Consider the following 141,368-nt stretch of genomic DNA (forward strand, 5'->3'; position numbering starts at 1 on the left):
TGCAATATTACGTACACATCATGTACAGGTGCCGACCGCGCCCCTCCTGCAATATTATGTACATAATGTACAGGTGCCATATTTACAATATTATTTCCATTTCTGATACTTAATGATTGTAATTAGCTATACATATATTGAATAAATTCTCTTTCATAGGAGGACGTCGCGGCCAACAAGGGTCTCTCGGTATTGCAACCCCTCGTAGGAGGGGCAAGGAGGCACCACCTCAAGACATCGTCAGCAAGGAGTCCGAGGAGACATCAAGCTCAGAGGATGCAGATCCTAACTATCTGGCTCCCTTTGCGCCATTACTGACGATGCATCCTGTGCATGGGAAGTCATTATCAGGACGTGCCCACAAATGGCTAATTGTTTTATTCTGTCTACATTTGCCTAGGTGTATCTATTCAAGATTATCAGTGTGGTGTTATTTCAGGTCTGTAATGCCGTGGAGATCAATTTTTTTAAATGATAGATGTTTTGGCCATGATTTCCTTATAAGAAGCTAAACTTGGCTTAGCACTTCCTTTACTATGTTTGCTTTCCAAGTTGTTGTTATGTTTTATTTTCATACTCTTTTCAGTTATCAGGAGTCGCGCCATTTATCTTGGCGTGACTAGTTACCAAAAATTTGGTCTGGGCCAAATCTGGTTGGGGTCAAAGGTTGGCGCGACTTCTCACTGAGCCGCGCCTCTAGAAATGGCGTGACTCTTTGAAGAGTCGCGCCAAGACACTCGGCGTGACTCGTAAAGGAGTCACGCCATGCGGTAGCACTGACCAGATCTGGACTGGAGTAGTTACGCGCCAATTAGTCACGCCAAGGGAAATGGCGCAAATCCCTCACATTGGTGCCAACCAGATTTGGCTCAAGATACTTTGGCGCCAAGGGAAATGGCCCGACTCCTTGCAAGACAAGATACTTGATTGCCAATCACAAGATTGTAGATATCACATTACCAGTTTGATAGGACATTACAATATACTCGATTGCACAAAGTGTCGTCCATTACATGTCTAATAATAATAATACCAATAAATGACCACAAAGTGCACATTACAAGTTCACTATAAGAATAATTCAAATTACAGTAGTGCATGATAGATAAACAAGATCCATGTGCAACAAAAGACACTCTCTTCCACCGCTGGGCCTGGAGCTGCTCTGTCCACCGCTGGTGTTGTCTGAGAATGTGTTCGTCGTGGGAGGTATTGATTATATAAGCACGTTCTTGAAGCAGCCTACAAATAAGCAAAGGAAAAACACGAGGGGTGAGGTGAATGTAGAGGTTTCTTACACAATATAATACTCTTTCCATGCCTGCAATCATCTAAGAAAAGAAACACATAAGTTTAAATAAATCAGACATGTAAAAATATTGCTAATAACCTTACATCATTCAAGTACCACATTATAGACAGATTACATGGCTTCATTATCATCAATTTATTATTAGCCAAGTCATCGGTGCAAGTAGAGTAGTGTTGGATCAAAAAAGAAACAAGGGAAATGGATTGTACCCCAATGTTCTAATTATAGTTCACTTTAGTTTTATTCTAAGTCAACTACTGTAACTTTGATGTTGGATCAAGTTTTTTATATAAATATATTAACACAAGATGGTACAAAATAACTACACTATCTAGACATATTTCATGAAGATTTAACTAACTAGATGTTGTAAATACTGGTTCATTCTTCTATAAACTTGATCATGATAAGTGAAATTTGACTTAGGACAAAATTAAAGCGAACTACAATTTAGAACAGGGTAGTAGTTCACAGCCTTTGTTGCAGCTTAGTGCATTTGACTACACTTCGTGAGATGCAAATTGGCTGGGTACAATGAGACTATGAGAGTAGTACAGTAGTCACTTAATAAGGCACTAGCTATGTGTTTGTTATCAGATCAGAGTCATCGTAATTGGCAGTCATGTTGGCAAAGTAGAACAAGTAGTAGATTTCGACGATGCCGCACACAAGCATGATTCCAGGCACATGAAAACGTCATAAACCGGCGGGAGAGGAGAGCCATAGAAAGCAGGGGCGGCAACCTAAGGGTGGTCCCGAGCTCCGGGACAGTGGACGGTTGGCGAAGAGGGACATACCGGGAGCAGCGGGTGGGCCGAGGATGGGCACCACCCTGCCTTGCGCCTGGGCGGGGGCCGGCACCCTCGCAGAGTACAGCGTGGTGGGGACGGGCGGCACCAGCACGGCCGCAGGCCTGGCCTGCCGGTCGCGCGGAAGCGCATCAGGTGCCGCGCGGCCATTGTCGGGGACGAGAAGATCGGTTTCCCTTCGTTTTCTCTTCGAATCGGGTGGAGGATGGAGTGGATCTAGAGGGGGAGAGAGAGGGGCAGCGCCATGGAGGTCGGGTCTAGTGGGGAGCGGAGGAAAAAAGAATGGGAGGAGGAGGAAGAGCAGGCTGGCCGGGTGGGCCTGTATTAGGCTGAGTCGCGCCACGGCGCATGGCACGACTCAGTCGCGCCAAAGCATGTGGCGCGACTCAGCCTTGCCACGTCAGGCCCGCTGGCACGCGTGTGCCAGCGTGGCAGCTCGGTCGCGCCGAAGCATGTGGCGTGACCCAGCGCCTGGGCGCCTGCCAAGTGCCAGGTGATGCGGCGCGACCCGAGCGGGCGCACGGCTCGGGTCCTACGCGGCAGGTAACGGCTAGATAATCTCAATCAGTTGAACCAAATGGACGTAACCCCCGTTCCGTTCCGTTCGATTCATTTCTCTTTCCATACGAAATTCAATTCAAACTAGAACAGGCGTGGCAGCGTTGCCACGCACAAATGGCCCTCGTCTATTTGATTTGGGATGTATGTTTGTTTAGGTATAAAATAAGAGATGGAGTTCTTAAATATACCTATCATGAGATGTGCAGCTGGTTTATTATATATGAAAATGATGACTTTTTTATAACCAAGGAAAACATTGCGGATTCATTTCATGAGGTAATGAGGTTTTGAAAGGATCTTGGTGATGCCTAGAGGGGGTGAATAGGCGAACCTGAAAAACTTGACAAATTCTTCGAAATAGTTAGTACTGTCGGAACTTCCGACCCTAACTAGGTATGAACGAGATTCAAAATTAAATACGAAATCTAAAAACCTGTTTGAATCAAAAGTTCACCAATGAGTCGTAGATACCTCTGCAAGTGATCTCGTGCACTAGAACTACTAAAAACGTAGATCGGGACAAAACAAGATTAGGCCAACAAGAACAAGATATGAACAAGCAAAATAATGACACAAAGAATTTGTTCCCGAAGTTCACACCCACTAAGGATGCTACGTCTCCGTTGACGAGCTCACAAAGAGCCGGGTTGTCCTATAACCCTTTTCCTCACCCAATCCACCACTTAGGAGGATTGAGTTCTCACTAGCACTTGTCCACAAAGGACGGGGGTAATACCAACTTCTCGGGGCACTCACACACGAGAGGGTGCTCCGCGGGCGACGCCGAACCGTCTAGGAGCAAGATCCAAGAGTAACAAACTTGGCTTCTCACACTTGTCAAGAACTCAAGCTCACACTTGGATCTAATTCACTCTCAAGCCCTTGCTTGGATTCACTCATGGATCTAACTCTTAGAGGGATTGGGAGAGTGTTTTGGAAGCTTGAGGTTGTGGTTAGCTCGAGTGGAGTCAGCAGCAAATGAAAGAGGGGGTGAGGGGGTATATATACCCGAGCCTCAAAAACTAGCCGTTACTGGACAGTTTACACACTTGTCGGAAGTTCCGACGCATCATCGGAACTTCCTTTGAATTAAAAACTTCCGGCCGAGTGGGTTTTGTCGGAACTTGCTGGAACTTCCTTTGATCTGTCGGAACTTCCGATGGCATGAAGGAAGTTCCGATAATAACAAAAATTTGCTGAATCAAGGCTGTGGAGTGGGGTTTGGTTTCAAAGGATTTTCGTTAATTCTTCTAAGCACCTAAGCATCTCCACACGACCTTGTCTCGTCCATCTTAATAGTACGGTGGTCCTATACTCAATTTCAAAATATAAAATTATTAAAGGATCCTCGTTGAAGCTCAATCACCATCTCTTTAGCGAATATGGCATCGTTAATCGCTCTTTCTTATTTCAATGATTTTAATTCCTGCTCATAACTCAATAAACACGTTAGCTCCTTAATTGTGTGTGTCACTATCATCAAAACCCACTTAGGGGGCCAAACGCACTTACAATCTCCCCCTTTTTGGTGATTTCACCAACATGAGCACCACCTTGATATCTCTTCTTGAAGTCCCTCATGACAAGAGCCATTTCTTCATCGGTTGATCCTCCATCACTTGACTCTTCTTTTGTTTGCTTGATGGCTTTGGAGCTTGACTCAACCGGAATGCTTGGGGTTGCATTGAGTGCAACACTCTTGGTTATTTTGTGGCTAAGTGACTTTGCCACATCTCTTTCAACCAACTCTTGATGAAGAATCTCACCAAGAAGTTGATTTGGTGTCTTGGTCTTGAATTTGGGATCTCTTCTTATCATGGTTGCAAGGGTTAGATTTCTTGGAGTGAAAGCTCTAAGCAACTTCTTTGTAACTTTGGGGTACAATTTGTTGTCCATCTCACAATTTTGTGGAATAGGCTACAATTGTCTCTTTACTAACGAGGGTGTGACCGTCTTTAGAAGGGACAATTCCTCTATTGCCTTTACGGGTCAATTAAGGGGCAAAGTCTATATTGTGGACTTTTCAACAGAAAAGGTTGAGCCCAAGACTTGTATGGTGGCAAAATCCGATATGGATTGGCTATGGCACCGCCGACTAGCTCATGTTGGAATGAGGAACTTGACCAAGCTTCAAAAGGAGGGGCACATCCTAGGACTAACAAATGTTGTTTTTGAGAAAGATAGGTTGTGTAGCGCATGTCAAGCCGGGAAGCAAGTTGGCACTTCACATCCCGCCAAGAACATACTCACTTCAACAAGGCCACTAAAGCTTCTACACATGGATTTGTTTGGACCCATCACTTATATAAGCATTGGCGGTAACAAATATGGTCTTGTAATTGTTGATGATTTTTCCCGCTTCACTTGGGTTTTCTTTTTGCAAGATAAGAGTGAAGTTCAAGGGATAGTCAAGAAATTCATAAGAAGAGCCCAAAATGAGTATGAGTTGAAAATCAAGCATATTAGAAGTGACAATGGCTCGGAATTTTGGAACACAAATGTTGAAAAATTTCTTGATGAAGAAGGAATCAAGCATGAATTCTCCGCTCCATACACTCCTCAACAAAATGGCATTATGGAGAGGAAGAATAGGACTTTGATTGAAGCCGCAAGAATCATGCTTGATGAGTACAAGACCACGAATAGCTTTTGGACCGAAGCAATTAACACCGCTTGCCATGCAATCAACCGCCTCTACATCCACAAGTACTTGGGCAAGACTCCATACGAGATAATCACGGGTAACAAACCTAAGGTGCATTACTTTCGAGTTTTTGGTTGTAAGTGTTTCATACTTAATAAAAAAGCCAAAACCTCAAAGTTTGCACCAAAGGTAGATGAAGGCTTTCTACTTGGTTATGGCACTAACGAACATGCCTATCGTGTTTTCAACAAAACCACCGATTGTGTTGAGGTCACGGTAGACGTGAAATTTGATGAATCCAACGGCCCTCAAGTAGAGCAAGTTGGTAAGAACCTTGTAGATATGGAGGAACCACCAAGCGTATCAATCATGAGGATGGGATTGGGTGAAGTGCGACCACGTGAATCAAGCACTCAAGCCCCGATTGAGCAAAGCAACAAAGATCAACCATCATCATCAACAAGAGTTGAACCATCAAGCTCTCAAGTCCCTCAAGATCATAGTCAAGTCCTTGGTGACAATCAAGGTCAAGGCAATGATCAAGGGGGAGCTCAAATAGAAGCAACTCAAGGAGATGCACCAAGAGTTGATAATGATGATGATGATGGTGGACCAATTCAACCTCAATCACAAGTGCCACACCCAAGAGTCCATCAAAGCATCCAACGGGATCATCCCGTTGACAACATACTTGGGAGTATTCGAAGAGGGGTAACTACTCGTTCACATTTAGCTACATTTTGTGAGCATTAATCTTTTGTCTCCTCTTTGGAACCTCTTAAGGTAGATGAAGCACTCGATAATCCAGATTGGGTGATGGCAATGCAAGAAGAGTTGAACAACTTCACAAAAAATAAAGTTTGGGAATTGGTGGAACGCCCCAAGCAAAACGTGATCGGCACCAAGTGGGTCTTTAGAAACAAACAAGATGAACATGGTGTCGTCACAAGAAACAAGGCGAGGTTAGTTGCACAAGGTTTCACCCAAATTGAAGATTTGGATTTTGGTGAAATCTATGTCCCCGTAGCTAGGCTTGAATCAATTCGAATATTATTAGTCTATGCTACTCACCATGATTTCAAGTTTTATCAAATGGACGTGAAGAGTGCATTTTTTAATGGCCCCCTATCCGAGTTGGTGTATGTTGAACAACCGCCGGGTTTTGAAGATCCCAAACATCCAAATCATGTGTACAAGCTCCATAAGGCGTTCTATGGGCTTAAGCAAGCTCCTAGAGTATGGTATGAATGCCTTAAGTATTTTCTTCTCAAGAACGGTTTTGAAATGGGCAAAGCCGATTCTACTCTCTTTACTCACAAAGTTGATAATAATATATTTGTGTGCCAAATATATATCGATGACATTATATTTGGCTCAACTGACCAAAAGTTTTGTGAAGAGTTTAGTAGGATCATGACCAAGAGATTTGAAATGTCGTCTATGATGGGTGAATTGAAGTTCTTCCTTAGTTTTCAAATCAAGCAAATGAAGGAAGGCACTTTCATATGTCAAACCAACTACATCAAGGATATGCTCAAGAAGTTTGACATGAGTGATGCAAAGCCAATCAAGACACCCATGGCAATAAACGGTCATCTTGATCTCAATGAAGAAGGGAAGTGGGTCGATCAAAAGGTATATCGCTTCATGATTGGCTCTCTTCTTTATCTTTGTGCATCTAGGCCCGATATTATGCGTAGTGTGTGCATGTGTGCAAGATTTCAAGTCAATCCTAAGGAATGTCACCTAGTGGCTGTTAAAAGAATTTTGAGATATTTGGTACACACTCCTAATCTTGGCTTGTGGTATCCTAAAGGCTCAACTTTCGATCTACTTGGCTATTCCGATTCGGATTATGCCGGTTGCAAAGTAGATAGGAAGAGTACAACGGGAACGTGTCAATTCCTTGGCCGTTCCCTAGTATTTTGGAGTTCCAAGAAACAGAATTCGGTAGCTTTATCCACTGCCGAAGCCGAATATGTGGCAGTGGGTGCTTGTTGTACCCAACTTTTGTGGATGAAGCGTACCTTGAGTGACTTCGGTTGTGAGTTTAGTAAGATTCCACTCTTGTGTGACAATGAGAGTGCCATCAAGCTAGCTAACAATCTGGTGCAACACTCTAGAACAAAGCACATAGATATAAGACATCATTTCTTACGGGATCATAAGGTTAAGAGAGATATTGCTTTACGTCATGTGAGCACCGAACGGCAACTTGCCGATAGCTTCACCAAGCGTCTAGATGAGCAAAGGTTTTGTGCTTTGAGAAGTGAACTAAATATCTTAGATTCTTGTAACTTGGCTTGACTTGTTGCACATACTTGATTGTTGCCTAGATAGGAAAATTGAATTTACTTGTGTGTGTTTCTTGAAAATCTTGGATTTTGATCTTTGGATTATAACTTGACTCATGTGACCATTGTTTTGTACTGTTGTTTGTGCCTGGTCATATTGAATCAAGGTGTCTTAGAAGTTCACAAGCAAGTCTCATGAAACTCTCCAAATCAATTCATTCCTAAACTCTATCTTTTCTGAGCCAAAATCACCTTGTCGGATGTTCCGACATGCCATCGGAACTTCCGACCCTGTCGCCCCCCCCCCCCCTCGGCGACTGGGGTACCCACCCCTATATATGCCTCCGACCCCCCCCCCCCCAATTCCCTCCTCATTTGAGCCCGAAAATTCCACCAAAAATCCAGAAAAAAAAAAGAGAGGGGTGAGGAGAAGGGAAGCGGCGAAGCCCTGCCGGATTCAGCACTTGTGATATGCAGGTTAGTACATTTAGTTTATGTATTTTTCCATTGATATTGTAGAGTAATTTAATTTAATTAGTGCTATAGTAGAACCATTTAAGTAGGAGTTTAATGATACTTTAGTTTTTAGTTACGTAGTAGTAAATTAGTTTAGAAAATTAGTACTACGCATTTATTATTACAATTGCAGTACTATTAGAGACGTGTTTATAAATTAATTATGATTTAGAATAGAATTTGGCATATGCATTATAGAATTTGAGTGTCATCACGTAGTTATAAATACTTATACGTTGTAGTTGAATTTCATACTTAGTTTTTACGGATTATTGAATAAGGTAGTGAAGTAAAGAGTATAACTCGATAAGTATTCTGTGATATACAGATATGTCGAGCACGATGCAGTTTCAAGTATTTTATGGTGACTACAATGTTTTGTATGGGCCAAATGGAGTAGATCTTTCTACCTTTAAGTGCACATCTAGCGCCATAGATAAACATCTGGAAAGGAGTTTTGGTTCCATATGTAAGTGGCTGCAGCGTGGGTTCGGTGTTGATCCATTGACACATGTGATCACCGTCCAGTCTCTTGTTAATTGGGAGGTAGAAAGTGATTCATGGGAATTGATGATGATACACAACACTGATGACTGGCAGAAGTACATGCAAGCAGCTCTAGAGCGTGGGTGGCCTCTGGCCATTCTTGTTCAAATCCGGGAGAAGACACAAAATGAAATCCAATATGGTGCAGATCAAGCAACTCCGAGTATTCGAAGAGAGACCAATTATGTTGAGCAAGATGAGTCAGAAGAGACAGAGAACCAAAACACGGGACCACAGGGCCTTACTGATGAGGGAGAGAGGATACATAGCATTGTGGACTAGATGGAGGCAGAAGACCAAACCGCAATAGAGATGGAAGAATATGAGGGCTCATCTGATGACGAGTAGTACTCATTGCCAAAAGAGTGGAAGGAGCATGGTTTTGGCAGTCATGTCGCAGAAGACGTACGAAATTAGGAGTGGGAGTACAGAGGGAATGAGGTAGTGCAAGGTGCAACATATCCAAACATGGAAGCCGTAAAAAATGTTGTGAGACTATGGGCAATATCATTGAAACGAGAATTCAGAGTCGTAAAGTCTGGCAGTAAAGAATATGAGGTGAAGTGTGTGAATGATGGATGTCCATGGCGAGTACATGCATTCAAGGAAAAATGGAAGTCGAACTAGAAATGTTCCATTGTGACAGAGCACACTTGTTTGCTGTCAGAAGTTCTTCCCTCGCATCGCAATATATCATGTGACTTTGTTGCAAAGCAAATATATGGGTTGATTATGGACAACCTAAATTATGAACCAAAAATGATTGTTCGACATATTGAGCAGACTTACCAGTACACCATTAGTTATTTGAAGGCATGGTGGGCTAAACAAAGGATGTTCGAGATGTGGTTCGGTACATACGAGGCATCATATGATAACCTACCTCGTATGTTATCCCAGATTGCTGCTAGAAATCCTGGAAGCTTTTATAACACATACCTCGTACCAGCCGTGACTAGGGGGCAAAAAATTATGCAACGAGCCTTCTTTTGCATAGGTGCTTGTGTTAGAGCATTTCAGTGTTATCTTCCGGTGATCTGCATTGATGGCACATTTCTAACTGGAAGGTATAAAGGTCAGATACTCACCGCAATCGGGGTAGATTGCAACAACCAAATAGTTCCGCACGCATTTGCATTTGTTGAGAATGAGAACTTAAACAGTTGGTATTGGTTCCTTGAACGAGTGAAGGTTCATGTTGTTGCTGCACGTCCAGATGTGTGCCTTATTAGTGATAGGCATGCAGGTCTGCTGCAATCAATACTGAAATTGCAACGTGGAACTGCGACAACGCCTCCATTGTGGCCCGATGTCCAAACCAGGTGGTGCATTAGGCATATGGGTGCAAACTTCTATGACCACTTCAAGAACAAGGATCTTAAGAACATGTTTAAGAGGTTGTGCGAATACTAAATGCGAATACATCTCAAACCGATGAACATCATATGTTATAGATCATGGCATGAAATCATCTAGATCGTCATCCCAGTTGACAGATGGTGGTGCTGCAGGTGGTGTAGTATGGCTCGACGAACCTCTTGGCTTTCCATTTCTCTCTTTTCTGGATCTACGTTCATGTACAGGGGGAGGAACATCATGTGTTGGAGGCTATGGTTTGGGGGGCATGAAGTCATCCATGTCGTCATCCCAGTTAACACAAGTTTGTGCTGCAGGTGGTGCAAGTTTGTGCTGCAGGTGGTGCAACATGACTTGACGAACCTCTTGCCTTTCTCTTTGTCTCTTTTCTGATTCTAGGTTCATGTAAAGGGGGAGGAACATCATGTGTTGGAGGCCATGGTTTGGGGGGCATGAAGTCATCCATGTCGTCATCCCAGTTAACACAAGTTGGTGGTTGAGGTGCTGAAGCATGACTCGACGAACCTCCGGGCATCTGTTCTTGCGCAGGCCAAGTACTATCACCCGAAGATCTTATCCACCTCCTTCGTCTAGTTTGCGGCATAAGTCCACCGAAGATACATACCAATTTACGGAAATTTGGTATCGTTTTCTTAATCAACTCCGTGTCCTCGGGGTAATCCTAGCATATAATTAAAAAAACAATGTTACTGTTTCATAAATATGGATTCGAAATGACGGACGAGATTACAACTGAATGAGAGTTACCTTAATGTGCATCTCATACACCTCTGGCCGCATCCATATCTTACAAGAACTTTGTAAGAATCCAATGATATTAGGATGATTCGCTAGTTCACGTACTCTCATGTATATCTTCCGACATTCTAGCAGGTGTCCCTTTACATCTTGCGCCGTAATACCTCGAAATAATGTGAAATCTTTAAACTCTACTACTTTGGACAACACCATCTCTATCGTATCATCCACTAACGGATCCAACTTCTTACTGATAACAAGGTGGTGGGTACGCGCGTGGTCACGATGAGGCTCCCCATCGATACCACTAGATGCATTGGGGAGGGGGGTTGGCACTTGCCACTTGGCATAGCAGGCCGCCGGCGGCCGGCCAAAATTAAACGAGCGGTGGCCGTAGGTGCTCCCGGAGCTAGTCTAGCCACGGCCGATCGGCGGCGGCCGACGGCCGGGACAGGCACATGGGCGGACACGGGAAGATGCACGAGGAGTGGGTCGGAGCTTTAGCTACTAGCCGCTCGTGCGTCGCGAGTCGTGGCCACATCAGTAGTAGTGTAGCATGGACCAGGCAGCAGGCATGCATGTGCGTACGGCGACGATACGTCGTCGCGAGCGAGGCTGGACAGACGAGAGCTTCGGCGACCGTACCGTCGTCGGTGCCTGCCGTGCTGTGCATCAAGGGGATCAGGATCATCCATCGATGTGTCTCTCTGGAGCTTCACATCTGCCAGCTCCTCGTTTCTTTTGCTGCTGGTCACTGACGCGTGGGCCTCAACCATTATCACTCCCACACGGCACGACGCCTCAGGTCAGGCTCTATTTGAAGACCAAACATTCCCTCGCACACCATCCTTCGCCATCACTTGCTCGATCGCAGTCGCGCAGCACATTCCCAATCCCAACCCAAGCAGACCTCCGGCATGGCTCGCGCTCAGCTGGTGGCCGTCGCCCTCGCGTGCGCGGCGCTGCTCGCCGCCGCGGGTTCCTCCGAGGCCGCGGCCTCCTTCACCTGCGCCCAGGTCGTCTCCGTCATGTCCCCCTGCTTCACCTACGCCCGCGGCGACGGCCCCATCGGCCAGTGCTGCTACGGCGTCAGGAGCCTCGCCTCCGCCGCCAGGACCCCCGCCGCCAGGCGCTTCGCCTGCGGCTGCCTCAAGTCCGCCGCCGCCAGTGTCACCGGGCTCAACCTCGCCACCGCCGCCAAGATCCCGGCCAGGTGCGCCGTCAACGTCCCCCCCATCAGCCCGTCCGTCGACTGCTCCAGGTAATCATCAACAACGCTTGCGATGCCCGACTTGCTTGGACATGTTAATCTCGCCGCGCTGCATACTGATGACTGAAATTCTTCAATCCATGCAGGGTGAGCTGAACGACCGCCGGATCCATCCTATCATCGCGCCGGAGCCTGCCGCCGGATCATTAGCTACGTATCTGGCTAATGATCAGTTACTCATGATGAATAAAATCTGTCCAGTCTCTCGAAAAGATGAATAAAACCTCAACATCGTGTGCAGTGTTTACGCTTGCATTGCAGATATGGTCGTTGGTAGTGTGTACCTCGTTCATGTGAGACTCACAATGAGTCGTTCTTGTGCCACCGTTATAAGCAAGAGTACGTAATGTTTCCTTTCCAAATGGGGTCTTGCTACGAAGGAAGATTTGCACCAAACTATATGCGGAGCTAGAGTGAGATTTTCAACATATATATAACCCGTGATGCGATACTGAGGCTCGTTGCTACTGTTAAAAAACAAAAACACATTACTGCAGTTCACACTCCGCTAATTAAACGGGCAGTGATGAGCAATTCCGTTACTCATTACTAGTTCATGTAAGAGATTGGCAATGATGATTGGACTAACAATGTTGATTCTTCAGGGCATCGCACAACATTCTACGCGTATACACAGCATTACCTTTTTTTCCTCCAAGCTAGCCGCTAGGAGCAAGAAGATTGAGTTGCCGTTGTGGGACAGTTCCCTTGCATTGGCACTTACCCCAGCTCGCTCACTGCAGAAGCACCAACACGGCATTACGGCAACACCATGAAAGTAGTATCGATGTATCTGGTGGAGTACTAACATTTCTCATAGAGTTGGCCTGCACATTATAATAAACCAACTGAGAAATCAAATTGAAAATTACATCACTGCTACGAGTATATAGAGTTTTGCCATTATTTTTTTTGCGAGAAGGATTGTAACTTATATTAAAGGAAAAGCACAGTACAAACCTTTCTTGTAGAAAGGTCCCCGAGTAACATGAAAATTACAACAAGGTCCTGACCACTACTGTTTCTCTTCTTCCCCAGATCTTGCCACCAGGACTTCACACCACCCTTCGACGCCATGCCTCTTCTTCCCCAGATCTTGCCACCAGGACTTCACACCACCCTTCGACGCCATGCCGGACCAAAGAGTGGACCCCAAACGTTGGAAAGCTGCAAGAAATCCGCAATACGTGACCACAACCGTCGGCTCCTTTGCTCCGGCCCCTAATCCGCCCACAACCGCCACCCTTGAACTCCCGAGCGCCACCCCAACTCCAGTGAAGACAGCAGTAGCAAGTAGTCCAAGGAATAGCCCCCAGAAGAGGAGATCCAACCGCACAGCAGCAGGACTCCCATCAACCTCACCTGAACAAACCGAGCAAGAACCCGGAAGATCCAGGAGGTACAGAATCCTCACCGCTGCGCCGCCGACGCCGAGCGGAAGGAACAAGACTAACCTCCAAGCTTGCACAACGAAGAAGCCAGCAGCACCGCAGTCGCCACCGGCCTCCCGAACAGGCACTTGAAGGGACAAGAAACCTAGCCGCCGCCGCATCGACATCGCCCAAGGAACCCTAACCTACCAAACTATAAACGACACCTATAGGTAGTAGGTATTCACAACCGGCCATGATTCCTCGCCGATTCCACTCCCTCCGACGCCGACGAGGGCACCGGAGGGGAGGAATCGGCCTAACCTACCAAACTATAAACAACGCCTATAGATAGTAGGTATTCACAACCAGCCACGATTCCTCGCCGATTCCACTCCCTCCTACGCCGACGAGGGCACCGGAGGGGAGGAATCGGCCTAACCTACCAAACTATAAACGACGCCTATAGGTAGTAGGTATTCACAACCAGCCACGATTCCTCGCCGATTCCACTCCCTCCGACGCCGACGAGGGCACCAGAGGGGAGGAATCGGCGAGATCGGGCCGGGATGGACGGAATCGCCCGCCGGTCACCTCTGGTACTGTGGAGAGGGAAAAAAAAACAAGCGAGAGAGAGAGAGAGCCAGAAAAAATAGTATTATTGAAAAATTCCGAAAAAAAAAGGTTCAGAATGCAAGTCGAATCATGGAACCAGCCATCAGGGATTCTCACTAAAGATAAAACTGTCCAAAAGAATTGATTTTCTCATTTTTGCTGTCTCGGGTTCACAGCAATCATGTCCATGGTAAAATGTTTTCTCAGACACAGTTACCACTCGCCAGCTCAAGCAACCAGGACACGAAACTGTCCAAAGAAAAATCAGGACATGAAGGCCACAGTTTTAAAAAAAATGCAACGCGACAATGACAGCGTCAGAACTCACTCTACCAACCTAAGCAATTAAGCAGTGCATAACCTCAGCATACTCTAAAGCCGGCTGTAGAACATAACTAGCTCACACCTAAGACAAACCGAGGCACATTAGCAGCTATCACCTACACTACACAGCAACCATATCACAGGCAGGTCAATCACCCAAGCAGAAGAGGCCTATCTTTTTTCTTGTTAATCTAATAATCATCATCTTTGATCCAACCATTTGACAGCCCTTGATGGACAGCCGGATGGCCCATGCCTTGGGATAGGAACTGACGTGAGGCATTGCATCCAGGCCGGAGGCGCAGTCCCGGGAAGGAATTTCTTGGTGGAAGAGTTCTAGCATTAGGCCTGGCTGCAGGACGTGAGTCGTCTGGCTGTCCGCACTGGGAGTCCGCTTCAGGTTTCACAGCAGGTAGCTTGTCTTCCGTCCTTTGATGCTGTCCACGAGCTGCAGGACTGCCCAACCGTGGTACATCGCTCAGCTCTCCCTCCTCCAGGTCTGGTGACTCTTCCACCTTCCAGTATTGAACCCCAGATGCATATCTGCCTGCCTGTGATGAATCTTCTGGCAAATAGTATGAGCCAGCAGCTGATGTTACCTCATTACAATCAGCTGCAGCAGTTGGTTCCTCTTCCGGTGCACAACCAACAGCGTAATCACCAGCAGCAGTTGATTCCTCTGCAAGTGCACTCCCAACAGCATAATCATCAGCAGCAGTTGGTTCCTCTGCCGGTGCACATACAACAGTATAACAGGCTTGGGAGTTGGTGCCTCCATGCTCTGATATTGATGAAGCTTGATCTTCTCTTTCACAATCAGTTTCCGATAATGAAATGCTCATACCAGATCCGGCAACCATGTCTGCATGATGAGCATACATTGGATCACTCCTTCCTGGGGTTTCATAGTTGCAAGGCTGCCTCGATCGACCATTGGTATCATTCCAGTAGTCCCCTGGAGCACTTGTTGGGTCATGGTATGTGTCAGATAATAACTGATCCAAAACAGAGAGCGGCATACCTGCACACTCGGCATCATCCATTTCCACATGCCCTGGGGTTGGTACAGATAGACCATCAGCTACCTCCCTTTGACAATCACCAGAGAATGAATTTTGGCTGGGGAGGTGCCCCACTGATTTGGCTATCTCTGAGTGCCTCTTAGCCCAATCACTACGGCTCCATAGAGAAAGAGGAGGAGGTGACATATTCCATTGTTCCATCACCTTGTTGTCAGCATCCAGAGATCCGGGAAGATAGAATGACTACATAAATTTCCCAACAGAATGTGTCTGTAAATAATATAGCAACATTCTGAAGATAAGATGTATCTCAAGGAGACTGTCCAGAAGTACCTTTCCCGCTAGCTGCTGTGAGTCCTGCCATATTAGCTCGTATGGTGGGTACTTTTTGTCCAATCTATCCAATATAAAGCATGGAAAGGTATTAGATATAAACTTGCAGCAAAAAACATGCAGATTGATAGTAAGAGAGGACACCTTTCAGTTTCCTTGGGAACAATAAGTATTATAAGCTTTGGCTTGAAAGTGAGGGCTTTGTTGATAAACTGATTCGCGAGAGAGGCTTTAAATCCAAAGGGAGGATTTAACCCCATGATCTGTAGATAACATGTGTTGAATATAAATAAATAGTTGAGACATTATGTCTCCAATGGGATGAGAGCAATTCATGAGTTATTGTGATCATACCAATCTGCATCCCGTTGGCAATTCATCTGGTTGAACAGTCATCCAGTCTCGTCTCTCAAAACTGAAATCATTCTAGAAAATTGAAGATGATGTTCTACATGTCAGCTGTGCTACATCATTTTAACAGAACAAGAATTGAAAGGAAGCAGCAAAAGACATCAGGTGCCAATTGAGGCCATCTCTAGTCTGTACTTAATCAAAGTCAAACATCAATATAAGTGGTTGACTGCCTGTTTGCTAAATATTAAAGATACACTCAAACAAATAAAAGACAGCCAATGCAAAATTTAGCATGTATACTACCTTTGGTTGAATGAGATCATAATTTTTGTAGAAGCAATTTTTCCCAGAAGCTTCTAACATTTCCTTCAATAGCAAGCTAAAATCGTTTGAGCCACAGCAAAAGTCAACAACCTATAAATAATAAGAATAGACAGCATGTAAGGTTCATGACAAATGGCTTTTGTTTATCATCTATTGTGATAATTTCTGCTGAACAGTAAATTTTGAAAACCGTATAAAATGAGCATATGGATAGAAATCATCCAAATCAGTCTCTCTCCTTGAGCATCAAAATCATTATCATGAAGATGAACTAAAAGATGAACATTCAAAGAACAGATATACATACTATAATATCTGCAATGAAATAGAAGCATGGTGATTAACCTACATGCAGCCCATAAAGTTGCTTGCAGTTTACTGTAAACTGAACTAATAAGATACAAAATTGCTGAGCCTCCCCTAAAGCGAATTACCGACAACTTTGACAATGTTTATCTCTTAAGTATTGCTATTTTTCCAACAGTTTTAGCTATACGCTCGGTTGACATGGGGGTGTTTGAACACTGATCTGGTCCTTAGGTGTCCATTTTTATATGTAATAGCCCTCTTAGTGTTTTCTCCACTCCACCCTCACTCTGGTCCAAGGTGTGGCATGGCTTTACTGTAATTGGACCTTTTCTTCTCCTTAATACAAAGATACATAGCTCTCCTGCGTATTAGAGAGAGAAAAAAAGACTCTTCCTTTATCAAATGAACTGAGCAAACTGAATTGCATATATCATAAGAAAAAAAAACATACATAAGAGGATCATAAGGCAGCACATAGCTTATACATTCAACAGAGGCCAATCTTATACAACCAAACAAGGGCCCGCCAAATTTATATGATAAAATAAGAGCAGATATTATGTTCAAAAAAAAATAAGAGCAGATATTTACCGTGTCACCACTTTGAATATACCACTGTAGTTTATCAACAATCTGAGCATATTTACAGAAGTTTCTTTAGTACCACAAAAAGATAGTGCATCCAGAAACAGGAATAAAACTAGAGTGTAAATGTTCATGATAGAATGTTAAAAGAAAGTGACAGTGTGATGCATTGCTTCCAAGAGAACGGAAAAGAAAAGACCAACAAGTACAACATAAAGATAATCATGTCTTTTTTAAGCACTAATAGTTACACCTACCAGCTGGAGTTTATCCAGTTTCGTGAAGTGTCGCCCATAAGATGTATAACGCATGCCATGAAGAAACGGCGCAAGATATATATTCAATTTGTTCTGTGGATAATAGATCACGTTATAACAGATATCAACCTTTAAACTTAACAAGAGAAAAGAGAAAAATGCACAAAAAACCACGTTTCATCCATAATGTCACATTTCACCAGGTTTAACCACTCATTGCACCTTTGCATATGTCACTATGCCCAATAAAAAAATAATATTCTCCTAGTACCTAGTGTTGTAATCAGCTTATCTCAATGTTTCAGCAATACCCCCTCCAGGTTTCACTTAAAGCCTTTTACTTCTCACAGTCTCCAAGGTATGATTTTGACAGCTATTTTTGCTAAATATACTTATGAAACCTAATAAATTTACGAGATTACGAAAATACTTTTCAAGACAAATCTTCTCATAATTTTTATGTTTCCAAACTAAAAGTTTTGGAGTTTGACAGCTTGTTATCCTAAATGTCAAGTATTTGTGACCGGAGGGGGAGTAAAACTGTAGCCAAGTCTTAGTCTAAAAAAAATAACTAGAACTTGTGTACATTAATTAATATATGGATGCCATCAACTGCTGTATATTTGTAAGAGAACAGTAGTAAACCAAAATTTTTGTAAAAAAAAAACAACCCAACCAGGACAATTCCACCATTTTCTTGTACCTTCCACTTTGCAAGTTGAAAAAGATCACTAGGTGCGCAGACGGATTTCGCATCTTCTATGCATGCACCATTTTCCAACATATGCAGAGCAGCTTTAACCGCCTGCATGGAAAACACATAAGAACCAACCAAATCCATGGCTTTCCTTCAGCTATAACTTCTAAGTATAGAAGAGTACCTCAACAGATCTTTCCACCTTTCCCAGTGTAATGTTATCGGTGTTGTGCAGGGCTGGTGCATGTGTAGATGGTACCACTAGCTTTTTTTGTACATCCTCCATTGTTATAGCAGCTGATATTGTTTGTGCAAACTCAAATATTCTGGAGAGAAGGGTAGTCTCAGTGCATGCAGATCATGGAAAGAAAAGGGTACAACAGTATTAAAGAAATCACAACTTGAACAAATACTGGAACCACATAATCCCACAGTTGGATTCGCACAAAATATTTGATACCATAATCGGCACCTAAATAATCATAAGCAGAATAAATGTGATGGCTATGATCTGAGAACTTTAAGCATAGCTGTTTCCCTCATTAAAACATCTTAATCTTGCAGTAAATGACAGTTCCACTAGTGTAAAATGATAGTAGCATAGAGAAAATCTTATGATTTTTTAATGACATCTCAAGTTCCATTGAAACAAGCATACACAAATCCCGAAGTAGCTTAAAGCAAAAGAAACTGAGCACCCACTGTGTTAACAAACATAATCCATTGACTTCTCATAACCTCCAATATGCAATTTACACTGAATTAACAAAGAGTTATTAACAAAATTATATACATAGTTTTTTCTTGGAGTTACTTTTTACAGCGATTCTAGTAATTTTGTGTGGAAAGTTGACACCATCAAAACTTTATTTCTAGCAGAAGCATCTGACAAACAAAGTAATATGTTCAAGAGAATACAAAGATCTAGGTGAGAGGGAAAAACAAAAACAGATAGCAGTGAACAGAGGGATAGGCTTACTTTGTCTCAGTGTATCTGTCAATCTCAGGGAATGAGCTAAATGGGAGTTTTGACATAACTACTGGCTTTTGTATAACTTCTGATCTTTCTCCAGACACAGGCATCTTCCTCCTTTTATTCATCACATTGCTCAATGAAGAACTTTTCACTATACCAGAAGATCTTTTAACACTAGGCAATGGAACGGAAGGAAGATCATCAATACGCCGTATCTTCACTATGTTTTTGTTCATTCCATTTACATAATGGATGGGTTTCTTGATAGCGGCAGGTTTCTTGATAGCAGCAGGAACCTCAGGAAACTTAATATGATTTCTTGCAGCGGTTCTATATTTTGGATCAATATCATGCTTCCTGGACAGATAACAAAGTTGAGTAAGAAATTTCTTGGTTAATAATCAAATCAGCAGAGCTAATTGATTGCAGATAACAGATCATACAGGCAATATATCAAGATACGATTGTTGGGAAGAAGATCGTCCCATGCCCTTTGGAAAACATATTGACCATTCTCAGTGAAGTCCTCGAAGGCAATTTTCCTGTGGACAGGTACATATATATTTAGATGAGTGTACATGGAATGGAAACTTCTATGGGAAAAATATGAACAATGAAAATATGTGTTTAATGCCTTGACAAACATCTTCTATGATATGCCTTCGGGCACCGCCGACAAACAGCAAACTGCAGTTCCTTAACCTCTTTGTTTTCACCAAACTTGCAGATGTCACATTTGTGTAGCGGACAGGCAAATTTTGCTCCATTGGCTATCTTTGCTGTAAACTCAGTTACTTTGGCTTCATTTTCGGGAAAGAGTAACTGCGCAACACATTTAGCATGATAGAAGTAACCACAGGTTGCAGAAGCACATGGAACCACCTAAAAGAAATAAGGATGTTAAACAAAAAGACTTCAGAAGCATCTGATGATACAACATAAAGGAGCACTAGTACTTATACCATATTTTATAATTACTCTTTTAAAGTTATCAGCCAATAAGTCTATGAATGAAATTCGTGAAAGGGATTAACCTTAGGAGGATCAGCTTTAGCTGAACCTAAACATCCACAAGCAAAACATTGGTATTTTTCATGCTCACAATTCTTGCACATAAAAACTTTCATTGCCTGTAAATATGCATAATCCATCAAATGTTGCCCACAAAAGATTGGAGGATATATTAAGTCAATAAAATTAAATTTGTTCAATGTGAAAGGATCATGATAAATACATTGAATTGCTCCCTGCTGTAGCCTAAGGTTGCACAACCTTCCCCAGAATCTTTGGTTACATGAAACGACCTCAGACACCTGCCTTCACAGCTGCAAGAAATCGTAGAAAGGGTCCACTTCATGAATCAGAAACGATGGATGAACATCACAAGGGGGTGTTTTCTAACATGATAAGATGATTATTGATGTTGCATGCCATTATATGTAGAATTTGGTGTGTATTCACTTCAAACGTACGGCAGATAACTACAGACAGGATATGATTTGGACGTAAAGGTGGGATGCGAATCTACTGATATCACATACAAACAATAAACTCACTTTAGGTAACAAAAAGAATGCAAATGTGTTTGAAACATAACCAAGTATTGTTCAGTGAATCAAAAATTTTGTTAGCTCACATGTCAAATAACTTTAAATGAGGCTGCAAAAGAAATGCCCAAATCTGTTGCACAAAACAACTGGTAAATTTCAGGCCAAGTTATCTTATTCTTGTCAAATTGCATTGGTATATAAGTGCAACTGTAAAATAGAATTACCAAACTAGATGCCACTACGTTCCATTTTAAATCAATTTTACACATATGTTTTTTACCATAATAACAATGTGTGTATAATATATATAACAATAGTTCTACCATGGTTTAGAAATCTAAAAAAACTAAAAAAAGGCAACATTATGTTAACTGTTAAGAGGTGGTTTAGCATTCTGTGCCTTATCGTGGAAGGAAGTGCAATAATGGCTGGCACATTCGTTGGGAGCATGGTTCAGGCTCAAAGTAGACAAAAAGAAAGAGGAAAGGTGGACATGCACCTTGCAATTTCACCTCCATTATCACATAGGGCACAGACTAAATCAGCATTGGAATAGGGATCTTCATCAGCGTACCCAGCCATATCCTCTTAGTCAACAATTCAAAATTCCTTACGGCTTCTTCACCTTGATGAAACCTGTTAAGGCGCCAAAATAGTATGCATTCAGCACCATTTTTAAATAAGCAAGCGCCCTTTTCACAACTCAGGTTCTTGGAACACAGGATAATATGCATATAGATTTGTGAACTTGTTCCTTGTTAAATCAACAGGAAACACGAAAGGTTACACAAGCACTCAGCAAAATCACTTGAAAGCTAAAATTGAAAGATGAAATGCACGAACCATAACCCGCACACCAAAATCAGAGGCACATTAACACCCTGCAACTCCGGAAGCCAACATGCTGACTGACTAACAGGCGCACAACAACTTGGGCTCAGTTTTGCAACACCTTTTACAGCAAAATTCAATTCAAGCACAGGCTCACCAACAAACCATGCAGGCAAACCCATTTTTGCTAAAGGGTAGTGAATGAAGTCTTGGAAAGTTACGACATCCTAAATTCTTCAGACTGCATCTCCCAGTATCCAATTTGAGGCATAAATGCAGGGGAAAAGTCCAATTTTCACCCTCGAACTATCGCAAAAGTCTGATTTTCAACCTTAAACTATGAAACCGGACAACATAGGCCATCCAATTGTCAAAACCGGGCAAATTTGGCCCTTGGAGTGGTTTTGAAGGTGGTTTTGCATTTTCTATAAAAATTAAATAAATCTAATTAGATTTAAAAAATCAAAACTAATTCACTTTAAATCAGAAAAATATGAAACTGGTACCAAATTTTTTCTAAAAATGTAACCTATCTATTATTGCTCCATTTGAATATTAGTTATTAAAAATAATAGGCATAACTACAAGTAGCCAAATATTATGAATATAAAAAAATTAGATCTGAATAGCTCACAAGTCATGTGACAATAGATAGGTTACATTTTTAGAAAACTTTTAATACCCATTTCATAATTTTTTGACTTAAAATGAATTACTTATAAATTTTTTAGTGTAAAATTTAATATTTTTAATTCTCATAAAATAGAAAACCACCTTCAAAACCACCCAGCGTCAAATTTGTCCGGTTTTGATAGTTGGATGGCCTATATTGTCCGGTTTCGTAGTTGAAGATTGAAAATCAGTTGTAGGGTGTAAAACAGACTTTTCCCTAAATGCAGCCCCGGTAGATGGCCATTGCTACTATCCACGACCAAACGACCAATTATTACATAAGAAATCTCGGGAAACTAATAAAACTAAAACACACGAACCCTGCTCCCCGCGAGGAAATGGCAAACCCCCACTGTTCGAAGCAACTCAGGATAGAACCAGGGAGAACCGGCGAGGAACCGGGAAAGGCGGGGGGAAGCCAGCAGTGAGCTGCGGGTGCGCAAGAGAGCTCGACCAGGGAAACCGCCACGGAGCCCCCGCCGCTGCTGATCAATGTCCGCAGGAGGAGGCGGTGAAGTCGGAGCCGGCATGCGCCGGGTACAGCGGCAATCGATCGAGCTCCCTAGCATCCGGGCACCCTCGCCACACCACCAATTTTTCTCTCCGAAAGCGCCTCAATCCCACAAGAACAGACCGATCGCCCAGCACCCAAACTCGCAGAGAAACAAAATCCGGCGCAAAATAACCTCGCCCTCCAAAGCCCCCGCACCCGCAACCGCAAAAACCACCGCGGAAAAAAAAACAAGCGAAGCATGCCCGCCGATTTCCCCAGAGCCAACCCAACCCGGCCGCATTTCCCCGCGCAATCGCCCCTCGGGGCCGGGACGCGGAATCCGCACGGAGCACGCGGAACCGGCCGCGCGGGGGTCGTCGAGCGCCCGTACCTCCGCGGAGCCGCGCGATTCGAGCAGCCGCACGCCTAGCCTCGCGGCGGGAGATGATCCATCGCTGGAGCTTCTCGATTCCAGGAGCCAAACCCCAACTCTTCCGCCCAGAACCCCAACCCAACTGCCCAGCAGCGCAAGCGTCCGCCTAAGAGCAAAGCCGACGTGGGCGGCGCGGGGAGGGTGAGGGGTCACGGACTCACGGCCGATTTATGCTACCCCTGTCGCCTTCACCGAGCCTCACTCGCTGGGCGCACCGGACCGCCACTGACGTAGGGGCCCGGGTGCGGTGACACGCGGCGGGATGAAAAGGCCTTCTGGGGTTTTCCCCACTTGTCAGGCAGGCGAGGCGACGTGGTTTGGTTGGAGTGGGGGCCCTTGGTGCTGCGCTTCTCTTCTCGCGAGCGTCGCGCTGCGTGGGCGACAGGCCGCCCTCCCTTGCGCCGCGGCACAGGTTCACCGGAGTTGATGCGAGATTTTTTCGTCGCGATCTCCGGCGGGATGGCCGCTCGGCAGCTGGGCCCACCGCCCACCTCTTCCGCGTGCGGTGGAGGGCAGCCGAGCCGGCCGTGCATGCCGGGCCGCCGGGGGCTGTGGGTGGCCCGTGGGGGTGGGGGGCCTTGGGGGCTCGTGAAATTACCGCGGCGGGTTTTACTGCGATGCTGTTTCCCGTGAAGGACGCGCGCCAGGGTAACTCTGCTGCAGCCTTTTCCTACCGTTTCGGAGAAAGGGATGGAGGCGCGAGACGCGACCAGCCTGCCGCGAATAGGTACCGGACCGGATGATGGTGCCCATGGAGACATGGTTCCTGCTAGGGATGAAAGCGGTCGGGAATGGTCGGGAAAATACTCTAACTATTTTTATTTTTATATTTTTATTCGGGAACGGGTACGGAAACGGGAGAGCTCGGTCGGGAAAACGAAATCGAATGCACGGGAAATCGAAATCGAAACAATTCGATCGGAAGCATGTCGATAACGGTCGGGAAGCGGTATTTAAAAGTGGGAACATCAAGCCAATGTCGCAACATGGAATATATTCAACCATATACACACATACATAACATATAGAGAAATAACATCAAGCCAATGTCGCAATATGGAATATATTCAACCACTGAACATCAACCACTTCAAACATTGAACTCAATGCAATATATTCAACCATATACATACATAACATATAGAGAAATAAAACTATAGTCTATATAGATAAATAGCATCACGTGCCAATGTCGCACAAGTAACAAGATATTCAGTGGCTTCATTGTGAGCCAAGCCAAGGACGATGGCTTCATGCCTCCTGACAACCTGAGCGGTGAGCGCAGGGGCAGGGACACAGAGCGTCAGGGCCAGCCCAAGATGGTGGCCAACTGATCCGCTACTGGATGGGGTCGACGATGACAGCCCGTGGTGGAGTGATCCTAGGTGCTTGGCCTGGGCGAGGGATCGGAGGGGGTCGTGGGCCGTCATCCTTGGGCCGCAGGGTGCGTTGTGTGGGCTCCAATGCTGAGGACTCTCTAAATTCGGGAATACCGCGGGAATTTACCGGATGAAATACGGGATCCGCGAATTCGGTCGGGAAAACCCTTCAACCATTTTCGTTCCCGTTTTCACCAAACTTTCCCGAATTTTTTCCTGATTTCATTTTTCCCGAAAATGCGGTATTCGATCGGTAAAATCGGAATACAGCGTCGGTCGGTACGGGATTTTCCCGTTCCCACTTTCATCCCTAGTTCCTGCAGCGAGCCCGTGCCGATCATGGCAGCTTGGCACGGGCGCGCAAAGGCAGAGCAGCCAGGGGCGCCACCCGCACGGCTTCTTCGTTCAGCAAAGGGCGTTTCTACTGTCAACCGAAGAGGGCAACGCCATCTGAAAGGAGAAACTAAGCTACTATTTTGGATCCATCTCGTAGCACTAACAGCAAAGTTACGTGCTTTTGGAGATGGTCGGCGGGGAATGAACAAAAGTTGGCGCGAGAAGAAAGCCCAAATGCGCATCCGATGGCCAACCAAGCATTAGAAACCCCCTCGGCTTCGAATGACGACTCGGACTCACCTCTGGTAACCCCAGGATTGCACAACTTTACCAAGGCGATCATGAAATGCGACATTTTTAAGAACTTAAGATGGTCGAAGTTGCAAGGGATGATTGATAGTGCTTTTTTGAATAACCTGATTGATAGTGCTTACACCAGTTTCCTAACCCTTGATACGAAGAGGCACGTGAGATCGGACTGCCGATTTACCGCGGCAAATTTTACCCGTATTGCTTTTCCTATGCTAGTTGTGCAGCCTTTGCAGCAGCTTTTCCATTGCCAGAATTCCTTCCGTCCTTTTTTTTTTTTTTGAGCAGGGAAACATGCACTCCCATTATACACCGTCTCCATGCTTATCGGCGGAGACTAGATCAGATACAAAGTCTGGTGCCTGACTCAAAAACTCATATGAGCCAGGAAGTACAATATTCGCACCATATACAGCAAGTTTGTCTGCCACTTTGTTACAGGTCCTAGGACAAACAGAGATCATATAAAAAGAAAAATCATTGATCAAAAGATCTCTAATCTGCCTAAATAAAGATCCATTTGCACTATGATCAAGCTCCTTTGTAGTTAGTGCTTTGCCCAGATTAGCTGCATCCGTTTCCAGGATAATACGCGACATGCCAAGTTGAGCTGCCCTCTGCACGGCATGCAGTGCGGCAAGAGCTTCAGCTTGAAAGACATCGAAAACACGAATTATGCTCCCAGCTCCACCATCCAAGAAATCTCCTTCACTATTTCGCGCTACATAACCCGAGCCACCACTCCTCATTTTGGGATCAAAGGAAGCATCAATATTCAGTTTATAATAGTCAGCAGGGGGAGCTTTCCACTTCATTTGTGTCTTCCGCTTCTCTTGTTTTTGTTGGCTGTCAAGCTTCTTGAACTCCATCAAGAAGTACGTAACTGAGCTACAGACCTCCCCAGGACTTGCCATTTTATCTTCTGCATTGGCTTTGTTTCTAGCAGACCACCATCTCCAAAGTAAAATAAGGACTTTGAACTGCAACTCCTGATTCAGATCCCAAATTCTCTGTATCACCTCCTTTCCTGAACAGGCATGCAGCAAGGCATTCCTAATGTTCTCCATGCCCATTAATCTCCAGCACTCCCTCACGCCCTTGCATTTGAAAAAAAGATGACCACAATCTTCGTCCTGTCGCTTGCACACTGGGCACACAGTATCAATTTTCACACCCCTTCTTGATATATTTCTGCGTACAGGCAAGCTATTATGAGCAAAGCGCCAAATAAACATTTTAACTTTGTTTGGGACCTTCATTTGCCAAATCTTATGCCATTTGAACTGTACATCACTCAGCACAGCAGCATTGGATGAATTAGTATCTCTCCCAGTCTCCTGCTCCAGCAACTGGACAGCCAGTTTATAAGCAGACTTCACCGAAAATATGCCTGCTTGATCATAATGCCATGCTGGCCAGTCTTGCAGATCCCGATTCACTGGAATTCTAAGTATTTCCTCTGCATCCTCAGGCCAAAATATGTCTCTTACAAGTTGCTCATCCCAGCTATCAGTATGAGGATCAATAAGTTCTGAAACTTTGGAAAGGATGGATGATCCGCGAGGGGTGGCCGGTCTTCTAGTGCAACCCCTTGGGATCCAAGGGTCTGACCATATTCTCACCGACGATCCATCACCAATCCTCCAAATGAGCCCACTTTTAAGTAGATCCATGCCTCGCAAAATACTCCTCCATGAGTAGGATATGCCTTTCCTTGCAACACAGTCAAGGATATTGGTTGTAGGAAAGTACCTTGCGTTGAGCACACACCCACACAAAGTGTCAGGATTCACCAGTAACCTCCATGCCTGCCTTGCCAACATAGCCAAATTAAACAGCTGCAAGTCCCTGAATCCCAGTCCTCCCTTCTTTTTGGAACAAGTCAACTTCTCCCAACTTAACCAATGAATTTTGTGCACTTTATCCTATTGACTCCACCAATAGCGATTGATCATGGTGCTTAATTCATCACATAAACCTTTCGTCAGATCAAAGCATGACATAGCATAAGTTGGAATGGCTTGTGCCACAGCTTTAATGAGGATTTCCTTACCAGCCTTTGAGAGTAATTTCTCTTGCCAACCTTGAATGCTTATCCAAATCCTTTGTTTTATATATTCAAAAGCTTTCTTCCTTGATTTACCCACTGAGATAGGTAGCCCCAAATACTTTCCATTTCTAGCTTCCTGTGAGATGGAGAGACAAACCCTCATTTGGTTCTTTGTGGTAGTAGCTGTGTTGGGACTAAACAGAATAGAGGACTTGTCTTTATTTATCTTCTGGCCAGAAGCCTCCTCATATACATCTAAAATCTGCTTGAGTTCACGAGCACCATTTCCATCTGCTTTCATTAGAATCAGCGAATCATCTGCAAAAAAAAGATGGTTAACCCTGGGAGCCCCTCTGCAAATCTTGTTGCCTTCAACTCTGCCACCTTCCTCAGCTCTCTGCAACATTGACGACAGCCCCTCAGCACATAAAATGAATAGATAGGGAGATAAAGGATCACCTTGCCTTAGCCCTCTTTGTGGAATTATGGTATTTGTGTATTCTCCATTCACCTTAATCCGATAAGAAACCGTAGTGACACACTTCATGATCAGCTGGATCCACCTTTCCTCAAACCCAAGTTTTTTCATCATCATTAACAAGAAAGGCCATTCCACTCTATCGTACGCCTTACTCATGTCCAGCTTGACAGCAGCCAGTTCCTTTCCTCCTTTTCTTCGTGAATTCAGAAAATGAACCATTTCATAAGCAAGCAGCACATTATCTGTTATCATACAACCTGGAACAAAAGCACTTTGTGATGGGGAGATTATATCAGGTAAGATACACTTGAGTCTATTGGCCAATACCTTAGAGATGAGCTTATACAGCACATTGCACAAACTTATGGGTCGTAGGTCCTTCAGCTTCTCTGGGCTTCCAACCTTGGGAATGAGAACAATAATCGTATCATTCCATCCCCTTGGCATATCACCGCCATTTAACACCGCCAGGACCTCCTCCTTCACTCGATCCCCAATCAGGTACCAGAAACGTTTATAAAATATAGCTGGAAAACCATCAGCTCCTGGTGCCTTTAAATCTCCGATACTTTCCAGCGCTCGCCAAACCTCCTCCCCAGTAAAGGGAGCAAGCAAAATCTCATTCATTTCTGGTGTAACATGCCTGAGGACACAATTGAGCACCCGATCCATCTGAGTAGCTGCACAACATTGAAATAATTGAGAGTATTGGTTAGCAATAAAACCTTTTAGGTGCTTTCCTTCCACTACACCACCACCATCCTCCTTCAACCGCCTCACAAAATTTCTTCTCCTTCTCTCCGAGGCAAAAGCATGGAAATATTTAGTGTTCCGGTCTCCCTTTGTCAACCAAGCGATATGGGCTCTTTGCTTCCAATAAACATGCAGTTGGTCTTGCAAGCGCTCAAGCCGGTACCGCAATAAGTGTTCCCGGTTCACTTGCACTTGTGAGATGCTTTGCCTTCTACATCTCTCCAATTCTTTCCTCGCTCTTTCCACCCTTCTCCTTAGCTCTCCCAAGACATTCCTATCCCACTCCCTCAATCTTCCCAGCACCTTTTTCTGTAATTCAACCAGCTCCAACCTCCCTTCTTGCAAAGATTCTATCCATGCCTCCTCTACTCTACCCACACACTCATCCTCCTCCAACCATCTAGCTTCAAACTTTTGCATGATCTCCACATGTCTACTGCATTCCCCCGGTTCCCTTTCACCCACATCAATAATGATTGGACGATGATCAGAATGACGAGGGTCTCCATTTATCACCTTCACCAAAGGAAAAAGACATCTCCACATACTATTTGCCAATGCCCGGTCTAGTCTCTCTTTTGTGTAACTGGCAACATTGTGATGATGATTCCTCCATGTAAAAGCATCCCCAACAAAGCCAAGATTGTGTAGACCACAGTCCTCAAGTGTTTTCCGGAAACTCCCCATGCATCCTTCAGATCGTGGGAGGCCTCCTTCTTTCTCACAACTAAATAATATTTCATTGAAATCACCACTGCACAGCCATGGCAACTTAAATTTGTCCTTTAAAATTCGCATCAGCTCCCACGTATTCGCTTTCTCCTCGCTTCTCGATTCCCCATATATTCCAGTGAAACGCCATTCCACCCCTTCCTGTTCCTTAACCACAGCATCAATATGGTATTTTGACATGCTTTTAACTGACAAGTCTATCTCCCTCTTCCAAAAAAGTGCCAAACCACCACTAGTACCTATGCTATCTACAATCACCATGTTGGGCATTTTTAATCTCCATCGCAACCAATCCATCCACTTCCCATTATGCTATGTCTCTGCTATGAACAACACATCTGGGGCCTCCCGCTCCTGGAGATCCAGGAGTCCACGAACTGCCGGGCCATTCCCCAATCCCCGGCAGTTCCATGTTATTATCCTCATTTTTCCCGGCGGGACTGGCCTTGCAGTCCCGCCTTACCAAACTCATCCAAATCATCCATGCTTTCCTCTTCTTTTCCTAGCACCTTTATCTTTTTGTGCTTGTCACCACTGTTTAGAGCATCCTCTTCCAACATTCTCTTTTTTCAGTGGGTTGCAGTACAGTTCCCTCCTCTCTGTCTAGTTGCCTGGTATGTCTTTTAAAAGTCCCATGCCTCCTCTTGTCCGGTAGGTTAAGCTCCTCCTGTTGAAAATTTCCCTCCAACATATTTAATTCTGTTCTCGAACAATGCTGTTGGGGCACTAGTGTGTCCATCGGCCTGTCCTCCAAACCAGCAGTCCCCACCATGTGCTCATCACCATCTACCTCCATCTCTTTCTCCTCATCCCCAACAATTTTAATCATGGTGTTATTCCCATTGTCTTCTCCTGCCTGAACACTGACACCAACCTGCAACCCTTCATTCACCCTATCATCCACCCTATTTCCACCTCCTTCCCTTGCCTCATCATTTCTCTCCTTATTACCTGATCCTTGCCCCTCCCCAAAAGATAATCTCTTCAGCTCTCCACCACTCAACACTTCTTCAGTCTTCTTTAGTGGACTAGAAAACCCCCCATTCAGATCAGAGTTAGCATTTGACGAATCATTCAGATAAGCATTTGGCACCTTTGCTTTGTTCTTCGCAACATCTCTCCCCCAACTATCATTGGACCTCTGATTTTTGCTACCACCAGAGCTCCCCCCATCAAACCACTTACTTCTCATCTCTCCCACCCCCTCCTCTTAGTTGGATTTACTCGTAGCCAATCACCAAATTGATACTTCTCTCCCCCTCCAATATTCTCATCACACTCCCTCTCCACATGGCCCAGTAAACCGCATGCGTAGCAAAAATTTGGCAGAAATTCATATTTGATAGGGCACCAACATCCCTTTTCATTACCATCCTTCTCCATCATCACTCCACGGAGCAAAGGTTTACGGACATCCACACTAACCTTTATTCTAAGATAACCACCCACAGCTGACCCATCCTCGTCCGCATCAACCTCTAATGTCTTCCCCACTTTGTCCCCAATTGCCCTGCCTGTTTCAGCATTCATCAACCCCATGGGCAAATCAAAAACCCGAATCCATACTGGAGTAAACAGGAACTCCAAATCTTTAAGTCGTTTTGACGCATCAAAATCCACCACAATGATCAAATCGCCTCCAAATTCCCACGGGCCATCAGTGATTGCTCTCCTTTTTCCACCCGGTTGCAAAAAGGAGAAAAGAAATAGATTGTTACCAAGTTCCTTACATTTGATTCCTTTAATGGGGCACCAAATTTTCCCCAAGGTCTGCGCAATACCGTCCGCATACCCAACCTTCCCTGAGAACAACTTCCCAAGTGCTTGCGGCATCACTCCTTCATCCTTGATGTCAGACCTCCAAGCACCTCCCACCCCTCTTCTTTCCTCCTCCGAAAGCTTGAGCCCCCTCAAGAGGCCCTCCAGCTCCCGTTCACCGCCTCCATGAGACTTCTCCATTTGCATTCCACCCGATCCAGAAAATCAGATCAGGCAAGCAGACTAGCAGATCTGTGGCTGAGAAAAGAAAGCAGGAATTTTGGTGGAGAAAGACAGGAGAAAACCAATCCGAAACCCTTGGCTTTGGAGCAGGGTTCGGCACCTCCTCTGAGTCGCCAGAGCACCAAGCGGTACCCAGTAACCAGAGACTTTATCCTCTCTCTTTTACCGGCAAGGGCAGAATTCCTTCCGTCCTGGTGAGAGAAGAGGCCAGTTTGCCAGAATGCTCATCTGTTTTACCTGGTGGTTCCTTCAATGAGGCAAGGCCATGGCAATCCCATACGGCCATACCATATTCGCTGAATCGCTGTTGCCTGTTGGCACGGGTGGTCCGGAGCACAGCGCAACTTCCACGAGGCACTTGTGCGTGCCATGTTCGGATCCCCTCTCAGCCACCTAACCTAGGCCACATTTGTATCCCTTGCGTCGGTAACCTAGACGAGTTAGCACTTAGCAGGGTAGTTTACTTTTGGGTGTTGCATTCTCCGGGGAATGGGGGGGGTGGGGGTGGGGGAGGGGTGGATTATATTGTTGCAAAACGCATGATCATGGTGAAGGGTAGCATAGGCAGCGCAGTGTAGCCAAAGCCTGGTGGTCTCGTGATTCAAGCTAACAACTAACATGGATGCTCGGTTACCAATTGCCCTAGGTTTTTCTATTTGGCAGGAGCATAAAAAACAATTTTACTCCAGTGACCGTCATCTTATATTTAGCAAAAGGGTCTGTGCATCAGTGCATGGTTCTCCCGTTGACGTGATGGAAAAGGGAAGTCCCTGCGTCTTGGGCCTAATGGATCCCCTTTAATTTTTCCTTTATGGAAATATCATCTGTTTAGAAATGAAATCATTTTTATTGTAGGAATAGGAAAAGAAAAGGGAAAATCATTTACGTACATTCTTACTAATGTAACCCATCGTCGTGGACATTTCAATGGGCCAATGGCACCGCATTTTGGAACAGAAGACAACGCGTACGTGACGGCCCAAGAAAATCGTGATAGTCGGCCCAATTCATCAGAATACAAACAGCCCAAGACAGCGTAGGCATACGGGCAGCCGGCCCATCATCATTCCATCTCATATTCTCATCCGACTTGCAAACCGCTCACGCGGCCGCCTCGCGAGCAACTCCTCGTTCCGCGCTCGCCGCGGCCCGTCGTCGGTGGAGACAGAGGTGAGAGGTCCCGCTGGGCACCCTAGATCTCACCAGCGCGCCGGCGGCTAACCGGAGGGCCGCCGTGACCCTTCTGAAGCGCACAGGTTCGGTCATCCACTCGTCCGATCATCCCCCAGCGCCGCGTACTCCCTTCCCAGGTGTCCCCTCCCCTGATTTTCGCCTCCGATTGCCACCGCGTCCCAGTTGCTCCCTCCCCCGATCCTGACCTCCATCTCTCACGATTCGTGCTCGTGGTGGCAAGGAAGCGCATGCAGGATTAACCTAATGGATCTGATGCCCAGAAGGCTAGCACGGCAGGAACTAGGGGAGGTCAGGGACAATCACATACTGAAAAGCTCGGATCGTTATTCAGAGAAGAAAAGTGGCCAGGTCAGGAACTAATCTTCTGAGATATGGGGAAGTTTCACGTTCAGACACATCCTGCAGAGAATCAAGTAACTGCATGTGACAGAACAGTGAAGTTTTCAGGCGACAACAAAGCTAATCGATCGAATTCCTGAACTTGCATTTCATGCTGTTCATGACAACAAGCCATCAGAACTTGCTGTCATGCAAGGCAATAATTTTATCAAAAAAATTGAATGCTGATTGCCGACTGCTGAGCAATTAGCCAAAAGTTTTACTATCCACTCCAATTCAGTAGCCAAAGTACAGTGTTTAACTGTTAATAGATTCAGTTTTGATCTCCATCAACTTGGCTTTCAGCATCATGAAACAAGCATGATAAGTACCACTCATTAGCCCTAGCTGGTACTGGAAGCGTCACTGGCAAGTATGAAATACTTTCTCCATACACGCATTAAGCTAGAGAATCAATGGGGAGTAATCATAGAAGCATATGGTGCAAACACTCAACAACTCAATCCTAACACAATGCCTACAATATGTCCAAAAGAATGAATCCAGAAAATCCATATGACATTAAGCACGGGGAAGCTAAGCTGAACCCTGTGCTTTAACATGGTCAGGAACTTTTCAATTCTCACCAGAAGAGCATCAAGCCACCCGAGACAGCAAGGGCCAAGTAAGTAATGATGCTGACACCGACTTGGTATGATGAATTCTTCTCGTCTGCCTTCGCCTTTCCGCTCGCTGCTTTCCCTGAGGTTGGGTTGGGAGCGACATCAGAGGCCTTGGCATCTGGGGCAGGAGCAGGGGCTGGAGCGAGCGGGGGGTCGCTCTTGAAGATCTGCATTGGCAGGAGAACCTTGTTGACCTCGTACACCGCAACCGGGCGAGTTGAGTAGACACTGCTGCTGATCTTTGGGTTGGACCACATCGACTTCACTTGGATGGTGCCCATGTCGTAAGTGAGGTTCAGAGTGTATTGTGAACCAGCGAAGGTGGCCACCGGGTTGAGGGTGCTCAGCTTGTTGAACTCAGCCAGAGAGTAGTACTTGGGGAGTGCATGGTACAGGAGCAGGGACTTGAGCTGGTCTTGGGTGAGGTTGGCAAATGTGGTCTTCTTCAGTGCGGCGAACGCTGAGTCCTTGGGAACAAAGATGGTGATGCCCTCCTTGGTGTTGTTCGCCTGGTTCTGGAAGGTCTCAATGACATTGGTCTTTTGCAGGTACTCCAGGAAGGTGTGGAATGGGCCGGCCACACTGAGGAGATCAGCGAGGTCCACATGGTGTGGCGCCGGTGCCGGTGCTGGAGCCGGTGGAAGGACTGGAGTCGCTGGAGCAGGAGGACTCTTTTGAGCAGTTGTTGGTGAGGAGAGCACAATGGCTAGCATGGCCACGGTAAAAATCCCAGCTTTTAACTCCATCATAAAATCTGATTGCCTTCACTTCACTGTATCAATTCCCTGGAGTCATGCAAGAACAGGGAAGCATCAGACACTCCATATATCATTATACTTTCTTTTTATTTATAAAATTTAAATAACCAAATTATCAGTTTTTCAGTTTTGCAAATTCTGAACTGACTAGCTGCAAACATAAGCAAAAAAAAAAGTTGGGGTAGACACAGACAGCAAGTACTGAAGGTGCTAGTCAGTTATAAAGATCTAAATTGTTATTTCTATTCTGAACTGGCAGGAGGTAACTAAATTCTTCAAATTTAACAATCGCTAGTAATTTTCATACATGGAAGGAATATTTAGCTTTGATTTTAAGGAGTGTGGACATGAACAATAACCTCAACTACCACAACCTAAAGAAGATTTAGCACTAGAAATCAAACGGAGTCAAAGAACTAGACTTCTCCGTGATCTGAACGCCAAATTGGTGTTCAGATCCTTGCTGTACAGATTTGAGATCAGTAGGAGTGAGCACAATTTGAAAGAATAATTGATACTTTCTTTCCCTATCACCAAGAAAGACAAATGCAGGTGCCAAAAAAGAACATTAAGACCCGATCTGGCTGAATTGACCAGCATTATAGAACTGCCAGATGCCACCTATCAAATCAAAAGGCGACATAAACTAACACAGAGCCGAACAGTACTATCTCCTGTAGATCTCCGCGGCGTGAAAGAGCCGAAATCTGAAGAAGCCCCCAAAACTAAACGGTACAGAGCTTCATACCAAAACTTCTAACATTTGAGTCAGCTTGAAGGGAACGGAACACAGAACACCAGGAAGATCTGTTCTTCCTCGGGTCAGGAACTGAGGAACCAGATCCAAATGCAACCGCACGGCGCACTAGGCCCCTAGCACAGCACACTGAACTCTAAGCGCCTCTAGTCTAGCAAGAAAACCTCCAAATTGCAGGACATGTAGGCCAAGAAAAGCATAATCTTTGAGCATTGGAACATGGCGTTCGATTGCAGAGCGGGAGACAGGTTGAGGAGGAGAGTGACCTGAGCAGAGCCGGAGCAGAGGAGTAAGGCCAGCAGCCGAGCAGGACGAGGGAGGAATGGATGTGGGTGGTTGGATGGGAGGAGTTAAAGAGAAAGTGTTTATAAAAGATAATGAGACCATGGGAGGGTGGCACCTTGGCGGCAGCTGGTGGTGAGGGCAAGAGAGGCTGAGCAGAAGGTGTTGCCACACCCAATGACCCACATGCCACCTCGGCACCTCTCACTTTCTCATGCTTTCCTCAAGCCAAAGAGGTGAACTTCACAGCACCATAAAGAGAGCCAGGTAGGAGCTAGCTGCCATTTCTGTCCTGTCCTGAGTGACTCGCTTATGATTAGTGGTGGTATTAGCGTCCATAAGCTACAATGAGACGGTGCTAGCTTTGCAATGCTTGCAAGTGAGGATGTCTTTGGCTTTTTAACCAAGCTGCTTAGAAGTATACTAGCGAAGAATTCTTTTGAGGAATTTTCCCAATGTGGTCACCTTTACTTTAGCGCAAATAACCAAAGAGAAAGAGCTGGAATGTGGTGATCCAAGAAAAGGGTGTGAGAAGCTCATGTGATGTACTGACAAAAGCACAACTAATATGCCCTTTTGGCCTTTTCTTCTGTTGGACAGGATTCATTTCCTCCAGCCTTTCCAGTGTCGCGGTGCCCAACACTACCGGCTCATTTCAAAGCAGGATTACCAGAAGATTTCCACAAGAAGATGTGACAATCACCCTGTCTCTGCAGTTTCCATGGGAGCAGAGGCGCAGAGCAGAATCTTATGATGCTGCTCCAGTTCCAGTGATTGTTGCTCTGCGAGAATTTTGTGGCATGTGAATGTCTGAACGGAAGCTTCGGTTTCTGAATGCTGCACATGTTTGGTGGCCACAGGTAACAAGCCTTCTGCAGTGGTGTCTGTCCGCCGAGTTCATTATACACGCAAAAATGTACTGATATTCACATGTTTTTGTTTTCTTTTCCTTTTTTTAGCCTACTTGACAAGTGCAGGTGGGTCTGCAACTCTGAATACGACATGCCGTTTTTCTGAACTGTTGCTTCGAATATTGGTACTGCAGGAAAAGGACTCGACCAGATCGAGAATTGCAAGCCTGATGTGATTACGTGAGGACGCGGCCAATGTGGTGCGAGAGGGTGGTGGAGAACTGGAGGCGGCGGTGTCGGAGGGACGAGACGAGACGAGACGACCTGTCCCTGCAGCTCAGCTCGTGCCCGGCCACTGTCCTTAGCTTAATTGAGCACCTTCTCGAGGGGAATGCAGAATAATCAACGGCTGTCGCGGTGGTTGGTGAAGGAAGAAGCCCTGATCATGAGAGCGGAGCTGTCAGGCTCGCTCGTTCAGCTGGGCGGGCTCCCCGAGCAGAATCATGGTTCGCCAAGAACTCGTGCCGCTTTACATCCGTGATCCAACACAGTATCACTGGAGCGGCATGATTAAATGCTCGTGTATGCTTTACGAAGCAGATGCCCATGAAAAATTACTGCGAGCGCATACTATGTTTGGGTGAATTTCAGATTTCTGAAATTGAGAATTCAGTGTTGTGGTTGTGGCCTCTGTATTGCTGCTGCATACTGAACTTGCCCGTCAAATTTGGATTCAGTGTGCGCGACAGCTTTGTTCACGCATCGGCAGAAACCTGAACTTGCACGTCGTGTTTCTTGAGACCGCTGAACTTGTTCACGCATCGTCTAGTTCAGTTCATGACCCTGCCACTTTGCAAGTACAGTAAGCTGGATGCTTTGTGTTCGCTTCAGTCCGAAGAAAACAAAGCATAGTGGACTGCCAATTGGGCTATACTATCATGGTCGCCATTAATAACACATGGTAGCGTTCACTTTTTTTTTCTCTGGTAAATTATCTTGAACCGCAAAAAAAAAAAAGATCCCCGGTTGCTGATGTTGTGGACCACTTCAAGAGCTGAGGCCTAGGTTTTCGGGCCTCTTGAGCATTTGACCTGACCAAACTGCAGGGTTCTGTTTTACTACTACCATGCAGGTTGCAGGTTGACCGTTGATCTGCAATGCCCTGCAAACTGCACATTCTCTTTTGCGCCTCCTTGGCTCTTGCCTTGCGTTCCTGTCTTGTCGGTGCTGCGAAAACATCACCTCTCCTACCAAAAAAAACATTTAATTTGCAGCCTAAAATGAACACGACAAGGGATCTTTTTTTTTTCTGAACAAGGGATTTTTTTTTTTCGAAAGATTGAAAAAAGAAATATTCAATAAGCGATCGCATCACAATTTTTTTAACAAGACCAAAACAAGCCACTGGTGATAAGAAACATTTAATTTGCAGCCTAAAAATAAACACCACAAGCTCGCTCGTGTCGTGTCATGCCCACACATGTGGCGAGTGGGCCGGGTCGATCAGCGCAGCGCACCGCGCTTGGCGCCATCGAAGAAAAATCTCGCCGCGGAGACGTCGCTTGCGCGCAATCATTCGGCTCGGGCCCGGGCCACGGCCGGCGACCGGAGAACCACCGGAGGGGAGCGCGTGAAAGCGAGCGCCGCCCGGCCGTCCCGACCGGTCCGGTCAAACCGCCGCCCTCCGGTAGCGGTTTACCGGACCGATTTGATCGGAAACCGGTTGAACTCAAATTTAAATTTAAAATTGCATGTGTAACCGGTTCCGATCGGTATACCGGCCGGTTTGACCGGTTTACCGGTCGCCATATGCGGTGGGCCTTAATGGGCCGGCCCATTTTTTTATTTTTCTTTTTTGATTTAACTTCAAATCCCCGCAAACTATATTAAATGAATGAATTTTTGAGAAAATTTGACACCATTATATTCGTCGCACATTGAAGTATTTTTAGGAATTTTTTTGGGAATTTTTTTCATTTTTTTAAATTCAAATTTGAATTTTGAATTGGGGCCGATTTTATACCAGCCCAAACCGTAACCAGCCCGGACCGGTTTGACCAGTAACCGGTCAAACCAGACCGGTTCCCACCGGTTTCGTTAACCCTGCGTACAACACGCACATATTCCGGGATCATCTGGGAATCAGGGACCAGCCTAGCTAAGAGCTAAGCTAAACCCACCACTACTGTCAAGGCCGGCCCCCCGATTAAAGTAATCAGCGTGCCGGTGGCGCGAGTTACCGGATTTGGTAAGGCAAATCCAGCGCAATCTGGAGCGGCGTGGGGCTCCCGCTTCCGCCGCGTAGCGATGACAGGTGGGCCTGCATGGCAACAAGTCCCCAGGATCTGAGCTCAGCGTCAGCGAGCGCCGCGTCAAGATTTGGAGCCCAACAACATCTCGCAGCGAGCACCCCCACGGCCCCACCCAAAGACGTTGGTGGAATCTCAATCCCAGACTATCCGCCATATGCTGCAGCAGATTTTTTTTTTGTTGATAGAGTTTGATGCGACGAGTACACCGACGTCATTTGCTCGTTCAGCTTCAACACGTACTGTACGTATATTTAATACTCCGTACATAGACTTAGTATACTGTTGGAGATTAGCGGACGTGCTTCCATCCTAACAGCTTTGCACCCCCGATGTTTAAAGCGAGTTAAGAGGTTAAGTACACCGGATGTCGGCTTCTACTGCGCTCGGTAGACTAGAGCCGGAGGCTAGAGTTGGAATGGTGTGAGAGAAAAATACTGTTACTTAATTGGTGGTTGGAGGCTAGTGCTGGAGCGATGTGAGAGAGAAATACTGTAGGACTGGAAGCTGATGCACCAGCCGAACACGGTGTTTGATGGCTGGCTGTCCACCAACTCCGTACTCCCGCGTACACGCCTAGCCCACTCCGCTCTCCCGCTCCCTCTCCTGCCGGCTGCGGCAGATGGAATAATGACACTTGTGCGCTGTGTGGCCTCAGGAAAAGGCGTCGCGGTCGAAAGCGACTCGTTCGGTCGTTGATCCCCGTCTGCGCAGCAGTGCAGTGACCAGTGAAGGAGCGCGCCATCGGCGACGGCGAGGGAGGCCTTGCTGTCAAATGGCAATGCCGCCTGGAGGGAAGAAAAATCTCTGCCACGCCATTCGGCATGTGGTGGTCGGAGCTCCGGCCATCTGTCTGGGGGGCGTTAAAGTCTGACGGCGACGGAGGTCTTCTGCACTAACCCCTGTCCTGTGGTCTGTGGGTTTATCTTGAGGCCCAAATTTCCGCGACCTCACGGTCACAGCGGTCAAGATTTGCAGGATACGCAGCGGTACGCACACCAGGAGTGTCGACTCCTGATCACGATCCCAAAAGTACCATCACGGATCCCAGGGCACGGGAGATCTTTTTCCATGCGGTTTCATACTGACAGTATGTCTGACACCGCGATCGCTGCAATGGTGGCGATTGTCCTTCTGACTTGTTGAGTACCCTTTCGTGATGTCAATTGAAACAATGATTGGAAAAACACGAATTCGTCGGAAAACACGAATTCGACGGTGTGCAATACAGGTATCCACAGAGTATTATTTATAGCACGAAAGTTCTACCTCTGTTATTGGAGGAAAATATCCAACACACCGATGCGAAGAAATCCACCTTTTAGGTGTTGCCGAGCAAATGTGTGTATCGATACTATTATTGTCTTATAGTCGATTTTATGTAGCATCATATTGTTATAAAACATGTCGTCAGCAGTTAGAACCTTCCCCTCTCTGTCTCTCATGATTAACACAGTAGATGCAAGAAATAGAACAAGTAGACACAAGATAAGGAGACTATTCTTTATTCATCTGAATATTGGTAATTACAACATAGAGCTCCCACGTATATATAGTCCTGTCAAGACCTCAGAGTTTCGGTAAGAGCCCACATACAAACGGATTAGGATTCCTCCTCCTCCTTTCCTTCTAGGACAGAGTCCGTATGTTTTACAACACTCCCCCTTAGGCGATTACCACGATATGTGCATGCCTCGTCAAAAACTCCATCCGAAAACCCAGTGGGAAAAAACAGTTCTTGGAGAAAAGAGTACATCACATTCGCTAATTGCATTGCACATGTTGTCTCATCAAAAACCTTGTGTAAGAAATCTTCGAGTAAAAACTCACATAGGGAAAAAGAGAACATTTAACCTTCTTGGTTATATATTCTTCAGGATATTATATTCTTCATGAATAGATATTGATGTTCATAATCTATGCATAAACTTCAGTGTTTTAGCAAATATGATCTACTTGATCTTTGTAATTCGAGTGGTTTACCTTCAAGGTAGATTCAATAAAATATGCTCCCCCTCATAAAGCTAAACTTTGAACTTCATTGTTCAAATCACACTTTTCATGTGTGTTTATTTAATGGTATGGTATGCAGTACCATGTATAATACTATATCCTTTAAAAAGTTAGCTCATAATTCTTCTATGAATTATATGGGTATAAACAAGAGCAACATGCTTCATGCATAATGACCACTTATTAGTTGTGCAAAACAAATAAATTTTGTACTACAGGATAATGAATCATTTCAGAGGATGAGGGTAAATAAGTTAATATTCAATATCTTCTAGATCGTGTATCAAACTTGTACAAGTTCAAATACTTATAATTCTTCCTTAGTGGATTTTCAAATTGTATGTCTACAAATCTTCAAGATTTTGATTGTAGCACTAAATAATAAATCCAGCCTTGTTCTTCAATATATTCTGATACCGAAAACGGATCACAATTATAAGAACCGGCCTCTTCAGAATACCCTTCTTCAAATACTTGATCGATAGTATTTGGATCTCGCTCGTGCACTACACGAAACAATAATGCATGCTTTAACATAATAGAATGGTAAACATGATGCGTGATGATGATACATGAAATGATAACAACTTGAGTACAATTTTCCTTCACGGTAAAGTTGCAAGCCAACAAAACCAACTTGTTGAACTACTTTACAAGATATCATCACCATTGCCCTAAGGAGTTCTCAAGGACCATTTGATATTTTAATTGTTTATTGGACATAAGAAAAATCGTTAAGTTTCTTAAGTCAATATATAAGCATAAAATAACATGAAAATAAACTTTACCAAAATGAGCCCAAAATTTTTGTGAAGATGGGTTACATCATAAAACAGTTATAAATAAATTTCATGAATTTTTGAATATTATATAAATTTATAAAATTCATGAAAGTTCATGAAAGTTGCATTTTTCAATTAAAGAAGGTAATTTTAAATCATGCAAAAACTAATCAAAATTAAAGTTTCACATTTTTAATAAAAACTAGACATTACAAGAAGGCTATACAAAAATTTTCATAATTGTTGGACAAGTATATGAATTTATATGAAAATAACAAAATCAGTAACTATTCATAAGGAAAGAAATAAATAAAACATTTATAAAAAGAAAAAAGGTTTCGGGTTTAAATTCGGCCCGACACTGTGCACGGCCCAGTACTGTTTACAGACTGTCACTGTTTACGGTCGATCGTTCCATTTGAACAGTAATGGTCTTAGCCCAGTGGAACAGTATTGGGCCGGCCCGGTGGACAGTAACAGGCCGGCCTGTTACTGTCCACCGGGCCGGCCCGGCCTGGTCGAGACGCGCTCGCCGACGACGCCGCGCGGCACTCACCGCGCGCGGCGGCGCGGCCGTGTTCCGGCGTGGCCAGGGCACTAGAGAGGAAGCGGAGGGCACGGACGTTGCCAGGAGCTCACCGCGGTTAAAGGACGAAGGTCAGCGGTGGCGGAGATGAGCCGGAGGTGGGTTCTAGTCGGAGACGGCGGCGGTGGCAGCTAAGGCTCGTCGGCGGCGAGGCATTCTCGCCCGTCTGGACGTCGGCTGGGAAAAGGATCAAGCCAAACGTGATCAAGTCATGAAGGCAAGGTGATAACGCGTCGAAAAACGACCAACGGCTCACCGGAGCGAAAAAGCGAGGGCGACGGAGCTTCGGCGGCGGCGCGGCCGGCCGGGGAAAAGACGGGCTCGCGCGGGCGATTTCGACGGTGAAAGGAGTTGCGGCCAGGGGCAAACGACGCGAAAAGAAGCTGCGGAGTGGATGGCGTAGTTGGTTTTGGGAGAGGAGGTTCGACGGCGACGGCAAAGACGCGGCGGCGGACGGTGGGAAAAAGAAGAAGAAAAAGGTGGCCTCCGGCGCTCTATTTATAGGAAGAGGAGGATGAGGAGGTGGCTGGAGGTCTCGCGAACTCGCCCAGGTGGCCGGCTTCACTGGAGGGCGCGAGAAGGCGCGGGGCAGCAACGGCGGACATCGGCGGCGCGTGGGCAGAGGAGGAGAAAAAGGAACCCCCTACTGTAGCTCCCGATCCTAACTTTCGAATTTGCGTAGAAACTCAAAAAACTCCAAATACAAAAAGTTTCATAATTTTTCAAACTGAACAACTTTGCTTCAAGAAACATTTTGAAATTCGACCTCCAAAATTGAGTTTGAAATTAGGGGCCAAGTTAGGGTTTGTCGGAATTCAAAATTACTTTTAAATTTATATATAAACTTCAAAAACTCAAAACACCAACTTTGTTCCTTTAGAAAAGGTGAACATTTTTGCTTTTGAAAATAACTCAAAATTCTTTATAGATTCTGAATAATTGAAAAGGGGTAGAAGGGGTTTTGCCGGAAACTAGGGTTTTAAAAGGAATTTTAAACTTTGTTTGATTCAAACAAGCATCCAAGGACATAATTAGGGTAAAACACACATGTTTAAATTTAATCCACACTTAGTCACTAAAGCACAAACAATTCCTATAATATAAACTTATTTTGCTAAGTGCACATAAAATGATATCAATTATGAATGCTTTGCGATGATCATGATGACATGGCAAGTTTTAGTAACAGTAACACCAGGGGTGTTACATCTATATTCAATTCAGGGATGAATGGTGCTCATTCAAGAATTGACTAGTAAATCCTTCATGGATTAATTCCTTCAAGGACGTACTTTCATTCTTAGTGAATTAATAATTCTCTTCTATGAGATACATTCTCTACTGCATGAGAGATTACTATGCAATAAACACAATAATATAACGTTATTCACTATAAAGTCATTCGATGACTATATTCCTTCTAGGACATGCTCTTCCTGAGACTTGAATATTCATTCAGGAATGTATATACCTTAGACTTTGATACTTAGTATGAGATTTTATTTCCATATGTTGCGATTTATATTCTTCTGGAACTATATGGATCTTCATAATCCATTTATAACTGCATATTTTATTTTCATTTATTTTATTTACCTGAGATATAGCAGAACATATATTTCTTCTTAGTAGAAGATTTAACCTCAATTGCTTTTTTCATTTACCCGATATAATCGCTACAAGCGACTTTGCCATAGACTTTGTTTTCCGGATCCGGGTTCTCATAAGAGAAACATTGCAATTATAGAGGTAGTGTTGTCGACAACTATTATTTTCTCCCAATACTCTCACAATGTGAGATTATTCTATTTCTTGTTATTTCCCAAATAAGAGATGATATGTTGTTCTGCATATCCAACACTAATGATGTGCGCGCTAGTGTGTTGGATTTCATCTTCATGATGATCCTCTTCATGAGGTGCTTGACCTTCTTCATGAGGTGTTCTCTTCATGAGAATGGAGGAGTTTCATTTCATTCCTATTTAACAAGTATACACTAAAGTAGAACCCACAGGCGTCCCCGTAGATTTTAGCTTGATAGTATACAACATTTAGTTTACCACGAGTAAACATAACTTCTGGTTTATAACTTCAAGCTACTCCTCTCATTTCAAAAATATCTGGCATATGCTCTGCTTCATGCTTCACAAGAGCATTAGTCAAACTATGGTATGACTTAGTGCGTGGTACTATTCCTGCTTCAAGCTTCAAGGAATATTTTCTCTTAAGACCATTTTCCTTCTGGGGAAATAATATATGGAATTCGAAATAGGCTCTCCTCCCCATAATGCCAATATTAGATCTTTCATAGCATACTTCAAAAAATATCCCCTATTATAGGCTTAAAATAATTCAAATTCATATATCTCCAACTACAAGTGGAGGCCCATTCATGTATGCTATGATGGAGTTTTACGGGAAATATTCACGCACATAATTAAGCATGGGGGGTTATTATTCGTTAAATGCAATGAGCTAGAATATATAAAGTGCACTTAAGAATGTTCAGCATTCCTACAAAAACTCAGGGATATTCTCCCCCTGATTTGCACATATCGTAGTTTAGAAAAACTATTTCATTATCTAGCTTCTTTATTGATTAGCCAAAAAACATGTCGTGCTGATAACGTGTTATAAAACATGTCGTCAGCGGTTAGGACCTTCCCCTCTCCGTCTCTCATGATTAACACAGTAGATGCAAGAAGTAGAACAAGTAGACACAAGATAGGGAGACTATTCTTTATTCATCTGAATATTGGTAATTACAACATAGAGCTCCCACGTATATATAGTCCTGCCAAGACCTCAGAGTTTCGGTAAGAGCCCACATACAAACGGACTAGGGTTAGGATTCCTCCTTCTCCTTTCCTTCTAGGACAGAGTCCTTATGTTTTACAACACATATAATCTTCAGTCCACTTATTAGACATTATGTGTAATAAATTGTACTCACTCCATATAGAAAAGAGAAGTGGTTTTGGACAAGGTTTGGGTCAAACATTGGTAATATAAATCATAAATAACTTTTAAGCCGTTGAGTTTGGGAATATGAAAATCATATCAATAGATTTGTCTTGAAAATTACTTTCATAAAAATTACATATATAAATTTTCAATGAATATTTTATAGAAAAAAGAAGTCAAAGTTGTGCCTTAGCGACCGTGTCGCTGTCCTAAACGACTTTCTTTTCCTATACGGAGGGAGTAACTCATAATTCTTTACTGTATACATTGCATAAAAAGAAATGCTACAAATTGTATAAGCAAAAACAACTCATAGAAATGATGGTGTAAAATCTAGTTATAGTTCTATATTTTAGCTTATGAGACGGCTATTTCGAACACCAATCACTCTCTCACTTCTATATCTCTCATCCACATCATTAAAAAATAATAATGTTTGTACCAGTTTCTCTAGCTCATGCTTGTGGTCTTAACATTTATATGCAACCCGCTAGTTAATCCAACGGGACCTTAAGTTGTAAGTTCTTAGGGCTCTCAAGTAACCTCTAAATGATATGCTTTTTCGACCATGGGCGCCTTGTTATCAAGAGTTATGCCGCCTATCTGTTTTCATTTGTGGCTTAGCACTCAAGTACTCGAGGATCGCTCTAGTTCAAGTGACCGCCTACGTCGAGTTTGTGTGGAAATTTGTGTTCCTGAGCTCAAACATTTGAAGTTCATGGTAAAATGCTCGAAGTTTGTGGTAGGCATTACAAATGAGGAATGTGAAAGTGTGCGGTATCTCCTTGTCCAGGAGAATGTGTGTGGTGTCTCGTTATCCAAGAGAAAATCCCGAATCCCGTCTCCCATTACAAAGTCGTGGGACATAGGGTTAAAAAAAGAAAGAGGGCGCTCTACATACCAGAGTCGTCATCGGTTAGCAACCGTCATCGGTTATGTTCCTGTCGCGCATTGCAGTGTCTTGTAATTAGATGAAGAACACGCAACGATTGTCGCTACGTGCCTAGCAACCCTCATCAGGTTGTGGGGGCAGTGTCCTTATAGTGGCAAGTAGGGCATGACTATTTCCCTTCCGTGATAAAAGGGCACAAATGTTTTGGACGTGCTACATTTTGCTCATGATGTCTACGGTCCCATGTTTGTATCTGTGCATGTTGCGTATAGAGGATAGTTTTCTACGATGAGTTATGACTTTTCTGATCAAAGGAGAGCCTCCCCCCTCCCAACCCGCATTCAAGTGTCCCCAACTTGGCCATTTGGATCGGGTGTCCACTTAGGCGTTTCTAATAGCCCTAGTTCCATTGATTTCATTTATCAGGAACCAAACACACCCGAGCACGGGTTGAGGGACTAGCTGCGACTATGGTCATATTATTGAGGTAACAAGGGTATTCATATCATCTATAACATCATCGAATTGTGAAAATAGAATGGAAAAATATAAGCTTCTTTCAAAAAAAAAGCACCAAAACTCATATGGGTAAAGTTTCACTAAAAAGCCTAACTAGTTTAGCAATGACACATTGCTTTTCAATTGCGTGGTGACACGAGGGTTAGAAAACTGAGTTGCAAGGAGTTGGCAGTGAAATTTGAAACAACGCCAATGAAATGGACGGTACATATGCATCGGGCGGGGCATAGCGATGATAGCGAGAGCACTAGCAGAATCACAAAACTGATGAACAATCAAGGGATAATGGGATCGTTTTTTTTTCTGACAACAGATAATGGGATTGTTGGAAATCGAGTGATATATAACTCATCTGGAAAGGAAAATTCATCCATACGATGATATGACTACGAATAAAAGAAAAGGGTACATCATGCAAAAGCTCTGATGCTGTCATGCATGCATCTCAATATCATCATCTGGATTCTGGAAATTGACCAGGAGCACTACTAGAGAAAGAACCATCAGTACCGGGTGAAAATGAGCTTAGGTACCGGTTTTGCAACCGGTACTACCAAACCGAGACCAATGTGACTGCCTAGAACACCGGGTAAAACACCCGGTACCTAAGGTACCCTTTGGTACCGGTTGCTAACCAACCGGTACTAATAGCCCCCACGCCGTTCTGCTCACATGGCTCGCACCCCTCCCGTTACGCTCCCCGTCATCCTCTCCCGTTACGCTCGCACCTCACAGGTAGTACTGAATCCACCACAAAATACTGAATCCGTCGATACAAAATTTACAGATCCCACAAATCATTCAAAGAATCAAACACAAATACTACTAAATCGATACAATCCATACAATCTCTATTTCAGAAAAGCTTCAAAAAAGAAGGAAAAAATCCTCACGTGCGGCGGCGGCCGGCGGCGGCCCGAGGGCCCCGCAGCGGCGGCCGGCGGAGGCCCCGAGCGCCCAGCAGCTGCGGCAGCCGCCGGACTCCTGCACCCACGTGGCAGCCGGCGCGGCCCGCAGCGGCTGCCTGCACTCCCCAGCACTCCAGAGGATAAGGCAGAGAGATGAGAGGAAGAGAAATGAGAGCGGTAGAGAGAGGACGCCCAGAAATATCTGGAACGGGAGAGGCCGCGCACCATCTATTGGTACCGGGTGGTTGTTTCCACCGGTGCTAAAACTTGACTTTTAGTACCGGTGTGTGGCATCACCCAGTACTAAAAGGTATCTCTTTCATTAGTTCCGGGTTCTGGCACAAACCGGTGCCAACTCTTACTCATTGGTACCGGGTTGTGCCATGACCCGGTGCCAAAGGCTCACCTGAATACTTCGGGCTATTGGTCCAGATCAAAAGTACCAGCTGGCCGTTGCACCCGGTACTGATGCTCATATTAGCACCGGGTGAAACAGCAAGTGGTATTTTTGGTCTGGACCGATGGCCCGTTTTCTAGTAGTGGAGATTGAGAGATCATCGGCCATGGCCAGTGTGGGAGGGACGGGAAGGGAGGAAGGAAGGAGGGAGGGAGCAGGGAGATAAGTTGGGAGCTGGCGGTATAGATTTCCATGCGGCCCAAGGCCCGAAAGCACGGCCCGCGGCCCGGCATTTCGGCCCGGCACGCGCCCGGCCCAGCACGGCAGGCTGCGGGCCGTGCTGGCCCAACACTGGGAGCAGGCTGTGCCATGGGCCGTCCCCCTCCCCACGGGCCTGCCCGGCACGGCACGTAAATTGGGAGGGCGGCCTAACAGGGCCCGCCCGACACGGATGCAGCCCAGCCCAACGGCTGCCGCGGCGGGGGCGCGTATATAAGCGCCGCGGCCGCCTCTCCCAGCCTCCCCCACCCACCCCCGCTCCCATTTCACACACCCCGCGCCGCAGCCGAGTCGGAAACCCTAACCCTAACCCTAAATCCCCCGCGCCTCCGGCCGCCGGTGTCTGCTAAAGCTTGGATCCTTGGAAGGCGGTCTTCTTCAACTCCGGTGACATCGTCCTCGATCCTTCCTTCCTTCCTTCTCATCTGTCCTCTCTCTCCCGTCTCTCTCGCTTCCAAGTTCCAAGCTGGTCATGTGAGTTCGTGCTTTCGCGCTGTTCTTCCCTTGTCCACCCCTCGCCGTCCTTGCTAACGGTCTCCACGTCTCCCGTCTTTCTCTTGGGTCGTTGTCTCCGGCACCAGGCTCCGGTCGCTGAAAGGTCCTAGTTGGCTAGAGGGGGGGGGGGTGAATAGCCTAATAAAATCCTTCAAGACCACTAGCAAACCGGTTAGTAAAATAACTAAGCGGAAATGTGTGGTTTGCTTAGCTCTACGTCAAAAGCAATCCTCCTATTTGCAATTCTAGATATCTCTATGATCTCTAAGCACACAACACTATCTAGGTTGTTTTTCTAATCTAGTGACAATCCTAGAAAAGATCCTTATGCTTGCAACTAAGCTACACAAGCAAAGCAAGCCCTAAACTAGATTAACACTAGAATGTAAATTGCAAGGGAGAGGATTGGAGTGATATACCGACGTGTAGAGAAGTGAAGCCAATCACCAATACCAATCACCGGGAGATGACGATGCCAATCACCAAAACAAAGCACTTGCCGAAAGACAAGGCTCACAGTCAATCACAAGATGAACACCGATTTTTCTCCCGAGGTTCACTTGAGCACCGTCAAGCTAGTCCCCGTTGTGTCGACCAACTCCTAGGGATGCTTAGGCTGCGATCTCCCGCAATGCCACCAAGGGCCCTCCAAGCACCATCTCAAGAGAGGTAACTCAATGACACAAGAAATTTACTAGAGTTGCTTTTGGCGCTCCGCCGAGGAAAGCACAAGAACCTCTCACAAATCAAACCGGAGGTGGTCAAGAGACAATCACCACTCTTGCCAACGCCTCCACCACAGCTCCAACCGGCTAGGAGTCGGTACTCTCCAAGAGTAACAAGAACTCCACCAGAAACGACGATCTTCAAGTGCCTCTAGATGCTCTCAAACAATGGAATGCATTAAGATCACTCAATCTCACAAGAATATGCAATCAAGCAAGAGGAGATGAGTTAGAGTGGTTCACAAGGCTCAAAGGAATGTTAGAATGCTTTGAAATGCCAAGAGAGTTCCAAATGAGCCGGCCACCTTCTATTTATAACCCCTTCAAAAGAATCCAACCGTTATGTGTTGAAGAGGGCTGAAATCGTGCCGACCGGACACGCCGGTCGACTTGACCGGACGCTCCGGCCGGTTCTTCTCGCGTTGCGCCGAAGTAGCCGTTGGAAGGCATCGACCGGACTCGCCGAGTCCGGTCAGCGACCTCCAAACGGGTCCGGTCGATGAAAACCTTGTTTCGGACCTCTCTGTACTCGACCGGACTCCGGCACTGTTCCGAGTCCGGTCGGTGACCTGCGCGTCCGGTTGATCAAACTTTGCAACCTGACTCCATTCAACCGGACTCGGCCGAGTTACTGTTCAGAGTCCAGTCACATTATCTGGTCGAACATTTGAAGTTCCCGCATGAGCAGACTGCAACCGATTGCCGTGTACTGACCGGACGCGGCGTCCGGTGCATCAAGATCGGCGTCCGGTCGACGTAGATGAGTTCCTTTAAGTCCTTTTCTTTCACCCTTGCTTCCAATGCCTTCACCACTTGACATATCTCGATTTAGCACAAGTTAGGCATTTATATTTCATGCATTACAAGGGTTAGTTAGTTAGCTCTCAAGATCCTAATGCATGCATAGAATGATGGGACCTAGAGGCATATGAAGATCGATGTTACCGAAGGATTTCCCCTCTTAATAGTCCGGTTATCGATCCTAAATGTCACACACCCTCTATGGTGTCTTGTGACCAAACCATAAAGCCCTATTGGGTTATACCTTTGCCTTGGGGCTTTAGGCTCCTCTCCAAATCCAATGATGTGAACTTGATGTATTCTTTTCAATCCTTTGCTCCATCACATTGGCTAGGACAACCATTAGCTAGATACACTTAAGCAACCCATGGTTAGTCCTTGATTATCATTAATTATCAAAACCAAACTAGAGATCTTCAGTCGTGCAGGTGATCTGTCTCCCTAACCTCCCCTCTTCAGCTCTCCTCTCCCATCTAGTCTAAAACTCTAGATCCGACATTTTTTAGTTCATCTTGTTTGTTTTTGTTTTGCAGGTCGGTAGCCGATGCTTCCTTGTCTAGCTGCGGCATAGGGCGAGGTCAGCGTCAGTGGCCACTCGCACCGTCGAGGAATGGGGTCGGAGAGGCCATGGCAAAGGGCGACGTTCTTTTGCCGGGCATGGAACCGAAGGGAGAGGACGACGACAACCTCCAAGAGGATCGTTATGCCTTGTTCGGCATGGACTTGGAGGCACCGGTCGATTTGGACGGCGATGGAGGCGGTGATAGGACGACAGCGACGGCTGTCGGCTCCAACAGCACAGTAAAAGCTCCATCTGCTGCTGGTGCTGTGTTGACACATCTTATCATATAAAATTTATAGTCAACTAGCAAGAGAAATGATCTTAAAAGTAATTTAAAGTTAGATATAGGGCTTGGACTAATAGGATTCCATGAGTTTTGGTAATCTGTATATTTTCAGGAATCAAACAGGAAAACTAGGAGAAGATATGAAGAAATATGAAAAGATCACATATCCCGATCGTAATCAAATGACATACTAGGTCAAGAAGGATCTAGAAGACACCAGAAGATAACACGACGAAGCATAGCCACGTAGGCCACCACGCGGACACGGCAGTGTCCAAGGTGGAGCACGGTCGTGCTCTCCACGTGCCATCTCCCTTTCTTCTCCGGCAAGCAATCTCTACCGACCTCAAGGATCAATCCTAGCCCTATATGCAAGTCGGTTTTGATCCAATGGCTCCCGTCCATTGCTCAGGGCTATATAAGCAAGGCCAGAGGCAAACCCTAATTCATTATCTCATTATCTCATACACAATTCAATTCATCAGACAAGACATCAAGTCTCAAGCATCACCAACGCCCTAGAACACCACCATTAGAGCATTTAGCTATCTAGGTTAGATCTAGAGGGAGGCAAGCTTGTCTTGAATCCCCGATAGTCTCGAGATTGAAGGAGGCAGACGCTTCTCGAGATCTCTCATTTGTACTCTCTCTGTAAGTACTTGTGAGCTACACTTGATATGACTTTATTCTATTCAATGATTATGTTCTTGATTATGTGTCTTAGTGTTTATTATGATTATATGCTTAGTCGAGTTAGAGTGTCTTTATATTCAAGCATGGAGTCGTATAGCGCTCAATCAAAGATATCATGGGTGAGTGGTGAACATAGTGTAAGCGTGGTGCTTATACCTTGTTTTCCTGCAATTGCACCCTATATTCTGGGCCATGTGGTAGATCGTAGATGTGACAGATCTATTGAGTCCTTTGTAGTCCACTTCCAGGGTGTAGGGCTAGTTGAATGGAATTACTTTGGTAGTCTTGCTCTGTTCTTGATCTTCCTTAGTAATATTCACCATGTGTAGGTATGAATGCTATCTTGCAAGGATAGCTAGGTGTACTGCACTAATCTTGATATTCATTATGCATGTTATTAGGAATAACTTAGGGATATCTTTTCTGTTCTACTTATACTATGCTAGTTTGCATTTATGACATGTTCTAGTGGCATTATGATCGTAGACTTGATTGTTATTATTATTATTATTATTATTATTATTATTATTATTATTATTATTATTATTATTATTATTATTATTATTACCTTTGTTATGAATTGTTCCTGTTAAGAGTAATTGATTTGATATGGCTTACTCTACATTACTATATGCAAAGGAGAGGATGCATTAAATCAAAGTAGTTCCCCTTCTCACTGGTAAAAGTATAAATACGATACTTTGTTTACTCCCGAGTTAAAGTGCTGCAATGGTATTTTCTATCTGTGCACTTGTGGATATCATCTTTAGAATATTTTATTAGTTTATAGTGGCATAGTATGATAAGTCCATGCATTCCCTAAGCATTGCTAATGGGGATGACAACCTAGTTCTAGTAGTGCTAACAATGTAGTGGATTAACCTCTGAGCATATCTTGGATGAGATTAACTCCATCCATGATAGTGATATTCGAGCAAATCTGATTTCTTTATATACCATCGTTTCTGGCGCCGCTGTTAGGATAGGTTTTATATCTGTTCATGGCAGTGTCGTTAGAGATGTCAACAAGCATTTTTGGCGCCGTCGCCGGGGAAGGGGCAAAACCAAATAGGAAAACATCTAACAAAGTTTTAATGCACCTCCTTGCATCCATGTAATGTATAGAGAACCCCATTTATCATTACTCAAACAGGCTTACCCTTGTTTTGTCTACTTTTTGTTTATCTTATGCAGGGTAATGTATGAATAAGAATCTTCCAGAAAATTATCTTTCAAATCCAGAATTACTGATTAGAAGACAGAAGGCAAATCTCAAGAAGACTTCATCCCCACCTTCCAATTCAGAAGATTCAACTAGTAAGCGAAGCTTAACACCAGAGTTTGAAGCCATGGCCAATAAGACACTTCGTGAGTTCTCTGCACCGACCACGGCCAACATCCGTACTGGGCCGCAGGTTGATGTGGGAGATAAAGCTTTTGAGCTCAAGCCGGCTTTGATTAACATGGTCCAAGCTAGCCAGTTTTGTGGAAAGGCTCATGAAGATGCTAGTGCTCACCTCCAACACTTTCTGGAGATATGCAACACCTTCACCATCAAAGATGTACCAAGAGACGCAATCCTACTTCGTCTTTTCCCATTCTCGTTGTTGGGGAGAGCGAAACAATAGTTCTACGCCAATAAAGACAAATTCAATACATGGTCAATCTGTTCAACTGCCTTTCTAGCGAAGTTCTTCCCAATCGGCAAGACGAATGCCTTACGAGGGAAAATATCAAGTTTTCAGCAACAGCACGATGAATCCGTTCCAGAAGCGTGGGAGCGCTTCCAAGATTATATTTCAGAGTGTCCACACCATGGAATGGAGAGTTGGTTGCTCATGCAGACTTTCTATCACGGGCTTACTAATAACACCCGTGAGACTATGGACGCTGCTGCTATTGGTGCTTTCTTATCACTGACACTTACTCAAGCTACTGAGCTTGTGGAGAAGATGGCCTCCAATCAAGGTTGGAGTGAATAATGTCAACCCCACAAGAGCTCAAGAGGAATGCACCAGCTCAAGGAAGCAGACATGCTGTCTGCCAAGATAGACCTAATTATGAAGAGGCTCGATGAGAGGGCCCCTGACAAGAAGGAAGTCATGCAAATTCTAGAATCCCGCATGACATGTGAAGAATGTGGAGAATCAGGGCACACAGGAAGCCACTGTCCCAATCTTGAAGAACATGTGAACTATATCAGCAATAATAACACCAACTATCGTCCTCAACGGAATCAAGGATGGACCCCACAGAGGCCCAATTATTCCAGCAACTACTCAGGTAATTACCAAGGTAACAATTCTTACAATGCTTTCAATCAACCACCTTTGAGAGATTTAGTGCTCAACCATGGTAAAACCATGGATAATCTGTTCAAGAAGTTAGCCTCCAATAATAAGATGCTAGAAAACATTAATAATAGAATGGATAGCTTTTCTTCTGCCATTAAGAATCAACATAGCTTCAACAAGATGATAGAGTCTCAGATTTCTCAGTTGGCATTATCTGTTCCATCAGCCACGCCAGGTAAGATTCCGGGCCAGCCGGAAGAGTTAGAATCTGCAAATCTTGTCGATATATTCAATGCAGGTTTCTACTTCAAGGAAGCATCCAAAAATGGAAATTGGATTGATGATACCATGCCCACCAAGAGAGGAGATCCAGGGAGGCCCGTCATTCCCATCACCATTGGACCACACACCTTTTACAATGCATTATGTGACTTTGGATCCAGCATCAATATCATGCCTAAGGTAATCTATGAGAAAATACATGGTGAACCTTTGCTATATACAACCATGTGTTTGCAGCTTGCAGATCAGTCACTATGCTACCCCAAGGGAGTCCTTGAAGATGTGTGCATACGAGTAGGACACTCCTACGTACCTGCAGACTTTGTAGTCGTTGAGACTGGAGGAAACGAGAGATCGCCCATCATCTTGGGGCGACCATTTTTTAGTACAGCTAAGGCCATCATCTATGTCGATCATGCGAAGATCATCTTTGACATCAATGGAAGGAAAGAGAAATTCTCTTTCAAGAACAAAAACTTAGAAGCCCCAACTCATCCTCAGACACCGTACCCCTATCAACTCAGTCCACAAGAAGTAAAGAAAAAGAATGGAAACAAGAACGAGAACAAGACTCAGAAGACAGCAGTCCGAACAATCAATGCACACTATGCAGAATATGACTATGCTGTAGAGTCCACCATACTACCAAAGCTAGAAGATCCAGGAATCCCAATGATAGCCTGTGCCATCAACAACCTAAACTTCTACAATGCAATTTGTGATACAAGATCTGGAATCAACCTTATGGACAAGGTAACTTCTGAATTACTTTTTAATGATATACCTTTGCATCCTACCTATATACAGCTACAGATGGTGGATCAATCATTCCGACCCGTGGAAGGAATAGCCAAGAACGTATCGGTAAGAATTGACAGACACTATGTCTTCACTGACTTTATAGTCATGGACATAGGAGAAAAAGAGTATGATCCACCAATAGTCCTGGGAAGACCATTCCTAAACACTACCAAGGCAATCATCTACACTGGAACAGGAGAAATCCACTTCCACTTCCCTAAGGAGAAGGTATGTCGTTCTTTTATTACATATGAAGCTCAATCTGTGTCTAGAAGAGACAAGGCAAGAAGACGTCGCTCCTTGAAGAAGAAGAAGCAACTCAAGAGTAGTGAAGAACCAGAAGTCATAGATATAGCTGAGTTAATCAAGCAGGATGAGAATGGAGAAAATAAAGAGGAAAGACATAAGGAGGAGGAACCAACTGAACCCAAGGTAAGTTCCCCAACCAAGAAGAAAGTCTGGATAAAGAAGACCCCATCATCATCAGAGGAATCATCTCTAGAATCATCAACATCACCTAATGAAGAGGAGGTACTTTGTTGGCGCTCCTTAAGTATCTATTTTATCCCCTGTTTAACTTTGATAATGGCATGAATTTAATATCAAAATCACTAACCATCCTAACATCGGCCCAATTATTTGTCGTTTTCGCGTTTGCACATATATTTTGGAGGTACTTCGTTTTTGCAGGTTTTGACCAATTTTGGAGCATGAAATGACGAGGCCCACGATCACGCGATGACACGAAGAAAGACGAAGGCCAAAGCCCGAACAAAGGACCGAAGGCCATGATGATTAGAGGCCCGTTCGTGCACATCCACCCTCCAATGAAGCCCAAAGGACAAAGCCCACAAGATAAGATCAAGATACTTCGGGGCTAAGCAAAGCAAAGAGAGATTTAAGGAAGGATTTTCCATCCTATCCTTTTCCTCGAAGAAATCTCGAAGATAACGACGTCTAATGGGGTGCAATCGTGAAAGGCATAAACTCTAGAAGACTCCAGGAGACTTGGGGAGAAAGGAGGACACGAGACGGCGAAGAAATGGGCCAGGCCAGCCGGCCTGGGTCCATTGGGCCGGCCGGCCCAGCCCCTTTTTGTGGTGGTTCGGCCTCCCCTTTGACCTAGGGTTTCCTGAGGCTATTTAAAGACCACTCCCCAAGGTTCACGAGGAGATCAATTCGGGAGATGATACCAAGGAGCAGAGAAGATAGAGGGACACCTCTCGGAGAGCCGAGGGTCGTGCTAGTTGTCTAGGGGCTTCCCTAGCCGATGTGGGAACCTTGCAAGGAAGACCACGTCGGAGTTCTGGAGCTAGGATCATCAAGATCAAGGTAGGGCTCCGGTTGTGATCTTGTGATGTACAATCATTCATGGTGAAGTTATTTGTGATTCCGAATGTTTAGCGACCATGTTCTCTCTTTCGATTTCGTTCTTTTCTTTGGGTTTGCTTCATCCTAGATCTATTATCGAGATAGATTGCTTAGCATGATCTTGTAGTCATGGTGGCTAGAGGTTCATGGCGGAACTACCAAAGGGGGTTCGACTTGCTTCAGGGTACCTTCGTCCAAAGGGGGGCGTCGTGACAGGGCGTTGCCACTGAGTAGGTGGGGTATCGAGGGATCGGATTGGAGATTTTGAGTTTAAAGATGCTTTTCATTGAGATTCACATCTATCTTACTTCACTACATCTAGCTGGAACTACAACATATGCATGATCGAGGTGATCTAGATTGGTTATCTCTAACTTTCTCTTGCTACCTTCGGTGTTTGTCGTTTTTAGTAGATTAGATTCGTTTTTCACCATCTCAACACAAAGGAATCTCTATGCTAGTAGATTGTTTCTTGTATCTTTGGTTCCGTGGATTGATAAACCTTGGGGGAATACTCTAAGGGAAAAGCTACACGAACCGTGCGCTTGCGGTATACAAATCGGAGGCGCTAAGGAGCGTCAACAAGCTTTTCTGGCGCTGTGCCGGGGAACCATCGATTTAAGATCCAATCTTACTTGCATTCGTAAATATTTCTTTTTCTTGATTTTTCTTTTTGACCTTTTTAGATCTCTTATTTTTCTAAGCTAACTAAAAAAACGGATCTATTCCACGAAAATCAATCTAATCTAGAGTTTGCTTTATTTTGCTTTATTTTTCTTTTATGTTTTAGATCTTGTATATTCATCTTTTAGATCTGGTATATATTTTTCTTTTTCACTAACCCCTAACAGGAGATGGACGGGAGCCTCTCCAACAAACCTGAAAATTTTGTGGATGATCCAGAAAAAATTTACAGGCAAAGGAGACGAGAAGCACGATCAAGGAAGCCGGAACTAGTAGATCCAAAAGTCGAAGCCGACGGTTCATCGTCTTCACATCAAGCAACTCCACCAACAAGTCCAAAGGAGGCGCCACTTCACCAAGGGATGGCGCTACCGGAGCAGGAGCGTACGATCGGAGAGCTATGTACTCCGGACGTTCGGGACTTGCCGATCCAAAATCATCGGAGTTCCATTCGAGATCAAGACTTCAATCATAAGGATGGTGCAAAGCTCGCCCTTCACTGGAAAAGAACACGCTAATCTACATCTTCAAGCGTTCCTCCAACTATGCCGCACCTTCGACATGCAAGGGATGACTCAAGATCAAATAAGAGCGAGGCTCTTTTCGTTCTCTCTACTTGGGAGAGCGTTGCAATGGTTTCATTCTCTACCACCGCGCACGGTGCAAAATTGGGAGTCCTTGATGAAAGAGTTCATGACGGAGTTCTACTCGCCGGGCTAGACCCAGATTCTACGCAACAAGATTGCAACATTCGCGCAAGCCCCGACGGAGACTATTGCGGAAGCCTATGAGCGCTTCAACGACTACATCCGCGCCGTACCTCATCACAAGTTCTCAAGGGAGGATGTGGTCCAGAAGTTCTATCAAGGCCTCACTACTGCATCAAGGGGGATCATTGACGCATCGGCCGGAGGTTCTATCATTGAGCTCACGCCTACTCAAGTTTTCAAACTATTCAAGAAGGTGGCAGACAATGACGCATGGGCATCATCGGGGCGCCTACAACCACTCCAAGCCGTGGGTGCCGCAAAGAGTGTATTGCAAGTGGAACGTGAAGAAGTGCTACAAGGGAAGATCGACTCGCTCATGAGAAGGTTGGAGAAGATGGAAGTGGAAAAGAGAGAAGCCCAAGCTATTGATTTGAAGGCGGCCGAAGCAAGATCTACATGTGAAGAATGTGGAGAGTACGTCCATGTCCAAAAGAATTGCCCGGAGGAAGCCAAGATGCTCGACTACATGAAAAAGGGAGAATGAATTCCGCCACCCAACTTCCGCCACGGGCAAGGTAGACCTCAATTTAATGCAAGCTCTTCCATTAAAAACTTGGTGCCTCTTTGTATACAATTGAAGGAGTTCATGGAGAAGCAAGGCAAGATCAACAAGGACACCGTCACCAAGTTCAAGGATATGGACAAGATCTTGGAGAACATTGATGGCAAGGTGACGGAGGTCGGGAGCTCTAACCTTCAAGTACTCAACATGATGAAGATGCTAGAAACGCAAATAGCCCAGCTCGCCGGACGCTTATCTAGCAACGAAGGAAAATTGCCGGGGCAACCTCAAGATCCAGAGACGGCAAAGGCAATTCAAACTCGCTCGGGAAAGGAGACCGAAGAACCCGAACATGCAGCGGGAGCAAGGAAGCCTAAGCCAAGAGTTGAAGTGGAGACCATCATCAAGGAGAAGGCACCTACTCCTATGCCAGAGATAGTCACCGAAGAGCCGGAGTTTGAGCTAGATGATATAGACACCAAGATTCTATCGACAAGGCCACGATACCGCAAAGGTAAACATGAAGATGAGCAATTCAACAAATTTGTTGACATGGTACGCATGTTGAGCATCAATATGCCGCTCTTGGACGCTCTACAAGTTCCGACGTATTCTTGCTACTTCAAAGACATCATGGGAAACAAGCGCGAGATACCGCCAAGCACTGTCAAGCTAACCGAGGAATGTAGCGCGGCAATCATTAATGAAGCTCCTGAAAAGAAGAGGGACCCCGGATGTCCTACCATCCCGTGTTCCATTGGATCTCTTATGTTCGAAAAATCACTTTGTGATCTCGGTGCAAGTGTGAGCGTCATGCCAAAGAATGTGTTCGAGAAGCTACGCTTACCGGAGCCGGAGCCCACCGCCATGTGCCTAGAGTTAGCGGACAATTCCGTTCGCTATTCTTTGGGAATCGCCGAAGACGTGCCCGTGAAGATTGGAGAACACTTAGTCCCCGTTGACTTTGTGATTCTTGATATGGGAGAAGGGAGCAAGGCGGCTCTCATACTTGGGATGATAACATAGGGATTTGCATAAAATAACCAACATCAGAGGCACCGTTATGCAAATCCACTACATAAAGAGTTTTTTCATACATAGATCATACTGCATTAGTAGTCTCAATAATTGTTTGGTTCATCTGCGTCATTTCAATATTCGAAGTACACTAAGCATGTCATCATGCCAAAATTAGAAGTTCATGTAGAGCAGCATTACATGAATGTAACCTCTACACCAAAATAAAATTGACATATATCTGCATCCAAATGAAAATAAACATTGATACTTGATATGTCATGCATTAGTTGAGATAGGTCTCATGGTCATACTAAGCATTCGTCCTCGTTATGGCCCATCAGACCACACTGACTGCAACTTGCCATGCATTCTCCATCATTGTGTCCAGTAAGAGCACACAGGTTACAACATATAATTACCTGCTTTTTCTTTCCTTTCCCAATAGTGCCGCTGCTTCTATCTTTTGTGTTTCCTTCAAATGGACATTTCCTCTTGTCATGGCCAGCAGATCTACACTTTGAGCAATGAGGAGTTATTTTCGTAGCTCCACCATGTGCGGAGCCTTTCTTGGTCGTACTCAGGCCTTTTGTAGCTCCACATGTATATTTCTCGCCATTGTTTATCCTCTTTACTTCGAACTCAGGCCTTTTGTAACGCTGAATATATTCAGCATTAGTGTGCTTCACTGTGAAAACTGTAAGGTTGCTATCTGCGGAGACATCATAGCTGTGACATTTATCAATTTCATCCCTAAAAATCTCATTGACCTTGGCTGAGTTCCATTGTTTAACAACCTCAGAGCAGCGTCTTACTTTTTATTTGAAGGGCTAATTTACAGTTTATCAGAGCACTATTGTTGCCATGTCTATCAGGGTTTCACCAAGCAGGGATTAAATGGCTTCCTATCAATGTGAACAGAAGCAGTGTAAAAATACTAATAGAAACATGGAAAATAAGGCCGATTACTGCAGGTTCTCACAAATAATTTGAGGATTTTGTGGCACTAAATAGGTTCGAAGACAACTATTGAAAAGAACATATAGGAGGCAGTAAACTGAACTCTTAACGGATCAAAGAATGACCTATAAGCGGACGTCTTAGGAGGCTTAGCGATATTAGAAACTTCTGCTACACAGAACAAAGCTTTAACGTTGTCTACTTAGGATTATTATTTATTGGTTTCATCATTTGCATAATATAACAGTACAATATTGTGTTTATTATATCCCTACAGCACTAAAATGAGCACTGTCGGTTTGCTCAAGACAAATTAAAAATAAAATAGACGAGGCAGTAAATTGAACTCTGAATGAAATAAAGTTGATTTCTACACCAAATAAATCTTGCACTGCTGAACAGAAGGTTCAGAATGAAGAATGCAATCTGGAGTTCAGATTGCAAACTGAAGATAAGTTCCCTGTGAGGGATCTAAAGCTCACACAGACAGGGTCTAACATTGTCGACTGTTGTTGACAAATATTTGCAGGAACTCACTCAAAGTGAGTCAAATTTCAATACAGATGATGTACTATTGAAATTATTCGAAGGCAGGTAGCAGATGAAGAATTGAAGATGAGCATTTCCTTTGAATTATCCTCTGAAAAAGTGGTGTACTCATCATGATTGAGATGACTGAATGGACAAAGTTTACACGACAAAAACTGGAGCTTAAGTCAGATCGATGCATGAATTTCTATCCTCAAATTATCCGTACATTTCTTTCTAGAAAGACTATCAGTCGACACAACCAATGTTAATAATTACTATCCTTATCTTTTCTTTTAAAAATATATTAATTATTCTATGTGTTTACAGTGTAGATCAATCACACTAGTCGCTCAGTCATCTCTCAAAGATAAAGACCCCATTTGGCACAGACCCTGTTTCTCTCAAACATAGAGGAGGCAGTAACTCTAAATGAATTAAAGTTGATTTCTTGACCAAATAAATCTTGCACTTCTGAACAGACCCCATTTCTTCACCTAAATATATTTCACTGATGCTGAAATATGCAGAAAATTTATGCCAATTTCCTCTATTTTTATTGTCAATATGCAGGGCCAACAAAGTAGTAGATTCTCTAGTATGTTCGGTACACAAGAGAAGTGTGTAGTTTACAACAAGACTGTAAATGCTTGACAAGACTAAGTGTTAAAATTTCGATCTCTACACCACAAGCCAAAGTGATGGTGTGCTAAGCCAAAAGTATGTGGTACGTACCTGCATCTGAACTTTCTGGGCATTCAAGAACTCTATTGACTGAACTGGCAGTATAGTTAATCTGTGACAGAGCAAACAGGTTGATAGATATCAGGATGATGTTATACAAATATATGGAAATGAAAGGTTTTTCCATTGCTCTCTTTATGATTAGGATAACCTGCATGTGTAGTAGTAGAGTTGATATTGTAGTCACTGAAGGAAAAATACAAGGATGATATCATATATAGGCATTATTGACTGGCATGATTATTTTACAGGCAGAATTGAGTATCCGACATAAAAAAAGTGCATCATATTCAGTTCAACTGGTCAGTTCAGATAAACTCATGGATGTGCACACCTTCATATCTACCATATGAACACCCACCAAATATAAATTGCTAAAACATGAACTGTTGAATAGGAACAGCCTATTTTGCAGAGTTAAGAACTCAAAGAAAATGTTCCCCTATTTAGGAGATCAATGTATCACATTTTGAAGGAAATCAATTGGGCACTTAAGTTACAGTGTGGCACATGTCGTCCAGTACACATTAGCAGTTTGAAAAGATTAACAATCCACCACAATAATAATAATTCATCTAAGGTAAATGAAGGTTCAGATAAACTTGCAGAACTCGAAATTTAGAATGTCAGAGCTTTCACTACAAATCACTAAAAATGACAAGCTTGGTCTTCGATTCTTACCTTCTCATGATGAAATGCCATCCCCTTAGGGATTAAATCTCCAGTGGAACTAAGTAGTGGAACCCTAGCTGATGGAGCATGCTCAGAGTACATCTGAGCGCCCAACATCGACGCCATAGGTGAGGGCTCCACTTGTAGCCATGGTGCCGGTGGAGCCGTGGACGGCGGAGCCATGGCCAGGGGAGCCGGCGGAGCCATGGGCGGCTGAGCTGCTGCCGGCACTGGTGGAGACGGAGCTACCGCCCGCACTGGTGGAGACGGATGGCCAGTGAAATGTTTCTCTCTCTGCCCTCCTGCCTCGAATCGGATCCGACGGTAGAGGCAATCTTACCGAAGAAACCCTAAATAAATCCCATAAAAAACGGTAGAAAACAGATCGCACCCATCCATAAACAGCGGCTGGCTCCGTCTCGCTGCCGCCGCAACAACCCCCACCGCCATACCCGTCTCGCCGCCGCATCTCCGTCTCGCCGCCGAAAAGATGGTCCAAGAGCGCATCTCCTGCCATGCCGACCTCCGAGCCCTGCAGGACCGCTCCGATAGGCGCATGTTTCTAAAGCTCGTCTCTCTGGAGTCCGTGAGCATAGCGAGCGACTCGTATGCACTCCTCCGCAACCTGATTGAGCGGAGGAACTGGCGATGCTCCGAGATGGATATGGATTTCCTCTCGCTCGTGGCAAGCGTGGCGGTGGAGCTCCACAAGATCAAGCTTGCTCTGTTTCCCCTCCTTGTTCAGGAGGCCAAGCCGGGAGAGGGCTTCCCGAAAGCCCTCCTACTCCTGAAGAACTCAGCAATTGCACTCGTAAGTCTGTGGGAGGACGCTAATGAAATAGTCAAAAAATGTGTCGGATCGCTTGATGAGCAGGATGTGTTCTTGGGCAATGCTGAAAACGTGGGCGGAGTGCTAGAGGATTTCGTTAATCAGGTACTGAACGGTACTCGCAACTTTGCCTGGCTTCAAGAACGTGTCTCGCCCTTTCTCAATGAGGTCGACGTTCTGTTGTCGACTCCGGTTTATTTCCCTTATTCTAAGTAGACTATCAGCTGTTTCTTGCCAGCTCGTGACTGTTGTGATGAGTATTTTTTAGAAGCGTGGCAAACAGCTTAGAACTGTAGGGGTAGTTTGCACAGCTCTCAAATGTTGCGATGTGTACTTCTTAGAGTGGCAACACCCTTTATGTTCCTTTATGTTTGGATGGTGTTAATGGATTTTGAATGATTTGTATTATGGTGCTGTTTTCTCATTCTGTGCTAGGGTACAACTTGCAATTACTTTCGGTTAGGATGATTCTGTGGAATGGCAGCTCCACCACCATTCTGTGGAACGGCAGCTCCACAAATATTACGGAAAAATTCATTACGGAAATACGGTTTTACTGTGCAGTCACATGGAGGTATTCTCTCTTTTGGGGAATTAACTACAAAGATGCAGAGTTCCCTCAACTTTCACCACAGCTACGTCGCCGAAATTAATTTCAGCCGCCGGATCCTCCCATGGATGGCCGCGACAGCATCTTGCTACTTTGCCATGTCGAGTATATAACCGACCCCCTCGTTTCCGTAAAAAAAAAAAAAACTCATCGCTTCCCATCTCTTTCTCTCGGACTCGCCCGACGCTAGGCGACAAGGCCGACGGCGTGGGGTCGTCGGGCGGCAGCGCGGCGGCCGCTGTCCTTCTCCTTCTCCATGCCCACTTGCGCCGCCAGCGCGGGCCAGCAGCATCCCCCACCGGTTGCGCCTCCCAAATCCCTGCGCCAATGACCGGCGATCTGCTGTTGCACGGTGCTGCCGTCGGCAACCTAGGGTTAGGTCTCTCCGTCACCAGGCCAAGTCCTATCGCACCGGCACGGTTCGGCACGGAGGACGACCTCTCCCGGTGCGGGATACCTCCGTGAGGCTGTGTTGCCCTTCCCTTTCTAAAATGACATGATAGGTTCTTCCGGTGACACTGTTTTGAGTTCAGGGACATGTTAGATTGCTTTTGTACTTTTATTTGTATTTGAATTTGAATGGATCAAATGTCTCTGTTTTGGACTAATTTCTGTACAAACTGTACTTTTCCAGCTCCAATCACAACATCAGGAGTAGCCACCTCTGCTCGCGGGGTATGTTCACTGATCTTCTAATTTCAATATTATATATGTCATCAGCCTTCCGCTCCCAAGTGCCTATTGGGTTTTGGTAGCTATGGCTTAAAGCATTATTCATGTTCTGAATAAAAAACTAGAAAAAGAGACTGCTTTCAAAAGATTATCAATTACTACTTATTAACTTTGTTTACCTGAGCAATCTTTATTTGTGGCCAGTTCAGTTGATCAAGCATTTGACAACTCCAAGTATGATTAATCTGTATCTTTCAGGTTGCAGATCTGGTTTTGATGTTCTTCTGCTGAAAAAATGAGCGGCTGACCTGGTTGCCATGGACGAATTTGGGAGACGAGCACGAGCCAAAGGCAACATGGTCTTAAAAGATTGTATATGGAGTATGGACTTGGTCTTCCCTCTTCAGTCTCCCCCGATTTTCACAGCCCTCAACTGAGTAGTTAGTTAATGATTCAGGTTTACCAATGCATCCCATTCCCATCTAAGGTAAGTCTCGACTATTTTCCCTGATTCATTTTTTTTCTAACTTTTCTACTGCCTTTATCCTATATTGTAAGTCATTTTGCCTTTCCTATAGGTACATAGCTTTTGCTATGCACCTAATTGTATCTGCAAAAGCCAAAAAGACTTACAATTAGAAACAGAGTGAGTACTTCTTTTATAGAAAGGGTGGAACCTGAAGCTGAACCAGCCCCTGTGATACCTCGTCATCCAAAATCATACATAGAGGTCAGTTATCTATCTAAAATGTGAGTAAAATGGCTGCAAGTGTAATCCTTACGCTGCTGCAGACTACTGCATATATGATATCTGAAGATGTCTGTGAAGTGTTCATTTCGTATATAGCTCCATCTCTATGTAATTAAATTAACTTCAGAAACTAGAACTGTTCTTAACTGCCCATTGATGCTTGCTACACGATTTTAGTAGTCCTGTTTAGCATGATGTTGGTTCTCAAAGATTAACTTACCTGAAACATATATTAATGATGGCGCTGATTGTTCACTAGGTGAACACAAGTGAACTCTGTTTTCGAACTGCCAGAGGGCAGCTTGGCCATAGTCCACCTATTCCATTATATAGGAAACAAACTTGGGATACAAGAAGGCTCTCAACCATTACAGCATATTCAAGATGCATAAAGAAGATGCTACTTATCTTTAGGCTTAGAAACGACTGAAAACAACTTGACAGTAAACAGTAAATAGCTAATTAGTTCACTAGATACATAGAGCAGCACTAGGCTTATCTCTCACTGATAGATTAAATTATTGCAGCGGTAGAGCCTACCGTCTGTAACCGGAAGGTCCTGGGTTCAAGCCCCAGCCTCTACACATTTGTGTGGGTAAGGCTTGGTTCTTAAAAACAACCCTTCCCCAGACCCCGCACAGTGCGGGAAGCCTACGGCACTGGGTCGCCCTCTTTTTTTTTTTGTAGATCTAACCAATGCAGGATTCAATTGCCGATGAAGACTTTGAATCTGGTGATGGCACTGAGGATGATGAAATCAGTCCGTCTCCATTGCCTTAAGAACATAAAGCTAAAAGGTAGGCTAAGCCACCCTACAATTCCAGTCAATATATTTCATTACAGGTTTATGTCGTACCTAAGCAAGCTATAGATTCTATGATGGGTCCAGCTTATTGAAAACAATATTCAGGCCTAAAAATGATGAATCCAGCTTCCATGGAAAGAACAAGTATGGAAAATCTGCTTCAACAAAAAACGCAAAATAGGTAAACAATAAATCCCACACTCAAGTAGCTAATATCTCCACAAAAAAATACTCCATTGTGCCTCTGCATCTTAATAGTTAGAATATTTTTTTTCTGAGAATGCAAAAGATCAGATTGACACCATACCACTTGACAGCAAAGTTTTCTCATTCAGACCCAACAGGGATAGGACAGGATTCTGCACAAAGCAAATGTGACCATAGGATTTCACCTCATTTCTTTCTATGCTTAAAGAAGAAATGCAAAAAGGGCCTGCGATTTAGCATCCAATAGAGTCATTTAGAGATATCAAACTAAATTGGAGATTTCTGGTATTACCTTTAGGTACTTGAATCAGATTAAATAACCAGTGTCCCCAAACAATTGCAATAGTGAGGGTTTGCCCTACTCTTTTTGTGGGTGGTAAGTATGGATAGAAAGGCAAACAAAAGGCAAGACTAATCATTGATAGTGTTGCAGAACTCAACGTTTGAAGCAGTTTTTCTTTCTTTTGTCAAAATGAATGAAATCCTAATTCCTTCCCAGCCGAGACACCAAAGGCGCATTTCAAAGGATGAATTTGAAACTTATACTGCCTCATTCTCTCGAACGCTTTCCTCAGATGATTCATAAGAAAGACTCAAAACATGATGCTGTTCACTCTTATATTCTCTCTTTCGTATCTATAGCTTTAGCAGCCCAAGGGAGTTCAAAAGTCAGGTAGAAGCCGCACTTAGCTACTCTGGGTTGGGGAGTAGGGCCGGGGGGAGAAGTTCTAGATACTTTTCCTTACTTTGTATCCGGAGTACTTCACCTAATTTCCTCTGCGCTGTTAATTCCTTTTAGCTGTTAAGAGGTATATTCCTCCTTTAGCTCAGGTAGATTCCAATAGCATAGGTTCACTCTCTTTCCTTTAGCCTGAATGGAACCAAAGCTCTCTGCTTTCTAGATGATCCCTATAGAATAGGAGATAGAAATTATCCTAAATATCTATCTAATCTACTTACTTCGTTCCCTAATTTCATTCAAGAGATCCTGAGGAAAAGAGTTGGGTTTCCACCGAGCTGAAACAATATACTGATGGTTCTAGTAAACCAAAACGGAATTCACACAGCACTGTTTTCAGAAGTGGCAAGTTCGTAACTCACTCATGACAAATTCAGTGGACCATAGACCATATCATGTGCCTCACAACAATGCTTCACATTTAGGTAGGGAGAAGGGGACCGTGACAAAGTTAAGCAATTTACTAATGTATTATGTTCGCTTTTAGGACCTTAATAGCTTTAGATTAATCATCATTCATGATAGGCAAGGATGGTGCCCTTCAGCCCATCATCATTCGTGTTGCTTCAAATGCAATGCCTTTTGGAGGTGACACACTCAGTAGTGCTACAATATCATGTTGCTCTGTCAGATGTAAACAATTAGTACACTGATCCCATTAGGTCATGAAAAAAAAGTCTGCCTTTAAACATCTCTCACTACCTTGCATACTATTATCTTACATTTTTTGTCTTTGTTCTATCAGGTACCGTTTGTCAGTGATGTCTCATTTTTGAGCATTCATAACATCCTATATCTATGTCTGCTCCGGCCTATATATGTATATGCACCCCTCTCAAGGTATCTTCCATGACACTGGCGCCATTCTGTGACATTAACCCAACCTAAACTACTCATGTTCACTACTTTGTTTAACCGCCACTGAATAAGATGTCTGGTTTCAGAATTTTGTTATTTTTATCTGTACGGGGGAAGCTTGAAACATCTTGGAGAAGACGAACAGGAGCCGCTGCCGATGGAGAATCCTAGCAGAACAGTGATCTGCAAGAGAGAATAAGCGGTCAATTGTAAAAGAAAAGAACGTGTGGCCACGGTTGCCTCCCGAGTGGCCAACACAACAAACAACAACAACATAGCCTTTTTTCCCAAGCAAGTTGGGGTAGGCTAGAAATGAAACCCGAAAGAAATAAGTTCAAGGTTCAGGCACATTGATAGCTAGTCTCCAAGCGCTCCTATCCAAAGCTATCTCTTTAGAGATATTTCAATCCTTAAGGTCTCTCTTAACCGATTCATCCCACGTCAGTTTAGGTCTACATCTACCCCTCTTTATATTATCGACCCGCTCAAGAACCCCATTACGCACCGGCGCCTCAGGAGGCCTTCGTTGGACATGTCCAAACCATCTCAGCCGATGCTGGGTAAGTTTCTCCTCAATTGGTGCCACCCCGACCCTATCCCGAATAACTTCGTTCTGGACTCTATCCCTCCTTGTGTGCCCGCAAAACCACCGCAACATTCGCATCTCTGCTACACTCAGTTGCTGGACATGTCGCCTTTTTTAGGCCAACATTCAGCACCGTATAACATCGCTGGATGAATTGCTGTCCTATAGAATTTGCCTTTTAGCTTTTGTGGCACCCTCTTGTCACAAAGGATGCCAGAAGCTTGCCGCCATTTCAGCCAGCCAGCTGAAATTCTATGCCTAACATCTTCATCAATGTCGCCATCCTTTTGTAGCACCGATCCTAAATACCGAAAAGTATCCTTCTGGACCACCACTTGCCCATCTAGACTAACGTCTCCCCCTCATGCCTAGTCGTGCTGAAATCGCACATCATGTACTCGGTCTTGGTCCTACTAAGTCTGAACCCTTTCGACTCTAACGTGCGTCTCCACAGCTCTAACTTCCTATTAATCCCTGCCCTATTCTCGTCAACTAGCACCACATCATCAGCAAAGAGCATACACCAAGGGATCTTACCTTGTATATCCCTTGTGGCCTCATCCATCACTAAAGCAAATAAATAAGGGCTCAATGCTGACCCTTGGTGTAGGCCTCTGTTAATAGTAAAGTCAGTGGTGTTGCCATCACATATCCGGACAAACGTCGTCGCATCCTTGTACATATTCTTAATGAGGGTAATGTACTTAGTTGGGACTTTGTGCTTCTCCAAGGCCCACCACATTATATTTCTCGGTCTTTTGTCATATGCCTTCTCAAGGTCAATGAAGACCATGTGCAAGTCCTTCTGCTCCCTATATCTCTCCATCATTTGTCGTATTAAGAAAATCGCCTCCATGGTTGACCTTCCAGGCATGAACCCAAATTGGTTTTGGGTCACACTTGTCACTCTTCTTAGGCGATGTTCGATAACCCTCTCCCAAAGCTTCATTGTATGGCTCATCAGCTTAATCCAACGGTAGTTAGTACAACTTTGAACATCGCCCTTGTTTTTGAAGATATGTACTAATATACTTCTCCATTCTTCCGTTATCTTGTTTGACCGAAAAATGAGATTAAAAAGTTTAGTTAACCATACTATTGCTCTATCTCCTAGGCATCTCCACACCTCAATGGGGCCACAATAGCAAAAAAGATATTGGCCATTGGATGGCTCCCGGGGCGGCCAGGATCCGCGTTGACTGAGCGTCCGGCTGGGGCCGGCCCGGGGCCCGCCGACGCGCGGGGTTCTGGCCGCCGCGCGGGGTTCTGGCCGCCGCGCTGTCCCTCTGCGGGTGGACCTGTGTGTCCTGCTTGGGGTTCTTGGGCCTGTGTGGCGGCGTCAGCGGCTAGAGCTCGGCGTGCGGAGCTGATGGTGCCAACGAGCTGCGTATGTGTGGGGTTGGAGCTCTGCCATCGCCCCATGCTATTGTCTCGTGATTGGCCAGCTCTTTTCATTGTCGTTCCTCACTCTCTTTCATCATTCCTCACTCTCTCCCAGCTCCCCAACCTTATCTCCTCCCACTTCCCCCTCTCTCCACCTCCCCTCCTCTCTCTCGCAGCATCCTCTCTCTCGCCGGGAGCACGCACGGCATGGCTGCCCCGGGGCTCGGCAGGCGCGCGACGGCAGTCGTGGCTGTGCCCGTGCGTGTTTCCCGGCGTCGCCTCGGCCTCGGCCTCCTCCACCGGCCGTAGGTTCAGCTCGATGGCACACAGCCCCCGCGCCGCTCCCTCTCCGGCGGCCGCGCGACCGAGGCCAGCGCCGGCCTTTAGCACAGCCGAGACCGGAGCATCTCGGCGGAGCAGGACGGCGGTCGTGGGCGGGCATGGAGTGGGTCAACGAGATCCAGATCTGCTCTCGAGCTGAGGTGCGGACCTCGTGTGGTGGGGGGCGACCTTGGGTGAGCTGCGTCGGACCTGAATCGGGCTTTTGTGCTGACTGCTCATCCTCTTTGTTTGCGTTGGTACGGTTCTTGGACACTCTAGCTGTCGCATTTTTTGTATTATGGATGGTTCTGACATTTTGGGGATTTGTTCTCCACCCTCTCAAGCAGCAGTGGGCAGCCGCAAGGTCCCAACGTTGCGGCGCGAGTTGGGCCCGATCGAGGCAGTCGTCGGGTGCAACGGTGCGGGTAGGCCTTGGGAGCACTGTCTGCGAGTGAGCGCACCGACGCCGCTGCCGACGCACTCGACGGCGTCCGCGCCCTTTGGGAGGGAGAGGCGGCGCTGGAGCTTCCGGCGCCCCGCGGCGGCTACCAGCAAGGCCGCCGATGCTGGCTACGGACAAGGCCCACTGGCGTCCTATTCGTCGCTCTGCTTCTCCAAATCGGCGGCGCAGATCGAATCGGCGGCGAGGTGGAACTTCCTCGTCGATGCCGTCCTCTCTCCACAGCGCTGCTGTCCCGGCGGCTCGGCGACGCCGTCCTTCTCTCTCCACAGTGCTGCTCTCCTGGCGGCTCCGCTACGCCGCTGTCCCGGTTATAGAGCGGGTCGGCGACGGCGGGCAGTGGCTCTACGACCCGAGGACCTGGCGCGGCGTCCCTAGCGAAGCTGCTGCCCGGTTGGGCGGGCCCCGGCGTGGCAACCCTGCACGGGCGAGCTCCGGCGCGGAGGCCCCAGCTCGGCTTCGGCTGCTTCTCGTCCCGTGTCAGGTTCGTCAGATACTCGACCAGATCCATGGGATGTGTGGTTAGATCCGTCATCAAGGTAGCCGTGTTCTCCCTCTCATAGCTCGTCGCCTTCCCAGGACAAGATGCACAATATTTGTGGATTCTTAGTTCACCTCCCGTTTCTACGGTGTCGTCTGCTCCATATGTGACAGCTAGCCTCGTCGACTTCTGGGCATAGGTGAGTTCAGCCGACTCCTGTCTATAAGTGTTCATCTTGCTCTTCATCCTATTTGCCCTGTACTGATGTTGTGGCTGGATTGATGTCCGACAGGAAGAAGGTGCTTAGTGGCTTGGACTGTACTGCCCAAGTTTAGATGCCTCAAACATATAAGGGAGAATTGTTTCTTTGGCCCTGGAAAAATGTTGCCTTACTTATTTGGCCTTTTTTTTCCCCCCAATTTGTGTATTTGGCCTCAAAACGAAATCTGATTGCTTATTTGGCCTTCCGTCTGTTTTGAGCTTCTAACGGTGTTAAGTGATAGGTAAAATGTCCGTTTTACCCCTGGCTGGAAAAGAATACAAAAATAGAGTTTTATTTGTTTATTATATATTTTGGGTGTATAAATATATTTCAAGCACATATATTCACTAAATATCACATATATATTTGAAGCACATAAGCACACGTACATGCACCAATGAAGCTGAAATTTTTACCATAGATCAATCACTACATGAATGACCAATAATAAAAAATTCATAATAATTCGAGCAGTACAACTGTAGATATGAATTTAGCACTACAAAGCATGGCTAAGTATGTACAACTAAAACTTTATATTTACTGCATAGATTTACATGTGGAAGCCAATAAAAAATGGACTTGAGCATTTGTCTCAAGGTAGCAGCACGCTGCACCAAGGTAGCAGCAGCGCCTGCCGGACGGGGACAGGGTGTGCACGCTGCACCAAGGTAGCGGCAGCGCCTCCGGGACAGCAACGAGGACAAGCCGGCGGCACCGGATTTGCCATTGCGGCCGGCAGCGAGGGCGCCTCCTCGCCGGCGCAGGCAGCGGCGGCAGCCATGTCCATCGGGTCGCCATTGCCTGTAGATCGAGGGAGGGGAAGATGGAGACGAGGAGGAGGTGGCTGCGGCGGATCTGCTAGTGGGGGCGGCGGCACGGGCTCCAGCTCCCGAGGTATTTGCTCCAGCCTCAAAACTCTTAGTTGGTATTGTTTAAACTGCAACAGGCATCGGCCATGGGGCGGCTGCGGCCGCGACTATTTTTCGCGTGCGTGCGTACGATCGAAGGGAGTCGGGGCAAAGGCTGAAGCGCTCACGGTCTTTTCTTCGCGTGCGTGCGTACTGAAGGCTGAAGGGCACTATTCCTCAAAAAAAAAAGGCTGAAGAGCACTATGGTCTTTTCGTGTGGGAGTACGAGATCTAACGGAATGGGCTCACGGATCTAACAGAAGGCCAAATAAGCAAGCAGATTTCATTTTGAGGCCAAATACACAAATTGGGAAAAAAGAGGCCAAATAAGTAAGGCAACGTTTTTCCAGGGCCAAATAAACAATTCTCCCAACATATAAAGCGTATAAGTCAGAAAGGTACTTATGTGTGTGCTTTTCCCCATTTTTTTCCTTTGCACTAACTCCACTAAACTGATATGTGATGGTGGCTTCTGTTAATGTTAAAATTGAAGGGATGGAGCATGGAGGCGGAAGGAAACTTATTCAGTCTAGCAGATTTTGAGGTGAGCTTGTATGCTCTTTTGCTTTCGATTGCTCCTTGTAGGATAATTATAGAAAAAAGTTTCAATTGGATAGGTTTTTTTTTTGTGAGCACCAATAAATTTTATGACAGTGATTTGGTTATATGGAGGTAGTTCTACACTGAAGTTTGATTAGGCAGCAGCTCCCCTAAAAGGGCTACAATTTTATAGTGACTGAATATGCAACTCAGCATTCCTATGTGCAGATTACAGAGAATCACAGAGGGAACATGTGAAGATTATAGTGACTGAATATGCAACTCAGCATTCCTCCTTTCAGTGCTCTTTACTTTTGAGTTTGTGTGTGCATACATGCAAGCACTCACTTGGATGTGCAAAATGTTGTCTGATAACTGACCAAATTGTGCGAAAATATGTAGCATGTATATAATAAATTTTAATTGTGATTTTCAGGATGCTTTTTACCAGTACTTTGCAATCAGGCATGGACTCTATGGTACAATTTTGCAATTAGCCTGGTACCACATTGGCCAGATAGGTTGTTCTCAGATATTTATCAAGGTGTTACATACTTTTCCCATCAAATTATCTAATTTATTTTCTCATCTATCATTTGTATCAAAACTAGGCTGTATGACCATCAGTTATGGCCATTCATGTTCTAGATCTCTTGTTTCGGATGCAGATGATAGTTTAAACTCTTAGTTGGTATTGTTGTAGTTGGACCCGAGGTTTTGAAGGCTTGGGCTACATCTGAAGGAGTCTAGGTAAAAAGTTTTCAGCCATAACAAGTATTGGAGCCCTTTTAGCAAGTAGATGCTTCATAACACGTATTGGCCTTTTAATTCTGAAATATGCAGCGGCGCTCTTATTTCAGCAGGCTTTTGTATGCTGCAACTTGCTTGATATCTGTCCAACTGCTTGCCACAATCTCTTGATATGCTGAAATCGAGATATATGTCCTGGTATCTATCTGCAAGACTAATGGGCATTCTCTGCAGGTTTGGTGTTGATTAATTTCTTATATGTGCACCAGATTTGGATGGTGATATTTATTTAACAGAGATAGCTGTCTGGTAAAGAGGCAAATATGTACCTTATTAGAGGTGAAAAAAAAATCCTCCTGAATTTGCTTATCATTGTACAGCTATTTCCTTTGTACTGTTTGCTTACAACCCACTTCCTGATTTTTATTGTTTTAAAATGGAGCATTTAACAGTGCCGGTTAGCTTTCTATTTCATGCACCTTCTTATTTAATCACTCCTCTAATATATGAATAGGCAGGGTAGAAAATGCTACTTGCTACGACTGTACAAACAATCCTTCCCAGTGCCATTCTGCCAGTCACCTTATATGACTTACCTAATTAAATATATTTGCACAATATTTTAGTGAACTGACAATGTATGATGGAATTATTGTTGCTTCGTTTGAATTGTTTTGTTGTTTGTTCATACAAGAAATAGTGTAAGAGTTGGTGGTGGCCAGATGCTCAGATGGCCCCCTAATTGCTACATATTGTAGGCTCTGCTTGCAAAATTTGTTTGGATGTCTTATAATGGGTTTCCTTTCTTACAAGTATAATTTGACCTTCATGCTTGTGATTCTCGGTAAGACTTTGTTTAGATGGAGTCAGTCCGGTTCCAGGTGGAATTCTGTCATCAATATTTACATGCAAAAGTTTGTCAGTGTGGCCCTTTTTGACTGCCTACTGTTATAGTTAGAAATTTACTGCCTATTGGTGTCAAATGACATGTTCCATGCTTATGCAGTTTTTTGCTTTGATATGCATCGATCTCTTTTTTATGATTTTGAACTTCAAATTTAATTTGGTTCGTTACCGCTGTTGCTCATGGCATCTCTGCTGAGATGCCCATGTTTCGCATTGCCTCTTTCACACATTCCCCATGGATATCAGTTGTGTGGCTGGACAAATTGTCGACACCATGTGTTATCTAATTAGCAAGGGTTGTATCACTGTCAATCATTCATTTTTCTACTGAATTGGTGCAGGTCATTGGATCTCTTGCCTTTGCGCTACTGCTGCTCGAGTCTCTACTGCTAGAGACCCCCACTCTGAGCTAATTGATAACACTCTGAACTAATTGCCAGCAAACCACATGCCCCATCGGTTCTCTGCAGGAGCTATCCAGTCCTTGGTGAAGATCCAATCTTGGACAACGTAATGCTTCCCAAACAAAAGCAGACTTCGGACAAGGGAACAGATGCCCCAGCGACTGTTGAAAAGCCTTGCTTATTTACGCTCTTCTTTTGTTGCCATTTTGTAGCAGACTCTGTTTCTTTCTTTTGTTTCTACTAGGTAAATGCCCGTGTGTTGCAACGGAAACACATAATACCATTATAACATACGTATAAGCGCAAGAAATATGTGAATGTGAAACATTAACTTTAATTATTTATATTGTAAGAACCTATACTGCAACCGTGATGATCATGCCCGTACGTTGCTACGGGTGTTAAAATGCACACCATTATTCATATTTTCCAATTATCATATATGAAAAAAATAAACACCTTGTGTGCATATATTCGAATTCAGGCATAGACAACCAAAACAAAAAGGTCAAACATCTTGTAAGCCCAACATGCAGTTCACTCTAGATAAGCACCTCCTTAGAAGCCAATGATGAAAAGTCTACAATCAATATTTAAGCAGTTTAGATTGCAAAATGGAGATATGATCCTCCAATATTTTTCATCTCTCATCCAGTACCAATGGTAATTTTTGCGCCATGGCCACAACAGCTCCAGAAGCTATGTTGTATTCCTTCCTACGACACGGGCAGCGTCCATCTTGTATCCTTCCTACTTTGACAGAAGAGGCACAGCTGAAACCCACAAGGGCAGGGGCCAAAGCTTCAGTCCGTCCAAGTTTGTTGCAGCTTCCATCTCCGGCCAGCACTTAGAAATGGTTGCTGAGAAGGTGGTCTGCTTGGAGACACTGAACTCTTGTGGCAGGGGTTGTCATCAACATCAAGTGCATCAGCAGCCGTTACTTAATCACAGCCAAGACTTTTAGGATGGGAGATCAAGCATTTGAACCTGCTCCTGTTGATGAAGCTACAACATTACCTGGCATTCTTACCTGAACCAATCCTAAACAATAACAAGGGTATTATTTTAGTTGTAGAGATTTGTTTGATCAATATCTGGCATTTTTGCAGCAGCATCACACCACAAACACAAACACGTTAAATGCAAATGTGCAGAGACAGATGATAGGGACATGTGCAGAACCGACAATCTCCAGCACCAGGCAACAAAGAACAACAACAAAATTAACAGTCTACCCTATTGAAAAGACTGTAAAAAATTAAGCCACATGGCACTGCAAGATACTCATACGAATGAACTTTGGTTTTGTCCTACCAAGCAACACCATACAGTGTAGGGCTGAAGTATCTGAATTCCTACCTAGTGTTGCTAACTAATGACATAAACTATGCTCCTGAATTGACCAGAGAAGCATATCCTGTTTCTACAGGTATAATTGACTAAATTTGTGTATCCAATTCCAATTTTTGTCAATTGCAATGGCTTCTCGGGGTCGAGAGTCAAGCTTAAGTTCTTGGAGCAAAGATGCAACTTACGATTTGGTGTCCCTATGGCCGGATAAGAAAACCCATTCACAATTGTTGGAGGTGACCAAAGAATACAACAACTCGAGTGTCCAGGAAAGGCACATCTAGATGACATCACAATTGCTCAATCGAAATCACATATCTTGCCTTAATGAGTCTCATGAAGAATCAATCAAAATAGCAAGTAAATAACAGCTTCAGATCTGTGATGTACCTATTAATTAAAATTATTCTTAGTGTCACTGAACTGAATCCTTAGCACAAGAAGTCAATTAATCTGGTGGAGTATGAACAAAAATATAACAATCTTGAAATGGCATATCATGACACAGCTACTGATTTTGTACAGATTGTTTATTTACTTACTAAGCAAAATCACAATGCCTCTGCTCGCTGTCCACACAGCCACTTTGCGATGTGGTGCCTTGCCAGCACCGATCTCCCTCCTCTGTGGTAGTGGCCTACAGCAAGACAGCAACAAGCAAATACTGGTTGGGAAAGGAATAGCCGTTCTCCCTAATCTGTGGTAAGAACATAGCTGCCAAACATCTAATGGATGGAATAGGAAACACATCAGTTAGTCAGTGTAAGGACTGATTTCAGCAAATCCATCATGACGCACCTGCTGGATGAGAGGTTTTAGACTGCTGCCCTACTGCCTGCAATCAACACGTCACAGGATACCTTTAGTTATTTACAAACATTTAACCTGCAGTAAGTATGGGTATATATCATCTTTGAACCAGCAATTAGCGCAATGAAATGAGAACCATCCTATGCTTGTACAAGTCCTTTCAGCCACATATAAAAAGGGATAGAAGACATTCTGGAATAAAAGATGACCCCATGTATTTCACATCAATAATCGACATTGTCATTTTCAGCCTATGATTGTACAAGTCCTTGCAGCCACAGGTAAGAAGGGATAGATAAAGTTAAAGACATTCTGGAACAAATCACACCAACTAAGCAAAGAACAGAAATATGCTAGAAAAGGCATTCCTGACTACTGACTACCATTATTCCTATTCCATAAATAATGATTAGTTACTGAATATTTTGATAGTTATGGGACACATATATCAGTTATATGATGTTAACTCTTTTGATAGTTATGACCTAATTAGCCATGCTGGACACGGGACCTAGGCCTCACAAAACACAGACTCTGCTCCATACGCGATAGCATTGCAAAAGACGTCTTTCCGAACTCGGTCTTCACGATGTCGAGACGGTAGTCTTGACCCCGGCGCTGCCGGTGGCCACGCGCCGGCGGCAGGCTGGCTCGCCGCCGACGGCCGGCGAGGGCGGCCAGAGCACGGCCATTCCCCCTCCTCTCTCCCTTCTTCTCTGTAAAAAAAAATCCCCTCGCTTCAGCGCTCTCGACAAGCTCCGGGGCGTGGAATTCCTCTGCTCGCTTTCTTTCAAAAAAAGAAAAAAAAAAGAGTGTTCTGCTCCCTTTTGATTTGTGCGATTGATGCGTCTCTATGTGATTCTGCAGCTTCAGGTTCAGGTTCAGAGATATGGAGATATGGACGCTGGGTACCAGTGTGCTGACTCTCCTGCTTTTGTTGACCGCTTCGTCTCATGGAAAAGGTAGTTCCGTGACTCTGACGCTTGCTGTGTTGCTGTTGTATGTAAATTGGCATCAAAGGGATTCCAACAGCAAGCTAGCTTCAATAACGACGAACAAGATAATTATCGTGTTTTCATCGACTGTGCTGTGACTCTGACTGGAATAAGCATGTCATTGTATTTCCAAACTTCTCAAATGGTGTGGTTTTGCATAGACACGAAGGGATACCTATCAACTACCTGATAGAATTGCCAGGTAGTGGTTGTCCGTTTTAGAGGGCCATGGCAGCAGCTCGGCTAATTTAGCACGCTAATAACAGACTTTTATAATTGGGCATATAGTATAGACATGAAACATCTACCAAGCATGTCACTACTACAGAGAGAAGGGAGGATTCCAACCGTAGGTAGGCCATTCCATGGATAGATGGGGTATAAAATCTTTTTTTGTTTTCTCCTTAGTTGTTTTTCGAAATATTTATGGTACAAATACTTGGAATTACATACTTTCAAGCCTATACTTGCATGGGTCTGTCAATATATTTGATGTCAGATTGTCAGCATAGGTATATTTCCTTCTAGAGTTTTCATTAGACAACTGTGAGTTTACATTGTCAGTATTTTTATCAATTTTTCAGCCATGCATACCTTGTTTTCGATTTCAGGAACCTGTTCATGACATTGATGGGTTGCTTGCGGTGCTCCTGCTTGTGTCTGCTTATGTATTTGTAAATGTTCTGCATTTTATGGTTTCATGATTCAGATAAAAAATTAATCATGTTCCTTAATGATTGGTAAGTTTACATCCCTTTTTTCTTTTCCATTCCTCCCTTCAATATCTCATTCAAATTTTTCAGTCAAACACTATGATATTCTAATACTAACCTACTATAGGTTTGACAAATTTAGTAGTTGGCATTAAGGTGTTTAACTGAAAAATGCCCTGTACACACTATAGAGCGCAGGCATCATTTAGAAATTTTATATGGACTTACCAATTCAAAATATTTTCGCATTTAGTTCCCCCTGGTTATACATACAACCTGCATCTTCTCCTTCCTGATCTAAACATGGCTATTCTAATTACAAGTGCATGATAACCAAGTTGTTTTTTACTGTCCCTGTATGTTTCCTAACAAAACCTAATCCGTCCTGAACATTACTAATGTGGTCTTTTTTATGTTATCTCTATGTTAGACATGATGACTATGGTCCTGTCGACTCAATGAAGGTGCAGAAACAGTTAGCTGCTGAAACTCCAATTTCCTATCGATTGAAGAAAAAAAAAAGATAATGATGATTCATGTGTTTGGGTATATTCACACTACAGAGTTAAATGCAGTGCTAAAAATGACTTGGTTAGTGGTCTGTTGCTGCTTTGCTGCCCTTGTCATCTACCTTTTTCCTTATCCATATGCTGGGTGCAGTGATTTAGTTCACCCTTGCCTCATACATGGTGCTTCAACGCTTTGCCCTCGCCACCTCATCTGAAAAATGTCACTATGAATAAAAGCTAGTGCTTATCAAGGCGAACTTTTACAATATAACAGGGCTAGACCTAGCAGCAGCAAGAACAGCTCACGCAAATTGCCTTTATTTGTATTCAGATGAAGATTGAAATGTGCACTGTATCATCTATCATGCCCATGTACCGCTTTTTTTTTATACATTTTACAGCAGCTAAACACATTGTGGTATAGAAGAGAACTAATCATGAATTAAACAAGGAACGTACACTCTGCAGTTTCTATTAGACTGGTACGCATTTATCTCCATATCTTATCTCCCTTTCCTTAATTTGTTGTTCGTGTTTTTTTGCCCATGTCCTTTCCAAACTAAACTAATTTGTATATTTCTCTTCATTCACCTCCATATTGTTTATGTTTAGATATGATCTTTTGGTAAAATATATCATGACAATGTTGTGCTTCAATAATTAAAGGATTAACACTTCTTACATCGATCCATTGAGTTTTTCTTTGTTATAATTTAGCCTTTTGTTAGTTTCATACCGTGCAATGTTTTCTGCAGATGTGATCAATGGTTCTGAAAAGATAGCAATGCAGATAAAATTAGATGTGCCTTCAATTAGGTGGACTTATCATGTATAAAATTAGATGGAGCCATTCCTGTTACTGTCTCAGGTATATAGACTCAAAAGGTTTCGTTGCACTGATTACACAGGATATATATGGTTTCAAATATTATTATTGACATTAGATGTGCCTTCAATTAGGTGGACTTATCATGTCTGCTCATATGTGTTTGCCACTTTGCCTATTCTTGACATACAGATAAAATTAAATAACTAGTGATACAACATTTCCTGATTGAGTTTCATTTTGGCAAAATAGATAGGATAAAGCTAAAGCTTCCAATTCATACCTAACTTACCACAATAGCTGGCAATTTATGTATATATATTTTAATGTTCTGACATAGGCGCCAAGTAGCACTGTTGTTTCATGATTCATAAACAGTTCGGCCCTCAAAATAGCACTGGCAATTTATAGCACTGATGTATCATTGGTCATTGCCTGTGGTCTACATCTTCTGTATGCTAAACACTGACATTATCTTTCTAAGATATTGGATATTTCTCAGTTATAACTTCGAAAACCTGCCATTTAGCCTGCTTTATTCATATATGTAAGAGGCTGTGGGCATATATAAGCATTTTAATGGTATGGCCTCGCTTTATTCATATATCCTGTGGGCGTCGGAGGGAGAGAGGATAGAGCGAGGCTGTTTTAGATCCTATATATGTTCAGGTATGGCTCCACTGATGGCCCATTTAATAGTTCTATTTCTGTCGTGCATGATTCAACCATGGGGATCAGTTAGAACTTGCAATTCCAGCATAAGTGACACTTTTTTTTCTTCGGTTCTATATTTTCGTGTTCCTATCATTCATGATTCAACCCTGCTGTTCAGTTAGACCTTATAGTTTCAGCGTAAATGGTAGTTTTTCCCTTTAGTTTTGTATTTCCTCAATAAATTCGGTGTACGGAGTTTGGACTAGCTTGTGCTAAAGCCAAACCAGCGAAAGCCCTCGAACTGGTTAACAACTGGTTAACTGGAGAGATAGTCATTTGTAATTTTCTGTTTTCTTTTTTTTCTTTGGGCCTAGCAGCCTTGTTTTCTTTATGTAAACATTCTTTCATTTATTTAAAAATAAAAAAATATATGGTGCAGGGTACCATTTCGGTCAGAAAAAAAATTCAGTGTACGTATACCAGATAGAACTTACAGTTTCAACACAAATTCTTGTATGTATTTTAGTCTGTACCAATCCATAGTTACATACTTTTACACATAGCAGGCCTTTATGCTGATGTAGCGATCTTGCCAACTTAATGAGTTCAGTAACCTTGCCAATGACTTAAATGTATTAGGGTGAATTGACAACTTTAAGGATTTTATTTTCTGTTATATAAGCTTAAGGTAACACAAATTGCCATCATTCTTTTTTGGTAGGTTCAACACTTGCTGCAGGATTATAGTGCATCTGCTATATTAGTTGTAATCTACAGAATTATATTATTGAGCTGTAAGCTGTTTCTGTGTTTGTCTGAATGTATGGCTGTCTGTAACATGTTTGGCTCATTTACTTGGAGACAATTGATTTAACGTCTGAAGATGATTTACACATGGAGATCCAACAAGAACAGGACAAATCAGTGAGTATGATCACAGTACAAAAAACCTTGTTTTTTGCAAAATCCAGTTTACATATTCAGTGCCTTTATTAATTCTGATCATTGTACGCATTATGCATCGCAGATTTTGACATGATAGAACCGGGCTACAGCGACCATGCAGCTGACCCTGCTTCATTAATGTTCCCAGGATCACAAAACAAAGGGACCAAGAATTTGCAATCTACACAGAAAATTATAACAACATTCTAAATCTGTTTCTCCTCCTTCCATCGGTTCCATTCCTGCATGAGGTCACCGGACTTGCTTCATGTGCTACCTTCAAGATTCAGGTAAGAGAAATTTTACAATGTTTGAAGATGCGTTGGGAGGTATTTGATGTGTCTATGATTTGTGGGCCCATACGACGGAAGGTACTGGGAGGCGTCAATAATGAGGCGTCGGGAGGCGTTAGCTGTGTCTATGGTCGGTAGGCCCATAGGCTCCGAAACGACTCCCAATGCCTCCCAATACCTCTAAAAATAATTGGATTAGGAATTCATGGCAATTCCTATTTCGTAGTTATTTTTTGCAATCAAGGGTAGAGAGGTAATTAGTATTAAGATGAATATTTGTTTTAATGATAAAGATGTTCATCCTTATTAGGGTTACTTACTGTTCGTTCAGACTCACCACGCCGGATTGGATCAGCGGCCCGTCGCTGCCGGACCGGCGGCGATTCTTCACACGGTGAGGCTCCCTCGGGCGCTAGCGGCCAGGATCGAAGCGTCCCCTGCCGGATCAGCGCCGCGGGCCCGCGGACGAGCAGCGGCTGCGGCTTCCGGCGGCGCAGGGCAGCGGCAGGGCAGCAGCGGCTTCCTGCGGCGTAGGCAACACAGCAGCAAAAGAACACCACAAATTGAAACGGCATATGCTAGCTTTCTGAAATTGCTGGAGGCAGTGATGAGCGATCCGTGATGCAAAGTACGAACAAGATAGATCAAATGCCTAAAAACGGATCAAAGAGGGGAACGAAGTGAGTACCTTCTGTTACCGGCGCGGCGGAAGGCGGCGAGGGCTACGCGGCGGTGGGATAGGCGACTGTGCAGGGTACAGGGGGCCAGGCGATTGTCGGGCGCTCACGCGACGGTGCTCTGGAGGCTACTGGATCCCGGCAGCAGCTCGGAGGGAGGCGCCGTCCTCGGCGCCGGCCGGAGGGAGGCACGCATGTTGGAGGCCGCCGGGGGCGCGGAGGGAGGCAGCGTCACGAGGGCGGATAGGAGAAACCCGGAGGGAGCTAGGCACGCGTGCTGGACGAGGACGCCGGGAGCGCGGACTGGGCGATGCGGCGGGGTCAGCGCCCTCAATAGGGCGGCGCGGGGCGAGCGTCCAGGGAGGGCACGATGTCGGCGCGGGGCAAGCGCCCGTCACAGGGCGGCGCGGTGCAAGCGTCCGGGGAGGGCGCAGGCGATGGCACTCCGTCGGCGGCGGGACGAGGGTCCAGGGAGGGGCGGAGGGCGAGCGCCGTCACGCAGGGGCGAGCGTCCAGAGAGCTAATCCAATGATGCCTTTTTTATTTGAGGACGCGCAATGACAAGAATGCCCTTTGAACAATAAACTCAACAAATAAATCTTTTTTCCAGAGGTATTGGGAGGCATTGGAAAGTATTGCAAAGTATTTCCAAGCATGGTCCAGAGGTATTGTGAGGCATTAGAAAGTATTGCAAAGTATTTCCAAACATGGTAAAAGGACTCTCAGGTAAACTCATCGTCTATCAAAACTCAGTACATCTGTGCTATGAACTCCATAGTACATGTAGCTCACACAGCAAAGTACGTGGACAGATTGATGGACCAGTGGTGGCCAAAACCAAAAAGGACATGAACCAACTGGACCATGCATTTCAGACCTTATGCTTAATTGGAAGCACTACAAGTCAATTTTCATAATAACCTTTTTAGGAACACATTGAAGGAAATGATCATATTCAAGGTGAGCTCTTAATGAGCTTTAGTTGACATGGTCATAAACTGAAGGTGGCCATAAAAAAATATTACGTACCACCTACAAAGAAATTTTGCCAAATTGGGCCTTTCCATTAAGTGTAACTAATAGAACCATGCGTTTCCTTTTATAGGTTCATCTACAAGACCACTTACCACAATTATTTGGGAATTCAATGCGGGTTTAGAGATGGTGATTTTTAAGGCTTTGTTAAGGCTCAAAATCATCCATGCCTTCTTTTGTCTTCTTTTTTTTTTCCTTGTATGATTTATAGTAGCTATTACACTCTCATCTCTATGCAATATAAATGCCACCACTATCATATTAAATCCGCCATTCACTCTGATTCCAGAGACTGATTATTCTCCGCCAGCAAGTACCTCGGCCAGCCCCAATGGGCACGCAAAGGCGCGCCAGTCCACTAGTATGTACTACTACTCGTATAGACGCCCGCCCCCCCCCCCCCCCCCCCCCCCCCCCACACACCCCCCTCCCCCCCAAAAAAAAACTTATGCCTAGCGCGCTTGCGATGAAATGAAATCAACAATCATGGGTATCATCCTGGATTCCTGATCAATCAGTGGAGTGGAGCTGCTGTGCTTATGGATGCGTTAGTCGTTGAGAAATGAACTAGCTGCGGCAGCGCGCACCGCATGGGAGCCACAGCCACGTAATATATGTTACCGGATCGCGGCCGCCGCCGTTGTTGATTTACCCATTTCTACCAGCTGCCCCGTCGGCGGCGGCGGTCCGCAAGTGAAGCGGACACCCCAGTCGTCATCGCGCCCGTCCACGCTGCCAAAGCACGGGCACGTACGTCGTGATATATGGGCGACGCGAAGGCGACGGGGCATGGTACTCCACCAGTCAGCGGCCGGACAGCGGGGGATCCGGAGCAGAGCACGGCCACGAAGGCGAGGATGTCCGCGGACCACAGCTCGCTCCATCGGCTTTTCCATCCTGATATTGCTACCAAGAGCAAGGATTACCTGCTCAAAAAAAAGAGCAAGGATTACTGGTGTGGTGAGGCCTCGGCCTCTTGCGGCGATGGAGCAACGACGACGCACCAACAGCGCGCGCGGGGCTGTCGCTGTCCTGAACCTGAACGCCACCGCCGTCGTGCCGCGTTGTTCCAGGTGCTGCCACCGGTGCGCCGTCGCATCGATCGGTGGTGTGGTGCACGCTTGGACGAGGCTGGCTGGCTGGATGCCCGCGCGTTGCGATCCCGGCCGTACGGTCCCCGCGCCGCGGCGAGCACGGCAGCAGGCGCGATGCATGCGCGCGCATGTGGTACCGTACGTATGCGCACCACAGCTGCATTGCGTGCCTGGCTATCAGTCGTCATTCCCAACTGGTGTACTTACGCGGGGAATGTTCACAGCAAGGGTAGGCTGTGTTTAGATTCGTAAAATGGTCGCAAAAAGAGTCACACTGTAGCACTTTTCGTTTGTTTGTGGTAATTGTTGTCCTATCATGATCTAACTAGGCTCAAAAGATTCGTCTCGTCGTGTACATCAAAACTATGCAATTAGTTTTTTTTATTTACCTGTATTTAGTGCTCCATGCATGAGGCAAAAAATTTGATGTGATAGATGAATAGTGAAGTTTGAAGAGAGAAATTTTGGAACTGCCAGTTTAGTTCCCAAAATTTCTAGAGATTCCCCCAGCACATCAAATTTTTCAACACATGCATGGAGCATTAAATGTAATTAAAAAAAACCAATGCTATGGAAACCATGTTAGTTTCTACCATTAGGACTGCCCTCATTGGACCCTTTCCCAACCTTAACGCAATGATAAATATTCAAATATATGGAATCATCTAACCTGGGCAGTGACAAGTACACGAACCTTACAAATGTATGCTGTAAATTAAAAAGTTCATCTCAGTCCATATATTCTTTTCACCCATTGAATTTACATAGCAGAGTAGCAGTGTATCATCAATTCATCATTCAAAGCAACCATGGCGAGGGAGAAGCGGGAGGGCAGCCATGTAGTTTTGACGAAGACGTCGTCCACTGCCACCGCCTTGGCGCCATCCATGGGAACCGAGAGCTTAGCGCGCAGCTACCTCACCGCTGCCACAGAAGTGAATGTTGCCATGGTCATCGTTGTCGATGTCAAGCCCAATGAGGCAATGAGGCACGTTTTGGTTAAATCAATAGAATCTGAAACACAGTGAGAGGCCTGTTTTTGGGCCCTGTAAGATCGAAAAGAAAATGGGTCTCAATATCTAAAAGCTCTTCAGTTTGGCACAAATGCAGCATGAGTGGATGACGAAAATAAATCGTCGTAAGATAAAAAAAACAAATTAAAAATTATAGGTTAATTGTACAGGGTATTCTCATAGTTCAGTTTCTAATTTGGCCATTAAATAAGAGTTAACACACCTTTGATAATATATTGTTTAAGGGAAAAAATGTACTCCATCCGTCCTGAAATGTAAGGCATCTTGAGAGTGTTTTACTGTGTCCAGATTCATAGAATGTTCAATGAATCTGGACATACAGTTTGTTAAGATTCAGAGAATGTTCAATGAATCTAGTAAAAAGCTAGGATGCCCTAGCTTTCAGGACGGAGGGAGTATCACACATGAAGGTTCATCTATCTACTTGAACCTACAGCTTGTGAATCTTTTAGCATGACCTGATCTCTATATAAACTGAATGAACCTGCGTGGAAATCAAACTGTAGTTACATATCAGGTCATTGTGTCTGTTGGGACCTCAGCTTCTTAGATACCCAAACAGGGAGCATGAACAGTATGAAAATGGCAATGAAGGTAGGCACTTAATTCTCCAGCAATAACCAGAAAATTCAACCCTTTACACTGTGGAGAGAGGGGGCTATTTATACCTTTAGCTCTCGGCCAGGTTTTCCTAAATTGCCCCCTTCCAGCTCACTTACAACCGGTTTTGGGGTAAAATTACAAGGTTAAAGGTGTACAAATCCGACCTTCTCACGTATTTAGGTGTACAAACCCGACCTTCTCATGTATTCACGTTTTACACGCACGCTTGCATCAAACGAAGGTCTCCGTTTCCTTCGAGAAGCTCCGGAGGTCACGGCCCTGAAGGTTCCGTCAACGAGCGATCGGCCGTCACCTTCGTTCCCGAAGGTGATCCCCTTACCCGAAGGTCCTGGTCTTCGAGCTTGTGCTTCTGAGTAGCCATTCGTCACCTTCGGCCGCCCGAAGGTGAGATCATTCATTCACCGAAGGTCTTGGTCTTCGAGCTTGTGCTTCTGAGTGACCATTTGTCACCTTCGGCCGCCCGAAGGTGATATCCTTCATGACACCGAAGGTTTTGGTCTTTATGCTTGTGCTTCTGAGTGACCATTTGTCACCTTCGGGTATGCTCGCCTTCCTCTCGTTGGAGCCCTGCAAATGAGTTAGGGCGCATTTCCGAGGGTGGGGGCTTGACCCAAAGGTCCAATCCCCAACAGCAGCCCCTCGAGGGCGAGGTCCGAAGCCGACGGTCCAACCCGCGTTAAAGAAGAAGATTGCGTGTAACCTTCGGGAAGCTCCCAAGGAAAAACGTCTCCCGAACCATCGGTTGCAACGGTCGTTTTTGGTTGTGCACGTGTCAGACTCCGATTGTGTCGCTTGGGCGGCCGACTCCTCGATTTTACCGTTGGTACTGTTGCTTTCCCCCCGCCTATATAAGCGGAGGGGTGGGGGGGGGGTAAAACATGTGCCCTCTCGAGCTTTGCCTACCTTCGACGCTTTCTGCTATAAAGCGCTTTTTCCGAAGGTTCCGCTTTGTGCGTGATCAAGCTGCTCGTTTTTCTCGGTGTAAGTAGGATAGCGGTTCATGGATCGCACTAAGCAAACAGCGAGGCTGATCGAAGGTTCGTTTGAACCCTTTTTTCTAATATGCCTTTCTTCGTTTTCATGTAGATATGACATTTATTAAGAGGGCGGTTCTCCGCGCAGACTCTGATCCCGTTGAGCACCCCGAAGGATCTGAGGCTTCGCGTCCGGCAGTCCAACAAGAACAGGCCAGCGGAAGTCTGTCTGGGGTTTCAGCGAGTGTTTCCGACCTGATGGGTCCTGAGAAGCGTAAGACCTTGCTCTTCGAGCCATATGTCGTCTCTCAGAGTACGATCGATTTCTATGTTTCGAAAGGATATTTTCCCGAGGGGGTGTGTCGCCCTCCTGGCCCGGAGGTTTTCCCGGTGCCTCGGACTGGAGAGGTGGTTGTTTTTAAGGATTTTTTTACCGCTGGGTTGCGCATTCCGATGAATCCTGTAGTTCCGAAGCTACTGGAGCCATTCAACATGAAGCTTCACCATTTCACCCCGAACGGGATAGCAGCGTTGTCAAAAATTTTGTGGGTTGTGAGGACGTTCAGAGGTGGGGTGTCCGTTGATGCCTTTTGTAGGCTGTTTCAGTTGCACTGTCAACCTCGGAAGGTTTTTGTGGATGATGATGATGAAGAGAGTGAGGTGCAGAATGGGTGTTGCACCTTCGTCCCTCGCAAGTCCAACAAGAAGACAGGCTTGACGAAGGTTGTGCTTGCCGCAGCCCAGAGAAACAAATGGGAGGGGAACTGGCTGGGGTACTGGTTTTATGCCAAAATCAGTTTTCTGGATCCCGAGGGTTCAAGTGAGGAGAAGTATCTGTTAGCTTCGGATATCGAGGCGTTCGATCACACTTATCAACCCTCGTACAACAAGCATGCGCCGGGCTTTAAGCCGTGTGTGGAAGCCTTCATGACAGCTTGCCAGGTTTGCGGTGGTAGAGATGTGGTGGAAGAGTTTTTGGCCGCAGGGATTTGGCCTTTGGCCGCTGGTTGGGCTCCTCGAGGGTTCGAGCGAAAGCGTTTTGCTGGGATGGAGTAGGAGGCCTCCGAAATCTTGGGGCCTTGGAACAGGAAGGAATATCTTTCCTTGGTCGAGATTTGCAAGAGGAACCTTCATTTGAACAGATGTTTGGCGGAGATGGGCGTGGAGTACGGCCTTCGGCCGTTGCCTGCGGGTGCAGTTCCGAGGATGACGCCTCTGGGCAATGTTGGCTCCGAAGTGGCGTCGAAGAAGTCCAAGGGCAAGGCTAAAAAAGAGGTGGTGGGGACTTCTGGCGAAGGTGGCGGGGGTGGTGGTCGGGGTCGCGGAAGGGGGAGGAAGCCTTCGAGCTCGAAGGCTTCGGTTGCTAGGGCCGAGAACGCTAAGAGGAAGGCGCAACACGAGGAGGTTTCTTCGGGAGATAGTGGTACGCCCTCCTTTATGGAAGAGCTCATGGGGACGGTGGGCGGGGAGATTTTAGTTCCCGAGGGGAGGCTTTTTAGATCCCGTTATGATCTTAGCGATGAGTACGAGACCATGCTTTTTGGTTCCGGCCGTCGGGTTGAGGTGGCGAGGGCACTGATTAACCTTTATTGTCCCCCGGAAGGTATAACAAAACGTCGGAGGATCCAGAGTCTCGTTAAGATTGGCGCCAAGCCTTCAGACCTTCCGAAGCCGGCTGAGCCGAGACCCACAGGGCCTGCGGCCGGTGCTCCGAAGGCTCCGGCGCCGGTGTCGGCGGCCGCCATTCCTACCCCTTCGGCTGGCGTTGAGGAGGGGGAGGTTTTGGTTGGTGAGACGCTGCTCTCTCTTAGGGGCGGAGATATCCCGGGTGGGTCCTCGGCTATAGCGAAAATGGCCTCTCATGCCATACTTCAATATAATGTTTTGGCGATTGATGACACACACAACACTTGGACTAATGTGATTGTTAAGATGACTATTCTCAGGCTTTTAGGTTCAAGTGATGACAAAGAGAAGAGTGGCATAGCAAGGCCCGAAGGGCCGCCCCTACGGGGGCCGCCCCTACACGGGTCTCAGGGCAGCGCCCTGAAAGCTCTTCGGTCCAAGGGACAAGGATTGAGGCATTTTGCTATCATCGGTTAAACCGACGTAGGGCAAAATGAACTCACCGGTGCAATCACAGAGAAGGTCTGCGGGCTAGGGTTTTACACCGGATTAACCGACGTTGAAGAAAATGCATACATCGGTGCATTGCCAGATGAAGACAAAGGAAATTCTATACACCGGTTAAACCGACGATTAGATATTGGTGAACGTCGGTGCAGTTGTCCAGAGAGTTAGTTTTATAGTAACTACACTCACCAGTTAAACCGACGTTTCTATTACATTCACCGGTTGATTACGTCGGTCGATTGAGGTAGCCGTTGAAGTATAACGGCTAGTTGGAAAATGCACTCACCGGTTAAACCGGTGATGACAAAAAGTTAAGCGTCGGATCAACCGACGTTAAGGGTTTTTGTCAGCCTTTTTCCAACAGCTAGTTTGGGGTGTGTGGGCTATATATGCCACCCCACGGCTCATTTGAAGGTGCTGGAGTTCAAGAAATTATACAAGAGCTAAAGATCATCTCCAACCACCATAGAGCTTCATTGTACATCATATAGGCTTAAGCACACTTGTTAGAGTGCTTAGTGCTTGATTAGGGATTAGTTCTTGCGAGAGCTCCCTTGAGAGAAGTCTTGCTGCGGCAAGCAAACACTTGTACTCGTCGTGTGACCCTCCTACTTGGTGTGGAGAGGTAACGACACTTTGTGCGGGGAAGGAGACCCCTCTTGGTGAGAAGCTCCGATAGTGAAGACGGTGCCGTGGTGGCGCTTCGAGATAGACGGTGGCGGTGACCTCGTCTTGGTGACTTGGTGGCACTTAGCCTTTGCTTGCCGGGTGCCTTGGTGGCCGACGCAAGACGGTGATCAAGCGAAGAGACTCGGCATCACACTTGTTCTTTGTGAGCAAGTGGCCGTGGACGTAGGGAGGGACTTTGGTGTCCTAACCGAACCACGTTAAATCGTGTGTCTTGGTGTCTTCACGGGAGTTTGCATATCCTCTCCCTTACCGCTTTACTTACCGCATTACGTTTCCGCATTTACTCTTTCTTGCTTACCTTTACTTTCCTAGTTAGTTTGATTAGGATTGGTTATAGGTTGCAAGTCTTTTGGGGTAAGTAGAGGGTAGCATAGATAAACCTAAGTCATAACTAGCATGTGTAGGACGTGTTAGGTTTATCTTATGCAAGAAGTTTGAGCCCTAGGATAGAAAAGCGATTAGCGACCCTATTCACCCCCTCCCCCTCTAGGGTCAGACACCCCGGTGATCCTTACATCGGCTCCACCTTGTGGACAACGAGCTGGAGATGCTGGAGGGGTTGAACTTCGACGAACCCGGTAAGCTTCGTTACTTTGTTTTGCGTGGGTGCTTGGTTTGTTTGAGACCTGAGGGCCCCCTTTTTGTTGTCTTTGCAGTTGTGTCTGCGTCGATGCAGCAGCTTTTGGCCGTGATGCACGGGCCTGGCACGTCCGGTATTCTCCCTCCTGAAAAGGGTAAGGCGGGGCCTGACTGCGTTTGGCTTTTGTTCAATTTGTGGTGTCCCCAAAGGTGATTTTGTGTTTGATTCAGAGTTTATTGCAGCCGTGGCAGAAACATCCACCTCCGATGCTGACTTGAGCAAGAAGCTTGCCCAGGCCAGCCGTATCTTGATGCAGAAAGCCAAGGCGGATGCGGACCTTCGGGTCAAGATCGCCACTGAGAGATTGAGTCTAGCGGACAAACTGCGGCGGGCTGAGGCAGAAGTTATTGCTCTGAAGGACGAAAACAAGCAAATGAAGGCCGAGTGTTCGAAGCTGGAGACAACTACTTCGGACAATGAGAAGGTTCTAGAGAGCCTTCGGAAGACTGTGGAAAGGGACGCGAACGAGAAGGCTGCCCTCAAGGGAAGGATCACCGAATTGGAGAAGGTTCACGCTAAAGTGGGTGAGCTCGAGCAAGTCTTCGCTGAGGTCGCTTCACGAGCCGAGGTAGTGTACCAAGAGTACAAGAAGGCTCTTGCTGCTCTCGGAGTAGAGCCTCTGCCCTTGCCTGAGCCTACCGAGGGTTCTCAGGTTATCCTTCAGCTTCTGGACTGGTTGCTGTCGGAGTTTGAGGGGCTCAGGGAGGTGATGAGCATTGCGAATATAACACGGAGTCCGTCTCCTTCGAGGGGCTTGTAGGGAACCTTCTCCGCGCCGGCGCTGTCGACCTCTCTAAGCTCGGAGGGGGCTTTCAGTACGTCCCCTACGAGGGTTTGTCCGAGGAGGTTGACAGGATTCAGGATGTCAAGATTTCATACTTCTAGCGTTTCTGGGAACCTTCGGGCAAGGTCGCTGTTCGGACCCTCGCAGCTGCTGCGACAGTGGTAAGCTTTTCTTTCGGCTGGCTCTGCGTTTTTTGGTTTTTTGCTTTCCTGTGTTAAAACTTTGTTATTTGTGCAGGAATTAAATCCTGATCAACCTTCTGGGGTCTGTGGTATGCCCGAGGCCAGCGGGTCTCCTTCGGGACGCGACGCGGACGGAACGCCGAGGGCTCAGGTGTAAAGATTAGCTTGTAGGGATTTATTTTGGGAGCTTTAGAATTTGTTTGTAAATATTCCGATGCTGCAGGACGCGAACAACTCTAAGGTATAGATGAGCTTGGAGGCTTTCAGCCTTGCTCGTCCCGGATGCAGCGTTGCAGAATACTTATGCTGGTCCGGTCGTGATTCATTGTAACCTCTTTTTCTCTTTCGTCCGAAAGTGACCTTCGCGATGCTTCTCGACGTGTATGTATTCTCGTGATTGCCTTTCCTGGGGCTTCTTATTGCGCATCCTTCGGGCTTCCTCTCTGTGTGCATTCTTCGAGATGCCTTTGTGCGGGCATCCTTCGAGATGACTATTTGAATGCATCCTTCGAGGTGCTGTACGTGTGTGTATACTTTGGGGTGTTTTGATGTGTGCATCCATCGAGGTGTCTTGTTATGTGCATCCTTCGAGGTGCTGTGTTTTGTGCATCCTTCGAGGTGCCTTGTTGTGGGATGTGCGAGGTGTCTTAAGAAAAATGTCTCCGCCCTTTCTGTTACATTCCTCCCGGAGGTTTGTTAGGTAATGTGGGACTGGGCGAGACTCGAGGATTTTATTTTTGGAGAAAAATGTCTCCCCCCTTGCCAGGGTGTTGTCCCAGGGGATCTTTTCGAAGTTTGCTATTTGCAGGGGCAAGTTCCCTTCGGTAAAAATTGGTCTGCTTTTGTTGGTTGCCGGATGTGTCCTTGGAGAAGTTGTTGTCATCAGAGGGACGCTCGTTAGGGTTGTTTTTCTTTGAAAAACGTCTCCCCCCTTCCTAATGAGTCGGCACTAATAAAAAGGGGTTTTTTCCTTTCTGGATCCTCGATAGATAATTTGTTTACTAATCGAGGCAACGCGCGGAAATTTTGTATTTTGGGGGAAAAACATCTCCCCCTTTCTTGCGCGCTGTTGTCTTCGAAGGGTTTTGTTCTTTTTGTTTCGGGTAGATCGAATGATTGGTGCCGAGGGTTCAGATGGAAAAATGTCTCCCCCTTTCTGGCATCCATCTTTCGATTCTTCCGAGGTTATTTTTGGTTCGGACCTTTTGAAAGGTCGAGGCCCTTTGGCTTTCGTTTTGCACTTTTTGTTTCTTTTGTGCCTAAGGTTTTTTGGTTCGGACCTTTTGAATGGTTGAAGCCCCTTGGCGCTTGTTTTGCTCTTTTTGTGCTTTTGTGCCGAAGGTTTTTTGGTTCGGACCTTTTGAAAGGTCGAAGCCCCTTGGCGTTCGTTTTGCACTTTTTGTTTCTTTTATGCCGAAGGTTTTTTGGTTCGGACCTTTTGAAAGGTCGGAGCCCCCTTTGCGTTTGTTTTGCACTTTTTGTGCCTTTTGTGCCGAAGGTTTTTTTGGTTCGGACCTTTTGAAAGGTCGAAGCCCCTTGGCATTCGTTTTGCACTTATTGTGCTTTTTGTGCCGAAGGTTTTTTGGTTCGGACCTTTTTAAAGGTCGAAGCCCCTTGGCATTCGTTTTGCACTTATTGTGCTTTTTGTACCGAAGGTTTTTTGGTTCGGACCTTTTGAAAGGTCGAAGCCCCTTGGCGTTCGTTTTGCACTTTTTGTGCCGAAGGTTTTTTAGTTCGGACCTTTTGAAAGGTTGAAGCCCCTTAGCGTTCGTTTTGCTAAATATGCAAAGTTTGCGGATTCTGCATGCTTTGCTAACTTACTGTCTTATGCAGCATGTAGATGCTGGCCGAAGCTTGCCATTTGGGCTGCTTAGGCGAAGGTGACAGTTTGTTAGGGGGGAATTCATTGCCATTTGGGATGCTCTTTTTCACGACCTTCTTGTCCCTCCACTTCGTGGTTTTTTGTTGATACTTTTCTAGGTTTTCCGAGGCTTGTAGGATGTCTAGCTCCATGAGGTCTTTGTCATTCGAGGGGATGGCCTCAACTTGGTGGGTGACCCTTAGGCTTCAGTTTTTAAGTTCCTCCGGTGTCATATCTTCGGCACCGTAGAGTAGCCTGAATGGGGTGAACTTGGTTGCTCTTGATTCTGAGGTGTTGTGGGACCAGATGACCTTCGGGAGTTCATCGGCCCATTGGCCCTTTTTCTGATCAAACAGGCACTTTTTGATGCTGCCGAAGATGATGCCGTTGGCTCTTTCGACGGCCCCGTTGGATTGCTGGTGGTACACCGAGGAAAATATTACCTTCGTGCCCACACTGTAACAGAATTCTCTGAATAGCTGTGAATCAAATTGTTTGCCGTTATCGATAGTGATCTCCCTTGGGACCCCGAACCTGCAAATGATGTTCTGCCAGAAGAATTTTCTGATTGTTTCTGATGTGATGTTGATGAGTGGCTTGGCCTCGATCCACTTTGTGAATTACTCAACAGCAACTGCTGCGTACTTGTAATTGCCCTGAGCTGTGGGCAGAGGTCCTACTAGGTCAATTCCCATCTTTGGAGAGGCCAGATCGGAGGTATCAGCTGAGTTGACTCCGAAGGTTTAGAGGACTTCGGGCCCATCATTTGGCATGCTTGGCATGTTTTCACTATGTGCTGAGCGTCCTTCAGCACCGTTGGCCAGAAGAATCCTTGCCTAAAGGCTTTGGAGACAAGTTTATCCTGTGTTCGGCTAGGCGGCGACTAGGCGGCGCCCAGGCGCGCCTAATCGCTAGTCGAAGGCCGTTGCCTCGCCTAGGGGCATTGTCGGACCTGTAGGCGCCAGGCGGTGCGAAGGCGCGCGAAGGATTCCCCCGGGCGAAAAAATTGGCCCCCAGGGCGAGCGCGCGAAGGATTCCCGCGCGGAAGCGGATAGCGTGGTCGCGCGCATCTGGGCTCAACGGCGCCGGTGGGGTGGAGGAGCGCCTGGCGGTGGTTGCTGGTGGGGGAGGAACATTGGACGGGCTCGACATCGGGCGGCGGCGGTGGCAGTGGAAGTGGCAGGCGCAGCTGGGAAGAGACGAGCGGTGGTGGAGGCGGCAGCGTGGAGGCCGGCGAAAGAGCGGAAGGTGCGGCGTCGGAGAAACAGGGAGGGAGGAAGTCGTCGTGCGGTGGGTGAGGAGGAGCGGCTGGATGGATAAGGTGAGAGGGGTGGATAAGGTGGGCTGCTAGGCTTTTTTGATGGGCCTTCTTTAACTTTAGGTCCATAGATCTCTTATTTTTTTTCTTTTATTTAAGGTAATTTAAGGTAATACATATATATGTGTATAAAAATTAAAACGCCTACAAAGATGCCTAGGAGCGCCTAGGCGCGATTACTCCCGACTAGGCGCTAGGCAGTGGGTCACCGCCTAGATTCTGCCTAGCGCCTAGCTGAACATTGAGTTTATCTGAAGCCAATGTAGGATCCACAAAACTCGGAGTGAATTTCCTTGAGGAGCTCGATTCCTTCGGTTGTCGAGATGCACTTTAACTATGGGCTGGTGACGCCTGACTTGAACAACTCTCCCTCGGAGATGATATAGCCCCTCGCTCTCTGGAACATTTTCTTTTCCTCTCTCTTATTTGGCAGCTCGATGTTTCCCCGAAGGTACTCTATTATAGGTGTTCTCCAATCTTCGGCTGAGATGACTGAAACTTGTTTTTCTTTTTTCGGCTTAACCGAAGGTTCTATGATTTCTTCAAAAAATACATCCGAGGGTAATTGTTCCTTTCTAGATGTTGCTTTTGCCAATTTGTTAGCTTCGTCGTTCATATACGTCGGGATATGGACGATGTCGAAGCCCTTGAAATGCTTCTCCATGGCTCTGACGGCATCGAGGTACTCGATGAGTTCTGGTTTTCTTGCCTCTGCGTCTTTTTCAATGTGGTCTCTGACAACCTTCGAATCTGTTCTGACTATGAAGTTTTGATGGCCGAGGGCTTTCATTTTGCAAAGGCCCATGAGCAAAGCTTCATACTCGGTGTTGTTGTTGGTTGTTGTTGGTTGATGATTCGAGGTTGCCGAATCTTAGGCACGCCGCATATCTTGTTTTTGCTCACGAAGGAGATTCTATGATTGCAGCAATACCCGCTCCTTCGTTGCACCAGGCCCCGTCATAGTGCACGATCCAGGTTTCAGCCGAAGGTTCCTCCTTGAAGATTGGGGATGTCCAATCGGCAATGAAGTCTGCCAATACTTGTGATTTGATGGCTGTTCTTCTCTCGAAGTCTATGTAGAACTCAGAGAGCTCCGAAGCCCATTTAGCAATTCTGACTGAGGCCTCTCTGTTGTTGAACAAGTCATGCAGAGGTTGATCTGTAACTACGATTATCTTGTGAGCTTCGAAATAGTGTCGAAGCTTCCGGGCAGACATGACTACAGCATATGCAATTTTCTCTAGCTCTGAGTACAGGAGCTTCGAGCATGCAAGAGCTTCGGATACGAAGTAAACAGGTAGCTGCTTCTTCTTTCCCTCGATTTCTCTCTCGAGCACGAGCGCTGCACTGACAACAGAGTAGGATGCCGCAATGTACAAGAGCAACACATCATTCGGGTCAGGTGAGGTCATTTTGACCATGTTCTGGAGATGGTTTCTTGAGTGCTTGAAGGGCTTCGCTTTGCTCGAGGCCCCACTCGAATTTGTTTGCATTGCGAAGGACCTTAAAGAATGGTAGGCTTCGGTCAGCAGAGCGAGGGATAAATCTGTTTAGGGTTGCTATCCGCCCTGTGAGCTTCTGTACGTCCCTGATAGACTTTGGCTCCTCCATGTTCCAGAGAGCTTTTACTTTGTCAGGATTTGCTTCGATGCCTTTGGTGGACACGAGGCATCCAAGCACCTTTCCTTTGTAAACTCCAAAGATGCACTTGTTGGGGTTTAAGGACAGCCCTACTTTTCTTAGGCTTGCGAAGGTTTCAGCCAGGTCTGCCACATGGTTACTTCTTATTGAATTGGTTACTACAATATCATCAACGTAAGCCAGGACATTTCTTCCGAGTTGGTGCTCCAGGACCACCGAAGACATTCTTGAAAAAGACTGTCCTGCATTTTTCAATCCTTCGGGCATCCTCACGAAGCAGTAGGTGCCGAAGGGGGTTATGAAACTTTTTTTTCTTCGTCTTCTTTCCTCATCCAAATCTGATGGTATCCGGAGAAACAATCCAGCAGAGACATGAGTTGACTGTTTGCCGCATCATCGATGACTGTCGATTCTTGGCAGCGGGAAGTCATCCTTCGGGCAGGCTTTATTGAGGTCAGTGAAATCGATGCACATGCGCCACTTGCCATTCTTCTTTTTGACCGGCACAGTGTTTGCCAGCCATGTTGGGTATTTGACTTCTCGAATAACATTTGCATCTAGCAGTCTCTGGACTTCGGCCTTGACTGCTGCGACTTTTTCATCTGCCATTTTGCGAAGCTTATGCTTGTTTGGCTTGATGTTTGGGTTGATGTCCAAGCGATGCTCAATGATATCTCTGCTGATGCCCCGTAGGTCACTGGCGGACCATGCAAAAACATTTTGATTCTTGCGGAGGAACTCAAGAAGCTCTTTTTTTCCTCGTGCTCGAGGGTTGCATTGATGGTTACCATTTTGTCGGGTAGATGTACGTCAAGGGGGACCTTCTTGACTCCGTAGTCTTCGTCGAAGGTTGCTTTCTCATGGTCTCTCTGCTGCTCTTTGAAGGTAGCAGACTTGGATTCAGTCCGAAGGTTGTGGATATTTTTCTGGCCTGGGGTGTATCCCCACTCTATGTCCCGCGCAAGCTGCTGGTCCCCGCGGACGGTGATGACCCCCGCGGGAGCTGGAATCTTCATGCACAAGTACAATTGATGAACGATAGCTAGCTTCGAACTTGTTGATTGTCCCCCTTCCTAGGATTGCGCGGTATGGGTAGGGCATCTCTACCACATCGAAGGTGATGTGCTCTGTTCTTGTGTTGGCCGTGTCTCCGAAGGACACAGCGAGCGACAATTTGCCGATTGCGTTCACTCTCTTTCCTCCGAAGCCCATTAAAGGGATATCCGAAGGCTGAAGCAGGCTTCGGTCGATGCCCATTTTGTCGAAGGTGTCGGAAAAATGATGTCTGCAGAGCTGCCAGTGTCAACCAGTATCTTGCCAATCCTCCAGCCCTGAATGTTTGCCTCGATGACAAGAGCATCTGTGTGTGGGTAGCTGATGAGGTTGACATCTTCTTCGGAGAAGGTGATCGGAGAGTGTGACCACTGGGTTCTCTTGGTTGGACCTTCGGAGACGATGCAATGGACTTGCCTGAAGTAGTCTCTGCGTTGTCTCTTATTTTCGAAGTCCAGGGTGGATCCTCCGGAGATGGGCATGATCATCCCGAAGGTTGGTAGTGCCGTGGGTTGGCCATTTGTGGTTTGGTTTTCTTGTTTTGGTGGGTGGGCTGGGGGTGGTGGTAGCTGCTCTTGTGTTGGTTGAGCTTGGGTGGTGGGTTGACTGGGTTGTGTTTGCGGGTTTGGCTGCGGCTGCTAGTTGTGGTTGTAGATGTAGTTGAACATGGGTGGGCGGTATGCTTCGGTAAATGGGGGGGGTGGAACAAACGAAAGTTGTGTGTACTGTATATGAAGAGTAGATTGTGGAGTCTGAGGCCATGTAGTGTGCCCAACTAGCTTGGCTTTTTTCTCGGACTCCATTCTGTCAAGGGTTTTCTTCTTCTCCGAGCTTTTAGCTGGTTTGTTCTGTGGTCGGAGTCAGACCCGTGGAAGTGACAAAAGAATTTTTTGGGCTCACGCGAAGGTCCACGACCTCGGCCCCTTCCTCTGCCGCGACCTCTGCCCCGTGCTCCGGACGAAGGTTGCTTGTCATTTGAGTGTTGAGGTTCCGACACTGGTGGTATCATGAAGGGATCGAAGGTTAATTGTTCCTCATCATCTTGTGAGGGTTCCACAGGTAAAATGAGTTGCTGAGCTGGCTGTTTCTCTTGCTGCCATGTTTGCTGATTGTATTTTTCCTCCTGACGCATGATTCTTCTTTGCTCTACCCTTCTGCGGTGGTCAGCGTCTGACTTCGCGTATTTTTCTGCTTCTGTGTAGAACTCCTCCAGGGTCCTCGGGGGCTCTCTTGTGAGATGAGAAGCAAGCTGGCCAGGCAGGAGACCTTCGATGCATTTCTCGATCGCATCTTTCTCTGGGAAGTTTGGGATTTGAGCCTTCTTCTGAACGAACCTCCGGAAATAGTCATAGAGAGGCTCACGGTCGTGCTGTGGGCACTTGAAATCTTTCATAGTATTGTTATTTAGCCTTCTGAATCCCTGGAAGTCCTGGAGGAGCCTTCATTTCAGCTAGTACCAGTTATTGATTGATTGTGGGGGAAGGTATGAGTACCAGTTGGCCACAGAACCTTCGCAAGCCATGACGAAGGACTTGGCCATGGTTGAGTCGTCACCTCCGGCCGAAGCGATGGTTGCTTCGTAGGACATAAGGAACTGGATTGGATCAGTTGTTGCATTGTACTTGGGGAGCTGTGTAGGCTTGTAGCTGAGCGGCCATGAAGTTCGCTGCAGAGCAACTGAGAGTGGCGAGGTCGGGTCATATGGGAGGTTGACCGGTGGTGGCCTTCGGTCTTCATTGTGAGCGAAGGTTGTCTGGTGGATGATGCGGTTTTCTTGTTGGACGGAACCTTCGGGCATTTCTTGGTATGTCCTCTACAAATTCTCAACTTCCGCCTCCATTTCTGCTAGTTTGCGCCTGGCCTCGGCTAGCTTGTTTGCCTGGTCCAGTGCCCTCTTTTTGGTGGCGAGCTGAGCTTCGATGTTCCTTTTCTTTATATTCAAGGGCCTTGAGCTTGAGTGCTGTTTCTGTGAGCTCCGAGGATTGGTTTTGATGAGCTTCGGTGTTTTCGGTGTCATCAACCAGATCTCCATGAAGAACAGCTTCATTGTTTATGTCTTCAATTCGTGTGTTGGCTTCTTCGTGCTGCTCGTGCTGCTCAGTGGTGTTGCTTGTGGTGCCGGCGGAGGCTTTTTTCTTCGCTGGGCCATCGAATGTTGTTTTTCGAGCTGGAACAGTGGGCGCCGCTGTTGGGACCTCAGCTTCTTAGATACCCAAACAGAGAGCATGAACAGTATGAAAATGGCAATGAAGGTAGGCACTTAATTCTCCAGCAATAACCAAAAAATTCAACCCTTTACACTGTGGAGAGAGGGGGCTATTTATACCTCTAGCCCTCGGCTAGGTTTTCCTAAATTGCCCCCTTCCAACTCATTTACAGCTCACTTACAATCGGTTTTGGGGTAAAATTACAAGGTTAAAGGTGTACAAATCCGACCTTCTCACGTATTCAGGTGTACAAACCCGACCTTCTCACGTATTCACGTTTTACACGCACGCTTGCATCAAACGAAGGTCTCCGTTTCCTTCGAGAAGCTCCGGAGGTCACGGGCTCACGGCCCTGAAGGTTCCGTCAACGAGCGATCGGCCGTCACCTTCATTCCCGAAGGCGATCCCCTTACCCAAAGGTCCTGGTCTTCGAGCTTGTGCTTCTGAGTAGCCATTCGTCACCTTCGGCCGCCCGAAGGTGAGATCATTCATTCACCGAAGGTCTTGGTCTTCGAGCTTGTGCTTCTGAGTAACCATTTGTCACCTTCGGCCGCCCGAAGGTGATATCCTTCATGACACCGAAGGTTTTGGTCTTTATGCTTGTGCTTCTGAGTGACCATTTGTCACCTTCGGGTATGCTCGCTTTCCTCTCGTTGGAGCCCTGCAAACGAGTTAGGGAGCATTTCCGAGGGTGGGAGCTTGACCCGAAGGTCCAATCCCCAACAGTGTCTGCCCTGCTATTGCACAACTACTGTGGGGCTAGAACCGAAACCATGCAAATTCTTGTGAGTGGTAGTTTATCTACAACAAAGATCTTGCTATCCAAGCTAGCTTCAGAGTATATCCTCTAATATAACCCAGGTTGCTTAATAGTATGTAAGAACTTGGAATTTTCTTTCTTGTCCTAAGTCAATGTAATGTTAGATTATTAGTTCAGATTTCTACACAGTCTATACAATGTTTACTTGTAACACCCCTAGTGTTAGTGAGCGCTAATCATGAGCTTAAATTTGCTAATTAGGAGTTTAATCTTGTCTTTAGTGTTAATCGAGTTCGCGCGGTAAACATCGATTTAGCCGTGTTCGAGCATGTTTTTCTCTCTAATCCGAGCTCCAAATCAACTTTCGCCCAAAAGCAAAGTTGTAGATCTTCTCTTCCTCTACAACTTTTATTTTGGCCAAATTTCATGTTTCTATATGAAAATTTGAGTTTTGAGTGGTCAAAGTTGAGTCAAAAATCGGTCAAAAGGATCACTGTTGATTCCCTGTTCGTCACTGTGCTCGGCGCCCATACCGCGACCGACCGCCGGCGACTCCACGCGTCACACGCGCCGACGATCCTCGCCCTCCGCGCTGCGTCCCCCTTATCCGCTCGCGATCCTGGATGCTTCTTGTCACAGAACAGTCCAAATAATACTGATCAAGTGCACTAATTAACCATTTAACTTAATCCTCCGCTACTGCACTTCACCAGTACACTCAGACTGCCTGCTTTAACCAGGATCGATTGCACAGGAACTCTCGCCAGAATACGAGCACAGGTGATTACAAGCAACAAAAGTTTTCAAACAAACTTACAACCAAAGTTAAACAAAAGTCCCCAAATTAATTTACAATAAAGTTTTATAAGCCAGAGTTACATTTCGAATTCAGAGTTCAAACGCAGCGGAAAATACAAACAGGTTTGAAACAAGCTTCCAAATACAGTACGATAAATAACGTTGATGACCGAAAGACGAACTTCACATCTTGCCCACTGATGTGAGGCTCACCTGCCTTCACTTCACGGAGAAGACGGAACCCACTCGACCGTCCAACTTGGAGGAAGAGGCTGACCACTCCAGGACGCATTGATTTCCTCGAAGTCTTCCGGAATACAACCTGCTCGGAAGGGTTACAACCAAACCCTGAGTATTCTAATACTCAGCAAGGCTTACCCGTCTATGGGTATACTTAGCCCATTACCTAGACATGCACAGCTCTTTGGCTCTGGGTTATTTTGCCGAAAAGCTACTAAAACTGGATCCTTACTTTCAATATTTTAGCTCCAATTGTGTTGATATCTAGAAACTAGGTTTGCCTAATTCTTTAGAGCACACATGGTTAATCATATTATCTTTTCAAGAATATCAACAAAAGTCCAACTTTTCTCTTTCTGTCCTTTGAATCCATACTACGATGTGACGCATTGACCAAGGCTCTCCTATCCGCGAGTCACGGCGAATCGATCCGATTTAACCTTGCAAGGTGGACCTAACTCACACGACACATGTAAGCCCCGTCGGGCCATGCGTCAACTGTTTCCACATTACCACGGCATTTGAACTACGCCTGCTAAAACCCAGGTGATGGGCCCCTCGCAGTGAACTCCCGGAGAACCCGGAGGCGGCATCCTATCCAACACCCGCCAACTCCCATGCCCAGCGTAGCATGACGGAATTCAAATCACCGCTGTAAAGTGGTACACAGCTCACCGGTTTCGACTACCTCCTACTTCCGGTATGTGGTTAGTACTGTTCAATCCTCAGTCAAAGGGCCAACAACGGAACGGTCCTCAATCGACACAGGCGGAGACTCAACTTTCTTTATGCAAATATCATGTCCAACTTTCCCTCCGCCCGGTCTCCAATTTCCTTCTCATTGCCTTATTTTTGACAACACTGCCTGAAGTAACAACCCTATATCTCGCGGGTGATAGGAAATCACCCGTCTTCTACCGAGTTTACTTAATCCTAGCAGTGCTAGCGATACCTACCCTAGTAAGGACACTGGGTATTCAAGCTTATGCATCTATGGTTCCAATCAATTCCTTGAACGTAATTGCACCATACTTTAAATATAACATGGAGTAATTAAAATAAGGGATATGCTCCGGGGCTTGCCTTGCAGGTCAGCGGGGTTAGTGCTTCTTCGGGAGCGTGCTTGACTGCGTCCTCCTGCTGTTCTCCCGCTTGCGGCTCCTGGACCGGCTCAGCAACCAGCTCGTAAGCCGCTTCGTTCGTGACGTCTACACGTATGAAAAGATACCATGCAGGAGTTACAACGGTGCAAGGTACTTAGGAGGCAATGCAATACGAGTAAAAGAAGATATGACTGGCAATCCATTAACGAATAATCATGAAGAACTAGCGATAAAGGGAACGACTTGGTGTTGCTTGGCAGGTTTAATTTCTGACTGAGCTTAGCCTGAAGTGTTTCCTTTCAACAACACTACTTAAACTTGCATTAAGAAGGCTAGGTACACCACAAACAAAGAGAAGCATTAAGGCATTGCTTAGCCATGGTGAAAATAAAGAAAGACTAAAACTAGGAACTAGCTAAACACAAAAACTTAATAAACCGCAACGAGCTAGTATCACAACTTTTCTATCATGAAACACTACTGATAAGGAGTGCATAAATAACTTACCAACATTTATTGACATATAAAAGTATTTACTTTAACTCTAGAAAAGGAAATCAAACAACAATAGATCCACAAAGATACACATAGGCCCTGCACCTGGAAATTTTTCAGTGGACTACACATACAAAGAATAATCTACTGAATAAATTTCATAATTTTTAGAGCAACCGAACAACCGGTATTAAATAAACTAGATTAAATACAACCCGAATTTTTGCAAGGGCAAAAGTGACATTTCCCACGCACAAGTATTTTTCTTTTGAAGATCTCGATTTTAGAAACCTAACAAAATTTGGTTTGCATTTTTTTGATTTTTCTATGATTTTTAATTGAATTTAGAAGTTCACAGCAACAATTGAAAACAAAACTAGATATTGCAGATGGGTCCCTGAAACTTTTGCAATCAAGCAATCGGGTCCCTGGCCGGACAAAACAGAGGAGGCGGCGCTGGGAGGGCGGCGCCGGCGGTCGCCGCCGACGAGGGGGAAGGAGGGGAATAGCTCGGGGAGGTCGAGAGCGATGTTGTGGTGGGTCGAATCGGCTTGGGGACGGCCGGACGCGGCTTGCCCGCGGCGAGCAGGGGCGGGCGGCGGCGGTTTACGCTGGCGGCGGCGCTCCGGTGACCGTGGGTGGCCGGCGTCGGGTCGAGGAGCTTCCTTGGCTCGAGGGGGGGCTCGGGGCGGTTTAGTTCGGGCCGAGAGTGGGCGGAGCAGGGGCGGCGGCGCCCATGGCGCGGCGGCTTGCGGCGGCGTTCTGGTCGGCGCAGAAGGCGGCGGCCGCGGGGTGAGGCGGCACGGTGGCTAGAGCAGCAGAGCGGGGCCAGGGCGCGCGACAGCGCTGCGGGGGCCCGCACAGAGGCGTCCTGCGGCGTGCGCGCGGCGACAGCGGGCGGGCACGGCGGCGCGACGGCTCCCCGGCGGCGGTGGCGCGAGATTCGGCCAGGGAAGTGGTCGGGAAGGAATAGGGGCGCGCAAAGAAGCTCACCGTAGACTCGGTTGGAGCGGAGGGAGGCCGGAAGGGGGTCGTCGACGGCGAGGGCGAGACTTCTACGGAGACGGCGATGGTGGACGGCGGCGCAGGGGTCGATTCGGCCCAGCAGAGGGTCGCTCGAGCTCGGAAAAGGGGCGGAGGAGACGCGGGGTGATGTGCGGCGGCTCTAGGTGGCTTGTTGCGCGAAGAACGGCGGCGGAGGACGGCCAGAGGACGCCGGCGACGGCCTGCTCATGCTCGGCTCGGCTGCGTGCTCCACAGGGGTGAGGAAAGGGGAACGGGGAGGCGAAAACGGGCACGACTCCGTGCGGATAAGGACGGTGCGTGAGCACGACGGGCGAGGTTCGTCGGCGCGACGCGTGGACACGGACGTCGAAGAGCGGCGACGGCTCCGGCGGCGTGTCGAGCGACGAGCAGAGGAGGATATGTAGCAATGGCATTTCTGTAAATAGCTCAAAGTTTCATATTCCAGTTTGTAAATTTAGTTTTTCTCCTTGTTCTTGGCCTCAAATGAAAAACTTTTGAGCACGAAAGTTGTTCAAAATTTTGAGATCTCCAACTTTTGTTTCAGGCACTTTTTCATTTGAACTAAGGTTTGAAAGATAAAATTTCAAAACTTGGGTGCATTTGAAAATGTCCTAATCAAAGCAAAACTAAAGATTTTCTTTAAATTTCGTGCTGAAACTTGAATTTTGGCCAAAATAAAAGTTGTAGAGAAAAAGAAGGTCTACAGCTTTCGTTTTGGGCGAAAATTGATTTGAAGCCCGGATCAGTGACAAAAACGAGATCGAACATCGCTAAGCAGATGTTTACTCTGCGAACGTGATTAGTGCTGACGACGCGGTTAGAACACGATTAACGATTAAACACGATATTACTGCCAAAACTAACACCGGGGTGTTACACTTCTCGTCCCCGTCCCCTTCTTCTTCCTCGAGTTCAAGTCGAGCAGAGCGAGCAGAGACCGCCGCCGGCGTTGCTCCGGCCGCCCCTCACCGTCCCACCTCATTCCCTCGTGCCCAGAGCCGCGCGACCTCACCCCGCACCCACTTCGCATCTCCCTGAGCTCGGCCGCGCCCAAACCCGGCCGAATCGGCTTGTGACGCCGCGGCCGCCATTGCCGATCACGCTAGAGCTCCGCCCCTCTCGTCGATCTCCCATCTCCGGCCATCCTTAGCTCAAATCGAGGGCACGGTGAGCATCCTCATGCTATCCTCTCCCTCCCCGACCTCTCTCCCGCCCGATTTCGGCGCTACCGCCGCCGGGAACACGCCGCGCCGCCGTGGGCGCTCTGCGCTGCCGCGCGAGCACACCGCGGGCCGCCTTGCACGGGGCCCGCAAGCCGCTGTCGCGCGCCCCGAGGCCGCCGGGCTCCCTTGGCCGTGAGGCTGCTCCGTCCGCCGCCGATCGGCGTTCCCTGCTGGTGGGGAACGCCGCGCCGCCGCCCATGCCTGCGTGCGCCATCGCCCTGCCCCGCGCGCGCCCCCGCATCCCTACTCCGCCCTGGCCGCGGGCCAGCGGCCGCCGGCGAGGCACGCCGCCGCCGCGGGATGTCCTGGCCGCGCGCCGGCCATGGCGCGGGCAAAAACAGGGGAGGGCTGGGAGCTGGGCTCCCACTGACATGTGGGGCCCGGCTGTCTGCCCATTTTTTTAGTTTTTAGTTTTTGTTTTGTTTTCCGAAATTGTTTAATTCGGCTGCAATTTCAGAAATGCATAACAAATTCTACAAAAATGCAAAAATGTAAACTAATTTTTTTTACGTTTCTTAAATCAAGATCTTCAGAGGAAAAATAGTCATGCAGGTGAAATGTCACTTTTACCCCTGCAAAAATTATGGTTTGCGTTTAACCTAGTTTATTTTGTATCGGTTGTTCTGTTTGTCTAACAATCCTGAAAATTTTATGGTAACCTACTCCTTGCATGTGTAGTCCACTGTAAAATTTTCAGGTACATAGCCTATGTGCATATTCGTGGATCTATTGTTGTTCAGTTTATTTTGCTAGGGCTAAAATAAATGTTTTCGGCCATCAATAAATGTTGGAAATTTTATGTGGCATGCTTTATCAAAATTATGTTGTGTTGATAAATTCTTGTTGCTAGATCATATCTGCAAGTTGGGTACTTGCTTTTAATTTGTTTCTAGCTAGGCTCTTTTCTTTTATAAGTGTGGTAATTAATTCTTTCATGCATGTGTTTTTGCAACAAAACAAGCCCCTGGTTAATTTGATCCATGTTGTTCTAGGGTTGTATTTAATCCTTCGAAGCGAGTTTAGTAACTTTTGCTTGATAGGAAGCACTTCAGGCTAAAAGGCATTAGAATCAAAGCTTGTACGTCAGTTCTAAACCATTTCCGTCGTAACCCTAGTTGTGAGGTTGCTCCGTAGACGCTTTTGGAGTTTGGTCCATGCCTTTCATTGTGTGTAGTGCATTGCATCATTTCATGAGTCTTATGAATGGCATATTTTATTCGTATAGACGCTGAAACCGAAGTCGCCTACGAGCTGATTGCCGAGCCGATCCAGGAGCCTTCCGCAGGAGAACCGCAGCTAGGAGAAGTCATTGATCAAACTCCCGAAGAAGCCACTAACCCTGCTGACCTGCAAGGCAAGCCCCGGAGCATAACCCTTAATTTCAGTATTCAATATTATTATTTAAGTATTGTGCATTACATTGTTAGGAGTTGTATGGAACCCTAGTATGCATGTTTCTCCCTAGGTACCTCTGAGTTTTTACTAGTATGCAGGTGTCATTAGAAATGCTTTGCTAAGTAGGAACTCGGTAGAAGTCGAGTGATTTTCTGTCACTCGCAAGATATATGTCTTGTTACTTATGGAAATGTTACTAGAGAATGAATTAATGAGGAAAGAAAATGGAGACCGGGCGGAGGAAAGTTGGACATGGCTATGGAATAAAGGAAAGTTGAGTCTCCGCATGTGTCGATTGAGGACCGTTCCGTTGTTGGCCTTTTGACTGAGGATTGAACAGTACTAACCACATGCCGGGAGTAGGAGGTAGTCGAAACCGGTAAGCTAATTACCTAAATTGCGTTGGAATCTGATTCTCGACCTGCGGTGCTGGGTAGGGATGACGAATGAGGTAGTCGTCCACGAGTTCACCGGGTGTTCGTCGTGTGGGGCTCCTCATTTGGGTGCTGGCGGGCTTGATTCAGGCTTCATGGTAATCATGGGAACGGTTGCTCGGTGTGACCAGTCGGGGTCGCACTTGGCGTGTGAGTTAGGTCCACCTTGCAAGGTTAAATCGGATCGATTCGCCGTGACTCGCGGATATGAGAGCATTGGTCAATGTGTCGCATCGTAGTAAGGATTGAAAGGACAGAAAGAGAAAAGATGGTTTTATGTTGATGTTCTTGAAAAGATAATATGATCAACCATGTATGCTCTAGAGAACTAGGCAAACCTAGTTTCTAGCTATAAACACAATTGGAGCTAAAATATTGAACGTAAGGATCCATTATTAGTAGCTTTTCAGCAAAATAACTTCAGAGCCAAAGAGCTGTGCATGTCTAGATAATGGGCTAAGTATACCCATAGACGGGTAAGTCTTGCTGAGTATTAGAGTACTCAGGGTTTTGGTTGCAACCCTTCTGAGCAGAATGTGTTTCGGAAGACTTCGAGAAAGTCTGTGTGTCTTGGATTGGTTAGCCTCTTCCTCCGGGTTGGACTGTCGAGTGGGTTCCGTCTTCTCCGTGAAGTGCAGTCAGGTGAGCCTCACATCAGTGGGCAAGATGTGAAGCTCGTCTTTTATCATCGATGTTATCTACCGTATTGTATTTTCGAAGCTTGTTTCAAACTTGTTGTGATTTCCGCTGTGTTTGAACTCTGATATTTGAAATGTAACCCCGGCTGGTAAAACTTTATTGTAAATTAATTTGGAGACTTTTGTTTAACTCTAGTTGTAAGTTAAGTTTGAAAAATTTTGTTGCTTGTAATCACCTGTGCTCGTCTTTTGGCAAGAGTTCCTGTGTAATCGATCCTGGTTATAGTAGGCAGTCTGGGTGTACTGGTGGAGTGCAGTATCTAAGGATTAAACTTAAATTGTTGATTAGTGCACTTGATCGGTATTATTTGGACTGTTATGTGACATTACTCCTCCATCTCGTATGCACAGAACATTCAGTACCAAGTACTCATTGCTTACATTGCTTTGCTCGAGGGATTCTATATTGTCTTGCAGACAAGTGATTACCCATTCAGAAGCTATCATCTTTAGTTCACTTGGCTCTAGCTGTGAGGAAAGAGACCAGAGAAAGATAAGTGAGTCAAAAAAAGCAAACGTTAGATTCATCTGTTAAAAGACTTTTGGAAAGCAGAGGCAGTACTAAACAAAAGCCTCTACAGCATAAATACATGTTGTTTTTTCATTAGGTAAAAGAGAAAATAACAATTTGTCAAAGATTGCAAAAACAAGCTGCACCCACCCCTATTGAATTTAGTGGTTCCTTCAATCTCTCGCTCCCCTGGCTAAGAAAAGAGATATATATAATCTGATAAAATGTGACAGTCCAAGTAGGCTCCTCGTGCTTCTTCCTCTTCTTCAGATCTGGCTCCTTCGTCCCCTTCCCTCGGTGGTGGTTCCTCTGCTGCAGGCCGAGGCCACCGTCAAGCAAATTTGGATAACATGACAATGAAGGCTAGGTAGGATGCATCTAGACATATACCTGCAGCGGTGGTGCCGTCCGGCGTCCGGCGTCCGGCGCGGTGAAGGTAGTGAGCTCTTGCCGCAGACCCATTTGCGTGCCTCGACGTGGTCGACATTGGATCCCGCTCGGCGGAGGAACGAAGAGCAGTAAGTAAGCGAAGCAATAAATAAATTACAGGCGAAAGAAAGTTGAAGCCGCAGGCTTCCTCGGTGGAATCTTCCCTCCATGGTCATCGGTCTCCATGGCATCCAATCTCAAGGGAACTGCGGCGGGCAAGGGCACCTGAGGCGGCGGTGGGGCGGGATCTATCTATGGCCACCGCGCCCGCCGCGCCGTTCTTCACCGTGACGGCCGAGGTCGCGTCCACCGAGCGGCCACTTCGGAGGCGAAAGGACGCGGAGCACGCGGTGGTGTGGCTGATGCGGTGGGATGGGCTCGTCGTCGCGGCTAGGGTTTCGTGACTGCCGCCCCGCCGGTTTCCCCACGCTGATCGAGAGTCGAGAGGGGAGAATAATGTTTCCAATCGAAATAAAAAAAATACGGCCAGAAACTGGAATCGAACCGTGGCCGCATGCCGCGAGCAAGCGTGGGGGCTCGGGGCGTGGGTGCGGGAGGGAAGGATGAAGATGACACACACAATCGTGACCCTTGGATGATGAGTGAGTGAGGAGAGAGAAGAATAAAAGTAAATCTGGATGGTCTATTTTAATGATGTTGTTTTCTTAGGTACACTTTTTGGGGTGGATAGAGTGTCGACTTCTCAGTAGGGGACAATATTTGGTGTGGATCTAAGAAAGAAAATGTTGGTACATTAGTAGGGTAGATACAAAGAATACTTTTAACGCAACACAAAGAAACTATCCTCCCCTAACCCACGCTGCCATATCCCAGGCCATCTCAAGTCACACAACTGAATTAAGAGCAGTTATGTATAAGAATGCTCACCAGCATTCAAATTCCAAACAGGCATGCTTCTACAGTCAGATTACTTGCTTAATAGACTTAACACAGTCCTGTCACTGCTGCATATTACTGATCGAATGAAATCAGCTAAGAGCCTAGGAATGGAACATATGATGCTTGAATCTGCATCAACTGAACTTCCTAAAACACGGCACATACTTCCCTAATTGATCATATTCAGAAAACCAATCAAGAGCCCCTGCATGAGGGTTTGTAAGCATAGTCCCTAAAGTCTCAGACTTTCAGTAAAGAAGAGTAGCGCACAACACTAACAGGTAGAGGGAGTTACCTAGAAAAAAGCTCCAGCAAGTTGGGTGCTAATAGCCTCTCACCAACTATGCATAACATAAATCACAACCTCAGATGAAACTGTAAACTAGCTTATCCAACCAAACACAAAACAAGGTAATGGCACTGACAAATCCCAGGCCATCTCAAGCCACACAACTGGATTAAGAGCAATCATGAAAAGAAAGCAGAAGACTGCTCACCAGCATTCAAATTTCAAACAGGCATGCTTCTACAGTAGTACTTGCTTAATAGAACATACAAACTCTTATAAATACACCATTAGGCGCGCGAGTTGTTCACCGGCTCCATGTGTTCTTCGCAAATCATGTTTACCTTTCCGTTTACATACTCGCGCAAGTTGTTCACCGGCTCCCCATGTGTTCTTCTCAAATCATGTTTACCTTTCTGTTTTTTTTTTTTTTTGCGAACACCTTTCCGTTTTATCATGCAGTACTGTGTACTAATATGCAGTATGCTATCGCATTCGATGAGAAACAAGAGATTTTTTTAAGGTGCTTAGAGTTAATGTGAGCTCTCCATTTTCTCAAATTCGATGATCTAAAGACGGGAGGAGCTAGGTGGGAGGAACCTAAATTGTGGAACCGGAACCGGCTGAAAGCAAATTAATGGGAGCACTACTGGAAACCCCAAATTTGCCGAGTGTTTCGGCTTTGGCCGAGTGCCAGAACACGGGCACTCGGCAAAGATGTGGTTTGCTGAGTGCCAGGCCACGAGCACTCGGCAAACATCTGCCACACGGCATGCCCGAGCTTTACCGAGTGCCGGCCGTCGGCAACGAATGGCACTCGGCAAACTGTCCCCTTTGCCGAGTGCTGGCTCGGCGGCACTCGGCAAAGCCAGCACACGTGCCCAGCACGCGCGCCCGCCGTGCGCCGCCCGTTAGTGGGGCTGATGGCGTCAAGTCTTTGTCGAGTGCCACCACCTGGCACTCGGCAAAGGGGGCAGTTTGCCGAGTGCCTTCACTTGACACTCGGCAAAAGAGTAATTTTGCCGAGTGCCTCGAGCCTGGCTCTCGGCAAATTTTCTTTTGCCGAGTGCTGGAGCTTAGGTACTCGGCAAAATTGGGTAAAAAAAAATTTTTGGCCTTCAAAATTTTTTGGTCTCTAGTTAAATTTGATAATTTAATCCCTAATAACATAAAAAACTTTTATTGATTGGTTTACTATTTTCTGTTAATTTTTTGTTTGCGGGGAATAATCATTCGAAGTTAATATTAAATTAGAAGTGGTTCGAAATTTCAAAATCAATGAATGGAAATTTGATATTTATGTACCAGAATCAAAACTGATGTCTTATGCGCGAAAGAACTTAAAAGTTGAAGCATCTTTATCAGGAAACTTGATCACAAGCGTGCGCACGGACGTTCGGAAAAAAACCAAAAATAGCATGCAATGTCTGAAAATCATGGGAATTGTGCAAAACTCTTGGTTTCATGCGAGGATAGAGTGGAAAAAAATTGACAGTGTTTCGGACACGTGACAATGTACGCCGCTCACAAGCCGGAGAACCTCCGAAGAAGTTTCGGAGAGATGTGTAGTATCCGGTTGGATTTGTGGTTGAAATGAAAGTCGCATATGATTTTTAATGTGAAACTTTTTATATAGAGAAATAACAACAAAACATGTGTCTTGTGAAAATTTGGTTAATTTTTGAATTTGTTATCTATATATTAAATTATTTTTGGCACATATTGAAAATCATTCTATTTAGTTTTAAGTTGATCTTTAAACGCATGAAATAATAGGGTTTTTTTGCATGAAATCATGAACCATAATTTGTTGTTTTATTTTGGCAAATTATTTAGTTGGTAGTCACTAAATTTTTTATACATACCTCATCAAAACGAATGTTGATATAAATTCAATTCGACTTTAGAAAGACATGAAATAATAGGTTTTCTTGCATAAAATCTTGAAACTTGAAATTAAAATTATGTTAATTTGAAATTAAAAGTTATGCATGAAATAATATGTTTTTACATTATGTTAATTTCAGTATCATTGCTTTTGGAACTCAGTTAAAATAAATAGTTGCCGAGTGCCACCTGGTCCGGCACTCGGCAAAGAAATGAATCAAATATTTTAAAAACCCTTTGCCGAGTGCCGCGATCTGGCACTCGGCATAGGCGTAGTTTGCCGAGTGCCGCCGATCTGGCACTCGGCATAGGCGTAGTTTGCCGAGTGCCGCCGATCTGGCACTCGGCATAGGCGTAGTTTGCCGAGTGCCGCCGATCTGGCACTCGGCATAGCCATAGTTTGCCGAGTGCCGGATCCGGGCACACGGCAAATAACGGGGATAACCCCCCCCTCCGGCGCCCGACCCTTAACTCATTTCTTCATCCATGCGCCCCCGCCCGCCGCGCCCCCGCTCACCTCCCCGACCCGCCGCGCCACCCCGGCCACGCCCCGCCGTCGCTGCCTCCCCGCCGCCTCGCGCCGCCGCCGTCGCCTCCACGCGGCCGGGCCACCGCCGTCCCGCGCGCCGAACTGGGCCCCTCGCTGCCTGCAGCCGGGCCACCCACCGCCGCCGCCCTGCTCGCCGCCCGCAGCCCCGTGCCCCGCGCCGCCGCCGGCCGTGGCCGTGCCGCCGCCCGGGCCCCGCCCGCAGCCATTGCCAGCTTCACCCCTTGCCCCGCGCCTCCCCACCGCCGCACGCGGCCGCCGCCGCCGCCGCACCGGGCCCAGCGGCGCCCCACCGCCGCCTCGGCTCCGCCCCCCACACCCCACGCCAAGGTAATTAATTTGTGTTTTTGTTAATTTATTTAGTTTATAGTTTAATTAGTTTATTTAGAATATTATTTATATGTTTAGTTAGTTTCTAAATATTTAGTTAGTTTTGAAGTCTGATTTAAATATTTATTTAGTTTTAAAGTCTGATGTAGTATATTTTCGATGTTTTTTAGTTTATTTAGGAAATCATGTTCGTAGATCGCGTAAACTAGTTAGGCGTCTCCCGTTCGGAAGAGATACGAGTGGAGATATGCAGTTTTTTTCGCATATCTTTAATCGTATCTGTTTTGAATTGTCCACGCTTCTTTGGACAGCCCGAGGATGTGTAGATGGGGTCAGGTTCTATGGTCGGCTCCGATCCGAGTCAGAGTTTCGGCATCACCTCCCTGTTGTTCTTGAGATACACAATCTCCCTTTCGGGACGTGTATCTGGAGAAAAGCGGGGAGGTGCTGCCGAAATTTTGTCTCGGATAGGAGTGGATCATGGAAGCTGACCGCATCTACGCATGGTCGGGTGGGATTAGGACATATCCTTACCTACTAGACTAAGCCGAATTTTGATAGTAGTCGATAGTAGTCGCTGACATCTTGGAAGATGGATGACCGTGAGTGGATGTACACCGGCCGGGTAACTCGAGCTAGCATGAGCAATGAATGGATTGAGAAGACTAACGAGTTCTTGGAAGGGGCATGGGCGCAAGCCGAAGGGTCGAGGTTCATGTGGTGTCCCTGCAAGAGTTGTGGAAATCAGAAACAGAAGACAAAGAAGGTCATGAGAGAACATCTTGTCAATTATGGATTTACACCAGACTATACCCAGTGGATCTTTCACGGTGAAGCCCATCGTATGAGGGGCGAGGTCGTGAGGCAACGCATCGATGAATGTGATGTTGCTGGTGGGATTGGAGACATGTTAAACGACTATGAAGAGGCACATTTCGGTGAAGGATCACAGGTGGAGGAGCCAGAGGCAAGCACAAAGGCGTTTTACGAGATGTTGGAAGCGGCACAGAAACCTCTTCATGGCCAAACAAAGGTTTCTCAGCTGGACGGCATTGGACGCCTTATGGCCTTGAAGTCCCAGTTTGGTCTGAGCCAAGACGCCTTTGGTAGTATGTTGACTGTTTTTGGGAGCATGCTTCCGGAAGATCACATTCTGCCGAAGACAATGTATCAGACGACGAAAATTCTTAGTGCACTGAAGATGCCATATGAGCAGATACACTCTTGTCCTAATGGGTGCATTTTATTTAGGAAAGAGCACGAGGCTGAAACTTACTGTCCAAAATGCAAAGCCTCAAGGTTCTTGGAGATGGATGCTGGTGACGGTCAGCCTAAGAGGCAGCTCACGATTCATGTGAAAATCGTACGTTACCTTCCGTTCATTCAGAGGATCCAAAGACTATATGACCGAGGAAACCGCGAAACAGATGACATGGCACAAAAAAGGTGTTCGATACAACCCTGATAAGATGGTGCATCCCTCCGACGGTGAGTCATGGACTCATTTCGATGAGATTCATCGTGAGAAAGCTGAAGAAGCTCGTAATGTACGTGTTGCGCTGGCAACCGATGGGTTCAATCCTTATGGTATGATGGCCGCATCGTACTCATGTTGGCCCGTGTTCGTTATCCCCTTGAATCTCCCCCCGGCGTTCTCTTTCAACGACATACCATATTTGTGTCGTTAATTATTCCTAAGCACCCAGGGAATAAAATGAGTGTTTCCATGGAGCCTCTAATCGATGAGTTGCTCAAAGCATGGGAAGAGGGGGTGTGGACGTACGACCGAGCGACAAAGACAAACTTCAGAATGTATGTGTGGTACCACTACTCCCTGCATGACCTCCCGACGTATGGCATTTTCTGCGGATGGTGTACTCATGGAAAGTTCCCATGCCCAACATACAAGGCAACTCTGCAGTTCATTTGGTTGAGGAAGGGGGGCAAGTATTTGTCTTTCGACAAACATCGACAATTCCTTCCTGCTGACCATCCATTTAGAAGAGACATTAAGAACTTCACGAAATGTGTCGTAGTTACAGAACCTGCACCGCAGATGCTGACGGGTGTCGTGCTTCATGCTCAGATAGATGCTCTCCAGGTCAATGATGCAGGTAGTTTTGTGGGATATGGCGAGCACTGTTTTTAAGGCGTCGCCTAGGCGTCCGAGCGGTAAAAAATTCTGGGCGTCGGCGACGCCTTGCCATACCTCGCCTTGCCGTCGGTTCCAGTGCCGCGCCGCCAAGGGACAGAGGCACAGAGCCGCGCTGCCACCTCCTATCCTTCCTCCTCCTCCTCCTCCTCTGGTCTTGCATCGTGCGGAGGTAGGGGCTGGCGGCGGAGGAGGCAGAGGTGGGCGGCGGCGGAGGCGGAGGTGGAAAAGGACGACGGTGGCAGCGGCTGGGGAGGAGGAGGCAGAGGCGGTCGGGCAGCAGCGGGCGGCGCGGTTGGAGGAGAGGCAGAGGTGGCGGCACAGGAGGAGAGGCAGAGGTGGCGGCGCGGGAGGAGGAGGAGGAGGCAGAGGTGGCGGCGCGGGATGAGGAGGGATGAGAGGATTGGGAGGTAGGGTTGTGGTGGGAGATGGGTTAAATTGGGTTGGGCTTATTTGATGGGCCTCCTTTCTACCTTTAGGCCCAGTGGTCCTCTATTTTTCTTTTCTTTTATAGATAAATGTATATGTATGTGAAGGTAAATGTATGCATATTTGAGTGAATAAAGTGAATAAGGCGTCGCCTCGCCTCACGCTTTATTCGCCTAGGCATCCGAGCGGTGGCCTATCGCCTCGCCTCGCCTTACCGCTTTAAAAACATTGATGGCGAGGAACATTCATGGACTCAGATCTCTGGCTTGTGGTGGCTTCCCTATATTAATGATCTTCTGCTTCCACACAACATTGATCTCATGCACACTGAAAAGAATTTGGGCGAGGCTCTTTTTGGAACTGTCATGGACATCCCTGATAAGACGAAGGACAACGTCAAGGCTCGAGTAGATCTAGCAACATTGTGCGATAGACCAAGATACGAAATGAAGACTCCGAGACCAGGGAGACAATGGAGGAAGACTCCAGCGGATTTCGTCCTAACGAGGCACCAAAAAAAGAAAGCACTAGAGTGGATCCAAAAGTTACAATTCCCAGATGGGTATGCAGCGAATCTGAGGAGGGGAGTCAATTTGACTACGATGCGAATCAATGGGCTGAAGAGACATGACTACCACATATGGATAGAACGTCTTCTTTTGGTGATGGTTCGAGGCTATCTCCCTGATAATATATGACGAGTGTCGGCAGAGTTGAGCAATTTCTTCCGCCAGCTGTGTGCTAAGGAGTTGTCTCGGGCCGTCATTTCGGACATGGAAAAAGTGGCCCCTGTGTTGCTATGTAAGCTGGAGAAGATATTTCCACCCACCTTTTTCAATCCGATGCAGCATTTGCTTCTACACCTTCCGTACGAGGCACGGATGGGGGGCCCGTGCAATACCGTTGGTGCTATCCAATTGAGATGTCACAAGGTTCTTCGAACGAAATGCAAAAATAAATGCAAAATTGAAGCTTCTATTGCTGAGTCATGTATTCTGGAGGAGGTGTCAAATTTCACTACCAAATACTATGGTGACAATCTTCCAAGCGTGCATAATCCACCCCCTCATTACAACGCTGGCGATAATGAATCGAGTCTCAGCATCTTCTAAGGACAACTTGGAAGTGCAAGTGATGCGAGGTACAAGACCTTGAACTTGGAAGAGTAGCGCCGAGTCATGCTATATGTGTTGACCAACCTTTCGGAGGTGGAGCCGTATATTGTGTAAGTTCTTGACATTGTGCCCACTTCACGAGTTTCCGTTTCACAAGTTTCCACTACTTAGCATCCAACCCCCTTTGTCATTTTTGATACAGGGAATTTCAACAACAATTTTGGCGTGGCTCAAGGGCTCCAACACCGATGGAAATGAAGAGTCTTCTTAAAAATGGCGCGGGAAATTCACAACCCGATTTCATTTATTGGTTTCAACGGAAGGTAGTCTTCAATTCATAATTGTATTCCATTTTATTGTCCTCGAACTATATGACAAACTATCCTGCATACGTTTGCAGGGCCAAACTGATTCGTTCATGAGTGCCGAGTTGAGACAGGTTGCCGATGGTTTTAGCTACAGGGTCAAGTCGTTTAACGTTTATGACGTTAACGGATATCGCTTCCACACAATGAGATACGAGTAGAGTCGACCCAATCGAAGAACCACTAATACCGGCGTTTTTACGCTAGGTCAAGACAGAGTCGAGTATTACGGAAGAGTTGAAGAAATATACGAACTCAAGTTTCATGGTTCTGTACCGCTCACTCCAGTCATTTTCAAATGACATTGGTTCGATCCAACATTAACAAGGCAAACCCCTAGTGTTGACCTAGTTGAAATTCGACAGGATTCAACGTTACAAGGCAATGATGTGTACATTATGGCTCAACAAGCCACGCAAGTTTATTATCTCTCATACCCGTGCCAAACCGACCACCGTCTTCGGGGTTGGGATGTTGTGTATAAAGTATCGCCCCACGGCAAACTTCCTCTCCCAAACAACGAAGATTACAACAATGATAGAGAGTTTTTTCAAGAAGAGGGGCTACAAGGGAGTTTCGAGATAGACTTATCCGACGAGATCGGAATGGAAGTCGACAATGAAAGGGAACTGGACGAGAAAGGTGGAGATGAGGTTCATAATATTCAGGACTTATAATTACTAGAGCGACTACATTTAGGCAGAGACAGTGAAGACAACATTCCTCCTTCGGATTCTACTGGTTATGTTGACATAGCTGATAGTGATGATGAGGATTACGATCCAGCTAATTCCGATTATGATGACTACTTTTAAAACATTTACGACTCGCAATATTTAATACATATTATGTTAATTTGTAGTTATATTTTCTTTACTTTTATTTATTTGCAAGTATTGTTTATCTTGACTAATTCGATCGCTCCTTTTGATTTCAAGTAACCAAACAAAGATGCCAGGCGGGGGCAAGATGAGTTGGATCAGCAGCTTGTACAGGGGCAGTAGTGGAGGAGGCAGTAGTGGGTCCGACGCACCCGAGGGTCTGTAACGACCCGGCCCGGGATAACGGCTAAGATCTACTCTACACGTTGAGTAAACCACACCTGCTAATTAATCCTCTTGCGCTTTCGTCCTCGCTTCGCGCAAAAAGGATCGATCTGGAATTAACTAGCTTCCCAGGGCTCGGTATTTAAATTGGTCTGGGTTTCCTTCTCTTTTCAGTATGGGACTAAACCTCCGGCGCTGCAGTGTTTTTCGGCGCTGCAGTAGCCATCGCTACAGTAACCCCGGGATTCGGCTCGGCCCATCTGGCCCATGGGCTGTTACAATCCCGGAGCGGTAGTGTTCGCAAAGGTGGTGGATGAGGGAAAGGGAAAGGGAGAGGGAGAGGGAGGGGTGGAGGAGGAGGTAGTGGGAGTGGTGGAGGAGGTAAGGTGAGGAGGAGGAGGAGGAGGGAGAGGACCCCTTCTCCCGTAGAGGAGGAGGAGGAGGAGCAGAGGAGCGAGGAGGAGCAGAGGGTGGAGGAGGAGGAGCAAAGGAGCGAGGAGGACGAGGAGGAGGCCGAGGAGGGGGTGGCAGGAGGGGAGTGGACCGTCGCAATTCCCGCGCTGTCCGATCCCTATGGCGAGACGCCCGATGATTCGGCCACTAGAGCCTAAGTAAGTATGTTAGTACTTCTTTATTATGCATTGCATATATTTAAAATTGCACTACTAACCAAAATTTAAAATTAAACAATCTTGCAGGGGGTGGTTTTTTGTGCAGCCTGGTGAGCATAAAAGGAAGCCCAATGGTATCTTGGGTCTTCTGTGCAGTCAGCACTTCCCCAGGCTCGTGATGCATGCCGGAGTCCTGGAGCCGGCATACACGTGGGACCACTACATGGCCAGTGAGGACGCTACAGATCGTGAAGGAAGGAACTTCACGACCAAAGTGCGGCGGGTGGTCGGGGAGTTGTGGGTAAGTCATTCTCCAACTAAAATGGTCTTTTGTTTCAATTTTTGTAATGATTGCAATTATCTTGTGTCTATATATGCAGGATTTCTACAGGTGCGAGGAAGGCTATGAGGCCCGGGCGAACGAGCAGGCTCACCAGGCTTGCTACAAGCTGGTGAAGGACATGCACTACGAGGCGCGTGTCCAGGCCGTCGTTGTGTACTGCGCTGAGTACGAGAACAGGAGTGTCAAGAAACCAGCCTCAAGGGATATCTTCCTCACACGAGACTAGTACTTAAGGGTAAATAAATGTCATCTCTACTCATTTATCTTGTATTTGATATTACCATATGTGATGCACTTCAAAACGTTTAGGTGCCTCCGAACTGGTGCGCAAACAAGGCCGAGTGCTGGTCCATGATGGTGGACAAGTGGATCAGCGAGGACTGGGCCCGCCAGCACGCCCTATGCCGGGAGCGCCGCTTGATGATGCTGGGTCCGACACATCATCAGGGGAGCCGTTGTAGCAGAACCGCCCAAATTAAACCGGCTTAAGTGCGCTAACTATCATCTTAATGGTTAATCAAGTAAACACGCACTTAAAACGGTGTAATCCGGCATCCTGTTGGGTTAAGAATCGAAAACACTGGAAGTCTCACCCGAAGGCGAGCGCAGATGATTACAAGCAGACAAAAGTTTCTCAAATTTTAAATTACAAAACAGAGCTTAACAAAATGAGTTTTAAACAAATTATCAGAGTTCAACATGCAGCGGAATTTAAATAGAAGTTTAGTTTAAAAACCACGATAACTACGATGACGTGAGGACATCACATCGAGCCCACCGATGTGAATCATGGTTAGCTCCAGCCAGCAGTAGTTACCTGAAAACAGGGCGACAACAAACCCTGAGTATACTAATGCTCAGTAAGGCTTACCCGACATGGGTATACTTAGCCCACTATCTAGACATGAAAGCTTTTGGCTCTGAAGTTTATTTTTTGCTGGAAAGCGACTAATGGTGGATCATTGCTTTCAATATTTTAGCTCAAGTTTAATGTACAAATATCAACTAGGTTTGCATAAACATCTAGAGCAAATATGGTACATCACATTATATTTTCCAAGAGTATCACAAACATATATCCTATCCTCGTCTTTCAATTCTTATTCCACTTCTTTACTACGATGTGACGCAGTGACCAAAGTTCTCTTAACCGAGAGAGACGGCGAATCGATCCGATTTAACCTTGCAAGGTGGAAGGTTCGCTACCCTCGAGCGAGGCGGAGACGATTCGCCCCGCTCGAGGGTAGGCTCGCCACCGTCGAGCGAGGCGGAAATGCGGGATGTGGTCGAGGGGTCTCGGCATGAGCCCTCGAGCGAAGCGGAGATCCCGCGGGTCCGAGGGGAACGTGGACGGGCCGCACTGTGTGGGCCTCGTGTTGGGCTTCTTTGAGTCCTTTCATTTCTTCCAAGATGGAAAGAGGCTGTGGGCCTTCGTGGGCCCGGTTGCCCAGCATGTGTTAATGTTTTTTAGGGCGATTTTAGTACTACGATTAGGGTGCCCCTAATCGTGGTACCCGACACAAACTATTATTCTCAATAAAATAATATTATAACACTTCGTCTGCTAGATCTACAAAGTGTAAGGATCTAATATGTCTGGAGGCCATACAGCTCTAATGTGTTCAGAGAGGACTGAGATTATGTCCTCTAAAATATAAGTGTTGCCAAGCAAAATAGTATGGCATCAGCTAACCTTAACTGTGTAAAGATTTCTGCAAAACCTAACGCAGCTTCAAGCTAACCATTTTTCATGGAGTTATAACGCAGCTTCAAGCTAACCATTTTTCATGGAGTTATTGAGCGGCAGATGCTTCCCAATAACTTGATCATTCTGATTCTATGACCCAGGAAGGTCAATCTATAAAATGTTTTACCATGGGCAGCACAAACTTTCTGTAAGTTTTTTTGTGGCCCTTCAGGTTCTGTCTACTACTATAGTGAAATAGAAAATCTCCCTGAAAGCTTGGATCGGTGTAATTGGAGAGATCTATCTGATGCAGAGTGGACAGTAATAAATAACACAGAGGCATTGAAAAACTGATCAATAGTCAATCGAGATTTACAAATTTCCTTTTAAAATCTGTACTTACAATGCCTCGAGTTCCACCAGATCGCCAAATTCTAAAGGGATGTATCCACTTCAATAATTTCCATGTACATACCTAGAAGTCATCAACCGTCAAGCATCACACATCAGAGAACAAAGGATACACTATACACAGTGAAGGTTGTGGTACATAAGAAGCATGCAACTGAACTGATATGGATCAGTGTAGCAGTAAGGCAAAGAAGTCTGTTGCAGAACTAAATACCAGAGTGGGGCAAATATGTCTGTTGCAGAACAGATAATACTTTTCTCCAAGTGGATGCACTAAATTAATATATGCCTAAAACAAGCTGATAATTCTAAGAACAAATCAGAGCAGATAAAAGAGTGTGTAGCATCTTCACCTACCTTGCTGTTATGGGCGTTCTATCAAACACATCATACCCAAATGGTAAAGAAGAAACCTTTCTTTGAACTTGAATGGTCTGAATGGACTGTAGTACCGGAGCACAAATCCAAACTTGAGGTTTCATTGTTTCAATGTATCATTGTACTTCAGTTTAGGTTCGAAAATAAGATTATCATGATCAACCTAAACCAATATGTGCAGGCCTGAAACCAAAATTCACAAAACAATCATGATTTAAGGTCCTTTTTCCATTTTATAAATAGAACAATGCGCTTTACCTATTATTATATATACAGATGAGAAGAGCATAACCAAATGCAAAGACATTAGGCCTTTATGTTTAAAGTTATGATAGCCTCATCGAGTGTTAGGCGACGTCCTAATGAGCAAGATATGTAAACCTCCTGGGTTGAGTTTATGTAAATCGTTATCTGTTAGTAAATACAATGGAAGCATATCGAGTAATCATCAATCATGTTCTAAGATATCCTCAAGAGGCCATGGAAATAAAAGGATGCACCTCTACTACGTTCAGACCATTGAACGTGCATGAAACAAATTGAACTCACATAGATATTGAGACTTATTATCTAAAACATTAATATTTAGACTTCAAACCACATGAATATTCAGAAACTATAGATACAAAATTAAACTCTGACTGAATAAATTGTCAGGCATCTGGAAGTAACAAAAGAATGAATAGCAACTTAATCAAAGATTATCATGTTTTACCCATCAGATTAGCTAATTCCATATCCATCTTGCTACAAAAGCTACGGTATGTACAGAGGGCAGGAAAATAAAGGAAACTACCAAGTAGAGCCGTCTTGGACATTCCATCGAGCACTCGAAGGGCAGGAAATAGGGAGGGTAGAGGAAACAGCCCCTGGGCCTCGCACAGCAGCCAGGGAAGAAAGAAGGTGGGCGAACCTGATGGCTGGGTGTTGTCCCGCGAGCACAGGCTAGGAGCAAGCCGCCGTCGCCGCTGCCGGCCTCTAGCGTGGAGGGGGCGCAGTCGCCCGTCGAAGCTGCTAGGGTTTCATGCAGAGGGCGCGGACACCTCGGAATAGAAGAGGAAGAGGAAGCTGAGGAGGAGGACGAGGAGGAATAGGGCTGGCCGTGCTGCGTCGGGGGTGCGCTCCGCCTGCAGGCCGCTCGTGCGGCGGCGGCCGTCGCTGTGGCTGCGCTGGGGAGGGAGAGAGCGAGCGAGAGGGAGAGAGAGCGAGCGAGACGGAGAGGATGCCGGCCTTTTTTTTTCGCTGCAATCGCCGTATATATTTGGTGGGGAGAGGCGGGGTGTTTTCGCAAAAGGGCGGAGGCGGGCGGGTAAACGCAAAAAAACACGAAATCGGAATTTTCTCTTCTTTGAACGTAATATTTTCATAATACGGGGGCCTTCGTGAAAAATACCAGGCACAGGAACAGTAGATGAGGGGCCTATGCGGACGGGAATGCGATTTCGAGAAAATCAAAGAGCCTTTTTGCAAAAAAAATCCGATCCAATCGGAGAATTCGGGGAGACGTGGCCACCCTCCCCTGGGAGGGAAGCTACGGGTATACCAGGCGTGAGATTGGTCAGATCACGAGCAGTTACTGCCGAAATGCATGCATGCGTGAATGATCCAGCTGAGCAATTGCCATTTCCTCCTCGTTGCGTTTAGCTTTACTAATCTCGACTTGCCAGCACAATTCACTTGGGCCATATGCGTCCTCCAAGCAGGCATTCCTGAAATGAGTACAAGAACGGCACGCTTATTAGCCGTTGGAACGGGCACGCAAATTTGGGACGGCAAAATTTTTGGATGGACCTGGATTTTCTGCCTTTTATCCCCCATTTTCAGGGATATAAATAAATCCTGCCTCTTATTTGCATCTAGTATGTTTTCTTTTTTTCAACAAAAAAAAACAAACATGCATGCGGTCCAAGCAATGTGCAGTTGTCCTTTTCAAATCTCAACTAGAAATCTAGAATCATTGTAAGGTGGCACAAGCACAAGTGTAAATCGTTTTTTCTCTTCAGATTCTTCCAGATGCTTATTCTCCCTTTTTCTGAATTATTTTACCAGGGTGGAACATCCTGCACAGAATTCGGATAGCCTCTTGCCACCAGAGTTTACAAATCCGACCGGTCCGGTCAAACCGGCGGGGTCCGATTCCGGTATACCGGACCGGTTTGACCAGAAACCGGTCCAAACCGATTGGATTCAAATTTGAATTCAAAAGTGCCAGTGCAACCGGTTTACCGGCCGGTTTGACTGGTTTTTTCCTTTTTCTTTTTTTATTTAACTTTAAACTTTCGCAAACTATACTAAATGAACGAGTTTTTGAGAAAATTTGACATCATTAGATCCGTCACACCTTAAAATATTTTTAGAAATTTTTCATTTTTTTAATTCAAATTTGAATTTGGGCCGATTTGATAACGGCCCAAACCGAAACCGGCCGGACCATGTTAACCCTGCTTGCCACGCACACTGAATTTCAGGAGACGTTACGTGAAACCCTAGGTCCTTGGTCCCCTTCCCCACTGTAGGATCAAGAACACCGACTAGAGGGGGGTGAATAGTCGGTTTAAAATCTAAAACCAATAACACTAGAAAAATTTAATTAGTAACAAAGGAAAGCGCTATGTCATGCTATTACTATCTCTAGATGGGTTTGCAACCTAGGGTGACAAGACACAAATCAAGCTCTAGTAAAGTAAATTGCTTAAAGTAAAAGCAAGTATTAAAGAGAGCAAGAGAAGTAACCAAGCTTGACACAAGAAAATATCCCGTGGTGTCGATGACTTGCCGGTCACCCCTAATCCACGTTGAGGTGGATTCCAAGAATCAACCGCTCCTCTATCAAGAACCTCTTGATCTTGAGCCGGCTTGAATCAAGGAACCGCTCTACACCTCGATTCCACTAGAGTTGCTCTTCACCACTCCGGTGAGGTGAGCATAAAACCTCTCACAACCGAAATCGGGGCTCCTCAACAATCTCCTTGGAGGAGCTCCACGAAATCCACTTCTCCAAGCCGTCTAGGGAGCGGCAACTGCCAAGAGTAACAAGTTGATGACGCTTGCTTGAAGTATCTCTAATGCCACAAAGCTCAAACTCTTGATGCAATGCACTAGGTAGCTCTCACACTCTCAAAAATGCAATCTCTAAGCAAGTGTGTGAGAGAGGTATGCCTTAGCTCTAATGTGTCAAGAATGCTATCCAAATGGCCAAGAGAGTCACCCAATGGCCGGGCATTGGGTATATATAGACATCCCTCCAAAAACTAGCCGTTACACTCTTTTCTGCGAAGTCGCGGACCGTCCGCGGTTCAAAAACCGGACTGTCCGCCGTTATAAACCAGTGAGTCAGAGTGCAATTAATGTGTGTCAGAACTAGCCGTTAACCCCTGGCGGACCGTCCGCGCCCTAGTGGCGGACCGTCCGCAGTTAAGAGTTCCAACCCACCAGCGACTAACATCGTCTCTGGAACATTTTGAGATTAGCCTGCGGACCGTCCGCGCATCACGAGCGGACCGTCCGCGGTTTAACTTTTCAGCCCAAACCAGAGAAACAACCTCTCTGGTACAAACCTGAGATTAGCCGGCGGACCGTCCGCGCCCCATGGGCGGACTGTCCGCCATTCAACTTTGAAGCTCACACCAGGCAGACACCCTTTCTGGTACACATTTGAAAAACAGTGGCGGACCGTCCGCCCACCTGGGCCGGACCGTCCGCGAGCCCACCAGAGACTCTGCAAGCTCTCTGGAACGGTCGCGGACTGTCCGCCCCACTGGGCCGGACTGTCCGCCAGCCCACCAGAGCCTCTGCAAGCTCTCTGGAACGGGAGCGGACTGTCCGCCCATCAGGCGCGGACTGTCCGCCGTTACTCAGTCAGCTCTCGAACTTAGTCTATTTCAAATCTTTTCAAAACGCCGTTAGCCCTCATGCATGCAACTAGACATTTTGAGCAAAAAGGCACTAAAGACCCGTCAAGCATGAGTACACAACCCCTCTTGATAGTACGGCTATCTATCCAACAAATCCGGTCACTTTTCATCCACTAAACGCCTTGTGACCGGTAAAATAGAAAGACCATATTTTATACCTTTGCCTTGAGTCCGAGCTTTGCTTATCATTTCCAAAACTCCATACATTCACAACCAAATCTCTTTCACTCGTGGATCAACCTATACTCATTATCTCAAATGAATTCGTTAATCCACAAACCGTTGTCATTAATTATCAAAACTTGAAATAGGGGCCTAGATGCTTCCACCCACCCCACCCGGCTCTCACTTGTTCCCCTCCGACGCAGCCCGCTGAAAAAAGAAAAAAAATCGCGCGCTGCCCGCACCCCCGCAGTCGCTCCCACGCCGCCGCCCTCCCAACTCACGCCGCCGCCCTCCCACCGCACGCCGCCCATCCTGCTGCTCCGCCGCCGCCCAACCTGCTGCTCCGCTGCCGCCCCTCACTTCCCATCTGCCTGTAGCCGGACCTCGGATTGGGACGGAAGAAGCTGCTCCGCCCACCCCTGCTCTGCTCCCTTCCTGCGCCGGCTGGATCTGCCTGGACTCCGCTTGCTGCTTCAGCGTCGCCCTACCCACTGAAGGTCGAGATGAAGCCACAGCGACCAAGCACGTTAGGTGAGATAATTTATTCCCTCCACTCCCCTTCTTCCTAGGTGGTGGAATTTGTGGGCGCTGGAGATGTTTATGACTCGATTTGTTCAGATAGTTCTCCTAGTAAGCATTGTGGGGTTTTTTTGGTACTGAATGATCTCTGAGGCCGACTAATTGATGATATGTGATGCATTGTGGCCTTTATTTAATGTGAGGTATCACAGCTGGCCAATGATGATGATTGAAGATCCTTCTGGGTACTATTCTTGCTGAGGGCAATGGATGAATGATCTAAGTTGTGGTTTCCTGACTGGTGTGCTACTGCTGCGTGTTTATCTGGTAGTACCATGGTACCTTAAGGTCTTCTCAGATTAAGGTGTATTGTTTTGGTCTGAATCTCCTATTGGCTAGTCCTCTCTGGTGATGCAATGTTCAGTCACATGGTTTTGATTGGCTTTTACGGATCTTAGTGGTTTCAGATACTTATGTCCCTTCATTTACTGGACCATGTGCCCATTTTAGTGTCAGCTTCCTTTTGTTGGCAACTCATGTTGTGTATTTATTATCTAAGCACCTTCTCTGTGTTTGTTTATTAATAGATTTCAGATAGAAGGGTCTGTTGTAACCACTATGTATTATTCTTCTGCTTGTAATGATAGTTGTAATTCTTGGAGCAATGGAATTATAACCTGAAGTCCTGAACTCTCCTTCAAAAGATAATGCTAGGTGGAGCAACATTGCCTCGCCTAGCACTGTAGTTGAAATAATGCACAAACAGTGGTGATAATTTAAAATCCAAATTTAGATATGCACTGTAGTTGAAAAATATAATCATTATAGCCATTTATATTCAGGCCCTTATTAAGGTATATTTGTGGAATTGTTGTTACCGACTTTTTAAGTATTCTGAGGCAATATGTGTTGTAATGAATCATACCTTAACTCGTGTACAATACGTGTTGTAATGAATCATAATCTCTTTTAGTATTGTAGAAACAGATGCTTAATTTTTAAGTAAACACATCTATTCGTTGCAATAAAGCACTCTATTTATTGTATCTTTTTCACTGTTTTGCTTGTGCTGGCTATCATCCAGTCTGAATAATTACGAATATTGTGACCGTAGTAGTTATTTTCTTGGCTTCATGGGTTTACTTATTTGCTTTACATCATTTATTATTGATAATGAAAAAAATAAACAATTTATGTGCCTTATGTTAATACATATTTCTATCTATTTTGAGGCTAATCTCTGTAAGCATTTGGGTCTGTTTAATCAATTTATAATTTTTTGAGTTCTTTTCCTGTTCTATTGGCAATAACGTGTGAGTAATTCTTTTCAGATTGATCCATCATGTTTTGATTTAGTCGCAAAATCTTTCAGCTTTTTTTTTCTTGGCCCTAAGCTAATCAGAACTTAAATCTGTACCTACTTGAATAGAGCAATCAATGAAAGTCTGCTCATTGTTTTTAGTTGTTATGACTCTCAGCTGAACATGGTTTATATTTATTCTATGTTGCAGTTTGGAAAACCAGTTTCATTTAATAAAGCTTCCTAATCATCTTGCTCTATCTTGTTCCTTTCATTATTTTTTTGGAGGTCTCTATAAGATGTGCTTTTGCTGGTATATGAGACTTTAGGTTAAAGGTGTTCCGTGCTTGTGTATTGCTGTGGGCATCTAGAAGGTCAATTAGATATTATACTATTAGAATTCTATTCAGCAACAATGGTGCTAATGTATGTGGCAAGTAGTGATTAGTTAGGTTCCATGCCTTTTTTTTGTTTTAGATATATCTGTATCTGGAAGAGCAAGTAGTTGCTAGTCGAACTCTTTGGTAGCAGTGTTGGCTCTCCACCAAAACTGCTTGCAAGTTTGTGAAAACCTTTAGGTTGTCTAGTCTTTCACTCTCGGTGATATTGTGAACTAATGAACTTGAATTGTCTTTCTGTTAAAATGGCCATTGCTTCAAAAAAAATTAGATGTTCCATCAATTTAGCTGACTTCAAAATATGTTCATCTTGATTAAGGACACTTTATTACTTGTCTGTAACTGAGATTGCATAGAATAGTCAATGATATATGAGCACTATTGTTAGCTAAATAGAGTGTAGTTTAAGACATTTAAGAATATTGAAGAGTCAAAGCATCTCAATTTTGACCAAAATTCTGTTTCAACTATCTCGACAAGCAAGACATACATCTCAATATGCCAACAGCACATGCAATCAAGTTATCCACGTCATCATATCACGCTGTCCCCTAAAGTTTAATTCCATGATTTCACAGTTGTTTCTTTCTTTCGCCCCATTTTCCATTGTTTTACCCATTTGTGCAACTGACTCATTTCTTTGAATTTGGGGCTGTTACAGTTTCCTCTATTGCCGAAGAAACCCACCACCACACCACCACTCCAAAGATGTCACACAACATCTATTCCCATCAAGACATCATAAACCTGCAACATCATCCACTCTTCCCAGACGGTATCCTCCTCGTGAAGCTTGTGAGGCTGGGCCCGCTGACCGAGGCGGCAATTTCATATAATTTGCTGCGTGAGTTTATCCATCCAAGGAGTTGGAGTTGCGAGCAGATGGTCGCGCTGGAGAATTATTGTGCATTTTGGACTGATTTATCCCTAATTGAGTTTCAGCTACTACCAACAGTTCAGAATGCTCCATTTCTTAATGATATTGCCACTCTGGCTTTGGCAACAATGAAGTCGAAAGCCCGTGCGATGCAAAAGCCAGAGAAGTTCTATCTGAAAGGAATTAAGACCAACAGTTTGATATATAGACTAGCTAAAGATTTTGGTGACACACTGTTTGGTATCACAGAAGATGTACTGAAAGGTGCTCAGGACTTCAATGGGTTCCAGGCAAGTATTCCTAGTCTGACTGATCTGATACACACTTTGGGGAACGCTCAGATGGAATTTGACAAATGTTGTACGGAAGAAGAGCGATATGTTCATGCAGATTCGTGCAGATTTGGTGGAACAGAAGATCGTGCAGATTCATGATGTCGAGAACGAGCTGGTGGCTGACGATGAAGTTGAGAGCATGGCAGTTGGGCAAGCTGGTAATCCTGGAGCAGTGATGGTGACGCAAGAGCTTGCTGCAATGATGGATAAGCTGGCCAATGCTATGCGGGTGTTGCTGGTTCTTGTTGTTGGTTTAGGTGGTCTGTTTGTTGGTTATGTGATGAAATCGATGTAATTGGTAGCTCTTAGATGAATGCTAGGTGACCATGTAACTGGTGCTGTGGATGATGACCGAGGAACTGTATTTTAGTTGTTGTTTATGTTGAACCAAGATGAATGTAGTAGTATCTGAAACTTGAACTGATGTTGTGGCACCTTGAACTGATGTCACTACAACAAATATGACCTTCTGTGACGAATTTCTCATGACAACGGAGCTATTCGTCATTAAATCATTCTATTTATGACGTTTTATAGGGTTCAGTACAACTTAGTGACGAAAATATAGTATGCGTCACTAAGATCAACTAAAAATTGTCATAACCTGTTCAACTACCATATTTGTGACGAAGTTCGTGACAATACTAGTATGTCATAATTTGTTTCTATTTTAAAATTGGCTATGCTGATGGCAAGCATAGTGCTACCAGTTAAATAGGTCCCACATGTGTCAGAGTATTTAAGTACAATGGAAATAGACTAATGTAAAGTCTAATCCAAAGTAGTAAATGGTAACATGGATATATTTTTATCTGGAGATCAGACCATATTAAATCATAGAGCATACAATAAATAGTTAAATGATTTATACCGCATCAGCAGACGTCCACAGCGCTCCTAGCAAACCCAATCTAAAATGATTTTTACTATGCACCTAAATAAAACACAATGTCTAGATACATGACAAAAATTATGTATCTAGAGTTGCCAAAACGACCTACAATTTGGAACTGAGGGAATATTTGTACATGTCCCTTCACAATAGTGGTATAAAATAAAAAAAAGAAAGCGTTTAACGGCCCGAGAAATCTAGCCATGACCGTTTCTCCAAAGGCTCAGTTTTTCCTGGCCGCCCATCTCAGATCCGATGATTCATATCGATCAAAGCCCGACTGAGTGGAAACCCTACCCCCTCCTACCTCCGTCTCTTCCTCCGCCTCCCTTCAGCTCCAGCCTCTTCCTGACCGCCTCTTCCTTGCCCTCGCACCGCCGGCTCTTGCTCCAGCCCACCCCCTCGTGCCTCTGGCTGCTAACCCCCCTCACACCCTCCACCCTCCCACTATTGCCACGCCCGCCGCCCCTTACTGCTCCGCGGCATGGCCGAATTGGGGCTTTGACTCCGTGCCGACCGTGGCCGCGACGATGCAGGGGAGCATGGGGAGAGCGGAATCGAGCGGATAGAGGCCAACAGTGAGGAGCGCGACCTTGAAGACGCCGATTCACGCGAGGAAGAAGCAGCGACGGCCCGGGTGGTGGTGAGGAGGAGAAGGATAAGGGTGCCACGGCAAGGACGTGATCACCGGGACTTAGCTGCCACTTGTGAATGTCACTTGTGAATGCCAGTGGCATAGCTGCACTTACAGATCAAGATGAGCCATGAAGTAGAGTGGCCTTACAGATCAAGCATCAGCCAAACTGTGGCCTTGTGATTTATGAAATAAAAACCAATTCTTCAGAACAACAAAAACAATGAAATATCCAATGGAAAGCCACTGATTGTGGCTATATATATATATATATATATATATATATATATATATATATATATATATATATATATATATATATATATATATATATATATATATATATATATATATATATATTCCAGCCCCCCCCCCCCCCCAAATGTGGTGTGGTGTTTCCCTCTCTATCACTTTACACTTTGTGTTGAAAGGTTGCCTTCCAATGCAATAGAAAAAAGAGGGATGCTATGAAGCCCAATAACGGCAGTAAAAGAAAAGTAGCAGTAACAGCAATGAAGAATTGAAGAGAAATTGCAGCATGTCAAAAATAATTTGAAGTACTGCAAGGTCAAATGCATGAATATTTATTCATTCATAAGCTCTCCACAACAACAATAACAACCACCGACACCATATGATAAAATAATGGAATCACTGTACAAAATACTCACCTGAAGTGTACCACGTGAAATATAAACAGATTCTAGCTTGGTACCAAATGCATCCCAACTATCAAGTATCAAATTCAGTGCTCTGGCAACCTAGAAATAGTTTAAACATATTTTTTAAATAAATAACAGCACAACAAAAAATGAATGAATCTTAAAAGGTAACAATGTGTGCCCATCTTTATGATCTTATATTTTAGTATGTGTGAACTCCTACACGTTCTTCCCACTCTAATCTTCCTTAAAGACCACCCAATGTAAAGTAAAAAAGTGCATTGCTAATGAAAACTCTGCACATTTTCAAATGAATTACTCTAGTTTGGTGATAGGTATTGTTGCTTCTGTAAAGCCGTGTAAAACAAGCTGATTCTTTCCTTAGTATCAATGTGTCATGTCATTTTAAACTTGAAAGTTACACTCAAATGTTATGCACTGCAAGCCTTCCAATTTTTGAATCAACAATCTTGGAATTCTAATAAGCTATAGAATAACAGGGGAATGTACTGATGCTCATTTATAAACAACTTACACGTTCTAATGGAAGAAAGAAGGCAGAGGCACTGGAAGATTTGCTTCCAGCATTTAGGGCAACAGCCCTTCCTTGGCAGTCAACAACAGGGGAACCACTTGAGCCACCTTTAGTACCAAATGCACCCTAAAGAAACAAATAATCTCATTAAACTGCAGGCACCAGCAACATGAAAAACAAAACAATTGGCCATTCCATTAAGTCATTAGAAACTCATCATCAGCATATCAATATATGAAGATAATGATACATGTAACATCAAGTAGCTAAAGAAAGTTACCTGCATATAGAATGTATTGAAATCATTATATCCATCCCTGGCAAGAAATTAAAACAAAAGGAAAATATCAACAGCAATATAGATAATGTAATACGTCATTAAGCTTCAAACAGCTAGCCTACAGTATCCAGTTCGATAATTCAAAAATAATGATATAATGATAAAATAAAAGGAGTAAGATTATATATATTTGAATTCTTTCTCAACAGTCAACACATCTCTTCTCTTCATAGAGAAAATAGAGATGAACTACAACTACAGTGTAATTTGTATAAACAATCACAACTACAAATGCTAGAATTAATGTTTGTCTATTTTGTTTCCTTTTTGTATGTATGGTGTGTAAATGGATGCCCTGATTAAATAACTAGTTATCACAAGGAGCAGGTCATGTAAAGATAGAAAAGAAGGTGTACTTCTTGTAGTATGGTGCTTCTCTATCAAGTCGAGCAAGTGTTCCTGCCAAAATTGAAACCTGCATCCAGTAAACACAAATAAGAAAACATTGCAATACACAACATAATTTATCAGACAATTTCAGCAGTTAGATTTTCATCCGCATCTTTGTAAAGAATGAACCATATCCAGGCCTTAAAACATGCATCCAAGCAAAATTTTATAGTGCTACTAGAAGCACACATCCAACTAGCATGTTACATTAAAAACATGTCATAATTCTAATTTAAACCAATTTGTTCCAAGTCATTTCTTCAGCTTGTCATGACTCATGACAAATATTTAATTTGCAAAGCTGTTGGCGCAGGCTTATTTTATTTTTGCAGGCCAAGTTGTGAAATAAGTGTCATCCAGGCCAACCAATGTTAACAATTAAAACTACACCGTGGTTGAAAGGCATTGTCTTAGCATTAAAAAAATGGGAAAAATTGCATATTCACAACTCTACATGTCATTCATCTAACTGATGTCTAAACATGAATCTGCACATGCATTGCCCTTTTTGCTCACATGCCAAACTCTCAGAACCATGTAATCAGACAGAATGCCAAATAAGATGGCTAAATCCAACATGGAAAAACAGGAGTATGATGTATTTCTTTTTTTTTTCCTGATAAGAGTGTTCACAGAAATTTCTTACTGAATATACCTCTTTAAAATTCCTTGAGTGGTGTTACACGCAATAATACTTTTGTCAGAAAACATTACAAACATAACTCTTAACCGCAGTGGAAATTAAGGGAAACCATTTAATCATGATCTGTCATGTTATCGAGTGCAAAGCAATATACATATACCAAATACCAATACCCAAATTCTTTGATTGAAACATCAACGCATAGCAATAGGGGTGTAATTGGATCAGATACGTACAGATATAGCTTATAGCTCATCCCATATTCGTATTTTATCCCATAGTTTACCCGAGTAGGGCATGGATAGTACTAGACAATTTATTCTTCACCGAGGTTTAAATTGGTCAGACAGATGAAATTATTCACTCTATTTACACTAGCAGACACCGCACGATATATTCAACAATACGGGTGCAATTAGAGTGAGCACAATGAAAGTGATTGCCAGGATGTGAAAACTAAGAGCGTGTTATTTTTTACTCCCATTCATATGTGATAGCATGCCTATTTATTGTCAGTCTTGAGTGATGAAATCATAATAGAGTACTCAACATTTAATATTTGATACTTCGGATGTATACCTCTCAAGTCTCATCTCATATGGTATCACATTCCCATATTATTTTCATGGAATCAGAGTCAGACATGGATAGCGTCCGAAAATCAGTGTCGCAATCCACATTTGCCCTTCAGTGGATCAAAAAATATTCTACCGTTTGCTCCCCTATGCCAATTAAGATTTAACTAAATAAGTTTCTGATGGAGTGTACGACGGGTGGAACCTACCATTTGCTCCCCTATGTCAATTAAGATTTAACTAAATAAGTTTTTGATGGAGTGTAGGATGGGTGGAACCTTGAAAAAAAGGAAAAACTAAGGCACTATGGAGAACAATTCAAAAAGCACGCAACTGCTGTGGTGTGTGATCTGTAGTGTCTAAAAAGGACAAAAAGCACGCAACTGCTGTGGTGTGTGATCTGTAGTGTCTAAAAAGGACATTTGATGCAGTATACTTCACAGGGGTACATAACAGCAGAAATTAAGATAGAATTCAGGGAACCTTTTCCCCGCTGTCATTTCCGACAACACGGATTTCTAGCTGTGCAGTAAAACCGTGTTTCCGTAATGATTTTTCCCGTAATATTTGTGGAGCTGCCGTTCCACAGAATGGTGGTGGAGCTGCCATTCCACAGAATCATCCTAACTGAAAGTAATTGCAAGTTGTACCCTAGCACAGAATGAGAAAACAGCACCATAATACAAATCATTTAAAATCCATTAACATCATCCAAACATAAAGGGTGTTGCCACTCAAGAAGTAAACATCGCAACATTTGAGAGCTGTGCAAACTACCCCTACTACAGTTCTAAGCTGTTTGCCACGCCCCTAAAAAAATACTCATCACAACAGTCCAGAGCTGGCAAGAAACAGCTGATAGTCTACTCTCAATCAGGATCAGGGAAAAGAACCGGGGCCGACAACAGAAGGTCGACCGGATCGAGCACGGACGGGAGATGTGCCTGAAGCCAGGCAATGTTGTGAGTACCTTTCAGTACCAGATCAGCGGTATCCTCTACCGCTTTGCCAACCTCTTTAACTTTGCCTAAGAGCCGAAACACATGCACATCCTCCACATCCTCCTCATCGACACATCCTTCGACTATTTCCTTAGCTTCCTTCGCCAGACGTACAAGCGTAACTGCTGAGTTCTTCAGGAGTCGGAGGTCTTTCAGGAAGCCCCCTTCCAGCTTGGCCTCCTGAGAAACGAGGAGGGGATACAGATCATGCTTGATCTTGTGGAGCTCCAGCGCCACGCCTGCCATCAGCGAGAGGAGATCCATCTGGTGGCAGTGCCAGTACCTCCGGTCAAGCAGATTGGTGCATTGCCAGTCCCTCCTCTGAATCAGGTTGACGAGGAGTGCACACGAGTCGCTCGCTATGCGCAGGGACTCCAGAGAGACGAGATCTACATACACGAGCTTCTGATCGGAGCGTTGCAGGGCTTGGATGTCGGCATGGCAGAAGATGCGTACGTGGACCATCTTTTCCTTCTGGCGGCGGCGAGACGGAGATGCGGCGGCAGCGAGACGGAGATGGATGGTGCGGCGGCAGCGAGACGGAGATGGATGGTGCGGCGGCGGCGAGACGGAGATGGTGCGGATTGTTGCGGCGGCGATATGGATCTAGCCAGCCGCTGTTTTTATTATATAGGCCTATGGATGGGGGCGATCTGTTTTCTACCTAGGGTTTAGATTGCCTCTACCGTCGGATCCGATTTGTTACAGGCAGGAGGGCAGGCAGATTTGTTACAGGCAGGAGGGCAGGCAGATTTGTTACAGGCAGGAGGGCAGGCAGCTGGGCCGGGGCGAATGGTTTGAGCCTGGAATATTCGAGTTCCGGCCCAACCCCTCCAAAACCCATCAGCAGCAAGCGGGTCATATTCGACGAATTCCATACATAATCACGGCCTGTTTAACACTGGCCTGCCAAAACCCCACTGCAATGACTGAAAAAAGCCCAGCCCATATAGAGCCCTTGCTGGAAGGGAAGATAGGTACGTAGTTGGAGACGGACTCGAAAAGTTTGAGTTCTTATTAAAAAAAATAGAAGCTACTAGGACACGGATTTAACTACAAATCCAAGATAGAAACTCAGCCTAGGAGAACATAAATAACAATCCAAAATATATACAAGAAAATCCCCAAGCAAGCAGATCATGCTCACCCTCACATCAATCTTGCCGCATCACACGACGTCTTGAGCCCTTGCAAAAGAATAGAAGCATGTCGATGGAGGAAACACCCGGCGCAGCGGACTTCGATTCGTCAACATGTAAGGAGGAAAGGAGCAGATCTCGTCATCCCGCACAAACTGCTGGCCGCGCAGAGCGCCGATGCGCGTTGGCCGGCCTCGGTGACGAAGTGGCTCCCCACAGGCAACACACAGCTAGGCATCTAGGACACGGGCGGCGCGCCTGTCTATCGTGGGAAAAAAACCCGAGAACCGAGAACCGAACCGAAGTTACCGAGAACCGATATCGAAGGAACCGGAACCGGAACCGAAGAAATCCGGTTCCTGTTCGGTTCTATGATCTAAGGAACCGAAGTTTCTCGGGATATTCGGTACTTGGGCTCGGTTCTCCCGAAGAACCGAAATTCAGCTCATTAGGCCCAATGTAAGTTCGGCCCAACTAAAAACCCTAATATCATCTGTTCCCCAGTTCCCAACCCTAACATCACGCACGCGACTCATCCCAGGCTCCCAGCTCCTCCCAGGCGCAGTGCAGGCGGCCAGGCGTACACCCCCCGCGGCGGCGCCCCACCTGACCTCCCCCCGCCCCCCCACCTGCGCTGCGCCTGGGAGGCTGCGAATTACCAGATCGGCGCACAGTGCCCCGGTGACTCCGCAGACCCGCGCGCCGCCGCACGGGAGGACAGATCGGCGCTCCGCAGGTGCGTCTCCTTTCACGAACCAGGGAAGCCACCAGATGTAGCGCCGGAGGCCGTCCCGGGCGCGGTGGATGTCGGGGTCGCCGTAGTACCGATAGGTGGTGATGCAGTTGTTGCAGTCCTGCGCGAGGAGCCGGACCTGGTTCGTCCATGCGCGGACCTGCTCGTCGTGCTTGCCGCCGGGAGGCGCCGTCCTGCCTGATGAACTGCACGTCGCCCCGGACACCGCTCAGCAGCAGCGTCTCGTGCAATTGTACTTTGAGCAGAAAGCAAAATTGAAAATTTTCTTACTAGAACAATGCAATAGAGTTTGCCTCACAACCGATGGTTGGACATCACAGCAGCAAGAGAATTATATGACTGTGACAGCCCACTTTATTGACAAAAATTGGTGCTTGCATAAAAAGATAATTAGTTTTTTCAAGGTAAAAGGCAAAAAGGGAGATGATATTGGGAAACACTTGCATAAAGTCTTACTTGAATGGGGTTAGACAAAGTAATGACGGTAGATAATGCAAGTGCAAATGATAGTGGTGTTTCTTATTTGAGAAGACAAATGAATAGTTTGAAAACTAGCATAGCAGAGGGCAAGTACCTTCACATGAGATGTGCTGCACATATACTTAACTTGATTGTCCAAGATGGTTGGAAAGAAGTAGACCAATCTATCAAGCGTGTGCGGGCTGCGGTTAAATTCATTAGGGGTGGTACATCAAGATTGGAAAATTTTAAAGAGATTGCTCAATGGGAGAAAGTGGACAGCAAAGCATTCTTAAACCTTGATGTGTGCACTAGATGGAATTCCACATATGATATGCTAAAAGCTGCTTGCACATATGAAAAGGTGTTTGCAAGGTATCCAGAGGAAGATCCATACTATACAATTGAGTTGCTTAGTGACATTAAGCCCGGTGTTCCTAGTCCAGGAGTTCCTGATGAGCATGACTTTGATAATGCAAAAAAAACTAGCTGAGTTTTTAGGGCATTTTGTTGATGTTACAAACCGTGTTTCAACATCGTTAAGTGTGACTGCTCATAATTATTTTCATGAGATTGGAGAAGTCAATGAATTGATGAAAGAATGGATGAGTAGTTCTGATTTTATGCAGCAAGAAATGGGGTTAAGAATGAAAGATAAGTATGACAAGTATTGGGGGCATTGGCATGACAATTTAGAGTTACAAAATGAGAAGGGAAAGGGAAAAGAAAAGGAGAAGGAAAATATTAACTTGCTGATTTTTATTGATGTTGTACTTGATCCTAGATACAAGCTTTCACAATATTCAGAAATTGCAATAGATGAGATGTATGGTGACGGTGTTGGACAGAAAGTTTGGGCTGCAATTACCAAATGTTTGCATGAACTTTTTGAAGAATATAGGAACAATAATTCTTCTTCAAGTGAAGTGCAGTCCCAACCAAGTGATTCGCTCCCATCTAAGCAAGATGGAGAGAGTGCTAAAAAGTTGAGGACTAGAATTGCTAAGAAGATGAAGCTAGCTAGTGGAACAGCAGGGACATGCAGCAGGGGCAGCAGGACTGAACTTGATAGATACTTGGTTGAAGAGTGTGAAGAAGATAAAAAAAGTTTGATATTCTTTCTTGGTGGAAGGGGCAGTCTACTAGATTTCTCATATTGTCCACAATGGCTTGTGATGTGCTCGCCATACCAATTTCCACAGTTGCTAGTGAATCTGCCTTTAGCACATCTGGGAGGATTCTAGATGATTTTAGGACTTCACTAACTCCATTTATGGTTGAAGCTCTTGTTTGCACTCAAGATTGGCTTAGAAGAGCAACTCCTATCAATATTGAAGAAAATACAGAAGAGTTGGCCAAACTAGAAGAAGGTAGCTCTATTTTACCATTTGTTTTCTGTTTTCAATTTTCAACAATTATTTAATGTATCCTTTGTTTGCTGTTTTCTATTTGTAGAAATTATTCAAGAATTCAAGGACAAGGCCATTGTTGATGCACATGCTGCGCCGTCACAAATCCAAGGCAGCAAAAAAAAGATGGTTACATCCACCAACATCAGCTCACAGCCAAGCAAAAGCTCCAAGAACAAGAGCTTATCTAAAGATAAATGATCATGTGAGTTAAATAAATGTATATCATTTCTTCGATTCATATACTCATCATCAATTCTATTTTTTCTTACTCGTTTCAGTTTGCAAATAATATTTCAGCTTGTGATTGTGAAGGACTGAACTAATGAAGTCTGAAGGTGCTGGTGCTTGGTGCTTGCTGTTGCCTGTTGGTCTTGGTGCTGACTGCTGAGCTACTAAGTTGGAGACTTGAATTCTATGTAATGCTTGATTGCTTGCTACTGAGTTGGTCATTTGAATTTGAGACAACAAAAACATCTATGTGTTGTACTGTAATGCTTGCTGCTACTATAATGCTACCGTTGCTTTTGCTTGTTTGAATTGATGTAATGCTGCTACTATAATGCTACTTTTGCTTGTTTGAATTGATGTTTGGATTGGTGCTAAAATTAGAGGAGGTGCTGTCAAAATTTGCTATTGAATGAGCTGTTTTTATGCATTTTGAAACTTCGGTTCCTTCGTTAAGTACCGGAACCGAACCGAACTACCCGAAACCGAAGTTGCTCGGTTCCTGCCTCTAAAAAGAACCGATCGGTACATATTATCTAGGAACCGAAGTTCTGTAGGAACCGATGAACCGAACCCATCGGTTCGGTTCCTCCCGAATGCCCAGCCCAACCTGTCTACCAGCCCGCGCACGGTGCGGCGTTGCTGGCTCCGGCGGCCGTCGGTAGATAGAGACGCAAAAGATCTAGCTGCCCCCACCGTCTCCCCCGTCGCGGGGGTGGCTATGTAGGAGTGCTATGCTACTTCGTGGTGATGCCGCGAGATCAGGAGGCTGGGTGTCTGGGTCACTCTTTCTCGGATAGTTGGATAGGGGATCAGGGAGTAGAGCGGCGGCCGTGGTTGGGAGAAGAGGAGGCTGAGACCTGGGAGCCGGATAAGGTCAGTGTCTCAGTGACTTAGGGTTAGCTTGCACGCTTTTTTCATTTTTATATTTAAAAAAACCAAATTTCAAAAATATATGTCAAATAGGGAATTTTTTAAAAATGGGTGTCTGTCGCCCTCTTAATGGGCGACAGGGGGCTGTCGCCCATCCAGTTGGCGACAGGACCTAAATGTAAAAAAAAATACATTTAGGTTCTAGCGCCCAGGGCGTATTAAATAGTGAACTTGTAAAATCAATATAAAATCGTAGAAAAATCAGAAAAATACAAACTCAACTGTTCTTGATTCTATGAAATAAGATCTACAACGTTTGTTACATAAAGTTTTTCATTTGATCAATGTATCTTGCTCTATTTTAAATATCAGTTTAATGCACTTTTATTTAAATCTCAAGATCCATCCTTTGGATGCATGTCATCTTTGGCCAGAGTGTTTCATGTGGTGAGTATAAGCTTGTGTAAAATTGGCAGGACCAGAAAACATTTCTAGAATAAGTTTTTAAATTAAATCTTGCAATATGTCTAGTTTAAATGGGTTATTTATCCATACTGCTATACTGAGTTTTAGAAGCCATAACTTTTACAGTACTATTATTTTATTTCCTAAGAGCTATAAAAAAGTTTGGTAAATTTTAGATAAGTACAACTAGACCAAATGAATTATTTCAGATTTTTCTAGGTACAAGAACTATTTTTCTTGATTTAGTGTATTTACCTTAGTCATAATTCATTTGGTCTAGTTGTGCTTATCTAAAATTTACCAAACTTTTTCTATAGCTCTTAGGAAATAAAATAAGGCTACTGTAAAAGTTATGGCTCCTAAAACTCAGTATTGCAGCATGGATAAATAATTCATTTAAACTAGACATATTGCAAGATTTAATTTAAAAACTTATACTAGAAGTGTTTTTTGGGCCTACCAATTTTACACAAGCCTATACTCACCACATGCAACACTCTGGCCAAAGATGACATGCATCCAAAGGATGGATCTTGAGATTTAAATAAAAGTGCATTAAACTGATATTTAAAATAGAGCAAGATACATTGATCAAATGAAAAACTTTATGTAACAAAAGTTGTAGATCTTATTTCATAGAATACAGAACAGTTGAGTTTGTATTTTTCTGATTTTATATCGATTTTACAATTTCACTGTTTAATGCGCCCTGGCGCCAGGACTTAAATGTAAAAAAAATTTACATTTAGGCACTCATTTTTGAAAATTTCCCTATTCGGCATATATTTTTGAAATTTTGTTTTTTAATATAAAAATGAAAAAAGCGCGTTAGCTTGCATAATACATACATGCAGCGAACTGGGCCTTTACAAGCTCCATGGGCCTTAAGCGTTTGGCGATGGATCAATGGCTAAATGAGATATACTATATTTATTTGTTTTTAAGAAACATATTTATATCTATACATAATATATACCTTATTAATAAACCGACATACCGCTCCATCTAATGGAGTTTTTAATAGAAACAAAACTTATTTTTATTATACATGGATTAGTCAATGATAACAATGTGGTTGCAAGAACCACCACCCGTTGCATTGCACAAGCAATTTTGAAAGCTTCTAGAAGGAGTTGCAGCACACAACATGAGAGGTTGATGAAAAGATCACTGCTCGCCGAAGACGAGTAACATTCAGCATGTCAGCCTACAATAGCAGCCGCTCTTTGCCAGTGAAGCCAAGAGGCTCTTTTAATGAACTTTTAGGGCAAAGGAGCTCGTAGGACCAAAGCCAAGAACTGTCCGACAACAACGGTGATGATCGAGAAAAATACTTTACCTGATTTGTTTACCGTATACATAAACACGTTGAATAAATTCACTCCTCTATAATTTTCACATTATATCGATTCAAAGATGTATTAGAACGTACAAATAACACAATCACTACATAAATCTACAAACCGCAAGTCGTTCATGGAACCACTCGGCACGTTGTACGCCCCGGTGCAACGCACGGGCATGTTTTGCTAGTACTACTAAAAGGACATCAAAGCGAGGAGGACAGCACGAGAAGGCCAACATTGACATTGTGATGGCGTTTGAAGTTGACGACAGACAGCGCTGGGCGGCGGCGCAGTAACTGATTTTCTGGTTCGTATTTGTCATCTTCAGCCGCATTGTTGACAAAGTAGATGCAATCTGAATCAACAATTAATCTTGTCTGCGATGATCCGTTCATTGCTGTTGCTGTAGTAGTTTGTTCTGTCCCATCGCCTAGAGATTGTTTCACCACTCAATTCCTTCTTAAACT

At 45.3% G+C, this 141,368-nt stretch overlaps 6 protein-coding genes, 6 long non-coding RNA genes and 1 other non-coding gene across 63 annotated transcripts; 5 read left to right on the forward strand and 8 right to left on the reverse strand.

The window, feature by feature from the left end:
• Positions 1 to 11,662: 11,662 nt before the first annotated feature.
• Positions 11,663 to 12,423, forward strand: LOC120679807 (non-specific lipid-transfer protein 1-like). The gene is made up of 2 exons (XM_039961468.1): positions 11,663 to 12,058; positions 12,154 to 12,423. Exons 1-2 carry the CDS (start codon positions 11,715 to 11,717, stop codon positions 12,161 to 12,163), a joined length of 354 nt encoding a protein of 117 aa, XP_039817402.1. The 5' UTR covers positions 11,663 to 11,714; the 3' UTR covers positions 12,164 to 12,423.
• A 1,746-nt stretch (positions 12,424 to 14,169) lies between these two features.
• Positions 14,170 to 23,336, reverse strand: LOC120679464 (protein ENHANCED DOWNY MILDEW 2-like). 3 transcript variants are annotated; one of them, XM_039961061.1, is made up of 17 exons: positions 23,171 to 23,336; positions 21,283 to 21,419; positions 20,468 to 20,558; positions 20,268 to 20,363; positions 19,868 to 20,115; positions 19,677 to 19,775; positions 19,237 to 19,590; positions 18,442 to 18,583; positions 18,264 to 18,365; positions 17,561 to 17,653; positions 17,310 to 17,351; positions 16,389 to 16,499; positions 16,086 to 16,157; positions 15,876 to 15,994; positions 15,732 to 15,795; positions 15,398 to 15,641; positions 14,170 to 15,331 (listed from the first exon to the last, which is right to left on the reverse strand). In XM_039961061.1, the coding sequence occupies exons 2-17, from the start codon at positions 21,363 to 21,365 to the stop codon at positions 14,568 to 14,570; spliced, it is 2,724 nt and encodes a 907-aa protein (XP_039816995.1). In that variant the 5' UTR covers positions 21,366 to 21,419; positions 23,171 to 23,336; the 3' UTR covers positions 14,170 to 14,567. The 3 variants fall into 3 exon arrangements, with proteins under 3 accessions (XP_039816995.1, XP_039816994.1, XP_039816993.1); XM_039961060.1 differs by having other exon boundaries at positions 14,170 to 15,641; positions 21,283 to 21,408; XM_039961059.1 differs by having other exon boundaries at positions 14,170 to 15,641.
• A 9,750-nt stretch (positions 23,337 to 33,086) lies between these two features.
• On the reverse strand, positions 33,087 to 35,446 carry LOC120678784 (fasciclin-like arabinogalactan protein 7). The gene is made up of 2 exons (XM_039960153.1): positions 35,230 to 35,446; positions 33,087 to 34,233 (listed from the first exon to the last, which is right to left on the reverse strand). Exon 2 carries the CDS (start codon positions 34,195 to 34,197, stop codon positions 33,409 to 33,411), a length of 789 nt encoding a protein of 262 aa, XP_039816087.1. The 5' UTR covers positions 34,198 to 34,233; positions 35,230 to 35,446; the 3' UTR covers positions 33,087 to 33,408.
• LOC120678786 lies at positions 33,994 to 36,868 on the forward strand. Its single transcript, XR_005676755.1, has 3 exons — positions 33,994 to 34,168; positions 35,846 to 36,105; positions 36,291 to 36,868. It is a non-coding gene; the product is annotated as an uncharacterized LOC120678786 (long non-coding RNA).
• Positions 36,869 to 40,582: 3,714 nt separating this feature from the next.
• LOC120679790 lies at positions 40,583 to 42,239 on the reverse strand. Its single transcript, XR_005677326.1, has 2 exons — positions 41,840 to 42,239; positions 40,583 to 40,924 (listed from the first exon to the last, which is right to left on the reverse strand). It is a non-coding gene; the product is annotated as an uncharacterized LOC120679790 (long non-coding RNA).
• A 10,782-nt stretch (positions 42,240 to 53,021) lies between these two features.
• LOC120680369 lies at positions 53,022 to 53,129 on the reverse strand. Its single transcript, XR_005677636.1, has one exon. It is a non-coding gene; the product is annotated as a small nucleolar RNA R71 (small nucleolar RNA).
• A 5,957-nt stretch (positions 53,130 to 59,086) lies between these two features.
• LOC120678465 lies at positions 59,087 to 63,241 on the reverse strand. Of its 12 annotated transcripts, XR_005676561.1 has the most exons (4): positions 61,942 to 63,241; positions 61,412 to 61,446; positions 61,252 to 61,312; positions 59,087 to 60,628 (listed from the first exon to the last, which is right to left on the reverse strand). XR_005676561.1 is itself a non-coding variant. In XM_039959662.1 (3 exons), the coding sequence occupies exons 1-3, from the start codon at positions 62,137 to 62,139 to the stop codon at positions 59,908 to 59,910; spliced, it is 384 nt and encodes a 127-aa protein (XP_039815596.1). In that variant the 5' UTR covers positions 62,140 to 63,240; the 3' UTR covers positions 59,087 to 59,907. The 12 variants fall into 12 exon arrangements, 7 of the variants coding, with proteins under 7 accessions (XP_039815596.1, XP_039815593.1, XP_039815591.1 ...); XR_005676559.1 differs by having other exon boundaries at positions 59,087 to 61,312; XR_005676562.1 differs by having other exon boundaries at positions 59,087 to 59,933; positions 61,412 to 63,237.
• Positions 63,242 to 63,509: 268 nt separating this feature from the next.
• Positions 63,510 to 74,751, forward strand: LOC120678466. 20 transcript variants are annotated; one of them, XR_005676577.1, is made up of 14 exons: positions 63,511 to 63,832; positions 64,006 to 64,046; positions 64,302 to 64,530; positions 64,622 to 65,591; positions 65,666 to 65,780; positions 67,291 to 67,385; positions 70,733 to 70,833; positions 70,927 to 71,793; positions 71,967 to 72,205; positions 72,301 to 72,351; positions 72,784 to 72,891; positions 73,051 to 73,097; positions 73,191 to 73,436; positions 74,345 to 74,751. It is a non-coding gene; the product is annotated as an uncharacterized LOC120678466 (long non-coding RNA). The 20 variants fall into 20 exon arrangements; XR_005676578.1 differs by having other exon boundaries at positions 73,208 to 73,436; XR_005676563.1 differs by having other exon boundaries at positions 63,512 to 63,832; positions 73,332 to 73,436.
• Positions 74,752 to 74,909: 158 nt separating this feature from the next.
• On the reverse strand, positions 74,910 to 82,667 carry LOC120678468. The gene is made up of 5 exons (XR_005676583.1): positions 82,191 to 82,667; positions 81,840 to 82,025; positions 76,556 to 81,486; positions 76,300 to 76,394; positions 74,910 to 75,448 (listed from the first exon to the last, which is right to left on the reverse strand). It is a non-coding gene; the product is annotated as an uncharacterized LOC120678468 (long non-coding RNA).
• Positions 77,394 to 83,365, forward strand: LOC120678469. 4 transcript variants are annotated; one of them, XR_005676587.1, is made up of 7 exons: positions 77,394 to 77,529; positions 78,174 to 78,866; positions 79,186 to 79,266; positions 79,540 to 81,188; positions 81,292 to 81,499; positions 82,992 to 83,139; positions 83,285 to 83,365. It is a non-coding gene; the product is annotated as an uncharacterized LOC120678469 (long non-coding RNA). The 4 variants fall into 4 exon arrangements; XR_005676586.1 differs by having other exon boundaries at positions 78,174 to 79,266; XR_005676585.1 differs by having other exon boundaries at positions 79,186 to 81,188.
• Positions 83,366 to 84,931: 1,566 nt separating this feature from the next.
• On the reverse strand, positions 84,932 to 112,127 carry LOC120679319. Of its 3 annotated transcripts, none has more exons than XR_005677126.1 (4): positions 108,523 to 112,127; positions 108,283 to 108,444; positions 108,003 to 108,089; positions 84,932 to 85,232 (listed from the first exon to the last, which is right to left on the reverse strand). It is a non-coding gene; the product is annotated as an uncharacterized LOC120679319 (long non-coding RNA). The 3 variants fall into 3 exon arrangements; XR_005677125.1 differs by having other exon boundaries at positions 84,932 to 85,322; XR_005677128.1 differs by having other exon boundaries at positions 84,932 to 85,354.
• A 7,199-nt stretch (positions 112,128 to 119,326) lies between these two features.
• On the reverse strand, positions 119,327 to 139,089 carry LOC120677371. Of its 13 annotated transcripts, none has more exons than XR_005676293.1 (10): positions 138,828 to 139,089; positions 134,198 to 135,625; positions 131,976 to 132,034; positions 131,560 to 131,596; positions 131,280 to 131,405; positions 130,754 to 130,843; positions 121,962 to 122,757; positions 121,028 to 121,231; positions 120,663 to 120,734; positions 119,327 to 119,389 (listed from the first exon to the last, which is right to left on the reverse strand). XR_005676293.1 is itself a non-coding variant. In XM_039958526.1 (2 exons), the coding sequence occupies exons 1-2, from the start codon at positions 134,691 to 134,693 to the stop codon at positions 132,000 to 132,002; spliced, it is 531 nt and encodes a 176-aa protein (XP_039814460.1). In that variant the 5' UTR covers positions 134,694 to 134,901; the 3' UTR covers positions 131,603 to 131,999. The 13 variants fall into 13 exon arrangements, 1 of the variants encoding a protein (XP_039814460.1); XR_005676290.1 differs by lacking the exon at positions 119,327 to 119,389 and adding an exon at positions 121,307 to 121,432 and having other exon boundaries at positions 120,602 to 120,734; XR_005676295.1 differs by lacking the exon at positions 121,028 to 121,231 and having other exon boundaries at positions 119,348 to 119,389.
• LOC120677370 lies at positions 125,308 to 129,042 on the forward strand. 2 transcript variants are annotated; one of them, XR_005676284.1, is made up of 2 exons: positions 125,308 to 125,658; positions 125,859 to 126,332. XR_005676284.1 is itself a non-coding variant. In XM_039958524.1 (2 exons), exons 1-2 carry the CDS (start codon positions 125,631 to 125,633, stop codon positions 128,653 to 128,655), a joined length of 678 nt encoding a protein of 225 aa, XP_039814458.1. In that variant the 5' UTR covers positions 125,348 to 125,630; the 3' UTR covers positions 128,656 to 129,042. The 2 variants fall into 2 exon arrangements, 1 of the variants encoding a protein (XP_039814458.1); XM_039958524.1 differs by lacking the exon at positions 125,859 to 126,332 and adding an exon at positions 128,006 to 129,042 and having other exon boundaries at positions 125,348 to 125,658.
• Positions 139,090 to 141,368: the final 2,279 nt, after the last annotated feature.

This window comes from Panicum virgatum, chromosome 6N (genome assembly GCF_016808335.1).
Source record: "Panicum virgatum strain AP13 chromosome 6N, P.virgatum_v5, whole genome shotgun sequence".
In the NCBI taxonomy this organism is placed as follows: Eukaryota; Viridiplantae; Streptophyta; class Magnoliopsida; order Poales; family Poaceae; genus Panicum; species Panicum virgatum.

Coding starts and splice junctions, on each gene's coding strand:
- LOC120679464 (XM_039961060.1), bottom strand. CDS start 21,365: ATGGCTGGGTACGCTGATGAAGATCCCTATTCCAATGCTGATTTAGTC. Junction 19,591..19,676: donor CGTATCTTGATATATTGCCT/GTATGATCTGTT, acceptor TTATCTGTCCAG/GAAGCATGATATTGATCCAA. Junction 18,366..18,441: donor AGGTGGAAAGATCTGTTGAG/GTACTCTTCTAT, acceptor TTTTCCATGCAG/GCGGTTAAAGCTGCTCTGCA.
- LOC120677370 (XM_039958524.1), top strand. CDS start 125,631: ATGAAGCCACAGCGACCAAGCACGTTAG. Junction 125,659..128,005: donor ACAGCGACCAAGCACGTTAG/GTGAGATAATTT, acceptor GGGCTGTTACAG/TTTCCTCTATTGCCGAAGAA.
- LOC120678465 (XM_039959657.1), bottom strand. CDS start 62,139: ATGGCTCCGCCGGCTCCCCTGGCCATGGCTCCGCCGTCCACGGCTCCA. Junction 61,412..61,941: donor TGGCATTTCATCATGAGAAG/GTAAGAATCGAA, acceptor CTACACATGCAG/GTTATCCTAATCATAAAGAG. Junction 59,741..61,251: donor CCCAGAAAGTTCAGATGCAG/GTACGTACCACA, acceptor ATGTCTCCGCAG/ATAGCAACCTTACAGTTTTC.
- LOC120677371 (XM_039958526.1), bottom strand. CDS start 134,693: ATGGTCCACGTACGCATCTTCTGCCATGCCGACATCCAAGCCCTGCAA. Junction 132,035..134,197: donor CGCTGATCTGGTACTGAAAG/GTACTCACAACA, acceptor TACTGGATGCAG/GTTTCAATTTTGGCAGGAAC.
- LOC120679807 (XM_039961468.1), top strand. CDS start 11,715: ATGGCTCGCGCTCAGCTGGTGGCCGTCGCCCTCGCGTGCGCGGCGCTG.
- LOC120678784 (XM_039960153.1), bottom strand. CDS start 34,197: ATGATGGAGTTAAAAGCTGGGATTTTTACCGTGGCCATGCTAGCCATT.